A 143,552-nucleotide genomic window follows, 5' to 3' on the forward strand; every position below is an offset into this window, starting at 1 on the left:
ACGGCTTTTTGAGCGGGCATGCCCGCCACCACGCGCAACACGCCGCAGCGCTTCAGTCCGACTGATTTTCCTCGTCCGCTTCCTTAGTTTTTTTTGGCCGTGTACATAAGACTGACCTCACATTATATATAGCTATATATATATATATATAAATATAAATATAAATATATGTACAGAAATTATACTTTTGTTTTCATTTGTGTACTATGACATCAGTGATGTCTCTCATTTAGAACTAAAAATCTTGATTTCTCTCAAGAGTTTATAATAGCCTTTTTTTTTTTTTTTTTTTGTCGCCGCGGTAACGTCCATGTACAGTGTGGTCTTCGGTACCCTGCCATTCTTTTTTTCGCTGCCAAAATCATCTTGAGAAGGTGCTTATTTAAAGTGGTACTTTATTTTTTTTTTTATGATCATGTTGGTTTACAGGTACGTTGCAGTAGGCGTGTTGCTACGGAGCTTTTAAGTTCATTCTGATTTGTGTGTAGCCATTATGACTGGGGGCGGGCACTATGTCAGAGGTGGCAAGTCACGTCAAACGACCTCATTACACGTGCAATGGGCTCGCCGTTTGTAACGGTTTTCTTCAGCAGAATTGAAAGGACAACTAGTGAAAACCAATGATGACCAAATTCTTATGCTATGGATGAGAAGGGATTTGTGGGGGGGGGCTAAGGAAGCAATTTGCAAAATGATGTCCAACTGAATTGCGTTTGGGGGAGTCTTGTCTACTATGTAAAATGAGCAAAAAGGCTCAAATTCGGGTTGTAAAGAGGTGCAGAGTTGCTGTGACTTGGCCACGAGACGTGACGCGCTCCTATCCAATAGCCCGCAACGCTGTCTTCCGTTTTGTGGTCGGAACTTGCGAATGGGCTAACTGCAGCGCATGTGAAAATCCACTTGCGGTTCTTTGCTTCCATCCGTCATGTTCTTTGTCATTTTGTTTATCGCGGCGTTGTGCAATTTTAGCAGCGGTGCACTTGCAATGCCGAGTATCCCATTGTCCCCGTTTTCATGGTTTCGGTCACTAGGCATGTTCTATTTCAAGTCCCCGCGTTGCATCTCGGGGTTAGCGCCGTTAGCGTAAACCACACGTGTCAGTGCGCTGATTGGCTCTTTGTGCTGGAGAGCGATATTAACCTGAAAAACTATGACTTGATGTCTTTAAAATACTCTTAATTCCCCCGCCAACTCATTGGCCAGCACAGTTTTCCAGGGACCAAAACTTTTGTAACTACTTAGCTCAGGGTTTGATTTGAACCTGGTTTGTAGTAGTCTTAAATATTCCAATTTGCTCTGACTTATTACAATGACTAACTCGGACATTGTAACCACTATAATTTTTTTTGTTTCATTTTGGCTAGAATTCAATCTCCCGCTGTTTTCATTCGCGCTTACTCATGGTCAGCAATTACAGTGGACAGTTTGCTGTTACTTTTTTTTTTTTTTTTTTTGTCATTTTCCGAGAATTTCAGTATTATCTTTGATGCCCGCACTGCTGTCTGTTTTGTTTTGTGTTGTGCGTGCGTGTTGAATGTCGGCCATGTAGCAAAATGGTTTTCGGAGCGTACCATGTTCTAACACGGCGGTCTTCATGTATCTATGCATTGGGCGACGCGGTGGGGCTGTACGTGACACTGAGCGTGCGCCCGCGCGCGGTTGAATTTGCATCCCCAGGCACACCACAGGTGCACTTGGAGCAACTCATTCATGCTTTCCATGGCATCGTTGATGTAAATAAGAATTAGCAAGTAGCCTTTAAAAGTCGAATGACTTGACCTCTAATTGTCCATTTGTGTGCATACAAAGCTCATTATTGTTATTAGTCTGAGTTTGTTTTCAAATGGCCATACTTTGTAGATATGTACAGAATTTGCATTATTTTGCGTTATACTGGTTGACTTGGGATTGTTTGGCTTTATTTTCCCTTTCTGTACAGTGGAACCTCCGATGTAGAATGCAGTTCCTGAATGTTTCTTGGTCAAACTCTCCCGCTTGTGGAAGAAGAAAAAAAAAATGAACAAAAGCAACAAAAAAACAGAGAGGACCTCAAGTACAATTTTATGGGGCGTCAACTTTGCTTCACGCTGCAAAATATTAAATATTTTTTTTCAGGGTTTTGACCTTCATTGACTTCACTGTAATTTGTATTTTCTCCCCAAAAGTAAAACGAAGATCCTCTGACAAGATTTCCCGACGCATGCGCCCCCCTTTCCTGTTTTTGTCTAAATGGTAAAAGGATGGTGGCTTCCCTTTTGGGGTGATTACATATTGTATTTTTTTTTTTTATATGCAGTAGGTGATGGGCAGCGGTGCAGTGCTATTTATTTCACTCTGTGGTTTGTACAAACACTTGTCAGAATGTAAAAGACCATTTTAAAAATGGTAGGTTGTTTTTTTTTTTCTATCCCACCACCCTGTGAACTAAAATGTGATATTGGTGTGTATGTGTGTGTGTGTGTGTGTGTGTGTGTGTGTGTGCGCGCACTAGCAAGCCACAACAAAGCAAATTTACTTTGTCAATTTACAGGAAATAAACCCCAAATACCTTTGTGAATAAAAAAAAAACCCTGCAGAAGAAAAATATATACAGAATTCTAGACAATCAAAAGGCATCACTATGAGAAAAGTTCCAGAACAGAAGTTATCTATTGTTTTTAAGAATTGTATATACAATGACATTGTTTGCGCTCTCTTCCTGCTCATTTTGTTAAGACATTCATTTTTTTATTTTCTGTTGTACTTTAATACCTTGTGTACAGTTCCAGAAATAAAAGCTCTGGAAAAATATTTTGGTTTTATCTTGCTCCATTTGTGTGTGTACATGTATTAAAAAAAAAAAGCGTTTTCACAAAACTGGGCTTTTGTCCACAAAAGTAAAAATTGAGATTGTTCAATTCTACACTTTATTTCCATTAAAATGACATAAAATACATGGAGGTAGACCAAAAACTGACAAAATTAGATTAAAATCCCTCGTTTTGAGTTTTTTTTTTTTAAGTTTTCACTTTTCATTGGTGTGTACCATGTATTAATCTCTCATTTTCATACTCTTCCACTACAATTCGAATGTGTTAACTAAACATTAAACCTGAGACCTTGAGGTACTTTTTCATTAATTCCAATATAAAGTTGATAGACCATTTGGTCATGTTTTTATTCAGTTGAACAATGAAAATGAACTTCCAAATCAGAATGGAATGAAGTAAGAAGACAAGTCTTATCTGCCCCTGTCAGAAATCATTTTCCATGAATGTAAAAAAAAAGGCCACAAAAAAATTGCTGATCAAAAGTTTATATTTTAACATGCATGACCGCAGCTGATGTTTCTTTTAAAATATGGTGCATTGTCTACTAAAAAGTGTATCCAAGGGCATTTTTTTTCCCTTAAAAAACAAACTTGATTAAACATGACTACACTGTACTACAACTACATGAACATATATGGTCTCTGGAGAATTTTCTCTCCTGAAAATAGTGTTTGTTTCTTAATGATCATGTATTGAGAACACACATAGAAAGGCTTTTTTTTCCTTAAAAACTATAGGGCATTTTTTTAGCGTAAGGCTTGTTTGTTTGTTTTCGAACGGAGACCCTGTACAGTATTTTGATTTAAATAAATCATCAAGAGACACGCCCCCCCCCCCCCCCCCCCACACACACACATACACATACACACAAAAACACTGTAAAGAGTTTTTTGTTTGTTTGTTTTTTTTAAATGAAGACTTTTTTTGTTTGTTTGTTGGGGGAAGGGCATCAATCCTTAGTATACGGATGCTGGCTGAGTTTTCCAGCAGTGCCCAGAGCGCAACATAAAAGAAGGCCTCTTGAGTGCCACTCAGTATTTGAGTTTGAGCGACTTGGTGAGAACATCCATCAGAGACGGATCCACTCAAGTCTTAGAACATAACATGGAGGACTCAGCTCTGCGAACCGGTACGTCGATGGTGAGAAAGTCCTCGGCCAGAACCACCTCCACGCCGTCTCCACGGAGAGCCTCTTCGGCCTGACGTCGCAGCTCCGAGACGTCGCGGCGGTGGCGGTTGTCGTCGTCGTCGTCCCCGCGCAGGCTTTCGGGTTTGTACCTCTGGCTGAAATGATACAAGGCCAGCGTCCGGGCGCCGCAGGCCCTGGCCAAGGCCGCCGCCATCCCGGGCGTACTGTGGCCGCGCTCCAGCGCCTTGTCCCCTTGCTCCTCGCCCAGCGTGGCCTCGTGGACCAGGAGGTCGGCTCCCCGGCAGACGGCCGCGGCCTCGCCCAACGCCGAGCTGCAGTCCCCCAGGATGCACACCTTCCTCCCGGGGACGTTCTCTTCCAGGACCTCGGCAGGTAAAATCACTCGCCCGTTTTCCAGTTGAACCCGCTGACCTGCTTTGAGGCGCCCGTACAGAGGTCCCGGCTTCAAACCTGAGGAGGACACCCGACCGAAACTCAACTTAGTATTTTTCGCATCCACTTTCGTGACGGAGATTGAATCGGGAGCGCTTCGGACGAGAGGCGGCGGCGGCGTACCCAGTTCTCGCAGCCGTTCCGTCTTGAGCCTCCCGGGTCGTTCGCGTTCGTGCACGCAGAATCCGAAAGAGGGAACGCGGTGGAACAACCTGAAGGCCTTCACCGTAAACTTTTCGTCCTCAAACAGGAAGTAAGTGTCGGAGGGGGCGTCCAGTGAGATGTTTCTGCCGGGACGCTCCTGAGGGAGCGGAGGGCCGCGCTCCGCCGTCATCTACAGACAAAAAGCGCGCTTACTGTATGGTCCGTACAGTAAATCTATGTAACGAGGTGCGTTGTACACAACCAACCTCAAGACTGAGCTGACCCTCCTCTGGACTTTGGTCTTGCGTGGGCTCCAGTTCATGAACTAAAATATTCCAGAACACAACTATTATTAAAAAAAAACAAAAACGACTGAACTATAAACGAATTTTCCCGCGTGCTGACCGACCCGCGTAAGGGAAGAGCAACTGCGAGCCTGTCAGGCCCAACGTGACCCGCAGGAAACGGCGGAGCCCGCGGGGCCCGAACACATCCACGCATTTGACAGGGGGCTGGGGGTCGGAGGTCAGGTTGAGGCTGATGGTGCAGAGGAGCCCCGGAAGCCCGAACAGGTGGTCGCCATGAAGGTGAGAGATGAACACCTTGCTGATGCGACCTAAGACACACAATTGCGCTTGGGCATTTACAAAATCCAGATTTTTGGGTGGGAACCAAGCTTTCGTTATTCATGATAAAAAAAAAAAAAGAATAGTGGTACTTGTGATGCAAAATAAAATCAAAGTCTTTCTTATGTAAGTGATATTATTTGTACCAAGCCAAACAAAAAAGGTAAAAAAAAATGTGGAACCCTCACCTTTAGAACGAGGCGGCATCCGAAAGCATTCGCAGAGTAGAGCAAAGAGCAGAAAACAATATTGTACAAACATTCTTGCATTTACATGAAACACTTTATAGCATTAAAACGTACGCTTAATGAAATGCACTTTCAATACACTTTCAATGTTGTTGGTTTTCTTTTGTTTTAACAACCGTCATCTTCGGTTTTCAGTTTCTTCGAATAACTGTCGACGTCTTCGACTCCTTCCTTCACTACCGATGGCCTCTTTCCGAAATACTGGTCCAAAGAAGTCTGTTTCTGTCGACTTTTCACAAGTTTCCTGAAATGTCCCAGGCAAACGTCATTAAACTGAGCGATAACGCGACTGGTTTGCACCTTTTCCGGGTGTTTCTTTTCGATAAAATCTGCCACTCTGTGAAACAAGCTCAACACATCTTTTATCTCCGCCGTCGTGGTCGCCGTGTCTGCGTCGTCCTCCTCCTCGCGAAGAGAAAACTCCTCTTGAACGATGTTCATCTGCATGAGCTCCAGCTCCTTGAGGTCGTCGGTCGTAAGCTCCTCCTGGTGCCCCTCCAGGAGATCCTGAAGGTCGTTATCATCCACGACCAGCCCCATGGACGCCCCCAGCGAAATGATCTCCTCAAACACATTTTGCTCGAAGGGCTCGTCGACGACTTCGGACGGGGCCACCGCGTCGGGCCACAGCTTCTTCCACGACGTGTTTAAGGCGTGCCTCGGAACCTCCTGCCAAGCTTGATCGATCATTTTCAGGCATACCACGATATCGAAACGCCCCCTCCAAAATTCGCAAAGAGTGAGTTGAGTGTCGTTGGTGATTTCAAAACATCTCTTGAATAGATATTTGGTATACAGCTTCTTAAAGTTCAAAATGACTTGCTGGTCCATGGGCCGGGTGACGCTCGGTTGAAGGTGGAGAACCTTGATGAATGAAAATTGTTCGAGGAGGTCATCCTCGAGGCCGGGAGGGTGAGCGGGGGAATGATCCAGCACCAGGAGGCATTTGAGAGGGAATCGGTTCTCCAGCAGGTACTTTTTCACGGCCGGACCGAAAGTGAGGTTTACCCACTCGATAAAAAACTGCCACGTTACCTTCGCTTTGGCGTTAGCCCTCCACATCACGGGAAGCTTCTCCTTGAGCACTTTGTGCTCCCTGAAGGCACGAGGGGTCTCCGAATGATACACCAGCAGGGGCTTGACCTTGCAGTCCCCGCTGGCATTAGCACACAGCGCGAGGCTGAGCCTGTCCTTCATGGGCTTGTGCCCGGGTAGCTTGCTTTCTTCCTCCGCGATGAAGGTCCGGCGGGGCATTTTCTTCCAGAAGAGGCCCGTTTCGGTGCAGCTGAACACCTGCTGCGGTATGTAGCCTTCCCTCGTAGTCAACTCGTGAAACGCATTGACTAATTCCTCGGCCGGTTTCTTGTCCGAGCAGGCCGCCTCGCCGTGTCGCACCCCCGAATGGACGCCGGTCCTCCTTTTAAACTTGTCGAACCACCCGCGCGAAGCCTTGAAGTGAGGAGTTTCCCGTCGGGATGTTCCTTCTCCGTCGACGGCGGCGGCCTTCTCCGAGAGTTCTCGAAATATGGCGCTGGCCTTGTGGCAGATCGCCGACTCGGTCAGCGTGTCACCCGCGTTTTCCTTCGACTTGATCCATATGAGGAGGAGTGTTTCCATCTCGTCGTTCAGGTGACTCCTCTTGTTTGAAAAGACGGTCACGCCCTTTGAATGTGTTGACGCTTTGATGGCGTCCCTCTGCTTGAGGATCGTGCATATCGTCGAAGGATTGCGCCCGTACTCTCTAGCGATCGCAGTCATCCGTATCCCCTGCTCGTATTTCTTTATTATCTCCAGCTTCGTCTCCATCGAAATCATATTCTTTCTCTTCTTGGGACCCATGGCTATACCGTGCACTTTCGAAACACGCTCGGCTACACGACGAAACGAACGAGGATAAACGGAAGCTGGAGAGGACCAGGGATGCCGACCAATAGCAGGGCGGCATCTTGTGACGCAGGACATGAAATAACCAACTGGAGAGCAAGAACGACGCAAATGAGTCTTCACTAGGCGGCGCGCTGGTATTTCAAAAAAACTCCTCTCGATTTTTTCATGTTATGGGTAAACATTTATTCGGATATCGTTTCGTATATTTAGTTTTTCTCAAGCTGGCATTTTCGCACATCAAAAAATCACCGTAGGTGGCTGTAGCAGCAGCGCTGCCCAACTTACCGGCTCTTATGTGGCTCTTCATCAACTGAGTCTGCGTCCCTTCCCCGCAGTCGAACAACCAACAATCGCCCTCGCTCCGCAGAACCAGGGCCGAAGCGCCGCGATGAGGGGAAGGGTAGGCCGAGCCCGTCCCCAGGAAAGTCACGTCCATTGTCATGACACCAAGTCGCCTTTTTAAAAACCCGTCTTAAAAGCTGCGCCGCAGTCCTCCCTTGACGTGGGACAGCAATCGTCGCGTGAAGATGACGACAGAAGAGCGACGATGTGTTGCGTTCATAACTATAGGTTTACTCGGTACTAAAACCTAGTACAGCGTATCGATAGAATTAAGACAGAACTGTACAGTTGACAACTTTTAAGCACTTTTATTAACATACAATATTATGGAGGTAGGAAAATGCCAAAATTCAATAAATAAATGTACCATTCAAATGTTTCATAAATTAAATGTTTTATTGATTAAACACGTATTTGTATTGCATTAAGTGTTGCATTATTTCAATAATGTTTTAATTAATGTAACATTTAATTAGATAATGAAAAATGTATTTAATGAATGACGCATTTAATTAATTCATGAAACATTTAATTATTTAACGACACTTGTGGAAGGGTACATTCATTCATTGAATTTCGGCACTTTCGGCCCTCCTTACAAACAGCAGTAAACAATGAGTTCTCTGTAGAGGACAAGGCCATTTTATGGTTTAGTAAAAATAAACATTTTGTGATACTACAAATTCAGAGTCCACTACTAACGTACAGCGACAGCACACAACAACACTTCAAGGAGGGTTTCTCAAAATAAATAGTCGACATGCTGCATGAGAAAAAACAGCATTCTAATTTCAACAATCAGGAAGACAAATTTATGTTTGAAGTTGGATTTTTTTGCCCATACTCTTTTTGTCTGGAGGGGGGCGGAGACATTTTTAAAACAAGACACACTTGACAACGTGCTCAGTTAAACATTTAGCATAGATTACAATTCATTAAACCAGTTAAAAGATGTCCTGGGAGTGAACAATGTCCTAAACACAAAGTAACATTTTAGGATATAAGGTTTTATCCAGTGTGTGAGATCACAGTGCCTAAAATTTTGCAGCAACATGTAGCAGCAATAAATGACAAAGCCTTTTGAGTACAAAACATCTGAACAACTAAATACTGCAAATTAGAAAACTAGACCTACAAAACAGGCCACATTTCACTCTTTTTTTTTTGCGTTGATGTAGCAAAAATGGCTGGTGTACACTATAAAAATCCGCAAAGTACAGAAAATAGAGTAGGCTACCACAGTGGTATTATTTTGTATGATAACATGTTAGAAACTGCTTGTACTTGATTCTGCATGACACAATTAGGAATACTTTTTTGCAGTGTAAGTGAGCGGGAACAATGTTTTCAAACAAAAAGCATTTCAAGACTTCACAGCGGGATGACGAGCAAGTGAATGCTTATGCACTTTTGAAGATAGACATTAATGGAATCCTTCTAACATTTAATTTGCAAGATGCCCACTTATATAATCCACGCACAAACACCAATGCACATTGTGTAAATAGAGAGCGGAGTAGGCATTACTGATCTAAGAACTGAAGCAGAAGGTTTCCAAGTGTGAGAAGTTCAATAACATTTATCAAGTCTCCACAGTCCTTATATCAACACTGATTAGTTCTCTTCATAGGTTCACTTTGAAAAGCACTGCTTCATACTTTGCTATTTTCAAATGAAAATTCAGGGACGAAAAATAGGAAGTCAATAAAAGGAGTGCTCTAGACAATAACGGCAAATGACAATCAAAAAAAAATTATGCACAAACATGGATGTTACTCAAGCTGCGTGACGACTTATTCTAACGGAGTGTTACTTTTGTTTTAAATACTGTATATATTTAAATTGTTCAACATTGTTTCATGTTCAAAAGAAGACATTTTTACTAAGAGCAATGTCATGTATATCTGTTCAGAATGACTTGGGGGGGGGCTACACACACATACGAGTGATTGCCGGATATCTGTTAAGCCGTATCAGTGAAATGAGTTGTGCTTGAAAAATGGTAAAAGTTCATTTTGTTCATTACTTACGATCACAAATTCTTATATAGATGTTGATCTTCTCAAGTAAACTCTATGAGACCGTTACTTCTTTAAAAATCTTCTGTGGTGTCTAATACATTATAACACTTCAAGTCAAAATGTGTGCCCCACCTAATCTGAACGCCAATTTAATCGTTTGCTAAGCACTTCAATTTTAATTTTAAGCTGCCACCGGAGGGTGCAAGTGTTGAATCTACTGTATTGGTTACTGTGCAAGTGACGACAGTATACCAAATGAAAATGCCCATGCGGTCAACTCGCAGCTGTGTGATGTAACATTAGACATGTTCACTTGTCCTCAGCGGTGATTGTAATGCATGAATGCATGCAGTGCACAAGGTCAGTAAAGGCAGTGTGCGTGTACAGTACTTCTAGTTACTGGTCTTGGGACTAAAGCTGACCCCGGGCCAGTCGTAGGTGTCAGGCAGGAAGGAGTCGTAGTTAGTGTTCCACACGGTGGCGTGCACAAAGGCATCCTTGTCCACCGGTTCTGGGTAGCGAAACGCCATGCCTTTGGCGTACACATACTCCACCACCTGCGTATACACACATACACACGGTCAAGAGCCTTTCCGAACACTGATGCCGTTGGAGGAAAAGAGTGGGCTAAGTGAGGGTGCAAACATGTAAGCAAATTCAGTTGTAATGTTACAAGAAGAAAGATGATCAGATGAGATGATCAGATTGCCAAAAAAAGAAAAAAAATCAAAATGTGTATTTGTCCTGCCTTGACAGCCATCTGGAGAGAAACTTCTCGGATGTTGGACAGTGGGGGGTACAGTCGGCCTTCTTCCAGTTCTTGGTCGGTCAGCTGTTCTGCCAGTGTCTGAGAGGAGGACAACGCAACTTAATTACCTAAGCACTACTAGTGGAAAACTGCGTGCTAGCTAATTAGTATTTAATAACAAATGTGTTGTTACAGAGTCGGTCACTTCTTAAAAAGGCAAACTCCAGTTTATTTTTTGTGTGTATGTTTTAGGCGACTTTAAGAAACAGGAAAGTGTATGTGAAGGAAATCATATATTAGGTTGTTATTATTATGTGCTTATATTTCTTGTCTAGAATAGTGTGCATTGCTATCCATGTGTGCAGTCCTAGTTCATCTCGCCCCAGTCCTTAGATAAAGCTGTTGACGCAGGAAAGTGGGAGCTGGGACCTTGGCCCAGCTGTTGGTGGCGCCCGACTGGCTCTTTTTGTTATGTCTTGTAATGTGCAATGCTTTGCTGAATGAATAAAAACCAGGCGGGGGCAGTTGAATCAGTGCGGGGGAACGCACAAGTTCATTCGCCCAAGCTTTTTCCCTTATTCCATGGTGTAGAAAAGTCAATCTTGGCTGGTCTGAGTTGCTCTTTTTGCTGCTTAGCAGCTAGGCTTGTCCTAGTCTTCTTTTAGAGATTTCTCTGACAGTGTAAAAGAAAAATGTCTTACATGTCGCCTTGACAGAGACACAGAGAGTTACCGAGACAGAACTGGATTACAAGGGGAAAAAAAGAGGAATATCAAAATCGTAGAAGAAACTACATTTGGTCCATTAAGAGTGAAAATCAAATATTAAACATTAAATATTATTAAAAACGTATTATGGCAAAAGAATAATAAAATCATAATGTTATAAGTGGTATTTTATCAAAATGATTGCTTGATTGGAGAAAAATTACATGAAAGAGTAAAAATAATTATCACAAGAATAAATTATCATAATTACAAGAAAAAAAAATCTTTTGAGAATTAAGTTGTCATTATTAAATGGAAAAAACTAAGAATTTCTTAATAACTAATCCTTATTTTTATTGAAAAAATTGTAAAGCAACAACAATCAATTACTAGTAGTAGTAGAAAGAAAATGAAAAGCAAATAGTTGCGTTATTCATGGATGTTTCATTATTCATTTGCAATATCAAGCTCCTCAAAATATACAATCAAACTCTCTAATAAATTACCATCTTAATTCATAATTCTGTGTATCAGCGACACGGTGTGAGTCATTAACATTTTTCAATGTTATGCCAACAGATTGACCCAAGCGGTGAGCGCCATTAGCATCGACGCAGAGTTAGCCTTAGCACTCGACTTTGTCACGCTTAACAAACTTTTGTACGTTAACAGCGGACCTTGGCAGCCTCCAGGAACACAGTGTCACTAATGTGGCGCACTCCGCTCAAGATAACGGCCAGAGCCACACCTGTCACACACACACACACACACACACACACACACACACACACACACACACACACACACACACACACACACACACACACACACACACACACACACAAAAATTAGGCTACAAAGCCATCTCAACTGCAGTTAAGCGCATTTCCTTGGTGTCACTCACCCGGAAAGATGTAAGCGTTGTTGCCTTGTCCAGGAATGAGGACTCGTCCATCGCTCAGAGTCACAGGATCAAATGGACTACCGCTGGCAAAAAGACATCTGCCCTGTGTGGGTATGTTGCGTTGTTAGAATACCAATAAATCCATACATAATCTGCAAATAGCAAAACAAACGAATGGATAAAAAAATTTAATCATAAATAAATGCTTCCTAAGGATAGGTTTGCTGAACCAAAGTCCAATAAGAAGCAAGAATTCACTGTCCTTTTCATGTATCATTTAGTAAAAGCCTAAGTCGTGTACATCTGTGAGCGTGTAGGCGTCCTCAGCGGTGCACTCCGCTTTGGCCGTGGGGTTGCTCAGTGCAAAGATGATGGGCCGTTCGTTAATGGCGCCCATGGCTTTGATGACATCGTGGCTGAAGAGTCGACCAGCTCCCGCCACGCCTGACAGTGGGAAGAGATAAACCCAAGTTAGAAATAAGTAGAGTCTGAGCTTAGCAGCTCGTGCACGGGTCTCATCCTTTTTTCTTCTGTGAGCTACTTCTTTACACAGTGAACATGCAAGGGAGCCGCTTAGCTAAAGTAATTGTGCGTGTTTCACACTAAACACAAATGATCATTTCGGGATTGACTGAAGGGGGATTTAGATCGATTTCACCGAGAGACCCATGAAATGTGTGCTCTGCTCGACAAGCTTTCTGGATTTGGATTCAGTCTAAATCACGTTCCTCTTCACAATTGTTTTCCCCACCAGGTGTTGATTCATCACAAAAAAAATCGATTTTTTATGTCCTCATCTTTGAAACCAGGAATGTGGAAAAATGTTGAGGATGGGCTCGTACCTTTGCACTGCTTATGTCATTCTATACATTCTATACCTTTTCATTTGTTTTTTAGTTACCATTGGTATGATCCTACCAATGATAGCTGTAGGTCTGATGGTGTTGACGGCATCCAAAAAGCTGTGAACGTCACCGGGACTGTCATGAACAAACACTTCCTGATTGCTGTCCGTTGCCTGCAACCTTCCCTGAAGACGCAAGCAGCGCAGCCAATCGATAATGACAAGGCATTAGTCAAACTTCTAACTTTGTCCAGCCAGACAGGAGGCGACACAGACATCGCCCGGGCTTCCTTATTGAATCCGCTCACCTTTACGAGTAAGCCGTCTTTGTCGAACATCCAGACCTTCTCCCTGGCGTCCGCCTGCGACATGCCTGCCTCCATCATGGCCATGACAATCAGGTTTGCGATGCCGAGAGCAGCCTGTGGACACGAAGTAGAAAAGCAATCGATTTCATCTCGCAACAACATGACAGGAGAACTGGCCGTTTACCTCTCCAGCTCCGAGGAAAAGCACTCTGTGCTCTGTGATGGGCGTCCCCGTGGCCCTCTGAGCAGCAAGCAGACCGGCGAGCGCCACCGCTGCAGTGCCTACAATAAAAAACAGGTATACATGTATTGTAAATACAGTTAAATGTAACTTCATATGTAGCAGCACTTTCTCATTGCTTGCTGGTAGCTGTGCTTTATATAGTAAAATGTACTGTAAATTGAAGAAGAAAATAGATGTACTTTTTTAACTTTGAAGAATCTCTCTTAAAACTCTACTGTAAACATTAGCTTTACAGATGCCAAGTAAGTTCTGAAAGCCACGTGTCCTTGAAGGGAAGAAATAGGTTTATTGCTTTAACTGAGGTGAGGTGTTTAAATATTCAATGTATTACTATTATTTACTATACTATTTATTACACCTGGCGTGGCGTCAACCAGAGGAACACTACTTGAGAAGTTAAAGCAAGCGGTTTTGAGCATTTTTACTAAACCTTGGATATCGTCATTGAAGGTGCAGTACTTCTCCCTGTACTTCCTGAGGAAGCGGAAGGCATTGTGGTTCCCAAAATCCTCAAACTGAATCAGTGTGTCTTGCCCATATTTGTCCACCACGGCCTCCATAAACTCGTCGATGAGGTCGTCATAAGCTTGAGAGCGGTCTCTCCTCTGGTACAGGCCCATGTAGAGCGGATCTTTGAGGAGAGTCTGAAAGGGAGGTGGGGAACAGCAATGGAGGGACTGATTCCAATTTACGGCTTGGCATTCTAGAGCTTCTTCTCACCTCGTTGTTTGTGCCGACGTCAATCACGACGGGCAGGCACTTCTCGGGCCTGATGCCGGCGCACGCTGTGTACAGGCAGAGTTTGCCAACAGGGATTCCCATGCCATAAACGCCCAAGTCCCCCAGGCCTAAAATGCGCTCTCCATCAGTCACAACGACCGCCTACAAGAGCCGAGCGTCAATTAACATGTATTTGTACTACGACTTTAATTCGTCCCGAGATTTTCCATAGGTTTCAGGAGAAGATACTCACGGCCACGTTGGTCTCTGGCCAGTTGTCCAAGATGGAGCGGATGTGTCCTTTATCCAGAATGGAGATGAACAAGCCCCTGTCAAGGAAAAATGGACTTCTTATACTTTCTCGTTCGTTTTCATAGAGGGAATGTAGCAGCGGGGAGAATGTTTGTGCTTAAGGCCCACATTTGAGCTTAATATGCTCAAATGAGTCAGGCCGGTTGATGAGATGGATAAACAATGATAACTTTAATGAAATGATTCATTTTTGGATTCTATTAGTTTCATGTATATTCTATCCATGATATGAAAATTCAAAATTTCCCCCAATTGGAAATCTGGTTTAAAGAAAACATTAGTTGTTTGCAACCGATATATTCTTCATGTTTTCAACTGTTTTTCTCTGTGTCACACAATGAAACCTTCACTTTATTTTTTTATTCATTTTACAAAAGATCAATTAACCAGTGGTTTTTGCAAATACACTTTTTAAGGTAAAAACAGCCAAACGAATGCAAGTATTACAGTATTACAATGTAAACCCTCGACGAGCAGGCCCGTATGTTGGCCTTACTTTGCCTTCCCCTCGGAAAACAACGTGAAAATGCGTATATTGGTGTTGATGGCTTCCTTACTTGGGTCGCCTAAAGATGTGTCCGTACTGTGTGCAGGCCAGACCGACGGTGGGTGTGTAGACAATGGGCATCAACTCCTCAATGTCTTCCATTAGCACTCTGTAGAAGAGCCTCTCATTTCTCTCCTGGATGCCCATTAGGTAAATGTACCTGTACGGTTAAACAGAAGAAATTAGAGCCATTTCTTTTCCTCCAATGCACAAAGAGACATATTTACTTTTCAAGGGGATCCGTCATTTTCTTGAGATTATTCTGAAAGCGCATGGCCTGGAGGTCTTGTGTTTCTATTTTAGGAGGCAGCAGGCCGTGCAAGCCCAATATCTGTCGCTCCTGTAAAGAAAAGGCCATGCCCTGGGGAGACGCACAAAGCGACAACAGTGAGACGTAGCAAACAGATACATTAGCGACTTGTTGAGTGGCATTCAAGTTTACGAGCAGAAAATATTTCTGAAGATAACTGCATGGTTATCCTTTTGAAATGCTGTGCCTCTATTAGACACCTCTTTTTGTCTGTGAAGATTCCACTACAACAAATAATCTCTTCAATTAGACATCATTATTTTTTACGATTGCCATTGAACCCTCTTTTCCCTAATGAACATTTGTCTTGATCAAATATCTCACCTAAAAGAGAGGCCTCCCACTTTCCAATGAGGATCAGACTTAAACCCCCTTGTGTATTTTCCTTGTGAAGTACATTTCAACAAAAATGCTTTCCTTCAATTAAACACCTTATCCCCCTTCAGGAATAATAGTTTCCACTACTGATATCTAATAAGTAGGTGGGTTTAGTCTGTGTACAATAAAACACAATAAAGACCACAGACATGGTATCTGTAAAGCAGTTATGGCAGAGTTTAAAGAAAAGGAGCTAAACCCACAGCATGATTAAAGATCATCATATAAATTGCATTAGGAATAACCAACACTCCAACACTTGCTACTTTATCTGTATATCATTTTTATTTAATTTTCTTAGAGCTGCCATTTTTGTACTGTCTGTGTCTTGTGTGCAAATTTTCCCGAGAGGTAGCCTTCAGAGCAGGCTGACTTGGTCACTCCTGACCGGAGGTGCTGACAGCTGAGAGCACAGGAAAGCACTTTTGAAAGGGGCAAAGAGGGGTGTTGTCTACAGGAAGCCAATAAAGGAGAGAAAACGCAACACAGATGGGTCAATGTGGCGGATGTGGTGTATGTTCATGTTATGTGCATATTCACTAGCTTCACACGCAAATCTTTTAACATCTGAGGTCATGTTGGACTGGGGGAAGGGAAGTGATCCTCTATGAATTGCAAAGTCATGCTGATGGAACACTTTCTCCAGCTAGTTTTATCACTATAGTGATTGAAACAGACTGAAAACGTATTTGGGCTTGTGCAAACATTAAACTTAAACATAATATGAGAATGCTGCTGATTACTCAGACTCAGACACATGTTTACACGAAAGTTAGAATGTCTATTTTTAGCACTACAGCACTTGCGGTCAGGTCTAAATTGGGCATATAACCAGCACATGGTGAAACCAAGCCTCATTCAAGGTGCTCCAGCTAAATTACAAATGCTATTTTGTAGCCAGGTCACAAAGACTGGCAGTGAGCACTTAAAATTCACAGCATGAAAAAACGTCACCCAAACACATGATCCATACAAATTTCTGTTCTGCCGCGGAAATCATAACGTGCATTGTGCAGCTTCAGTCAGACCGTCTGGCGTCTCGACTCTCCAGATTTGATTTGCTGGATCCTAAGAATGTCTCCACTTTGACAAACGAGAGTATTAGCGAGGATCGAGGAATTAATTTTTTTGTCTGCCACCAGGTGTCGCTATTGGTAATTTGGAAATGTGTCATGTTGAAGATTTAGAGTCTAAATCTTAGACCATGAGTCTAAATGATACTGTCAATTTTTAGATATTTTAAAGCTTGTTCAGCTGAGTAATAAAGGTTTTTGTCACTCTGGGCGATGGAAACATTTACCATGTTTTGAAAGCCCACCTCCATCTAAAGATCCCATGAAATAAATGAGGAGTCAGAGGGGATTTATTGAACATAACAATATGACAAAATATGCCTTGAAAAAGTATTTGGTTGATCAGCTTCTTTGTGTGGTATCATGTACTAACCCTAACTCTGACAAACCATATTTCTCCTTGAAGATTGGAATCAAAATTATTAGAAGAGCGGAGATAAAATTACAAAAAAAAAATCAATTTACTGTATTAGGATATGAGCGATATTTGGTATAGTTGTATGTATTATTTATTTGTCCAGTATATTAATATATATTGAAAACCCACAATTAATATGATGAAAATGTCCATGTTCACTAATAAAAAATGACCAGTGCTGTCTACAGTTGGCTTAAAAATGTGATCCTTTTGTTACTGAAAGACATAATAAATAATTAGATAGTTATTCTAATTATTTTATATATTGTAATTGATAGTACCTATTCCTCAACCCTAGCGAGTATAAGTGGGTCAAAGAATGTCTGTATGAATGAATGAATGATGCCAATTGAAAATTTTGATGAAAAAAAAAGTACAATTTTTTATTTGTGGAAAAATGCATACCCCTCACTCTTAGTGAACATCTTACAGCTGTAGCTGAGAAAGGAAAACCCAGTCTGTGAGGGATGGAATATTAAGTGATGAAGCATAATATAAAACACAGAATATATGATACTGATAAATAAATACTGCTGTATTGTATGGTAATATTTCTGTAAGCTATTATCTGGCTTGCATACTTAAACAATATGAAAATGAATTTGTACACTACTGCAATTCAATGCTGTAGCTATTTTAGAGGTAGTTATGGTGAATAAAAACTCCTGGTTACTATTACGGAAATACAGCGCAATTCTTCCATAATCACAGTGGTCTGAAGGAGACATTTTAATCCCACTACACAACCCATGTCATATCATTATGGTATTGCAACATACACGCAGTACATGTACAGTAATTGTTTTCACTCAGAATTACCATACTGTACACTCATTATGTGATAACATCCAGTACACATTTAAAGCACACCTACTTTGTTGGTGCGGGGGTTGAGCATTAACGGCTTGCCCTTCTCTTTGGTATGTGCCCATCTGGAGGCAGACACGAAGGCAGGCCTCAAGGAAAAGCTGCTTCTCAACCGGGACAACATCGTGGACCGCCAACAGCCTAGAAGCTGAAAAGCTAAGAGGAAACAGAAGGAAGGGCGTGAGAGAGGAAGAGATACATCTGCTACCTTGGAGATGAAGAAATGGCAGTAATGAGCTGCAGAACAAAACAGGAAATAAAATGTCAACATACTCTGAAGACATTTTAATTAAATTGATAGCAGCAACCAGTTTAGAGCACGTGTCGTTCCGGACCAACTAAAAATAATGTTGTTTTGGATAGAAAATAGTTGTGCATTCTTTTCTGTGAATATAGTAAGCAGTAAAAAGATGGCTGTTTTTTTTTCCATTATTACAATCAAAATTATTGTAAACATTTTTTGAAAATCACCATTATGATTGATAACTCGTTCTGACATTACAGTATATACTATATACAGTACTGTATATATACTGTAAATAATGCACATACAGTATGCTATATACTATATAGCATACTGTATGTGCATTATTTGTATAGTCATACTGAATGTTTTTTCTATTTAAACACAGTAAAGACAGACAAGTCACACAGTCAAGGATTAGAAAGACTGAGGTCTTTAATCTGCATTTTGACCTCAGTGATTTAGTGTGCATGAAAATAAAGTGTGGGGGGGGGGGGGGGGCATAATCCTTATCTCACTGCTGCTCCAGATGAACAAAGAAGGAAAAGATCACATTACAATGCGGAAGGCAAGGGAGCGTTTGAACACTTTGGTGACCTGGTTTGGCCACGTGAGGGAGGGGGGCATAGAGTTGTGATTTTAAGTGGCTGCTGTGCATTTGGCTTGAAATATGTAGAAAGGTGGTAGCCAACCAAAAGGAAATACATAAGCAATTTTCAACTCTGGTTGGGGCAACATGACTATTTTTTTTCACTTCCTCTGTCTCATCACCCACAATGTCCAAAATGAATCCACTAAGGCTTGGTACACTTATATGGATTTTTATCACCTCAACCCATTTTCAAAATGTAAGAGCCTTTTTATGTAGTGTACTCAAGATGATCAACACACCACATCAATGAGCCACATTGCCAACCATAATGGCTCTTTCACACTAGGAGTCTTGTATAATACCAAGACTGACCTGTGGGAGGCAGTGTAGTGTCACAAGGCATCCAGACTTTCGTCCGTCAGTTTGTCCATCCATTTTCCATAGCCACTTATCCTCACTAGGGCAGGCTTGCTGGTGCCTATGCCAAATGACTTGGGGCAGTAGGCGAGGGGATGCCCTGAACAGGTTGCCAGCCAATTGCAGGGCACACAGGGACCAACAACCATTCACACATCCAATAACACCTAAGGACAATTGAGTTTATCCGATACACCTGTCATACATGTTTTTGGAGTATGGGAGGAAACCGGAGAGAACCCATGCAGGCTCGGGGAGAACATGCAAACTCCCTCACAGGAAGGACGGAGAAAACTGGATTTGAACTCGGGTCCCTTAGCCGTGAGGCGGACCTGCTAACCAATCAACCACTGAGCCGCCCTCCGGACTTTCAGGGAATACAAATTAGAACATAGTGCGTATAGCAGTTGTGCAAGAGGAAACAGAAGTTTGGCCGAAAGGTGAATCCCTCAAAACACAGCCCGCATCACATGATAATCAGTCTCGATAATCTAGACAGACATCCTATGTCAAACCTTTGTGAACTTTGATCGGATGAATATCAGCATGATTTTCTTTGTTTGTCCAATTTCACTGATGAAAGAAGACGATGTTATCAGAGAACTATGACGAGTACAATCTACGTATTTGAAGCCTAGATAAAGACATAAAACTTTGTTTGCAAAGCTATTACTGTATTTCCGCCAGCTTTTTAACTATTCAACTGTTGAGACCTTGACGCATTTTTCATTTATAGTTCTATCAAACAAAATGTTAATGAAAATGGAGTTTAAGACTATATGAAAGTGACTCAAATAAATGCATATACCTGTATCGCACACATCATTGTGGAACTGTGAACTTCACGTTAATCTTTAAGGGGAAGTGAATGACAAACGTTCTTTGCAGTAATACTGTCTAATCTTCGTAGCCCCATAAGTGTAAGTTTTGTATTTTGTTTCATATTGTGTTTGTGAATGAATTAAGCAGCAAAATCCCCCTGTTTTTAATGATCTCATTGGGCGTCCATTTTGACATGTTCTGTAGACTAAAAATGACATTACAGTAGCTCAGATTCAGTTAACAAATTACAGCTCACCTGCTAATGTGACATTTGCAAGCTAAAAACGGAGGCATCTATTTGAAGGAAGCACTTATTAACTGCAGCAGACGACACACCGAGGTACAAAAATGAGGCGGCTTGTTTTACATAGTTCATTTGAATTTTAAAGTCATAAACGAGCTTTCAAATTATTCGAAAACTTGTAAATTCCTGTGATCATATATGTTTGAGCCACAGCTCTGATGATGAACGAGCAAAGCCAGTGATTATTAACGTCTAATTTACAATGAATTGATTATATATGGTTTCTGACGATCACCCAGGAGAACATGTGGTCCCTTCAGTAGTTCAAAGTATTGATTGAAGCTTTTTCAATCAGGCAAACAGCAAGGTGGTATACAATAAGTTCCTTTCCTGTTCCTTTCTGTTATGGCAAAGGGCATTCTAGCGTCCTATGATCAACCTTTCAGGCTGATCCTGGGGTCATGCAACGAGACAGATTTTCACTGCGATAAAGCTTTTGTAGTATAGTGCAAACAAAAACACCTACCGACATGCTTTGATGTCTGAAAGTTTATCGTCAGGGGGGAGATCAGTGTTACACGAAAGGGATCATTGGTACCACAAAGCAGAATTAGTCATCGCAGTGCTGTTACAGGAGAGGGTAGTGATTTTATTCAGCATGTTTCCTCTATGTTTAATGTATAACACACCAAACAGAGGGAGGGCGTTAAGCCATTAGTACAGCACAGTAGAACTACTTGAAGCTCACGCCGCCATTCGGAATGAATGGAACTGCACTAGTGAGCTAAGTGGCTAGCTTAGCCGCCTGTCACGCGCAACTAATGACAGCCGTGTAACCCGTTGTGCTTAAAAGATAGTGGACTTTTATAAGAAGCTATTTTCAATATGAATGGCACATAACGTTGCGCGTTAAAAAATAAAAAAAGAAAATAAAAAAAGAAAGAACGGCTTGTTGAATTGTCGCCAACGCACGTCACATATATTCCATCCCCTCTCTCTCACAACTCTTTGCAAGTTCCTCGATGGCGCCCGTTTTGAAATGACGACTTACCTGCTTTTGAAGATCCGATCTATGCCACCGCAGTTCTGTCAATATGAATCTCTCAGGGACATGTTTCTAGTAACCAGGACTTCGCTTGGATCGTAGATTCTTCCTGTGGCAGCAGAAGCCACAGATGCACTGAGACAAGATTGGCACTCGCACTAGAGAGGAACTAGAGCTCATCCAATCAGAAGACCGGATTCCATCCGGGCGTGCTCATAGCCTTTTAAAACACATCCCCAGTGTGACTTCATTCTATAGTGAACATGACAACGTAGTAAGTGAGCATAGAGTACATCTTTTTTCAATAAATCAATCAATCAATCAATGAATGATGATAAAAGTACGGCCCGAAGTAAAGGATGAGTTTGTTTTAAAATAAATAATAAAACTGTAAAATGATAGAGAAGGTATGCATTGAACATGCTAAACAACATGCGATGAATGGCTTAAAACAACAACAACAAAAAACGTTTTCCCACAATGTAACGTTCCTCTTCTGGAAAAATAACATAGCTGTGAAAAAGTACGTCTCAGGAGCAACGTGAATCTTAAATAAAATGACAGTTTTGTTTACAAAGCTGTTTGAAATCATACAATTTTAAAAAGCAAACATTTTGCATCCGTTTTATTATGTTTTCCCGACAAAACGGTCAAAAAATACATAAAATAAACAATACTGATCATTCAAGTCCCTTACCATTACCAAAATTAAGAAGTAGAAAAAGCCTGCGGCAAAGACACGTGAAGTAGATCAATTTTGCATTACTATCAAAACATGCAGATTTGAGATTTGGGGGCCGTGATTACATTCACAAAGCTGGGAAGCATTGAGGTGTACAGAGGCACATATGTGTAGTGTATTTCTTCATTCAATATAAAATGAGCTCAGTAACCGTGTATTGATATTGTGTGAGAGAAGTTATTGCTGATTTCGTGGAACGTGTACAGAAAAAAAGTGGTCATTGGTCCAGAATTGTAATTGAAATTCGTTGATTTTGAAAACCTTATTGTATATTAAACATCACAGCAACAGATACAACATTCCAAAATGTTCTTGAGTGTTTAAATGTCCTGGATGTTTTCAGTGAATAGAACTTCAGCCTTTTTTCTATGGAAATCTTCCCTCTTTTTCCACTTTTACACCCACTGAACAGGATGTGTTTTGTTGACAAGTTATACTAAATCATTGAATCCTTGTAAAAAAGCTCAAGCAACATTAGAGGCAGCACATTTAAGGAGTTAGGCACAAGTCAGCATGGTTAACAACTGTATAAGAACACCGTTTTTTTTTCCAATTCCAATTACAAGCTTTGGTAATACATTTAAATTTGATCTATACTACAATGGGATGGATACATTAATATTTCAAATAGTATTGCACCCGTTTTTCGGATGTGTTGACTGTACTAAAATTTTATAGAAATTACGTTAAAGTTTGTTGTTTTGTGCTCTTGCAGAATATCATACTCCCATGAGATCAATTTTTGCCATCCAAAAAAAGTTTAGCCTTGCAACATTGAAACAACAACAACAACAAAACAGATCACAGCAAAGGATACAAGCTGGCATTATTGAACACATCTGTAAAGACCACACAACAGCCTAAGAAAATGTCCCATAAAAGGCAAATATGTAAGAGGAGTTGTACATTTTATACAAGCAAGAATCCTTATTTGTTCTGCAGTATTTCTCATTGAATACATTCAGAGGACCTTGCTATATGTGGAAGACATTTTGGTTCAAAATTGAGTATCTTGGATTTGAAAACATAAGCCAAACATGAGGGCCATTTTGTCTAGTTACTTGGTATTGAGTGCAGCATATAAGGTGACAACAGCAGAATTGAACCTCAAATCACTTAGGTGTGAGCTACACATGCTAACCACCACTCCGCAATGTTGCCCTAATCATTCTCGATTGTTACTATTTCATCACAGTGGTGAATGGAAGATGGACGTACAGAGATCAAGCTATCTCCACACAGAGGGGCCAGAAAAAAAAAAAGACTCAAACCCAGATGCTCAGAACTGTGAAGCAGACATGCCAACCAACCAATAAAGCAGCAATCAAAAACATGCTAAGGTCATTTTTAACCACACCACACTTTATGAAGAATAACTTGTATATACGAAAAATGTTGGAACAACTTGAATTTGTGGCAACAATAAATACAAGGAAAATGAATCCTATCAACTCCCATTTCCTTATTGTTAAATGTTGAAAAAGTCCATTTTGACAAGTATTTTGTTGAATTGCCCAGCATAAATGTTATTGTTTGTTGTCTTGATGTTTTTTGGATTGTTATAAAAGGTGTTTTAACAACAAACTCCCATTTGAAATCAGAGGTCAAAAGTCAGGGAAATAGTAGCAAGATTTATTTATTTATTTATTTTTTTGGTATAAAGTACAACTACTGTCAAGTTTATGTGCGGTGGGATTTGGTGAAAATAAATTACTTGTAAAACTGGTCAAAGTGATGCAAAAGTACAATTTCAGTACAGATTTTCTATAAAATGATGTGGGTTGCCTTAGCCATTTAACACAATTTGGGTTACTTTTGAAACAGCAATTTTAAGAGAGTTTGGTTTATGACTTTTCATTACCTGAAAAAAGCATAATTCAAAGAAGCAGTATTGTTTAAGAGGAACTTTAACAGTTGTAGCCTTTTAACAGTGAAACCCCAAGTATCACAGGGATATGTTCCAGAACCACACACAAGATGTGCAAATCGGCAGTAAAGACATTAAAAATATTTTTGGATCAGTTCTATCCCTTCCATGTGCTTTAAACATATTTGCACTTATTTAAACACACTTAAAATTATGTAAACACTTCATAAAAAGACTTTGTGATGAATTTGTGTTGATGTGTTCCTTTAAGGGGCGTGGCTCTCCTTTTTTTGCCAATTCACTTGAGCAGCAGCGTATCTAAAGCATTCCTTGTAACACAAAGAGAAAAAAATAACCCTAAAAAGCCAAGCAGCTGGCAAATGGGGTTCTTATAAGTTAAGGTACAACAGCATATATTACTGATTACGGTACAGTAGATGGGTGGCACGGTGGTAGAGTGGTTAGCACATCTGCCTCACAGTTCAGTCCTGCGTTCAATTCCAGCTCGCTATGGTCCTCCTGTGTGGAGTTTGCATGTTCTCCCTGTGCCTGTGTGAGTTCTCTCCGGGTACTCCGGCTTCCTCCCACATTCCAAAAACATGCATGGTAGGTGTATTGGACACTCTAAATTGTCCATAGGTGTGATTGGATGCCTGAACGGTCGTCCCTGTGTGCCCTGCAATTGGCCGGCAACCAGCTCAGGGTCTCCCCCGCCTACCACCCATAGACAGCAGGGATAGGCGCCAGCAAGCCAGCGGCCCTGGTGAGGATAAGCGGCAATAGAAAATGGATGGGTGGATAGATGGTAGGGTTGATGCCTGCTATTCATCCATGTCGTCCATATCTGGGTCTCATAAGGGCTGAGCATGGGCTAAGTGGGTATGGGTTAAAATCAGTTAACATGTATCTTGTCTGGGTTACGTGTGGGCTAAGTGGGCATGGGTTAGAACCCGCCAGCCATGTCTGGGTCTCATATGGGATGCACATGGGCAAAGTAGTTATGAGTTAAAAGTAGTGATTAATTATTGGTCCTCTCTGGGTTATGTGTGGGTTAAGTGGATATTGGTTAGAACTGGTTGACCATGTCTGGGTTCTGTATGGGATATATGTTTTTTTAAGTTAGCATGGGTTAGAAGTGGTCAGCATATATCGGTCATGTGTGGGTTATGTGTGGGCTAAACGGGCATGGGATGGAACTGTTCACCTAAATCTGGGTCTCAAATAATGCGTATATGGGTTAGGTGGGTTTAATCACCTAAGGAATGAGCTTGACCAACAAGGAGAGACTGATCTACACATGGGCAAGTAACATGAGGCGACATGGACAACACTGACGACACTGACAATGAACCAACATGGGCCGAAACAAAACAGGGACCTAAAATTTTACAAGCAGAGAGATGAGACAATGAGAAACTGCTGGACCAGACACAAGGGATTGGAGGCAGATGATTGGGTGAATTAAGGATCCACTTGGTTCCAGAGTGCCACTTGGCACCAGAGGCGCACAATTAACTAAAAGAGAAACACTGATCCTGGACACGAGGAAACAACAAAAATATAAACAAATCCAAAGATTTTGAAACTGCACATGTGAGCGGAGTGTCATTTGAGTGATGCACTATGGCAAGAGATACCTATGATGTCCATGTTAAAACCCACTTGGAGCCCAGATGGAAATGTTTGCTGGGATGAATGTGCAGGAGTCACAATATTTTTATTTCCCCTGAAAAAAAATGTAGCCGTTGTCTTTTTAGAGGGAAGACGGGGTAGGATAGAAAGATGTTATTTCAGTTAATTTCAATGGGGAAAATTCATTTGATACATAGGACGAGTGACTGGACTCGCAAGCTTGATCATGGAATGAATTAAACTGGTAAATTGAAGTGCCACCTAAAACCCATTACAATCTCATAAAAAAAGATCAGGGCTAATCCAGCACCGCAGTCCTAGGAAAGAGGTTGAAAAGAAGCTAAAAATCTTTTGCTGTGAAAAATCGTGCAATGGTCTTAAGTCTGCGGGGGTGGCGGTGTCCTATGTTCTGGAGGTCTGGGCAATCTGCAGTTGATGTTTAATTGTTTGCTCTCCTCCCTTCGCCCTTTCCCATCACCTTTCTCCTTATTCTGTCGACACAGCTTCAACGCTCGTGAGATGAACACGTCCAAGTCGAAGAGGCGTTCCTTCTGCTTGACGGGAAGCGGTTCGTCAGGTTGGATGTCTGAGGATTTTGGGGCGGTGGTGGTGGAGAGGGCTGGGGGAGGGAGAAGAGGAGAGGTGGGAGTGGACGGCAGGAGAGAGCTGAGGGATGGAGGGGTGACAGACGGAAAGGGGCTTAGTCTGTCATCATCGGTGAAGTGATGAGGTGCCATGTTCGGGGAGTGGAAGGCTGGATTCGGGATGTTTGTCGGGGATAGCGGAAGAGGCGGAGAGGAGGTGTAACAAGAGTGCTGCTCCAGAGATAGACTGGAACTGGGTGAGTGCAGATGTGACTGGGTGCTCTCCACCCAACGAGAGATCTCCTGGAATAAATCCCCTGTCCCAGTTTCTGTTCCTGCAACTTCACCATCCATGTTTATGTCCCTCGTGTCATCCACACTTGAACCGAACGTTTGGATGGGCACCGGAGGGGTGCCTGCATTGCGCTTCCAGTGAGACAGATCCAGAATGAGGCGCGGTTCCGAGTAGTGCTGAGGTTTGCCATCCCGCCATGCGATCCGGTCCAGATAGGACGGCGAGCCCACCTTATAGTCACATGAGCGGCCGCAATCTAGGTCACCAAAGCCGCTTACCCGGTCCAGTGAGGAGTGGGAGTTCTCCAGGTAGCGTTCGGCGGAGCTGCTGTGAGAATATTTACGCGGGTCCACCTTGAGAGAAACACAAAGAATGGGAAATTGACTGAATTTGTTTTGTTTGACTTGTATTTATAACGGCTATGTCAACATTAATACAATTTGAGTTATAAATTGCAACAGCATGCCATTTGGGCCAATTTGACCCATCATTCTGCAGAATTTCTTAGTTTTTTTGGGCAAAACAACCCAAAGTTGAGACAAAAACTGGATTCTGACCATTTAAATAGGTTGTGTTGCAGCAGAAAGACCTATAAAATATCCAGGGCACCAGTCCTAGAGGACCAGGACTGATGACTCCGGTCTTAGTGGGTCGGTCCAATTTTTTTTTTTTTCTTGTGCTTTGTCACGTTGTCTCAGCAGCATAGTAAAGTTAATTACATTCCACCTAAACAAATGAGACATCACGGGAAAGGCCATGATGTCCTCTATTGAGCACACTAATGGGATAGCTCAAATGTCTCAAAAGATATAGACCAAAAACATGTCCATACAGTAGACAAAAACGAATAGGTTGGGTCTCAGTAGAATAATGCATGGGTCATTTTTGAATGGGTCCTTGAAAATAGTGGAATCACTGTATTGCTACTCTGAAGATTGATCTGCTCAGCATAAATGTGAATTGATGAGGCATATCCCACCTGGACCTCTTCTAAAAGTGAGGTGCAGCTGGCTCGGGGGTCCCTCTGAACCTCCTCTTCTTCTGTTTTGTCTTCCATATCTGGGGTCATGTGACTGGAAGGCATACATCCACAGCTCCTGCCCAACTGCAGCCAGCACATATCTGTTGATAAGCTGTAGAGAATGGAACCACACATGAACATGTTTGTTGTTCTGTTCAGGTTGTGGGGTTAATATGGGGAGTATGGGGTCACCTGTCCCAGTGAATGCTGGAGGCCCGGCTTAAACTGTTGCTGAGACTCAGCCCCGTGACGAGGCTGTCCTCCAGCTCGTCCTCGATGCGGAAGGGGTGTGATGAGGTAGGCTCATCCTCGGGACAAGCATACTGGCGCAGGAAGGAGTGGGACAGCGCCGCTTCGGCCGTCAGACGGTCCATTGGGTTGAATGTTAGGATTTGCTCCAGGAAGTCTACAGCTGAGAGGAAAACAATGACTAATACAGAGTCAGTTCTCAAAACACTTGACGCACCCTCGTATTTTAAAGGCAAAGTCACGTCAAAAATGTTCTTTTTGCGTTCCAGGTGTCTCCTGCTAAAGTCTAAACACCACATTGCATTTATTCATCTAAGGCAGTGATTTTCAAACTTTTTTGGCCACCGCCCCCTTCACCGCCGGGCCAAAATGCCAACGCCCCCTCTTTACCCCTTTCCAACGAACGCTAGAACGACTATATTGCTAAATGTCTCAAGAATTGGTTGATTCATCAATCACAAACAGTTTGAAGACTAAAAAAAACAATTTTAATAAACAAAAAAGGTTATCATTTATTCTTCAATTACAACACCTTGAACTGAACTTGAAATAAATTGTAAAACTGAACGAGTAACCATTAACAACTGTCCTGCCTAATGAGATGGGTGGGTTTGGTGCATTGCAATCAGACTGTCAACATCAGGATGAAGGTTTGTCAGGAGCAGTCTCAGATCACCGCGCTCTGTGATGTTAAGTTTGTTTCTTTGTTTGGTGAGGAGCCTTGTCACAGCGCTGAACCCCCTTTCAACCAGGTAGGAAGTCGGAAAAGCAATGAAAAACAACTTGATGGCTTTCCATAGGGTTGGATAGCGTTTTGGGATCGCTGTTTGCATCCAAAAGGCTTGGTAAGAGGTTTTGAACTTTGGTTTCAGATCCTCATCATTTTGCAAACTTACAAGTTCCTCTTCTAGATGGGTTGGCACTTCTGTGCTGGGTTCAGTGAACGGATCGATCACCCAATCAGGGATTTCAAGAGAAAATATGTCGTTAAATCTGACTGACATATCTCTGTAGAGTTCTGCTAAATGAGCGCAGTACACGGCAATGTCATCGTCCTTCACTCCCGTTTCCTTCTCCAAGTTAGACAAACAAGGAAACTGACGGAATTCGCGTCGTCCAAGGTTTCTGCTGTAGAGCTGTAATTTTGAGAGGAATGCTGAGAGGACGGACTTGGCTTTGATTAACGAAGTCTCATCACCTTGCAGCTGCAAATTCACTTCATTGAATTTGTAAAACATTTCAGTGAGGTAAGCAATATCTGTCTTACTCGATTTCAGTTTGTCGTAAAGCTCAGGATTGGGTTCTTGAAAAAAATCCAGAACACTGTTAAACAGTGTGTAAAACCTTTTTAAACAGTTACCTTTTGACAACCACCTAACTTCTGTATGGAGAAGCAGGCATTGAAAATCTTCGTCATTTTCAATACACAGCTGATGGAACAGTCGAGAATTGAGAGCATTTGCTTTGATTTTGTTGACTGCAGTAATCACAATAGATAAGGATTTATTTAGCTTCTCACTCAAATTCTTTGCCACTAAGTGTTGTCGATGGATCACACAGTGAACTGTGAGGACTTCCGGAACAGCTTTCTTCAAATAACTTAGAAATCCACGGTGGCGACCAACCATGGACGGGGCGCCATCTGTAGCACATGAGATGATGTTTATAAGTGGAATGCTTTTTCCCTGGAAATAGTCCTCCACAGCTCGGTACAGTGATTCTCCTTTGGTATCTGTTTCCAGGAGACGTGCAAACAATAATTCGTGACACAAAGATCCATCCTTGATGAAGCGTACATATGCAAGAAGTAGTGATTGATTTCCCGGAAGAGTGGATTCGTCCAATTGCAAACTAAACTCAGTTGTCATCAACATCTTACAGAGAGTCTCTTCGACGTTTTCAGCCATTTTGTCCACTCTTCGTTGAACTGAGTTGTCACTGAGAGGAATCGATTTTATGATTTGTTCAGGAGATTTGTGCAAAACTGTTTTAATAACCTCTTTAACTGCAGGCAGAATCAAGTCTTCTCCGATAGTGTGGGACTTGCCGGCTTTCGCTATCAGCAAAGAAATGTTGTAAGAAGCCTTCAGACCGTCATCTGAATTTTTCGATGAGGAAATAAACATATTCATTGTTTTTCGCTTCAGAAATTGATCTCGAAGAGTTTGAAAGAACGCCAATGTTTTACCGGATTTATTGGGATGAATCTTCTGTAAATGTTCGAGGAGCCTAGACGGCTTCATTGCTTCATTTGAAAAGTTTTTCTCACAAACCAAGCACATGGGTTGTTGCGGATTGGTCGGTGATTGTATAAATCCATACTTCAAGTACTCTACAGAGTATTGCCTGCACTTCTTTTTCGATGTTCCTGAAGCTGCCATGGTTATCCCTGAAAAAAATGCAAACTGTTTTTAGAGCCAAAAAATTTCGTTTTTAGATAGCATTGAGCTTACCGTCTAAAATGATTTCTGTCGTGATGATGAGAAAATCGCGCACGTATAGTTGCTTTCTGGCAGCTATAAAAACTGACTTGCATCTGGAGAGAAGCTTAAATAAATAGAAGACAGGCGCCTCAGATATTATTCGCTAATTTCGTTTCTTTAAATAGACCAATGCGCAGTTCACCTCGAATCATAAAAATTGATAGCTGATGCATTAAGCCGGTCGCTGTGCGCATACGTCTGTGGTTAAGCGTTGCCGGCGCGCTATTGTGTGCTCCTCTGCGGCTGACTGGATGGTGGTGGTTTCCCCAGTCGCCTGCATCGACGATAAACTCGCGACAGTTAGTGATATACGGTATATGCGCGCTGCTCGTGAGCGCTCGAGCAGACAACGTTTCTTGTTTCAATAAAGCTTGTTTTTTGTCGACTTTTTATTACAGACAATCAATTTTTCCGGTCTTTCTACAAACACCAACGTCACATTTCAATGTAATTGCTCAATCGCCCCCCTTCACTATTTCAACGCCCCCCATTCGCCTGTTTATTCGTCAGCGCCCCCCTGAAAGTTCACACCACCCCCCGAGGGGCGGTACCGCCCACTTTGAAAACCACTGATCTAAGGGATGGCCACCTTGGCATTTGCTGTGAATAGAAAATTACATCACCAATTATATCACAGTTGCTCAGGGCACAGATCACAACTCACCAGTTGTCTGAATTTAGTCATGTGACATTCAAAAGTTGAGCCGTGATCGGTTGTCATCAGCAACGATAATATCATGTTCAGGTGACAGGAGGTGCCCAAATGGCAGTCCTTGAGATGGATTTTTTTTTAAAGGTGGAGTTTGCCGTTTTATTAATTTTTCAAATTTCAGGAGCGTGGTTGACAGCTTGAGAAAAATAATGGAAAAAATATTTGACGTCAGCTACATACGGAAAGTGATCACTTAAATGTGTCTGCTCACCTTCTGCATTCACTTCAGGCAGCAGCACAGAAAACGGCTTCTTGACTTTCCAGCCATGATTGATACATGAAGGCATCACCTGGACAGGTGAACGAGACAACATTTAAACTACTTGTTATCATATGGATATAATCATATTTTTGCATTTTCAAAAATGAGAGCATCCACCTGTAGTAGGTCCTGTCTGTCCTCATCTCTGATTACCGGCACGGTGTCGAGAATCAGCTGCATCTGTTCCAGCTCATGAGCACCTGTGAAAAGAAGAGCCACCAATCAAAGCACAGGAACAGCCAGATCAGTAAAACCGCTTCTCTAACATTTAGGACATTTGATGAGGGTAAAGTATTAAAATATAAGGACAAAGTTGTATGTTTGTAATGTTATGTAGAACCTTTTCTTGAAAGAAAAAACGTTATTATTGCAAAATGACTTTTTTGTCAATTCACTTATGATTGACCACCACTTTAATATTTTGAAATAAATAATGTTCCTGTTGTGACAAAACATTATTCTCATGAATGATTGCTTATGTTTTTTCTCGTGGCATTAACAGGGGTGTCAAACTCATTTTTATCATGGCCCATTTTGTAGCAACAACTTTCCTGATTGGGTTGATAAAATGGGGAAACTAAGTCCATTTTAAATGATTATGATATTATTACTGTAAAAAAACAAATTGATGGCTTAATAGTTTTGAAACCAGTTAAAACACACGTTTGTTGATTTATTGTTGGCGTTACTGTTACCACAACTAACATAGTTTGTAAAGTTTGTATTTTAAGCAATCAAACAAACAAAAAGGTTTTTGTATTTCGACCTAAATATTTACATTTTCTGCAGCATTTTTCTTAAAATATTTATAACTTCATTAATCGAATATTCTAATGTTTATTCACCACATTACAACATTTTTCTTGTGTCACTGCAAAATCCCATCTTTTAAAAGATCACAACTCTTTTCTGCTTGGCATAATCGTTTTGTTTGAAGTAAAGAACTATGCTTTTTATTTAATATTTATTGCAATTATTGTTCATGTGAACCAATCGGAGTGCTCCCCGTTTTGTTGTATAACAGCGATCCAATGAGAACATTCTATTCCATTTGATTCTATTCTACTGTAGCATTCGCGAGTTTTCCTGTGAAAATGTGTTTTTGTTCATTTGAAACATATTTCTCTGATTAAGTTGCCTTATAGCTCTTGTATTTTACAACGTGGTTGACTAGACTGATGGATTTCCTATTAGCAAGTTTGTTGTAGTGACGTCCCCACAACAGCAGAGGGTGCTACACTAAAACATAACTCACCAGGTACGATTTACGCTCATCAATATACTAACTACACAAAATTTACTGTACATGCAGTATGAATACCATTTGTGGGTTTAATATTTTTTGTATTTTTTGTCACAAGCTGTATGTTTGCCACCCTTTTTGTTGGTAAACACACTCACTGTATTGGGAAAGTGCACTGGTTCCCTATGGTAAATATTAATACCGTAATGGCAATGCAAAGCCATTGCTCAGTTGCTTTGTGGATTCCGGTGCTATGTGGAAGCGACAAGCAACAAACTGGATGTGTGACTGGAGCAGTTTAGCACCTTCTGCCGTATATGCGGCTTCCAGTGGTGTCTATAGGTCAGTGGCGGTCAAATAAACTGCTTGAGGAGGTACTCCATGCAGACTTACTCCTGTATCATTTATATTCTGCTCACACAATCCCAGAGACTGCACAGAGAATATTGACCCTCTTTTGTTGAGGACAGACAATCGCTCAAGAGACGTCGCTTTGTGTAATGTCGTCTTAAATTATGGAAGTGGGAGTCATCATAAATGGGAAGCAGCTTTTTAAAATTCCACTTGCATTCTTACAGATTGGAAAACAGCATTAGGGACAGAACGCAAAGAAAGACAACTATTCAAAAACTGAATTAGGTCGCAAATAATGATGGATGGAAGTTGCAAAATTCGGAAAGACAGTTGCAATGTTGTCATTCAAGCGGCAGCGTTTTGAAGCATCTTCTCAAAGGATCGCAGCTGTATTTGGCAACATTACTACTTTATTTGAATAAAATCAAGAAAAAAAATGTGTTTTTGTGATATTGAAAATTCTGTAATGTAACTTTATTCTTGAAGCAATATGATTTTTTCTCAAAACATTCTAGTGTACTCTTTTTTCTTCCATATTCATTCATAGAACAACTATATTTTATTACTAAAACTTTTCTGTTAAAAAAAAAAATCACAGGATAATAATCCTCTTAACTGATTCATTTTGTTCATTCTCCGACTTTTGTAAGAATAATATTGTGACTCAAAGCATGATTATTTTATTGTTGTCATATGGCGGTGATTTTCTTGCTTATTACACGATTCTCAGAGAATTATAATATTTCTCTTTAAATAGCTCTATACTTGCTTCTTTTTTTTTGATATAATGACTTTAGTCTTACATAGACTTTTTCTTGTAGCAACTTTAGCTTTTTTTTCAGTGTTACGAGAACTAGGTGCTGGTGTTTCTTCAGTGGTCGAAGCAAGTCTCTTTTTATCCACAAAATCCATCCTGGTTGCTAGTGAGGTCTATTTTAATATAGGAGAGTGAAACTTTGATTAACTCTCTCCAACTATTTGTGTTATAAAACCATTAGTGTTAGTTGTGCTATAGTCAGTCTCTGCTGAGATTTCAAATTTGAGCAGAACAGAAGCCAACAAGCTGATACCCCTTTGGGGTTTGTTCTTCCTGGGTGTGAACTTAGGGTTGTAATGTACCTCCACGCGCTTTATTGCGCTGGGGAAAAAAAACCTCCGGCGGACTCTGGAGCCAGGGGTTGTCTCGCTGGCAACAAAATGGGACAAGTCATTTGAATATACTGTACATGTGTGTATGGGGGCAAATCTCCGATAAGTAGGAGGTGACAAGAGAGTAGGGGTGCTCTAAATTTTGGGGAGAAAGAGCTTCCTCTGACATCAGGAATTTTATGTAAGAATAAAATCTTTTTCCATCCAACATGATTGAGTCAAAGAAGTCTTCGGCTGCAGCTGTGGGACGGCACCACTTCACAGTGAAAAACAGACTACTCTCGTGCAAACCCGTTACCTCTTTTCTGGTGTGGCTATACTATACGACAGTTTGTAAATTTGCAGAAAATGAATAATATTCAAAATACCAAAAAGGTAACATTTCTTGGCCTCTTAGATCTGTTCCACAGCTTCCTGTAATGTGTACGTTACCTGCAAAGAGCATGCGTCCCGTGAGCATCTCAGCCAGGATGCAGCCTGCGGCCCACATGTCAATAGCTTTTGTGTAGTTGTTTGGGGACAGCAGCAGCCGAGGAGAACAGTACCACTTGGTTGCCAAACCCTCAGACAGATAGCCCTGTGGGAAAGCAGTGAGTGAGTACACTGTAGCTCCTGTAAAAAAAAAAGCATAGCATGCAGCTCTTCATCGCTTTGTGTATGCAAATCTTATGCAGTGGTTATTTTTGTTTGAACAACAAAGTAGTCTCACTGGAACTCTTTCAACATTTTTAGCTTTCCAAAAACACAATGCAAGAACATTACATTAGGGACACCTGCACAGAGATTCAGCCAAAGAGAAATGCGTTTTGATGATTGCTCAACCAGTACTGGTCCGTGGATCAACTTGTACCGGGCCGCGTGGGCCGCATCCGAGGTGATGTTTTGGAACGGATTTGGTTTCATTCATTTGTGCTTTGTTTTGCTTGATCTTTGTTTTTTGGCGCCGCCTCTGGCCGCTCTTGATATTACATTTTGTAGTGAGAAGGATGGTGTGGTGTTTAGAGCAGTCAGTTGGTGATGCACTCGTTGTTTTGTCTCCGTGAAATCTAGCCCACGACTGTAAGTTGTACTTTCTTTGTAAGAATCTTGTCATTTATGATAATACGGCCAAAATGTACTTGTTTGTTGATTCAACAACTTGTGAGTGTGGTTAACATGCAAGCTAATCTTAGTTCTTATCTTCATCACATTACCTTGTTCACATTTTCGTTTGTGCCATGTATTTCCTTTGAAATTAATAGTTTTGTAATTCAGTTTTATGAATGACTTAGTCTAATTTGCATACTTTTTTGTACATGTTGTACATCCATGCAAGGTATTGACCGATGCAAAGTACATTTCTAGGAACTGCAAAACAAGTGCATCAAGACTTGCACAAAAATCAGGATAGGCCAGTTGTTACACTGAAGCGCACCTGTCTACGACTATAAAGCCCAGAGATTTTGGAAGCTTTCATTTTCCACTGTTCTCTCTCAGCTAAACAGTTATTTTTCATTGCTAAGGAGCCGTGTGGTTTTGCTATTTGGTTACATTCTAGTATGCAATGTTCAAAAATCAAACCTGCTGCTGAAATGGACCTTACAAAGTTAGTAATAATATAGTATTATTCATGTATATAATATATTAATATAACTAATATTGTATAGTAAAAGTTATTTACACTTTTTACAATATGTATTTAAACATATACAGCACTGTATTATATTTTATTCTGTAATTAACATGCAGCTATCGAAAATGAAACTTCATTACAGTAGTAGAATAGAGAAAAAAAATCAAACTCATTACGTTATACTGGCTTCACAGTGGCAGACTGGCAAGCACGTCCGACTTCAGAGGACCTGGGTTTGATTCCAACTAGGGGCCTTCCTTTGTGGAGTTTGCATGTTCTCCCTGTGCCTGTGCATTTTTTTTCCAGGATTTCTTCCCACAATCCCAAAAACATGCATGCTAGGTGATTGGGACACTCCAAATTTTCCGTTGGTGCGTCAGATGTGTGTAAATGGTTGTTTGTCTTTGTGATCCCTGCGAATTGCTGGCAACCAGTTCTGGGAGTACCAGCTTGAGCCTACTGCTCGAAGACAGCTGGTATAGGCACCAGTATACCAGCGACTCTAACGAGTATAAGTGGCAGAATAAAATGGATGGATGAACATTATACTTTGCATGTTATCTTTATAAGAATAGTAATTACAAATTATATGGCGCTTTCTATATCAAATGGCGCTTAAAGTGCTTTACAAAGGTTCACTCCCTTTCTTATCTTGCCAATCAAGCTGACTTTTATGAAGAAAAGAGTGACAAACACTCAGTGTTCAACCTTTCTTCCTTTCTCTTGGCTCATATGTGAGCAGAGCTAACGCTGTAGATTGCTGATACATACACATGCCTTTAAAAGTGTAAACACTGGCCATTTTGATACTTGACATTCTCTCATCCTACACTTAACTTCCTGCCAAAACATTTCCCCCTGATTTGTCCTCTGCACCCCATTATGCAAACAAACCACCCTTGTGTGGCACCCAGCTGATCTACTGCCCCGTGATCTGCGCTAACAGAGATCACCTTTCATCACATACACACACACGCGTGCACACACAGCCTCACTAACGTTACAGTATTCATGTAGACATGGAGACCTCCTAAACCTGACACTGGAAACAGTTGATGCTGACACACTGCAACGTACATATGTAGTGCAGTACTATGAACCCAAGTATACTTCATTAAGTACCCATGTACAGTAGATTCTAATGAGGCATGTTGCATATATGCCTTTAAGGGGTGTGGCATATTGAGGGCGGGAGTTGTTTAGTGTTGTTCAGTGTGAGCATTAAGGTCTTATGATTGATTTAATTTTGTAGTTGTGTGTGCATCCCAGTAATGTTATCCTCCCCCACCCTCCCATTGGTTGTTTGTGAATTTCATTTTGTTATTAACAACCGAGCAAAACAAAAAAGTAAATTAAAATCATCCAAGCAACTGATCACAACTTTAAAAAAAACTTGTGAGTTGAGGCACCTGTAAAGTCACTGTACATTATTTCCACATTCTGTGCTGCACATCCAGTGGAAACAGCTTGCCTTGTTAGCCCTGTCTGCACTGACGGTTGTCATGGTAACAAAACCCACTCTCCCTTCAAATTGGTTCCAAATTTGAATCCCCCCAAGAGTAGTGTCTAGGAGTAAAGCATTTGGGAGCCACTGTATTGTAAAATAAAGAAAAAAAAATACATACCCTTAATATGCCTCCGTTTTATCGTTAGCAATTTCTTTTGTTTAAATATGATTAGACTATGTTTAAAAAGGTGTTTTAATCAATTTAAGTGTGTGAAAAGGGCTTTTTAATAGGATGCCCAAATGGGTGATCTTCACATTTTGCAGGCAGGTCTGGAACATATGCCTGTGAATAATGTATGTTTACGGTCCCCTACGAAAACCCACACAGGCAAATACCAAAGCCGGGTTTTGTACCCCACACCCAAAATTTATGAGGAAGTTTTGCTAAACACTAGCCTAAGGTGCTGACCAAGAGCAAATCTATTAGGCAGTAAAGGATGTTAACGTCCACAAATGATCCTTTTGTGCCAAGGGCTTCATTTGAAATACTATCCCTTATCACATAGCTATTCCTGCACCGGAACAATGCTTCATGTCCCGAGGAGCCCTTATCTCTTCCCACATTGCGCACCGACTACCTCAGCATAAAGGAACAGAATAATATCACAATTGCATTATAGCGTACACTTTCTCACATCTTTTGCATAATCACCTCACACAATGCACAAACAAAGAGAAACATCCTAGTCCAAGTAGTAGAACTTTTTTTATTTGAACTATGTTTGTCCAATTTAATGTATTGAGCTGTTCAATTTCCTCAGATGTTAAATTGTTCAAATCTCAGATGATGGTGGTCATACAGTGGTCATTTAACCATGCCTAGCTTATGCGCTAACACAGACTTCAGTGTTAGTAATAGTGAAGTCTGTGGAGCTACCACAGTTAGCATGTGGTCTTGAGCAATAGCTCTAATTAATATTGATTTGCAATCCTGTTACTGTCACAATAGTATTACTAAAATAAATATTCAACTTTAATATTCTTGGTTGAATGAAACAGTATTCAACATTTGTTTGGGATAGTTTTTAGACACTTAGCAGCACAAAAAAAAACACACACTGTATGCACCTGATCGTTTGGTTATCCCCACCTTATGAGAGTAGTGGGGGTCGACTATCCGGGCCAGGCCGAAGTCTCCGATCTTGAGCAATAGTTGGTCAGTGTTGATGAAGATGTTGGCAGGCTTCAGGTCTCTGTGCAGCACGTTGGACGAGTGGATAAACTTAAGACCTCGCAGCAGTTGATAGAACAGCAGTGTGGCATGACCTGTGGAGATTTTGACTTGAATCATTCTTACACCAAAAGGTACAGTGTGGTGTAATAATTCAATGTTATGTTGTTACCACTTTCAAAACTTAAAAAGCATGTACCACTTTTGGACCCTTCTATTTGCGTTGCGTAGTATTGAGGCAACAGATATTTCCTCCAATCAGTTTGGTCTTGATAAACTTGCTTGGTGTGCACTATGATTCAGATGATGAAGTTCAAGCTTCATCAAATGAGTTGGGAGGTGGGGTTCATTCATTTTGGCTGAACAGAAAAAGTTTATCTTGTAACAAGATGATGTCAATGGGATTGGTCCATTTGTGATGGATTGCTTAAAAAATGTAAACCAAACAAATCATAAGTCTGTCAAGAGTAAACACACCCAGCTATGCGTTTAACTAGGGTTGTCAGATTAACTGATGAATGTCAGATTAGCTAACGAATAGGAATCAATTAATTACAATCATAGTCAAAGCCCTGATATAGCCCTCAATCACCACAGTCTCAAAAGGGTTCACATGTGAAGGGAAATCAGATCCCTGGGGAAAAATCAGAAAACTTCAGAAGGGCTTGCAACTGGGAGGCTCTACAGGTTGCGCTAGATGCTGAAAACATATATAAATTGTATTAAAATGCATTTATTGTATTAAATACATATATATATATATATATATATATATATATATATATATATATATATATATATATATATATATATATATATATATATATATATATATATATATATATATATATATATATATATACATATATTGCATTCATCCCATTTTTAATCTCTAGCTATGCGTATGCTTTCTGTATGATGGATGATTATATTTGTCTTTATGCAATCAAGCTTTTGTGCTTGAGTTGCTGGAGGTTGGAAAAAAGTCAATCACATGTTGAAATGGACACTGATTGGTTGTCATTGTGCTTTGCATAAAGTGATAGGCTTCTGTTATAGGTGGGAGGGCATGTTCAAAGCAGAAGGGAAGACGTGAAAATGGAAGATCATGTTAGAGCTGTGGGTCTGATGAATGCTAAATTTAGCTTAAAAAAAAACATCCCAATGACACTTTTGATCAAGGTAGTGATATGCATTACTGATAAGAAGAAGCTTGCTTACCACAGAAGCAGCTCAAGTTTAGCCCACCACATAAATGGAAAGTAACATAACAACAAAGATACTTGATATAGCAAGGCAAAACAAAGCTCTCTGCCAAACTAAATTTAAGAACATCCCACATTTAAGCAAGACTGCAACTGACAAGGTGAAAGGTGTTTCCCTTGAACGTTTTTTTCCACTTATTGGGTCAACGACAACAGCACCATTCCTCCTGAAGGTTGAAACTAAAAGTTGAAGCCGGCATTTCAAATACATCTTAAGTTAACTGGTTACAACTGCATCTGTCAAAGTCGATTCCAGAAAAAAACAAAAAATGACCGAAGACACTGTTGTTGGACATCAACCTTTGATCTGCCACAATAAAACAAATCGACAAATCGAAAGTCGCAAGAGCACAATCTGTTGTAACTAAATCCAAGCCGCCACCATCATTTAATGTATCGGTACCTGTCGACAACGCTCCTTGCTCCAGCAGCTGAGCCAAATCCGTCTCCATGCACTCCTGGATGACATACAGGGCACCGAGTTGGACCGGGTCCCTGGCAGGCGGTCGTCCGTGGGGCGCCAGGACCTCATATACCCGGACCACATTCTCGTGATGCAGCCGGCGGGTGATCTTCACCTCCCTTAGGGCGTGCTTCACCGTGACCGCGTCACGCATGGCCAACTTCTTGATGGCTACGCGACGTCCGGTGCGCTGGTCCACGGCCGACAGGACTAGCCCGGTACCTCCCGCGCCGAGCGGCCTGACGTCGACAAAGTGGGTGCCGAGCTCAAAGTGGTGGAGGAGGTGCGAGGGTTCTTGTCGGGCCATGATTGATGAGCTGTCCTGATTGGAAAGCTGCTGTTTGTATGCAATAATATACAGATTTTGATGCTGCTGCTTCAAGGTTTTAGGAGGCTATGTCCTCTCACTCCATGCCGTAGTTTAAATCAGTGGTTCTCAAAGTGGGATCCGTGAAATAATTAGGTTTTTTTGAGAAAGAAAATAGATTTTTTTTTCAATTTCACTTTATTTTATATTAAATTGTGAATGTATTCATGTCTCTTCAAATAAGCATTCAATTCAACCAGTTTAACTCATTCAATGCCAGGGACTTAAGGACGATGCTTAAGTACACTAAGGACATTAATTTACAGATGCATCGGTATTGAATCGAAACTTACGTATCCGAGAATGAATGTCTGGACTCTTAAAAAAAAGTGAAAATACAGCCCTGGCACTGAATGAGTGAATATAATTTTAAAAATGTAATCATTTTGAAATTTCTCGAACTAACCCTAACCCCCAGACCCACATAATCCACGTCATCATCAAAGAGACGGATTATTTTAGTTGAGTGGTTCTCAAAGTGGGGTCCGTGGCCTAACTGCATGGGGTCGGTGAAATCATTTAAGTTGTTAATGAAAAAATATATATTAGTGCTAATTTCATTTTTTTTGTCTTGTGAAAGTACGTATTCATGACTCTCAATAAAGCAATCAATTCAACCAGTTTAATATATTTGTAAAAATGTAATAATTTTAAATTTGTCAAAAAGTGTTTTGTGTTTACAAGTGCTTGCTAATAAGACGATGAAGCCAGCAAAGCTGCCTTTTACATTTAGCGGTGACTCAACTTGCTTGCTTTTTACCTCCGGAGTTGAGTGAAACATGAAGGTTAAGACTCGACACTTACTTATGACGTGCACTTATGTGACTTAATGCAGCCTCTGCGGGACACTCATCAACTCTGCTCAGGTATCCATAGAAACAGCTGCATCAAGCCAGCTGCAAGAATTAGATTGTCTTCCTCTTCTTCCATGATGCCTTCAGTGATTTATTCACACATGTTTGTTCCACATGAAAGCCATATGGTGGACTCAATCAATGGTGCACTCTCAGTGTTTTCATTCCTTGTCAAGTCTCTTCCTGTTGACACTATGCTGGGGTGGTGGTTGGGATTTCAGCACCCCACTATGAGGGTCAGTTGGATCGATTTCCAAGGCTGTAGGATGGAAGAGGGAAAAGAAGATATGTGAAAGTCACGCAGCAACGGTCTACCGACTCTTTTTTTGTACACCTGCAATGTTACCCAACGCAAGATTAGTGTGGTTGTATGCAGTGGTGTAAAACTGTATTGCGTCATCCGGACAGTTGGTACTTTTATTTTGCAATATACTGACAAGCTAAATAAGGGAAATATATATTACAAACCGTTTTCTCAGTGTGATGCAGCACCACAGCATTACATGACTGCAAGCTACAACAACCAAATTGGAGTATTTTTACAACTGGTATTGGATCACATGAGACAGTGCATTTGCATGTTGCTATTAAACATTTACCTGATCCCTGCAAGGAGCCAAACAATCCATCAATACAAATGACTAATGCTGCTTTACACACGGGCACGTTTTCTCTCAAGTCTCTGTTTAAAGTGATAGCTGGAAAAACAAACAGGCCCACTTGACGTTTGTGCTCCCACAATCAGTCCGTGAGGGTAAAAAAGAGAGCCACAAACACACACACACACACACACGTTGAGAGCGAGAGAGAGAGAGAGAGAGAGAGAGAGAGAGAGATCAAGAGAGAGGGGGAGAGAGAGAGAGAGAGAGAGAGAGAGAGAGAGTCTGCATATAGTGGTGCTGGGTGGGAGGTGCACCTTCAGACTTACGTTATAAATAATGCAACGCCACTGGAGATGACGCTTTGTGGGTGCGGGTGCGTGAGTGAGACTTCTGCAGCTTATGCAACATCAATCTTTTTCATATAAAAATGAGATATCTGCACCAAATTACCTAAACGTGTTTTTCTTTTTGTCGTTTAGCAAGAGTGGCAGCAAGCAAAGAGGGGTGAAACTCTTCCAGAATATAAAACTGAAAACAATGTGTTGAATTTTATTGCCTCAGATTGTTTTACAAATAAAAAATAAGTTTATTCAGTACAGTATATTCTCATTACAGTGCGATGACCATCAGGTGCGTCCGGAGAAGGAGAGGGTATGCTGAAATTTTTTAATGATGGTGCTTTGGAGCCAGCTGATACAGGGGAACATAATGGAGTAAAAACCAGTCACGCTCATATTCACTTCCAAAGACAATTACGAGCTTTCATTTAACCCTGGATGCAAGTTTTTAAGAAATGCAAGGAAAGCAGAAAAAAACTCGCAAACACGTGGAAAAGTGCGTGGATTTTAACACCCAACTTCAGAAGTGTAAGGTGGATGTGCTGTCCACCAAAAGGTCAACATTACTACTTTTAAAAAAAAGTCATTTTAAAGATGCCTGTTTTTCCGCAGGAAGAAACCTGCACTTCTGCACAAATTCTGAGAGAGAGAGAAACATGTTGCTTGTCAAGGAAAAATAAACAGAACCACTGTGTTTCCGTTCTTAGCAGATATGTTCAGTTTTTTCTTTTGTTATCGATGACGTGACATGATCAATAATGTGTTGGGGCATTTTAGTTTGCCAGCTTTTGCTTCAATACTAATTACTACACACTTGAGGGACATCTAAACATGTTAAAATGGTCTATTTCTTCGAAATGTCAGCAATTTGTATGTTTTTATTACTTATTGGCGCCCGTATGAGAAATGTGTGTTCCATTCCCACTGCATTTGCAGATGTCAGCATGAAAGCTTCACTGCATCTTTTTCTTGTGTATTTGGGTTCCTGCAGCAGCTGCGTGCGTGTGTACCACCCCATTAGCATGACATCCACTAAGACACCATTTGAATAAAAGGTGAGTAAAGTGCGCTAATAGGACGAAAGACAACTATTCTTCTCCTTCTTCAAATAGTCAACGTTTGAGTTGGCTGCACAAAATAATAACAAAGAACATGGGAGAGAAAAGGAGGAAAAACAACAGCATGACACTCACCGGAACATCATGCAGACCGCCCGCCCGCCGTCTGCAGACAAAAGATCCGGAGAACAAGATAATCAAGACAGATGCGAGACCTCGTCGGGAACAAAGTGAATTAAGTCAACGCATCTGTTTATCTCAATGCCTCTTTGTCACAAGGGGGTGAAACCACGGGAGAAGGAGCGGCAGACAGCTGGCAGCATATCGGCGGCACCGGAGTGGGGATCCGGCTTTATGAGATAAGGCAGTGGTCTGCACTGGAGCCGAGAGCCCCACGGTGTGGCCGCTCAGAAGACCGCGGCGTGTTGGGACGGAGGGGAGAGCCAGAGAAGGGAGAGCGGAGACCTCTATATCAAGACACACACGTATACACGCACAGACACGCGCGCGCGCACACACACACACGCACACACACGCACACACTCCTTGCAGTTGATGTAGTGCCAGTCTCCCATTTCATCTTTTCCCACAATTCCATGTGCTCTGTCTGGGAGTCCCAGCAGCAGCAGCATCATAGTAGGCAGGATGACCTCACTCCGCTCTACCGCCTAAGGTTCACCGAGGACACACACGTCCCACTTAAGATTCTTTGAGCACACCCAACACAAACATCAAATTCTCCAACATAAAAAATTAATAAGTTTTGCTATGACGTACCTTATCCAGCAGGTAGAGCTGATGTTGGGAAAAGGTTATTAACTGTGGAATTAATTAGTGCAAAAAAAAGAACCTGTCGAAGGTGATCTTTTGTTGCGATGTGTGTGTTTATGGCTGGTGCAGAACAGAGCTCCACATATAAACTTATTCTGATGAAAAGAATATTTTAACGCCCTTTTTAAGAGTGTAGAACCGAACAAACGGATTCAGCTCATACACTGCAGTTGATACGTGTTGGCTTACTTGTAGAAGATAACAATGCCCTCCATCTTGGAACCGAGATCAACAAAGTTTGAGAATCCACTGGGGAAAACCTACCTTTTTACTACTGCTGTTTATAAAAGAGAAGAAAAAGGCACAAAGGAGAGAGGCTATGCTTTCAATTGGTGGATTAGGTAATTGCATGTAATCAGTCAACACAATATCATGAGAAGAGTGGAAACGTCAATATTCTCCAAACTGGCTGGCAGTTAATGAGCTAATGGAGAGGATACGTGTTTGTTTTTGTTTTAATTTGGGTTTTAATAGAGAGTAATTATGCAAGTGCACATTAAGTAAATTTGTGGGCAAAATCACCTTATTGGTAGTGTCTTTTGTTCCTGCATACATTGTACAAACACGACATGCTTAAATCAACTAAAAATAAATAAATTAATTAAATATGTTCGTTAAAGGTGTGGGATCGTCATTTGTTTTAATTGACCATGAGTTTAGAGTTAATATAGAGTAGTGTTTAGGTCGCATCTCATCTTCCACATTTTATTCTGTCTGTGCCGTATTTGTGCCTAATGAACACTAACGTCCAATGACAAATTGAGCATCACAGTGTCTATTTACAGAAACACACCGATGCACACTTGCATGTTGTCATCAACACCTGCTCTGTATGGTCATTATATCTGACTCTGCCCTAAAAATGAGAGAGAGAAAAAAAACAGTGACACAAATACAAAAGTAACTCCTTTACAAAATTAAAATAGTTAAACTACTTACTCTTTGATGACAACCAACATGTAATGGATGTACCATGTTACCAAAACATGTATTGTTGATAAATGACATTAAAATGTGACATTTTAATTTGTCCATTTTGACATGGATCTGAAAGACGTTCAGGTGCCTTTGGTAGGCTGCCAAGTGTCTTTTACTGAGGAGTTGCTTCTGCGCAAAGGAATTTTTGGTTGATTTTTGCAGGCAAGGTCTTCCTTCTCAAAGGTTTTCTATTTCCACAATAGGCAATGCCGAAACTCATTGAGGAACCACTGAATCCTTGGTCACCTCCTTGACTAGCCCCTCACCCCTCAATCCCCAAGTGGTCTTGTCCGCCCAGTGTTATATTGTCATCTAATCAATAACACAACAAGTGAATTGTGACATCCATACTTACTCTCTTTCCTAAGTGCTCATCTTTGCTCATGACGCAAGTATCTATGTTGTTTTGTTTATACTGGCGTGCCTCAAGCCAAGACAATCCATTCAGGGAGATCCCTTGACTTCACCTTTACTCTGAGCTTTGACAGGTTCCGCCAACAGTGGGGCCTAAATTGATAACAGGCAGGCATTTTTTTAATTTAGGTTTACAGTAGAAAGGTGTAAAACTTAGAAAAAAGAATTTGTCCCATTTCAGAATAAGCCCTGTATTTTCCTGATGCATTGTAGAAGTGCAGTGATTTATACATACATACGTTTTAAAAAGTCTAGTGCCTTATAACACAATAAGACTACGTCCTAAGTCTTGAAGACCTATCAAATTACGAGGCTTGTTTTGCAAGACCTTTCTACATTGAGCACTATTTTTGTGGGAGCCTACTTAAATCAAAAAATGAAAACAAAGCGGGCCACTTGGCGTTGACCTAGCTTCAAGGGTGCTGTGTCCAATTAGGAAGTGACATCTTCTGCCAGGCTCTTGTGACCGAGGGTGGCATATTATTTTATTGAATCCATGTTGAATGTCATTTTCAAAAGGCAAGAAAATGGCTTTCACACACACCGACCCATAGCCATCCCCGCTGCACAGGCCCGTAATGTTGTACATATTGAGAGGGAAATGAAAGAAAAGCTCATGAGAGCAGATGGGTAGATGACATGAGACACACAAAACACACCTCAGGTGGAAAAAGATAGAGGCACAGGTGAAAAAAAAAAAGCTGCCAGACAATGTCCAAAAATAGTCACGAGACGTGCAGGAAGGGGGTTGGGTGGAGGTTGGTGAAATCAGATGTGAACACAGCCTGGAAGTAACAAAGTCAAGCAGAAATGTAAATTGCATTTAAACCTACTAACAAATGTGTTTTACGTGGCAATTTTAAAGACTTTATGGGTAAATCTTTGTGTCCTTCTGTGGACGTATAAATACGCGGGGCCTCCATTTCACCTATAGGGCTTTCTTTTCAGAGACTCAAGAATCATACATGCGGTTATTACAAGTAACACAAAACAAACACAGCCAGGCACATCTTCTGGGTCACAATTTAGGTCTTTTCCCGTTCTATGAATATCAACATTTTTCCATAAAGGATGTTATGTTGTTGTAGCAAAAGCAAAAATTGACTTCCCATCATAATATTCCCATCAATCAGTTTTTCCAACTTCCATCCTTGATGCAATTGATTACAAAAAATGCAACTTCAGCTGTACTTTACTATACTTAAAAACAAAGCTAGACACAAATCTGTTTAGTAAAAATGCATCAATGTGTAATCTTGATTGTATTCCAGAATGATTCAGCCAAGCAATTTTTAAAAATAAAATCCTGCGAGGCAACGTTAGAATATAAGGACCATGCTCTTACAACACATTAAGGAGTGTGATACAACCAAGTTGGTGAATTATTCACTTTATTATTTTAGAAAGACAAAATAACCATGTGGAGCGGCAACTATTTAACAGATAACTCATCTAAAAATGACATCCTCATTAAAACAAAGCTAACTGTAGATTAGTTGAATCAAGTAGGCTATAAATATTTCAACCGTTACATAAGGCATTAAACAGTGTAATAGTGAAATTAGTCAACTACAAATCTGAGTAACAGAAGGCAAAATAACTTCAATCCATGTATAGCTATTAAAAAGGCCTACAACTAAGTTGGAAAGGTGGTTCAATTGATTAAGGAAACACTCAGGGGAATGTTGGGAAGTTCCACTGTTCATGCTGCTTCTTGCGTTGGATCCGTGAGACAGTAGTTTATAATAGACATGCCAAAAAAAAGTGATAATTAACAGATGCAAGGTGGTGAAGTGAAAGTTGTTTTGGTCAGGCATAAAGTGGCTGGTAGCCGCTCCTCCGGCTGTTGCTTTTACAGGCAATCACACACACGCTCAGCATCCCGAAGAACTGCAGACATTGGAAAAATGAAAGAAAACAAAGTGCTATGAGCATTTGATGCTGAAAACAAAGCATTCAATCAGTAAATAATATATGTACATTGATCAGGAACATTTTAACCTTGAGAAAAAGATGTCAAACCTGGCGCTGTACATTAATCCTCAATCTGATTTCATTCAAAAGGAATAACTTAAATGATTATAAATTTCAAAAACTTGCAAAAGTGTTCTTAACGACCAACAGTATGTTTTGAATATAATCGTCGGTCTGCCATGTCTGTTATAGCTACAAACAATGTCCTTAATGAAAAAAACAAAAAAACGCTCTATTTTTTTTTGCTTGTTATTTAAAAAGTTTGCAACTCCTGCACAGACTTTTGACAATCAGAGTGCCACTAAACCACCGGGTGTCACGGATGTGCAATTACACTTCATATGGAAAAGGGAACGCCCGTTCCCCCAGCATATTCTAAAAAGGCAACATCATTATAAATTACAGATGGCCGAAAGAGCAATGTGGATGTTAGCCTCGTTGTCTCAATAGACATGTAAAAATGGATTAAGCATTAAATCAGAATCGGGCTCTTGGAGCTGCCTACGTCAATAACGGTGGTGCGTTGTGTTACCTTGATGACAGCGAAGCCTAGGATAACCAGCATGGCGTACTTCAGGACATCTTGTAGCAGGTGCTCCAGCTTGGCTTCACAACCCTGGAGCCACACAAGCCCCATACACTCATTATCATGCTTATCCTAAACATTTGACTGCAGTCAGTACTGTCCGGCCATCTTAGTTCACCTCCAAGTTGAGCAGGTCCAACCGGTCCAACCTGCCCGTGCACTGCGTGCTGACATTTTTACAGCAGGACATGGGCAATGTGCTGTTGTGGCTCTGGTACCAGGTGGTGTTGAACCAGCTAGTGTAGTTCCCCACGCCGCAGCACTGCAACTGAACAGAGGAGAATAGCATTTTAAAACGATTTACCTCAGACTGATACATTAAAGGTAAATGAAATAAATGAAATATAAACATAGTGAGGAAGTGGAGTTGCAAACTGTGCGCGACCAACCTGAGTCTGCAGATAGTCCACGGTTTTGGTTTCAGGGTCCTGGCCATCATACTTTGCAAAAACATCATTCATTGAGTGCTCCAAATCTCCATTTATCTGCACACACAAGTTTGAAAACCAGTTACCATTCGAAAGGGTCATTCGGGCAGCAACCAGCAGATGTCACTGTGGTAAAAGAAGTGCACAGCTGGAATTCATTTTGATATCAATCAAACCTTTTATTCATCGTCTTTTATTTGAGGCTGTACAATGAATACCGGTATTTCAAGGGATACGTTTCATTTTCCTTAAGAATTTTTTCCCTGGAAAAAAATGTGACTGTATTCACATGACCATGAGTTTTATTTTTTGTAAGCCATTCTGCGGATTTCTACAGTATTTCTATGCTTTGAGTCTTGGCAGTTTAAATTGTATTTCACTCACTCATTGTATTTCACTGGCTGTTTTTATAGTTTTGAGACAAACCTGTAACCCGTATAAATGCTGTAAATAAGTAGTTACCAGTTGTTTGATTTATACATTTTTTCTTCTGTTAATGTTAAAAAAAAGGATAGTTTTCGGCATATTCTCTGACGCCAAAGAACTTCAAAACAAAATCCTGTTAAGGCTATTGAATGGACGTCAATGTAGTCATTCCGTGTATTTATTTTGACGTTACTCTATGTAGCTTGTTGAAGGCGTGTTATGCTAAATTGTTTAAAATTCCTTGGCATGCGGGTGCACATCAAATAAATGACTACAAAATAAACAAATATCCTTGCATATTTCTTCAAAGCATCCACATGAGTCAAGAACTCGTTTCACCCCTTGTTGTCGAAATTCTCCTGTACATGTGACTTACATGTCCCACGTTAGTGTCTCACACTCATGCTCTGTAGGATTCCTACAGCGAATATGCAATGTGAATGCAATGTGAATTAAGTACGCAGCTTTTTTTTTCTCACCAAGCTATCAACAAACCATGTGCGGCCTTGGTGATTGTTCCTCACGGATCAAGTCTACAGAAACGTGTCACTCTTATATGAACTGTCGTTAAAAATCCATTTGGGACTGGCGGGCGCTTCATCTGCAGTTTATTGATTCCATGTGTTCACATGAGAAGGAAAATTCAAAATATATATCGCCAGATGAGAGCACCGATAATGATAGAAGTGAGCGACGGACCGAAAATGACAATTTTTGGAATGGAAAAAAAAAAAGGCGGACATATGGAAGGGAGACACTGACGAATGACAACCGCTTAATGTTAGCATACAAACTGCATTTCACTCGGTCTCATTTGATACCCAGTTACAAGACGAGATGCAAATTTCTTTCTCCTCCCAAGTTCACATTTTGCATTATGTTAGCGTATTAACATCGCATGGAAGCCCATTTTGTACATGCCGGATGGGTGTCTTGATGCACGGATGAATGAATGAATGTCCAACAAGTCGAGAATACTCACTTTGCCTTGGTAGATGAAGCTCAGCACCAAAACGGCAACCTCGGCCGCAAACATCACCATGATGATAAGAAAGAACTGGAGGAAACACGAACATGGCAAATACAAAATCTCATCAGAATCATAGTGACGTGAAGCGGCGTTGATGTACATTCAAGGGGAGCCACTCACAAAGCTCAGGCCCACTTTGGACTCTCGCATGGTGGCGCAGCATCCCAGCAGGCCAAAGATGAACATGACCACACTGATGCCGATGATGACCACGGCCGGGATGAGCGTGTACTTGTTCTGGATGAAGTTCTCAAAGGTGCCATAGCTGCTCAACACCTGGGAGCCGACGTAGGCTAAGCCGGCACCGGCAGCCTGGAAAACGCAGCAACACGTTTGTGTGATTCTGTGTATGTGGCACACGCACTGGAGAGCACAATCTGAAAATTCAAAAAGGCTCACGGAGGCACATTTTTTGGAGGCTTCTCACACCAGATGTACTTAGTTGTTTAATTTTATCTTTTTTTTTTCTCTTGGTGAGAGGCAGGCACGCCCATCATTTTGTGAATCATGTCTCGCTAAAAGGTGCAATCTTGAAAGCGCAGTCACACGTAGTCACACAGCTCAACACTGTGAGATGTGCAAACTACTTGTCGACCATGCTGTCCCCGTTTGCTTCTTCTACAGTATTATGTCAAATGGGGGGAGTAACTGGAACTGGGTCCTGATAGTCGCTGTTAAATTAACAGCTCATCATCTGCTAACGGCCAGCTACTTCTTAACGTAAGGTAGCAGCCCCCAACCACAACACAGAATCCCGAAATGTATTCATTAAGCAATGATAGATGTTTCCAGGTTTTTGATTTGGGGATCCCTTGAGGTAGCCTTGGAGACCCCCCCTCCCCACAAAGATCAAAGTCTCGCTCCACCAAAAAATGTCAGCTTAGAAAGTCCTATTATAAACATGATAACAAGCTAAGCAACGCTATGTATGTATGATACGTGTGATGCACTCAGAATTAAAAGTCAATATAGAGTTTCAATAGAGTTGAGGAGGAAATTTAAAATCTTTACTTCCTTTTACAACATGCACTAAATGGGCACTTTGGTTGTTAAACTTCTGCTCCACACTTATAATGCACAATAAACTGGTTTGCCAATCAACATTAGACCCTAGACAAGAAAAAAATTGACAAATGTGAAGGAAGGCTGCAAATGAATGGCCATTGTAATTGGATAGGTTTTGCACAAAGAAGGGTCTTGGGGTTTTTACGCCAACAACATGGAGGAGTTTGTGCTTTTGACACTCCCAAAAATGTAATAATGAGCCTAATTCAATTTAAGAGAACAACCATAAAATATTTTTAAAAAAAAGTGAAATTTGATCTAGGAATGAGTACCTACAACTGCAAATTCTGTAACCACCGCATTTGCTAATAATCCGGCACTAGATTCACAGATCAAGCACAGTGCTTGCGAATGAATGTTAAACAAAATCACTAAAACTAATATTGAAAATTTTGGCTGACCCCCCAAAAATTAATTTCTGAGAAATTTCATTTTAGTTTATAAATCCTAACCTACGTTTAGATGTCAAGTGTAGCCATCATCAACTTGTTTCACAATGATGACATGCTGGGCAGAGCAGCACAAAGAAGCTTATTATCTCTTGTGGCCTCGTGAGTTTGTCCCGAAATGTGCCCTTTAAGCGCAGCTCATAAGTGCATCTCATCATGACCCGCTCACTATTTTTTTTTTTGCAAACATGTGACATCTCTAAATATGAAACTCATTCCATGAGAAAGACATCACACATGACCTACTAAGTCATTATCTGGACACGTTCATTCCGTTTTCACCTTTGAACAACCGTTATCAAAGAAAAAAATGTCTTTTTTCCATGTTTGAGGGTGTTTCGTGGAAGAAGGCAATGACCTGTCTTCCCACTGGGCCGCATGACTCATGTCTGATAATCACTCCAGTCACGGGACAGCCCTGGGCTCCCTCGCTCCCCATCAGGCTCGGTTCGTAATCTCCCCAAGAAAGTCTGATCTTATGCCCGCGAAACAAGGCAGTAAAGAGGCTTTGTGTGCATGTGCGTGTGTGTTTGTTAAATAGGCACACACTCTGTGGAATGTGGCCAAATCCACCAGAAACTTTTGTAGGAGGGGTGCAAGGGATGTGAGTGATTGGTTACAACTTACAGTGAACCAGTCAGGGACATGTTGTGCAACTTTCAACTAGATGGTTACATTACATCCTTTTTCTCGTCACTTAAAATCATCGCGCGCGCACACACATCTGAAAATGAAATCGGGTGGCTCATGTAACAGTTTTTCAGCAACAAGCGGTCAATCTAGGAGTGATGGGAAACAATGACACCCCCCAAGTGTGTTGTTTTTATCCAGATGTTTTGTTTTTGTTGCTGGCATTGCAGAAACCGCCCCTTATTACAGAAAAGATGTCGGAAATCTCAAGCATACTTTTATAGTCGTCATCATTCGCAACCAACAGTTGATCATCTTGAGAAGCCATGCTTTAATCGCCTGGTCTGGCTCGAAAGTAGCACTTGAACTCCTTATCATGATAAATCATTATTGCAAGTAGTACTCTTGGTACTGCCTGTTAAAAGCTTTGTTTTTCTTCAAAGTTGTAGATATTATTCATTCTCTTTGATGGCCCTTTTCCCCTTCCCAAATACATTTTCCAAAGACGTCTTATTCATTTTGCTATATTCTGTGGGTGAAATTTTGGCTCTCGAGTGGTTGAGTCAAATCCAGTCAGTTGTCAAAATTAAAGTTTCTTTCAAAATAAAATATCTTTCAGACTCAGATAATACATAAAACTGAAACGATTTCGGTACCAGGCCACGGACTGGTGGTTGGGGGCCAAAACATTACTGCGTAAAGAGATTTTTGTTTGCTTCTTAAAACGATGTGAGAGCATATGATCAAACTGAAATAATTCGACATTAAAATAGAGACAGCTATAAACTCCTATCATATTCTATTGGAGGCATTTTTGGAGGGTATCGAGGCCCACATTTTGGGCTAAATGTAAAATATTGTTTGGAGTAGAAGTAACACTGCAAGCACTGTTACCACATCAAACCAAATCTTAAAAGAATGCTAACCTTTAAAGGAATGGTTCATAACTGAATCATATCACACCCTTTTTTATCGAAAGATGCTTTGAATAAGGTTTGAGTGGCAATGCAAACCCATGTGCATGTACGTGTTGTCCGATGATACAAGTTGAAATGGGAAACTCAGAATTACACGAACGCTTCCTGCCTGTTTTCTTTTATTTTCCCGTTAACCTTCAACAACTTTAGATTTAATGAAAACTGAAAGGACTATTATGTAACACAATACACCCATTCTGGTTGTTGATCTCCAACGTAAATGTGGGAGTAACGAAAAAGAACCAGCGTGATTGCATTAACGAGATAAAAGAAACACTTTTTCAGCGTAAGCACAAAGACAAGGGTCAGTTGAAATCTGGCTGCACTTATCAGATGAAACATGAGCAAGTGTTTACAGTTGCAACCAGTGGCGAAAAAGAATGACGAAACAGTATGTTGAAGTCAACAGATGAGCGACGACACTTGAACTAATAAACATCAAGTGACAAATGTGAGATGACGTAAAATATAAATAAATAAATAAATAAACTTGTGGACATCCGCAAAGTTTGATGAGCGTCAAGAATCACGCTCAACGTTCAAGTGGCTTTAAACAGGCCTGTTGTGATTCCGAGGAACCGCTGCGGTTCCGAATACAGCAGACAACAGTCGGCAATACAAAATATTGACTTAAATGTCAAACGAGTTACTCTTACCCAGAAAACCAGACTGAGGAAGAGGAGGACCGTCTTGGAGGTGATGATGCCACAGTCCATGTTGTCGGGGCGGTGGTCAGGACAGAAATGAAATCAACCCCAGCAGCGGCAGGTCTCCACGTCCGTCCGATTTTGGGCTTTGGTCACGAGGGTTCCAGGCAGTGTGACGTTACCTTGACGTCACGTCGTCACATGGTCCGGAAGTGAAAGTCAGAGAGGTTTGAGGAAGGCAAGTACTCAACATTCGCAACTTGTGTTTGCAGTTATTTTCAAATAAAGACGTTTAAAAATATATGCTGCAACGCCTCTTGATCACAGAAACATCTGTCGAACGACATTTACCGTTCGGTGACGGTATGAACATGAAATTGCACAAAAATGTTTGATTCCAATTCACTATGTAGATTTAATCTGCATCATTGTCACATGAAACATTTTCATGTGAGATTCTTGTTTTATTTATAAAACAAGATTCTTGTTGAATCTTGAATCTCACATGAAAAAGTTTCAATTTTACAGTTTCACTAATCTAAACCACAGGTGTCAAACTCAACGCCTGGGGACCAGACCTGGCCCACCACACAATTTTGTGGCCCGGAAAGTGCTAATTAAGACTTCAAGTTTCTTGCTAACACCAAATTTGCAAGGTGTCTTCAACTTTTACACATTTTTTTGTTAGCAATACCCCTTTTGAACCTTTTTTAGCAGCCTGATTTCAAGATGTGTAAATGCGTGATGATCATACTACATAAACAAAGTGGCCCATGTTAAAATTAGCTTGACACCCCTGTTCTAAACCAAAGGTCACGATGTGAGCCGCGAGTCACATTAAAATCCCTTTTATACATTAGGATAGATGCTTTGGACAGGCATCGAGAAAATGTCATGGTTTTGCTCAAGCTACAAATAAGTTCATTGTTGTTATGCAATATAATTGCAGCCTTCCAATGGTCGAAAGCTCAAACTGATGTTAACTTACATCCGGGCTTTGGGAATAGCGGAATTTGTACAAATATTTAATATTCAAAATCCAAAACGTTAAAAATTATTCTTTTATGGTTGCAAAAAAAATAAATAATCAGATTACAGGTGCATTTGTTAAAAAGATATGGATTCTTTTGCAGGATTACATTTTTAATGCGGGAAGAGAGACGACAGTCAAATTCTCGCTGCTCGAAACTTGTTGGTCAAATAGATTTAGATTAAGATGATAACTGGTTACAGTATAGCTCAATGGATTGCTATTGGTGCTCTCAAGTTTGAACGACACCACAGCAGGGATCAAACCTACATTCAAATCTGCAAAAATAAATAAATCACTCAAAATGTAGCTTTAGCATCTTTTCCTAGATTGAGCCTAGATTTAAGCAAATTGTCCTAATGTACTGTACTATAAAACCTAAGAAATATTTTCTAGTTACTTTAAAATGACACCCATGTGAAATTTAAAATAACCCCCCCCAAATATTTCTAATTATTTTATGAATTAAAGTAATGACTGCAACACAGTAGATTCAAATACATAATTTAACTTAAATTACAATAAAACCTTCGTGTTTTTTGCCATCATTTCCTAACTGAAGAAAATGGCCTTGGTCTGAAGCTGAAGATCATTCAAAACCATCTTTTTATCTTGTGAGAAAAATAGGATTTTTTGAGCCAAAATATCTTAATAAGAAAATTAGATTTAATATCTTGAAATAATCATATTTCTCTTAGGATTTTTTGCTACAGAACACAATTTTCCTTCATAGACAAAAAGAAAATAGAATACATTTCCTTTTATAATCCTTTTTTTTTTTTTTTTTACCGTTAAAATTGAATTTTTAGTTTGCCCCTCCAGACTGCACGCCATTTTCTAAGTGACTTGAAGGGAATGGATGTTGGATGTTGTTTTGGGTTGTATTCTGTCTAGGATTTATTATCCATCCCTCCATCCAGTCATTATCTTAACCGCCTATCTTTGCAAGAGTGCTAGGTATGCTGTAGCCTATCCCAGCTGCCTTTGGGCAGTAGGCAGGGGACACCGCGAACTAGTTGCCAGAAAAAATGCTGGACACACAAAGACAAACAACCATTAATGCTCACAAACACACCTAAGGATAATTTAGAGTGAGCAACATGCCTACCCTGCATTTTTTGGGAATGTGGGAGGTAAACAGTACCCAAATGAACCCTCTGCAGGCGAAGGGAGAACATACAAATTCTGACAGAGAAAGGCCCACGACCTCCGCAAGTGAGACATCAGGTATTAGGTTCAAGGTTCCCTGGTCAAATGAGACAAAAATGAAACTTTTTGGGCTGAATGTATAATCATGTTTAGAGTAAAGGTAATACTGCAAACGACTTTGAAAACACTATAGTCACTGCCTAACATGATGGGGGCAGCATCATGGTCTGGGGCTGCTTTTCCTCAGCAGTGATTGGAAAGCTGGAGTCAAATATAAGGTAATTTGGGAGAAAACCAGGAGTCTGCAAAAGACCCAAGAAGTCTACATTCTAACCAGGAAATGATACTCAACATTAAGCTGACTCTTAAAAGGAATGGTTCAAAACTAAACATGTCCAAGTGTTTAAAAGTCCAAGGCAAAGCCTACCCCTGAATCCCATTAAAAATCTGTGGAAAAAACTGAAAACGTGCAAAACCAACATTTTCTTTTTTCAGGTTTCTGATTTTCCCCAAATTGGGGTTTTTGAGTTTTTCCTTCCCCTTCTGGGAGCTTTGACAGGGGATGCTGTTGTGTACCTTATCCTGAAAAGATGTCTCTGTACGACCTCTTTTCATCTGTGAAGCCCTTTGAGACTTCGATGATTTAGGGCTATATCAATAAAATTTGATTGATTGATTGATTTTCTCCAATTCAAACGACCACATACTGTAAGTCATGTGACCGAAAAAGACCACTCAGAGCGTATTACATGACAGCGACCCCCAACGATGACAGGTGGAACAGCACATATTTGTGGCGTCACCATCTTGGCATATGTCACGGTATATTGGTGTTTATGAAAAACAGGAATTAAATCGCTGCTGATATGGGTTAAAACAATAAATGTTTGCTCATGGTTGAGATTAGGGTTAAAATTTAACACTGCAAAAAGTCGCTTTTATGAAAGTAAAAAAGTGTGTGACCCTGTGTGAGTTGTCTTGAATTAAGTTTTCTTGCCAAAAAAAACATCTTACCTCTTGGCAGATTTTTCACTTAAAACAAGAAAATGTGCTTATTACATAATATTACTATATTCTTGTATTTGGTCTGGCACATTTGGCAGTGTGGAATCAATATTTGCAACAAAGTCTCTTTGTGAAGTTGGAAAAAAATGAGCATTTGATGGAAAGATAAATGTATGTATTTTCTTTCCAAATGTACTTGTAAATATGATTATGGTGCTGTTGAAACATTAAAATAAAATGTTTTCTGATTTTGGTTGTCAATACCCACCAAAAGTTTAAAAACAATTCAGATCCTATGCTCTTTTTGTTGTAATATTTCTGTAAATTAATATTGAAGTCATCCAGACTATGGCTATGACTATGACCTGGAAGGACTTTCAATTCACAGCTGTGTTTTGAAGAATTGATGGATTGAATTTCTTGAATTAGTGTTTTTTAGCGCATTTGAATTTAAAATATTTCCAAACTTTTGACTGTAATATCATTAGTCATGATTATATATTAATATTTTAATTGGTTGCTATTTTGCAAATACTGTGTGGATTTTATTGGACTGAGTTCACAATCCCCTTGCAACATAATGACAAAATAGATGGTTCACATTTTTGGGTGGCGACAGGTGGATAATTTAGATTTTTATTTAATTTCATGGATGAAAGGATTATTTGCGTATGTGGTGTTATCCACACTTTAGATGTCAAAATGTTTTGAGGCTCCCATCATTTTTTTATGTGCATGGGAGACAGTCAAAATGGCTCATGGAGCATGAACGGTTGACACAAATATGAACCCTCGCATATGTTGTTTTGTCTAACCATTCATAATTTACTGGATTGATCAATCTGACCCATTACTCATACAGACTGGTTGAAAACTACCATTGTATATTGATTGTTTTCAGCAAAGAATGGGTCGGACACGTAATTACCTTTACTTTGCCCCAGATTAACAATTTGTTTTGGGCCAATTTGACCAGTTTCAAGTTAGGATTTGTGATCCCAATCACAACACGCAAAAACAGACGAAGCAGACTCACCACGAGGTCAGCGCGCAACTTCAAATTGTGGAGCGAAAATGGATGAGAAAAGCCCCCAGCGCTTCACTGCGCATGTGCAGCACACTCGTCAAACCCTCCCACGATAAAGTCTTTAAAACAATCAATGGTTGGCTTTGCCGGAAAGCCCCTGAAGTGTGACGTCTCTAGTTTAGAGATAAATCCGGCCTTGCCTCAAATATTGGAGTCTTATTACTGCGGCTACGGTCTGTATCAAGGAGCGCTTGAGTCGCGATGACGACATGCGTGCACGTCTTCACGGCGCCCTGGCGCGCATCACCACTTTGTCTGAAAGTCTCTCATCTCTCTAAAGCGCGCGAGGTACTAAGAGCCGAAAACCGATAAATATCAGGGGCGGCCGCTCTCCGGCATCATTGGCACTTGAGCCACCCCACCTACAAGCTGCAACTGGAGGAACGCACACCATAACGCCATATACGGCTCAGGTCCACCGGCAATGACCCCGCAAAAGGAATCCAGGAAAGGGGGGGACGCGGTGACCAGCCTCATTCTGAACGCCATCTCCTATGGCGGCCCGTCGGGCGTCACCTTGGCTGGCCTCAAGAGAGTCCTGAAAGCCAACGGTTACGATGTAGTGCGCAACCGTGCCCTCCTCCGAATGGCCGTCCGCAGGCTGGTGGCCAGGAAGTCCCTCCTACGCACCAGGGGCAGACGCCTCAAAATCAATCCCTACGGCCCCCGAAGGCGCAGAGGGTTTCGGATGGGGCGCCGGCGGCGGCGAAGCGGAAGAAGGTCGAGAAGGCGCAGGACGAGAGGCAGGAGAACGCGCAGGAGGCGCTCCAGGAGAAGGCGCAGGAGGACCAGCCGCAGAAGGAGGCGGAGGTCGCGAAGAAGAAGGTCAAGGAGGAGAGGAAGGAGGTCCAGGAGGAGAAGGTCCAGGAGAAGGCGGAGGAGGTCACGAAGAAGAAGGTCCTTGAGGAGAAGGAGGAGAAGGTCCCGCAGGAGGCGCTCCGGTAGGGGGAGGAGGAGAAGGTACCCAAGGAGGAGGAGAAGGTACCCGAGGAGAAGAAGAGGCAGGAGAGCCCGCAGGAGGAGGGTCGGCTATCGCCGAAGGTATCGCAGAAGAGGCAGGGGGCGCAGGAGGAGCAGGCGGCGCTAAGCATGGACTACAAGCATGGACTGTATAGAACTCCAATCTCCATATCCGTTCTTAAACATCTATCATCACATAATGGACCTTTCCACTTTTCATGGACACTGTTAAAAATGATTTCTGTGTGAAAATAAAACATTCATAGACATTTGTTTGGACTTCATTGAAGCAGTAAACATTTTACGCACGACGGATCAAAACTACGGCCGAAATTATAGTGGTCAATCTAAAGCAGAAAAATACTGCATGGGAGATTTTAGTTCGAAATTGTCAAAACTGTAGAAGGGATCTGCGATTAAAAGGCAAATCAAGTACAGAATAAAATCTTTACAATAATTTATAATTCAATAATTTGCGGCCCCAATACAAACACGGCAAGCGGATTATATATATATATATATATATATATATATATATATATATATATATATATATATATATATATATATATATATATATACTGTATACGTGTGTGTGTGTTTTGCAGTCTCATGGCCAACCCATGCAATTAAAAAAAAAAGGTAATAACCAAACGGGCCTCTGCATTAAAAATGAATGTGATCAATTTATGCATACGTTTACTTAACAGATGCTGCTTGTATGAAAAAAAATCCTGTCCATCCTTTCTATCTATTTCTGCCAGCCAGAGTATTTTGCATTTTTTTAACAATAGTATCGTAGAACATGAGCTAAATGTTAATGTATTATTTCAAACTGTGGGTTGGTATCGGGTTTTTCTGTTCTTTTCTTTTTTAGGCTTCTGTTTTGTTTTTTTTTAATCGTCATTTCGAGTTGTGGGGTTTTGTTCATGTTTTAAAGGGTTCATTATTTTGTTTGTCAGTGTCATACCCAGGTGTTGCTTGTTTGTCTCGTCAGTTTTTCGTGTATTTAATGTCCTGTTTCCTTTCAGTTCTTGTCAGGTCTCTGTCGATGTGACTGTCATCGTAAAATGTATGTTGTTGTTGCTGTCTGTTCCTAATTGTCGTCACTTCTTGAGTATCCTCTCGTCCGGTAGTTCTCACAAGGAGGTACTAGTACCCCTGGCGGTACTTGAAGGAACTTCTGGGGGTACTCGAGATTTTAAATAAAACAAACTTGCAAAATTCATTTTGAAATAATGACTGAATTAATAGTCTCAGGAAAATTTCATAAAACAAATTTTATGTTCAGTAGTTTATTCAATTTCAATATTGTAAGGAGCCAGATTCGCCCCCATTCTAGAAAGGTTCGGCCCAACTTGTCACGTGCCACCTCTCCTTACCTGACAATTTAATGACTTATTTTTGTGAACACATCTCTACAGTAATCCCAAAAGTGGACACTTTGAGTTGAATATTTTTCAGTGCACAAATAAGTATTTATAAATATTTATTTTTGCGAACAGGTCCGACACTTTGTTTTTTGGGGGGCAAATATTTATTAGTAAATAAATTAATGATTTATTTAGTAGAGATCTCTACTGTAGTCTCAAAACAGAACGCTTTGTGATGAATATTTTTCTTAGGACAAATATTTATTTTATTTATTTATAATTATTCGTTTTTGAGAACAGGTCTGACACATTGTGTTGATAATTTTTGTGGACAAATATTTATTAATAATGAAGTTATTTCTTTCAAATAACAGATTTGTTCTATGATCAAAAAGAGAACACTTTAGTTTAATTATTTTTTTGTGGACCGATCCAAATGAAGCTTGAAAGGATCTCAAGTTTAATTATTGATAGCATGCTTTATGTTTATGTTTTATGCTTTTTTTTTTCGACCCAGCACATTGATTCTTCAGTTTATAAAAGGTCATATTCTGATTAAATTTTAAATCAACCAACTTCCACACTGAGGAAAATTCAGCATGGTTAAATTTTTCTTGAATGACCAAGAAAAAAAACAAACTTGGTGGTGGCCATAAAACATGTTGTATTTTGAAATTCAGTACATTGTTGTAATTTTACACCTCTCTCATGTATTTAAACATTATTGTACTGCATTATTGCATTATTGTGTTGTCATTTTAAGACGCATTAACTGTAACTATTTCTACAACGTGTTCCCGAATATTTCAGTATATGATACGATTTCTGTTTTTTTTTTGTTTTTTTTGTTTTTTTTAAGCAGATATTTGTTTTAGCCGTATACTCCTCTATTTTGGACTACAGTTCTGGTACCCCATTTGCTGTCTCATTGCAGTATATAATGTTTGAAAGAACTTTTCGGCGGATGAACATTTTGTCTCCTGTAGAATCTCCTTCATCGTAATCTGTTTTGTTGTTGTTGTTGTTTTCTTTTTCGTTCAATTTATCGTCATGAAGTCTCATTATTTGTATTATTTGTCTTGTACCATTCAAACTACCGATAGTCCATACATTCAGATCATTTCTTTGATAAAAAAAAAAGTACTACATTTGATCGCGTATATAGCTCACTTTATTTACAATTAGTTTTTATGTTCGTCTACATTATTCTATTCATGGGGTATTATTTCTATTTATTTTTATTGTGGGTTGTTTATTGTATTTAATTGTCCATTATTTCGGCATTGTTTGTAGCTAGATTTATTATCAATTATATTGTAATGCGTTGTAATTTATTATATATTCTTGTATTCGATTATTTCTTATTGTCTGTGTTGTAATATATTGTCTTTGAAATCCTCCAACAGTTTCTTTTTTAATCACAAACAAAACGGTCGACTTGTGCTGCACAAGTTGTGCAATAAAAAATATAACATTGTGAACGCAAATAATTATTGCTGCTTTCAAAGCGGATCCCGCGGAACAAAATAAAATAGGATTTATTCCAATAGAAACCCTGATATTCATCATAAAAAAAATAAACAAAAAACATTTCCCTATAACAAAAGTAACTGGTGGAAATTAATTTGGTCAAAACGTTTACAGTTATCAGTGCTTATATAAATAACATGGTATCCAAGTTAAAAGTTAGCTCTTGAACAATACAGTAGCTCGTTATTATCACTCCTATTTGACATATAGTATTGAGTTGTGCTGCAATACGTAACAGATACTTGTCAAGCAACAGAAGAGAGCTATAAATATGAGTTAGCTAAATATATAGAATTACTTATTAATTTGATCATTTATTATTTTAAATACTTCAAAACTGTACGAGCTTGTTGAATTATAAACGGCGCAAATAATGTACAAAGTATAAAATAATTGACTGTGTCGGAAATTGAAAATACAGACACTTATGACTTGGGGGCAGTTGGTGTCTTCAAAAAGCTTGAAAAAGTGGTTCAATCTATTAGTTTTCTTGTTATTTATTTCTTTTCTTGTGACGAGCAATCTGGGTAGGAGCGTGTGGCTGATTTTTCTTGCTGAAATATTGTATTAAAAAACGGTGTAGGCCTGAAGCTTCGCTTCACCCATACGTCTTTTCTATTGGCAAAGGGAAAACTAATCAAATCTGTATTGAACTGATTTCTGATCGAATAAATGTGCGTATGGGAATTTTTTGTAATCCTAATGTATGATTTAAGTTCTCAAAATCATTTCTGATGCAATTATTCCAATTAAATTTTCATTCATTAGTTGTCTAAGACAAATATATTTCTTTTTTGTCATCACCTTTTCTTCGTGCACATTTCATTTCGTTTAGTAGCATTCATCAATTGTATTAATTTATTTATAGTGTAATGAGGTTGTAATTTGTTACTGACCGTTTTTATTGTTTTATATTCTATATTGGTTAATGTTAAAATAAATGAGAGTTTCATTTCATAACATGTGATTTTTATTATTACATACAAGAGTAAACAGGAGCTAAAGCATGCTCAGCACAATATAGCCGACGGGCACTGCACTCAGTTTGCATTAAAAATAAATAAATATATTTAAAAAAAATTGCAACCACTGCAGGGCAGAGCTCATATTTCGTCTTTCTTTGGACTACAGGTACCCGTCTCCGTCGGACAATGCGGGGATGCGGCAGACTTGCCGTAACTACGTTGACGTAAGCGCAAATGATTCGTCACCGCGACCTGTGTAGTTACGTATCACACTTTGACCCCAAGCTTGAACGTCTCTAGAAACCGAACGTAAAGAGGGGTCAACCCCCCAGCTAAAAACTATGATTGGTCTCTGCTTCAAATCCATTCAATGCGTTATGAGTTCAATTTAAAGGCTGGCTTCCCTGTCAAAAATTGAGAGTTGAGACATGGTCTCGGGTCTCACTCTCCACGGCTTATCCATGCCTAGACACGGCACGTGCGAAAGCGCAGAGACATCAGCCAGACTCTCCTCCTCAAGTCAAAACCTGAGCCCGAACACAATGTCGGTCCCACCCAAAACCCCGGAGAGTGCAGAGAGGCCCCCGTCCAAAAAGAGGGGCATGGTGGCCAACCTGATTATGAACGCCATCTCCTCCTACGGGGGCTCGGGCGGCGTGACCCTAGTGGGTCTCAAGAGAGCCCTCAAAGCCAACGGCTACGATGTGATGCGCAACCGGGGCCGGATCCGCCTAACGCTTCGCAGACTCGTGGCCGGAAAGCATATCGTGCGCGGCAGGGGCGCAGCTGGACGGGGAGTCTTCCGGATCAACAGCTACGGAAGGGGGAGTCGTAGGAGGAGCCGGCGGAGGAGAAGGAGACGGAGGAGAGGCCGGAGGAGAGGGAGGAGGAGAAGGAGAGGCAGGAGGCGCTCCTCCAGGAGGCGGGGGAGAAGGAGGAGGTCAGGCAGAAGGAGAAGGAGGAGGACGTCTGTGAGGAGGCGGAGGCGGCGCCTGTCTGTGAGGAGGAGAAGGAGACGAAGGCGATCTGTTAGGAGGAGAAGGAGGGGGAGAAGGAGGCGCTCCCGGAGAAGGACAATGTCTGCGAGGAGGAGGAGGAGACGGAGAAGGAGAAGGGGCCCGAGGAGAGCCAGGCGAAGGAGGCGCGCCAGGAGGAGAAGGAGAAGGAGCAGGCGATACTAAAAAGTTCTCAGATGGGCTCACGCAGATGCACACATATTTATAGACGTTGTGTTGACTTGTTTCTCACGCTCAACTTGCCGAAGCTGACATTTATAACATCCCATATCTAATGTGTGAACAATAAAACTATGGAGAAAACCAGCACTTGCGCTTTTTTTTAATGAAATCTCAAGGGTATTTTGGTTCCACCAGGTCCTCCTGGTCCTCAACAAAGCTCAAGTGGGTCTGTACAAGGCGTGGCACTGCAAGAGCCTTATACTCTCACTGAGCTGAGCTGCAGCAAACGGCAGGAACCTTTGTGGAAAGATCCCTGGCTAGAGCTACCCCGAGGGACAAAAAAAGAGCATGTGCTGGTATACAAGATCTGCTGATGGACCTCATTGTAGTCATGGGAAAATTAAGTCTCATGAAGCACCTTTGACATTTATTTTGTTCCTCTTGATGGCACCATCTTTATACCAAGACCACCATCTAGAGGGGTAAAATAATTTTACAAGTGACTCACAAGGCTTCATTTTCCTATCACTACGTCAATGGTAACTGTCAATGATAATTTGACCAGGAAGGGTGTTACCCGAGCGTTGCTATGTTGGACCTTTGTGCTCCTCATAGGCTGTCAGTAATTAACACCAATAAGCAAAATCGAGTAGCCCTGCCTTCAGAGTGTAGTTTGAGTCGTTGGCTCAAAGCGCGGATGAGGCCAAGCGTTCGACCCCCCTAAACATTTGACTTCGCCTGGAGAAAGGTGTCAAAATTATTTTTTGACACCCATTTGAGGCAAGCAGAGGTCCATAGAACCACAGAAGCACACTTAGTGTGTTGAGGGGCTCCAAACACACTGGACATGTTGTTCCATGTGTCGGCCAGGCCTGCTCAAGTCCTGTCCTTGAGAGACCCTGTTTTCCAAGTCACCCTCCAAGACACAAATGATCAGTATCCTTTTGGGGTTTTTGCAGAGCTTGTTGGTTTGAATCAGGTGTGCGGTTGGACAATAACATCGAAAACCAGATACGGGTTTTTGCGGACTTGACTTGAGCGCGCGTGTTGTAGGACATTGGTTTCAAAAGTGGAGGTCAAAAGATGCCCATCCTATTGAAAAGACTGGAATGGTGCAGTACCACGTTTCCCCAGCAGGGAATTCACTGCCTGGATGTCAGTTGCGGATAGCATTTGGGTTGACGCCATAGTTTGTCATTTAATTTCTTTATGTTAACTAATCTGTTAAGAAATTAAACGTGGCGTCACAGCAAAGACACCAAGGAAAAACAAAAAGTAGGTGCTTAGACTGTGGGGAGAGTGAAACATTTAGCACAACCAATCACACACAGCTCACCTGTCATTTTTAGCCACAACAAGTGGCAATGGGGCCACCCTTTGAGATGGCTTTATTTATTTATTTAAAAAACACAATCCAGTTTTCAAAGACTATTTCTGGACTAAGGGAAGTTCAAAACGGATGGACTAAATTGAGCCCAAAATCCAAGAAGTCAAGCTGAAGATGCAGTCCTATCGGACCTTTTTGGCCAGTGGGACCCTAGGACGCTGCTGACAGGTACCGGCTGGCCAAGCGGAGGGTGGCTTCGGCGCTCGCAGACACAAAAATGCAGGTGTGGAAGAAGTTCGGCGAGGCCATGGAAAGCAAATTCTGGACGGCTTCGAGGAAATTCTGGTCCATTATCCCACGTCTCAGGAGGGGAGAGGGGGCGGGGCAGTGCACCTTTAACACTGTTTGCAGTGGAGATGGGGAGCTGCTGACCTCAACTCGGGACGTTGTGGGCCGGTGGAAAAAAATACAGTAATCTCTCGCTACTACGGGCCTCACATATCATGCCCTCAGTTTATCGGATTTTTATTTTTTGATGGGGGAGGAAAAAAAACTATAGTGAAGAGATGCCTGATGAAGGTTTCCTGCATGTCAGCTTTGAGAGTTATCTAAAAATGCACTTGCCACTGGAACTCCTCAGAAGTCCAACTACAGTACTACTGTAGTACACATTTTTACTTCACTCTTAAACGATTAAGCCTTATACAGTAAATGTACTGGTATGCCCTCTCTTTCCATGATTAAAAAGCAGACTTTACACTTTAAATACCAATTCATCACAAAAGGCAAGAGGGTTGTGAGGATCCCTTTGTCTTTCACGATCTCTCAGCCGCCTGTGTGCTCAAAGCAATGACCCCCCCGCCCCAAAATAGTGCTGTTTCTTACCTGACTGGCCAATCAATAAGCTCAAGGGGCATTCCTAAGCTGCAATCGACCAATGAGGGCAGGAGTTGTAACACACTCTTGCTCAGAACTTACAATCGACTCCTCATTGGTGTATGCATCTGGTCCTGGTCTTTGAGTTTAATGACAGATTGCTTGGCCAGTCAGGTGAGACCAGTACTACTCTTTTTTTGTCATAGCGGAGGACGTAGGGTGTATGTAGTTTAGCGTCGGATTGGGCCTAGGACAGTATAATGATAAAAGCAGGGCAGCTATGTAGTGAGAGGCAAGGTTTCAGCAACATAGCCATAGCCATTTCTGGTTTAAAGGTATAGCCACTAAAACAACCCATATTTAAAAAGAAATTGCATCATCAATGTGCCAAAGGTAATATCCATCCATCCATCCATCCAAGGATGCTGCAGCCTATCCCAGCTGTTTTCGGACATTGAATGGGACACATCCTGAACTGGTTGCCAGCCATTTCCAGGGCACAGAAAGATATACAACCATTTACACTCACAAATACATCTATGGACATTTTAGAGTGTCCAACATCCCTACTATGCATGTTTCTGGAGTGTGGGAGGAAACCGGAGCATCTGGAGAAAACCCATGTGAGAAGAACATGCAAACATTATATATAAGCAGGTACATATGATAATCATTTATTTAACACAGCATATGCATCCTTTAAGAACAGCATTGATGTTCACATTTAAATTCAAACTCCTTAAAAGGCAACTGTAACTATTTGCAACTGCATTTTAATGTTGGTGACTGGGATTTGGATAATAAAAGTTTCTTTTCAGTGGTTCTTCAGATATCACTTGAGCCTGAACAATAAAACATACAATTTGTGTAAAGGCTCCTTTAAATTGGCTTTGAGTCAAGCATACATCATTTGCACATTAGTGTGAATATTATTTTTGAAGGCAAGAAGGGAAAATTACACTAGCCACATTTTGACCATGTACAACCAATGTAGGAGATAAAATTAAGACCTCCACTCCTTCACAATCAGCATCCTAATATGCTTGAGGAGAATGGATTTTATTTTCAGTGAAGGAGAAGTGCTCACGCCGAAACTACCAGCTCTGAAATTAATTTGCTCATATTACCTTCCATTATATATTGTTAACACAAGCTATTCATATTCATCAATGTGATGACACCTATGTGGTCATCCACCCCTTATTAAGAATGATTTAGCAAGCAAAAAAAAAAAAAAAGTCAATTTGGAACATTTTGTTTATATGTAGGAAAGTGTTTACAACACATTTTCATGTAATATATTCTTTCTAATGATTTGGATTTCTTCAGGGGAGGGCCTAATGGCGCTGTGATTTTTGGGGACTACCAGATATCAAATAAAAGAATCTGACGGACGTTTTAACACGTCAGATTTTTTATTTATTTTTTTTTAATCACTGCACTGCTTTTTGCTCACAGGTAAGTGAATTTTCACGTGTTTATCCGTCAACCGATAGAACAATCGTTGACTTGTATAAGATTTTTTTTTTAAGTGTTGGCGTTTGTCGAAAAAACACGCGAAGTGACACTTGTTTTGTTTTAAATATAATGCGCAAATAACAGGTTGCCAATAAATTACATTCATTCAAGCATTCACATTGACTTGAAACAGACCGAATGAATGAATTGATTCGATCTGATGACGCAAAGGCGATGACGCTTATTGAACATTACGACTTCCCGATTCTTACGTCACGGGTGCCAACTGCGTAAATGCGCATGAGACTTTGTACAAAAGGTTGATCTTACTCTCACACACTCTCGTTCAGAGTAGAAAAGAATACCACCAAACCTTATGAAATGCTTTCAGAAATGCATTCAACACCTCACGAGGACATTCTAAAGGTGAGTTTTGCTGGAGAGGACACACAGATTGGAGCTCACACGACACGGTTCTCATCAGGACCTTAAAAAAACACACCAAAAAAAAGTTTCAATCGAGACATCACTCGCAAGAGCGGTGTTTGTGTCCAAACATAGTTCACTTGGACGCAGGCGCATCCCACAATGTCGGTGTCGCTTGCGCTCATATCTCCACGGAGACCTAAGAAGACGGCTGGCCCTACGGTGTCCATCCTCATCCTGAATGCCATCTCCTCCTTCGGAGGTTCGCGCGGTGTGTCCCTTGTGGCTCTCAAGAAGGTGCTGAAGGCCAACGGCTACGACGTGACCCGGAACAGAGCCCGCATCCGCCTCGCCCTGCGCAGGCTAGTGGCCAAGGAGGTCATCGTGCGCACCCGGGGCAAAGGGGCTTCCGGTTCCTTCAAGCTCAACCCCAAACCGCCAGGGGGTCCCAGAAAGAGGGCCGCGAGGGGGGGGAGGAGGAGCAAGAGGAGAAGGGGAAGGGGCAGGGGAAAGAGGAAGCGGAGAAGGGCCCAGGAGAGGGGGACCAGGAGGGGGCGCTCCAGAAGAAGACGCAGGAGGGCCACCCCTGCGAGAAAAAGGTCGACTAGGAGGAGGAGAAGGAGGAGGGCCCCGAGAAGGAAGACCCCGAAAAGAACCAAGAGAGTCCGACGTCAGAGGTCCAAGCCCGCCAAGGTGCGCAGGAGGAGGAGCAGGGTGAGCGGAAGGTTCTAAAATGATCCACGGCGATCCCGACGTCCTAAGAACCACATGGACCATGTATTTATGCCATCTTCCCTTCTGTAATAGGAATTTATAACCCTGCTGTCTCAGCACTTCTTTTCCTTACTGTCCATGTTGTGAACAATTATAATATAACTCATTTAACTAAGAAACATTCCCTTTGTGTTTATTTAAGTATGAGGATCGCCCCGCCCACTGCCCTGCAAGAAGGAGCCCTCGCCAAAAACCGTGATAGTTAGTGCCCCATTTATATATTTAAAATATTTCGTTTTAGGTGAGGTGAAAAGGGTTTTGGGGTCCACCTTTCAATTTCCAGTTGCTTTCTTCAGATGTTCGTTCCCAGACATGAATGTTGTTCGCGAGTTTCGTCTGGTCGTAGGGTGGTAACGATAACGGCAATATATAAAATTTGCCAGGATACAATATTTAAAGCAGCAGGTCCACGTCAATATAATTAGTTTTCTCCCAATTCAGCCGGACAGAACTGTGAACTACTTTGACCATGCTGCTTTGCGCTCGGGAGCCAATAGGAACGCATGACAAAGAAGACTGACAGATCTCCTGACGTTTAAGTGGGTCTACGAGCTTACGGTTTCCATTTATTCCACGCGACAGGGATGTCATCTGGAGGAAACCTGACCCATTTTTTAAAGGTTCTTTTTACGTGGGTTTTTACACTAGTTCGGAAACTGTAAATGTCCAAACCATCCCAGTCTTTGTTTGGGCTCCATATTCAGCTTTTCATGTGAACTATCAGTAAGCCGGTAAAGTTTTAACATTCGACGATTCAATTTAATTACTGCAACATCTTAGTATTGCCCGTGTTTTTCTGTGTTTCTCCTTGCTCAGCTCCCTGCCTGGCTAGTCACGAAGCTCCGCTCTTTTTCACTCTCTCCCCCGGCGTCAATGCAAGGTACCCGGCTATATCCTCATCCTGCATTTAGTAGTATGCTTGTCTTTGTTTTATTATTGCTTCTCTTTTTGTTTTCAAAAACTCGAATTTGTTACACCTAAACCATAGAATGTGACAATAAACACTTACAATTATACCTTTGTGATTATTTGTGTGCTCTACATTGGCCTTTTTGCATAATTTTCGCATTTGATAAATACATCTCGTATCGTGGCGTTTGGACCTCGTTAAAGCTGGTAGTGCACTTGAGAACAACTAACAATGAACGCTACAGCATGCCATCGTCATGCAGTTGAGTAGCGGGGAAACGGGCTCAATTCCAATTCAAGATGTCGGAAAAAAGCCTTAAAAATCGAGCATTATGTGCAGTCAAAAGAGTAGGACACATTTTTTAGGACACCCTGGACTCGCCACCTTAAAGGGACAATGTGTAAGATTTAGACCGTTTTTCATTACGGGCAGCAGAAAGTGCCTCGTCTTGAACAAGGTTGGGGATCATGGGCACTGGGAGCCGCAAACCTTTTCGACTTCTACTGTGAGCATATCACTGCATATAAAAATAATACAATGTTTAAATAATCATCTTATTCACAAAGTAACAGCAAAATGAAGATGCCACGTATTTTATCCTCATTTTATAGCATTTAGATAACGCAATCAGTTCATTTGAATTTCAAAACTGTTTCACTTCATTTAATATATATATTTGCAAATGACATTGCAAATGTAAATGTTTACAGTACTAGTCAGAAATTTGGAAAGTATTTATTTTGGATGTTTCAGAAACCCAAATTCTGGCATAACCGACCTAATTGCAAATAAAAAAAGCCAGTAATGGTGACGTTATATGGCCAGGCAGTATAAATATTTTGGGTTTGCACATGCAGGCCTGGCGTAGATTGTGCAGTGACTCATGGGGAATTCAACAGCAGTAAAGCTCATGTGACACACTGCAAACATGTTATCCTTCCCCTTGCTGCAGACATAACTTTCACTTCTGCTTTTAGCGGTCTTCGATAAGAGGAAGTCTGAAGGTTAGGACTATAAATGTTATCAGACACTAACTATTGTGTTTGAATACTGACCTGAAATTACATTCTTAGCAGCACTGTTCAGTAGGTACTTCTGCATTCAGTTTAAGTATTGCTGCGTCGCACCTGTAAATCATTTCATTTTGCATCAAACGCAGATTTACAGAAAATAATTACATTTTAGTCTAGCTTTTTTATATTCTTTTCTTAAAGCTAGACTTGTAATAAAATATGTTTGATTTGTCACATACAGCCTTCGTACTACTGTATGTGGGAACAGACTAGCTTATCAAAGCGAAACTTAATCACAGGCACCATTTCCTCACCAACAAGTTCCTCAACGAGGTCATATGATAAGAATGGGAGGAACACCTGAACCTTTCATTCAGCAGTCTTTGCTCACATTTTAGACACTTTCAAGATGAGGGCACTTGCGTCTCTCCTGGCTCTCTCTCTCCTCCACTTTTGTTTGTCGGTTCCTGTCATACGTCCGACCAACTGGCTCAGACAATGCCGGGCCTCGGCTAACATCTCCATCACAGCTCTGGAAGCTCTACCTGGCGGAGGCTGGGACAACCTCCGGAACATAGACATGGGTCGGGTGATGAACCTCAGCTATTTTCATTGCCAGACCACCGAGGACGGGCTCTACTTGATTCCAGATGAAGTTTTTGTCATACCCCACAAGGAGACCGGAGTGGAGACCAACTCTGAAATAATCAGCTCCTGGCAGGAGCAGCGAAGTTTAACGTCACACGGAATAAATGCTGATGTCTCATTCTTTTCTCTGCTGAATGGCAAATACTCCTCTGAGAACCAGAGGATGAAAACCCATCAGGTCAAAGACTCTTCAACCATGACCAGGGTGCAGGTGAGGTTTCATAAATATGTTAGAAATTTAAAACCTTGTTCTACACCTGCCAACTTGAAAACGAACTTGATGCCTAGATGTGACCACTGGAGGTAAAAAAATCACTTGACAAACTTTCCTACTGGCCTTCATATTATAAAGGGGCAGATGAATGTGTTTTTGATCAGGGCTTTTGAAATGTTTTGGGTCCGGGGGAGGTTTCGCAACAACCCCCCATAATACCAATGCCAATTTAACACTCATATATACCTTTAAACTTAAGATTTTTTTTTTTTTTTTTTTTAGCTTTAGCTCAGTTGGGTTTTGCACCGCTTGACATTTTTTTATTTTTATATAGCTCTATCCTTGAAATGCTGAAAGACGTGTGATACGTCACAGTTTAATCAAAGCTTTTATTTGGAGTCATCATGTTTTATTGGCGTGTCATTAGCATTACGTCGATAAGTAGTTTTATTTCACTCTTTTGGTTTCTTTTGCCTTCTTAACCTTGCAATTTTTGTCATCGTTTTTACTTGCATGTGGTAAAACTGAAGGTGAAAAACAACACTGTTGATAAGCCCTTGATTTAGTCTACTCCAAGGATCGAATATACTTGACATTATCCCTTCCAAAATTTGTTGTACTCCGACAAGGAGCTGAACAGCCCAATTCCCAACAGGCTTTTGGTCCATTTCCGGTTTTGATCAGGACCGGTGTTTAAAGTCCTCGTAATCGTTCAGTTCACGTTTTGATATTAAATCAAGATGACGGCCCACAATTGATCAACATGACTTTCCATGGCAAGGCCACAACAGCTATCCTGTAAATATGTTTCATTTCATTTTCAGGTTCGTAACCTGCTCTATACAGTTCAGGCTTTTCCGGACTTCAGTCTGGATTCACGTTTTGCTCAACAAGCCAAGGAGATAGCTGATGCCATCGAAAACAACCAAACAAGGAATGCAAACTACCTTTCAGAGAAGATGGTGTTGGACTATGGTACCCACGTGATCACCAGTGTGGATGCGGGGGCCACACTGGTAGAGGAGGACTATTTGCGTTCTTCCTACGTGCAAGACAGCGCGTCAGATAGCTCCGCCGTCAAAGCCTCGGCCGGCCTCAACTTTTTTGACAAACTCAAGTTTGACATAAGCAGCCAAAACGCCCAACAGAGCTCCTCCCTCCAAGCATATCAGTCAAACGTTCAGTATTCCCTCATTCAAAGCCACGGCAGTATACCTTTCTACCCGGGTATCTCTCTGCAAAAATGGCAGGAAAGTACCAGAAACAACCTCGTCGCTGTGGATCGGTCGGGATTAGCCCTGCCCTACTTTATAAATGCCAACACCATCCCCGATCTACCGCCGCCTACTGTTAACAAAGTGGCCAACTCGGTAAGCAAGGCCATAGAGCGCTATTACAAGGTCAACGCTCGCCCCGGGTGCGTCGACGTCAACTCCCAGAACTTCAACTTCCAAGCCAACATCGACGACGCGTCGTGTGACGGCCCTGCCACAAACCTCAGTTTTGGTGGGCTCTACCAAGAGTGTGCTGGCCTCTCTCAAAATGCAGGACCGCTGTGCGACGCCCTGGCCCAGAAAAATCCGGATACAGGAGCCTTTTCCTGTCAGTCGCCTTACTCGCCTACGTTACTGAGATCAGAGGTGAGGCAGCAAGCTTACAGTGCGTACGAATGTCATGACGAAACATATCGATGCGGGCTCTTTCACTGGTCCCACTGCCATCGCCAAGTGTGTCAAGACAACTCCTACGTTCGGTCCGCTCGCATAAACACATACTGGTGTTCGGTCAATGGCAAGGCTCCGGAAAACTCCGGATATCTCTTTGGCGGGACGTATAGCCCCTCGCTCCCAAACCCCATCACCAACACTAAAACCTGTCCGCAAAACTTTTTTCCTCTGAAGTTTCTCTCAGACGGCCAAGTGATCTGTTTGAGTAAGGACTATGAAACCGGGACCAAATATGCCGTACCGTTTGGAGGCTTCTTCAGCTGCGAGTCCAACAACCCCTTAGCGGGGCAACAGCGTCGCTGCCCTCCCAAGTTCAGTCAACATCTCGCTGCCGTCAGCGACGGCTGCGAAATCCTGTACTGTGTCCAATCGGGATTATTCACAGGTGGGCAACTGCTTCCAATTCGCCTCCCTCCTTTCACTAGGGCACCACTCCTGAGCGTAAAAGCCACCAAAACGGTAATGGTGATGACAGAGGGTGAAAACAGCTGGGTAAGAGTTGGAAACACCAAGACTTGGAAATTGGCAGACTCCAAGGATGTCCAGGGGATTTTACGAAGCTTCAACCCAAACCGAGGTCAGATGTCCAGTGGAGAAAAGGCAGGGGTAGCATTTGGCGTGATGGGCATGATGGCTATGGTGCTCGTGGGAGTTGTACTCCTGTTTAAAAGAAGACAAACTCTATCAGGGATGACGAGAAGGAGAGGTTACACGGAAATACGCCAAGAAGAGCCCATGGATGATGAAGGGGAGCGAGTGATTCCGCAAGAGAACGCTTAAAATATACATGCAGTTGTTGAGTTTTGGAATAGCGTTATTACCACGTTTAATCATAAACTTGAAATTTTACAGATGGAGACTAGAGTGAGTAAAATATCCCTTGGCATTTTCAGCAGTGCTGCAAAGTACAGATTTCATTTTTCTTCCGTGAGCATGCTTGTCACTGATATCCCTTATACCACAAATCAAATGTCTTAATTAAAAGAAATGGAAATGCTATTTAACTATTTACCGAAAAAAAACACACACAAATAATTTTCTGTTACCTAATGAATTTTATAGAAAAAAGATCATCATCCAGCATTGCACTGTATACTGTAATAATAAAAAACTGCAAACAATATTAACATTTTCCTTCACTGAAACTTTTTTGGATGAAATGGATGGATTCATGGAGAACTAGTTTTGTTTTTTTTTTACTTACATTAGCTTTTTTATTTTATCATGGAAAAACATTGTTAGTTTGGGGCTCTGGCACAAATAAGACTTGAGCTAGGCCATTATCTTGCTGTATTGTGTAGTATTATGTAGTTGAATTAAAAAAAAAAAAAAAAAAAAAAAGCGTGGGGACACTCATTGTCATATGGGCCGGGCTGTGGCTCTCCCCTGTGGGTGGATAAGTGTTGGGAACAAGTTGAAAGCTTTCGTCCTTCAGCAAGCTCATGCAATATGGGTCTGCCGTAATGTACTAGAGCTTTCTGGTATTCAATAAATAGTTTAACGGTGAACATGCAGTATTGTGGTGGTTCCTATTAGCATAGCAAGCATTAAAGATCAAAGGCTCCCCAACAGAGCATTTGAGTTGTTGACGTGAGCAGAATCACGTTTCAAAGTGCACATGAAATGCAACAATGAAGGCAAACTGACAAATTCACAGCATACAGTATGTTTGAAGCTTGATCACACATGCAGAACTTCACCCCTGGAGAGTAATTCACGCTGCGCAAGTATGCAAGAGTCAAAACGGGCCACTCTTATTTTGATGCCTGCATACTAGAAATAAGCACCACAAGCCACATTTTTGCAGGAGACGCCTTGCTGTTTGGAGAGCCATTTTTATCTTAACTACCATCCAGCCACATGCATAAATAGACATTGACAGATGTGACATCGTGATTATGTTAAGGTTATCAGCACACAGACAGGGAGGCTTAGCTGCTGTATAGACAAAAGTGCACATACAAAAACCACCGGACAATCCCCCTTCCACGCACACATCCATTTCCAGTAAATGTGCATCTTGCTCCAGCGAGAATAAAAGAATCGCCCTCCCCCACCCAGCTGCAAGGAAATAGAAGGCGATCTTGAACGTGAAAACAAACCAGCTCATGCTGAGGAAATTGGAACAGCCTAAAGGGGTGAGAGAGCAAGAGAGCACAGACAGACACGAAAAGCCCTGAGCCATGAGATCCCTCCTCGCTGCTTTTTCAAACAGTGAATCACAGACAAAAGTGAGTCGCCAAACAGCTTCTCTGCCACTCTGCATGTCCGGCCGGCCAAAGTGTTTACACTGCGCCTTTGGAGGCTGATTCCATTGAGGCTCGGAAGACGAAGCACCGACTCTCAAGGGGATTTCTGCGCCGTTTTGGTCATAGGAAGAAACAGCATTAAAGCTGGGACTCAATTCCAGGTAAGTGTTGACTTTCCTTTTGAGATGAAGTAAGTCTTAAAGCGTGATTTTTGCAAGAACTGTGGTTGGATTAAGGGGGCTACCTCTTCACTGTCTAAAAGCTGATGATATGTATACAGAGACTTCACTGAATACCAATTCACTTTACAACTAGGTCGTCATGCCAGGACTCCAGAGAAGGTGCTTTGTCTCATTGCTGTTGGCGTTGCCAGCCATCCTGGAGGTCGGCGGAGCGTGTCGGCTCGGCTCGCCGACACAGTGTGAGAAAGCACCCTTTGTGCCCGGCTATAACCTGGCGGGAGAGGGTTTCGACGTGGTCCGGATGCGTCGGACGGGGGCGTACGTCATCAATGTTAAGGGTCATCTGGACAACCACACGTGCACACTGTGCCCAAACCGCTTCCACAAAGGAGAGGTGACTATTGGGCAATTCTTCACTCAATGTGAAATGGTTTGTTTCATACTGTCCTTGTATCCCCAACCCCCCGCATCTTCAGATTCAAAAGCTCCCGGCTGCTGTGCTTGACTGGCGCCCCTTCAGCCGGTGCAGCAAGCAGCTTTCTAGTGCCCTCCACCACTCTGTGGACTCTCTGCTGCGCAGCTCCAACTCGCTGGTCAACAACAACTGGAGTGTGGGTTTGAGCCTCGATAAATACGGCAAGGTGGTGCTGGGAGGGAGCCGCTCCGACTTGGCCAAGTTTGCTCGTTCGCAGCACAGCGTGGACAAAGCCACGTTTGCCATACATGAAATCAGTTGCACCTACTACAGGTAAAAGAATGGACATCAACGGTGTGCTCGTAAGGTGAAAGTTGCGACGGCAAATCGTAGGCTAAAACAATTCAGCGACTCAAACAAAGTCTGTGCGGATGTCTCCACAAACGACAAAAACCAAAGTTAACATTTAATACCAAACCAAGCAACAGGTCAACTTGCACCACAGTGTGCTAGTGAAACCGAGCGCTACTTCTTTGGGACTAATACGAAGCGCAACAATACTTAAAAAACAGCTGTAGTAATATGTATATCGAGTGTATTATGTAATGTATATGTCATATGTAATGTATATGTATATGCATCATCTTTAGTAAAATCCCTGGAAAATCACAATGTTCGATCACTTGTAAACTAAATATTACCTTCTCATTATTCTTGTTTCAGCTACAGACTGGCTGACCACCCCCAGCTGAGCACAGAGTTCACAAAGCATTTGAAAAGACTCCCGCAGAACCTAATGACTAGCCCGAGCAGAGCCCTGTACAGGCGGCTGATCGACACATACGGAACACATTACATTCACCAGGTCAGAAGTGCATACGGTCAGTGTGTATGACATAGCCAGTAACTATTGTTTGATTATGTTCCCGAGGTTCAACTTGGGGGTAAAGTGAGACGAATCACAGCCTTCCGGACCTGCCTGGCCACACTGAAGGGCTTTACGGAGACGGAAATCAAAAACTGCCTGAATGCCGAACTCCGCATGGCCTTGGGATTCCTCCCGGCCAACGCGTCCTACTCCAACAAGTGTGACGCCCTCATGAAGGGCAACATGAGCATGGGCTTCTACCAAGGTTTCATGACTCATAAAATCGAGGTCATCGGCGGAGAGAAATACTTCCCGGATATTCTCTACCAGCAAGACCCGTCCGACGCCTACCACAGCTGGATGAGCAGCCTCCAAGACAACCCAGACGTGGTCTCCTACGGGATTTTCCCCCTGCACCATCTGGTGGAGGACACTCAGATCAGCGCTAATCTGCGGACAATCATATCAGAGTACATCCAAGAGAACAAGCTTCAGGAGGACCAGCTGGGTTTCAAGAACTGTTCCCCGACCCCAAACCTGGACCACAACTGCTGTCCTCTGCGGGCAGGCCGTGGATCCCTCAAACTGGAGATCCACAGGGCCGCCGGTCTGAGGGCCGACACGTTCACTAAGACGGATGCCTACGTGAAGATTTTCTACAACGGTATGTACGAGGAGACGCCAACAGTGATGGATGACAACAACCCCGTATGGAATGCTACCTATTACTTCGGCTCAGTGGAGGTAGGGCAGGAGTTGAGGTTTGAGGTTTGGGACAGAGATGTTCTTTACAACGACCAGGCAGGCGTTTGTCTCATCTATCCCGAGCGAGGAGTTCGTTCCCTGAGCTGTCAGCTGAGAAAAGGAGTCCTCTACTTTTCCTACAGCATCACGTGCGATGCTCACTTGTCAGGCTTCAGGTGTGGACGCTACTCCCCAACAGCGGAGTAGCTCAAACCTGGAAAAATTCTAAATGTTAATTTGATGGTAGTGTCTTCATTGAGAAACAGACTGGGAACTTCCTTGGAAGACAGATTGACTACACTTGCCAAACTCTGCTTAGCGAGATCCTATTGTAACCGAGGAAGACAAAGATTTGTTAGTTTGTATTGGAAAATACGATTACCAAGGTAATTTTAATATATTATCATTTCATACTATGTTGTGTAGTTAAGACTTCCTTCGGATTTACATTCGCAAAGCTGAGCTCAAGATCTTGACAACTATTAGTGGATGAGCTCATTTGGCTTGCCAAATAAATGTGTTGTATGGAATATTTTTTGTAATAGCAAGTTTATCTTTCAAAATGCGACAATAGTATGAAATGCAGTGAGTTATATTACCATCAACGCTCTCAATAAAGTTACTTTGAACTGAATTGAAAACAATACCTTTTTGTGTGTAATGCATTACATTGCCATATTACTGCAAAAAGTAAAGCATTACAGTACATTACTTGTGCAATGTATTACTCCCAACACTGCTGCCCTATTACTGTTTTTTTTGCCTACTTTATTATTATATCTATTGTGTGGAATGTAAGTCTGCTCGGGGAAGTAAACAGATTAAAAATTTCATTGTGTAGTCTTACTATGCATATGACAATAAATCTCTTGAATCCTTATTGTCATTTGTCCATTGTCACCCTCTGGTCACCTATTTCACAAAAGACAAAAATTCCAGGTTTGCAGTTCCTTTGTTTGCACAGTTAGTGATGCTGAGCTATTCACTAGAACATGGTTTTATTTATGAAAGGTACTCAACCATAAAAAGAACATACAAATATGCATTTTCATAACATACACATTTTCAAATGCGGTAAAAGGTAACACTTTAAACACTTCAAACATTTAAGTCATACTGTACAAGGACAGAGCAGCTGCTTCCAACACTACAACACTTATAATAATTATGTCCAGAAAAGGAGGTGTAATCACTTAAGGCATCATCCATTGGAGCTAATTTTGAACATTTCAATCAAGCAATGGCACTATTGTGAAATATATTAACATTGTTACATTCCAATGTTTTTGTTTACCACAGTTCCAAATAGCCGCTTTTATCAATTGGTTGGAGGCCCTCTGAAGTGTGGAACTGCTGCGTGCGCCAATGGAAATGTTATGGAATAGGAAAAGCCAAAGTTTGCAGAAAATTGTGTTCATCGCTGAACGAATACCAAAGTCCCGGCAACAGCCTGCTTGGATGATGACAGTATAGTGAAGCTTTCATGAACATGCAAATTGATCAAAAGTTCAACGATGAGGCAAAAGTGTTTGGTCACAAGAACGTATACATTAACAGCAAAGGCTACTTTACAATCAGCTTGGGTCGATTGCATAAGATTGACATCAAAAAGGAACAATCCTAATTCAGCCTTAAATTGCTTATGTTCATCTCTCTGTAGTACTCGTAAATGTGTTTTAGGCACAGTTAATAGTCCACAGAATAAATTTAAATCTGCCCCCTTTTTTTCCCTCTTTTCCACTTATTAAAGGTGGTCAGCAGATGGTTTTGTGTGTAAAATTCAAGACTGCCCAGGATCAGGGAACAAAGTGAAATTGTTGATTTCACCTCAAGTTTGTATTATTGATTGATTATCACAGTCCCAGTGATGCTTTGAGCAAAGATGCCATATCTTCGGGTATGGTCCCCTCATCACCTAAAATAAAACAACATAAACAACAAAAACAGCTTTGTTTTAACAACTTATATCTATGTTGGAATGTAAAATCTAACAGTCCTGTAAAAAACGAAAGTTTGTTTGTCAATGTAAATGTTAAGATATTTCTGAATGAGTTAGAAAAATAAGCCTTTCAGTTGCAAAAGCAAAATGGGAAGGAATCTAATTACAGTATTTACTGTAATTTCCCAAATATATGATGCACTTTTTCCCCCCCGAAATGAAGGCCAAAGGTATGGGTGCGTGATATAAACAGTAACTTAAAGATTAGATTTTTTTTTTTAAATTGAACACCATTCAAGGAAGATTGATCTGTCAACCACATAAGCAGAGTTTTAATAAACAGATGTTCATTTTTATATTGGCTGTATTCTTACAATAATTACCCTAACAGTACGAGCTAGAGAGTGGACGTCAGGTGCGAGCTGCGTCGCAAGGAAAAGGAAAAACAACTGCTTGGAGAACAGAAACTAAGGGTGCGTCCGATACACAGATGCGTCTTATATTTGCGGAATTAGAGTAATTCATCATTTGTTATAAGTAGTCCGTATTGTTGGGAGAATGTGGAAATCATTACAGTATATTGTTTGCTTTTTCCCTACGCATACACACTCACCTTTAGGTTACATTTTTATGATACCACTGCAATCAAAAAGATGTTTGAAAACCTTTCCTCCTCAAATATGTATGCCTCATTACACTTTTTGAATACCCCCCCAAAGCTTTTTCTTTTTCTTTTTAATAATCTTTTTGAAGAGACTCAACCCACATGTTTTATATGAGCAAAGAAAAAAAACGGAGTGACTTTGTGCCTCTCACATTATTACACTTTTTGAATAAACCCCCCCAAAGCTTTTTCTTTTTTTTTTTTATAATCTTTTTGAAGAGACTCAACCCACGTTTCATATATGCAAAGTAAAAAAAAAAGGTGTGACTTTGTGCCTCTCACAGTAAGTCAGACAGGATACGTATCATGAAAATGCACTATGTATATGTATATACGTAGGCCCCCATATTACGAGATTAATCCATTCCGCGGTTGGGCTCGTAAGGCAAATTCGCCATATGGCATATAGCTAATGCGTTTAGAACCCCGGGTAAAAACATCAAAATTGGTCATACATATTAAAAATTGGTACCAAAATAGTAAAGTAAGCGCTACATCTAAATAATATACATGTATACAATCAGAAAACATCATAAATAAAAACTATAGAAAGAATTTATTTACCTTCGAGTGGCGTTTGTTATGCCCATAGTCCCTAGTAAGGGTAGCCTAGGCTAGGCTAGGTTCGTATTTCTTGATTATCTCTCGCTTCGTTTCCTTATAAATCATCTTCTTACTTCTCTCTTTAATTAACATCACTAGGAATCTTGGGACCCATGTCTAACCCTTTCAACTTTGAATTGAGCAGTAAAATGCACTATACAGTTTTGTAACCACTCACAACTAAACAAAGCTTTACTGTTCCACGATTTTGAAACAAGTGAGGCCGACCAATAGCAGACCAGCACTGTAGTCACACGTTGCATGGAAGCGTGTGTGTGTGGCCATGTGTTCTTACTCTGCTCAGCAGTTGTCATGTCCTTCTCCAGTTTGAGTTTCTTCTGGCTCAGCTGCAGAATGCCATCCTCAATGCTATCTTTACTTATCAGCTTTATAACCTGCACGGTCCTAAAACGGGAAGGGGGCAGTGAATATTTCTTCCACCCCCATTATTAAATAGCGTACAGAGCTGTTGATATGATCAATTTCAAAACTCAGACCGCTATGTTTGGCACCTCTGTATTTGAGGCACGGTATAGTATCACAAAAACCTGTTTGCACAATTTATGGATTCTTTGCGGCAAAACGCTGCTGCTCGCAGGACCCGAGAACCTTTGCGCCGCCATTCATCGCACCTGGTCTGACCCAGTCGGTGACAGCGGTCCTCAGCCTGCTTGTCGTTGTAGGGGTTCCAGTCGATATCATGCATGATGACGACGTTGGCCGACGTGAGGTTGATGCCCAGCCCACCGGCGCGGGTCGACAGCAGAAACACAAATATATCGTTGTCAGTGTTGAACTGGTCGATCAGCACAATTCTGCGCGGGACGAGAAGGCGTAACGCGTGGTTCAACACTTTGGATTTCACACTATTTCAAAGTTATTCTCTCCGGAAATGCTGTAAGCTGACCTGTCTGCTATTGGCGTGGCACCGTCCAGTCGAATGTAACGATGATTGAGATTTTTCATCAATAACTCCACGATGTCAAGCATCATGACAAACTGGCTGAACAGAACAACTCTGTCCCCCTGTAAAGTAAGAGTGCACCAAGAGTTAAAAACCAGACCAATGTTCAATCAAAAGGTTCAGGAAAAACTCAAAACCCGTCACGATATATAATACGTATGTAATACATGTTGCTGCCATTTGTATTGAACCTTTTCTTTGAGCGACGCCAGCTTCTCCGTGAGCCACTGGAACTTCCCAGAGTCGAGGAGCAGACTTTTGTCCAGTTGATAGGAGCTTATGGAAGCGTATTGCTGACATAAAAGATGCAGGTCATAGTCAGACAAAACCTCCATGTCTTGCTGGATAAACGCAGGATCTGCATCATGGTGAGTTGGCTCCTGGGGGTAAAAAGACAATCGAACAACATTATTTTTGGTTCACAAGAATCTAAACAAATTGGGACTAGATGATATAGCCTTTAAATTAAAATTTGAGTTTTTTTTTTTTTAAGACAAAAATCCAATCTCCTGATTTACTTCAAATGACAAGCCCTGCCCCAGCATTAATATGTATCAACTTGTATAACATCATTTTTACTTTTTTCCCCTTTACACATGGCAGGAAAATCCTGTGGATGCTTCCTCTGCGAAAATGTCTGTCAAAACGTGCGGGATGTAAAGCAAAGCAGATATGTGATAAATTTCATGTTAAACATAATAACAAAAAAGACCAATTGCATGGCTTCACCAAGAAATGTCTTTTGTCAAAGAGTAACAGAAACCCTTCAGCTCTCTTCCTCAGAGTAGCACAGGTAAGGGCAACATTCCAAGGTATATTGCCTGTGTATCCTATAGGCTGCCCTCTTCCCCTATGCACATGAGCTGTTTATTGCAAATTTGGCCACAAGCGTTTTACACAGTCAGCAGCAGTATCTCAACCGACAAAAGCTATAACTGTACAAGCACACCCGCTTTTTCCAAAAACCTGCTCACTATCTCATGTGCATCGTTCCACATATCGCATTAAGTCCATTTTCCATTTGCGCTTTGTAATTTTTAAGAGGTTCTGGTTCTCTGCAAGTTGATGTTGTGGCAGTAGTATTGGGGACCTACTTTTTGCCACACTCACAAACTTTAGGGCATGCTGGGAGGAAAGGTTTATGCATACATAGCATTTTGGATGGACCAAGCCACTCAGCTCAAAGGTGACAATGATTTCTGCAGCATTATCTGCAACTAAAAAAAGTTTGATAGTAACGTTGTGTCTTCGACACCTGTGTAGGGTAGAGGTTGAGCCACATAAATTCTCATGTTTGTTATTGTGTTGCTGAAGTGTTTTACTTTAGCACGCCATCCATCCAAAAGAGGTCATGTCGAGACTTCTTTTGAAAAAAGAAGTCAGACAGAGACATCTTTTCGGTTTGTTGGGTGTATATATAGAGTGAACTTACCTTTAACATGAGTTTGCTCATGGCTGTCAGTTTCTCTGTTGTGTAATACTGCCGATGAAGCAGAGGGTGGTTGGCCATCTTTCTTAACTGCATCATAACATTAGACAACTCGCGCTCTATATCGAAAATTAAAAAAAAAGTTTTAACATTAGTAGACCTTTATTTGGCCCTGTAAATTTATATGTGACATTTGATATAAACTCTCATATTAGCAACTTTTATCTGTCGACTGATATTTGGGCGACTGCATCAAACTGTTGCAGGGTATCATTCAAAACATAAATGAGCGGTGTGTTCAGTTAATCAGTTTTTGTGCCAGGAACTGTCTGTGTTTTAGTCATCAATTTTTTTTATTTTCAGAATTAATTTCCTCATTATCGTCCCCAATGTACAGTAGGCCCCCGTGTTACGAACTTAATCCGTTCAGCAGCTACGCTCGTAACTTGAACTGCTCGTATGACGGGCAATCCAAACCTATGTTAATTAATGAATTTGTGCAACGCGTGCAAAAACCTTAGGTAAAAACATCACAACTTTATACACATATTAAAAATGAGTAACATAATCTACTGTACAGTTAAATTAAATAACATATACAAAGGAAAAACGACATTTACCTTTGGAGCGACGTGACTTGAGCTGGGTGGAGGCGGAGGGGAGCAGAGACCAACTCGCAGAATTTATTTATTTATTTTCTTAAACGGAAACTTTTCTCAAACTAGAACATATCACCGGCGATTTCCTTCTCTTAAATCCATAATAGAAGAAGCCTCTCAATTTTGTTGTCGATCGAGGTCCGTCCCTCGGCAAGGAAAGTCTTGCCCTTAGAAGATTGCCGAGCGGTTACGGCCATACTCACGAGCAAGGTTAACCATGCGTGCGCCTCCGTATTTTTTTATTATTATCTCCTGCTTCGTTTCTATTGTCATCATACTCTTACTTCTTCCTTTACCGCCACTAGCAATTTTAGAAGCCATGTCTAACAGATAAAGTTTGCAAAGTCTTAACAACATTCCTTCCTTCCGTTTTTGACTGATTTTCTCTCCTTCCTTTCATCCCGACCAGCTGTGCCATCAAGCTAGATGAAGGCGTTCGACCATTAGCATATTGGCATCTCTGTGACAGACACCGTGACTGAAACAGTGACTGTGACATTGTAAGAGCAATAGCATATCAACGTTACCGTGTCATGCGTGAGCAGATGATTTCGTTGATGTAGCAAAGCGAGGTCAATTGTACATACACAATGAATGACAAAGCGTGGTGAAATCATAGTTAGAACCATCACGAATATACACACATTTAAAATTAATACCATAATCTACTGTACAGTTAATTAAATTAACATGGATACACAAAGGATAAATGACATTTTCCTCTGGGGCGACGTGACTTGAGCTGAGTGGAGACGGAGGTGAGCAGAGACCAACCCGCAGAATTTATTTATTTATTTTCTTAAACAAGAACTTTTCTCAAACTAAAACATATCACCGGCGATTTCCTTCTCTTTAATCCATAATAGAAGAAGCCTCTCAATTTTGTTGTCGAGCGAGGTCTGTCCCCCGGCAAGGAAAGTCTTGCCCTTAGAAGATTGCCGAGCGGTTCCGTCCATTCTCACGAGTAAGATTAACTATGCACGCGCCTCCTTCGTATTTTTTTTATTATCTCCTGCTTGGTTTCTATTGTCATCATCCTCTTACTTCTTCCTTTACCGCCACTTACAATTGTAGAAGCCATGTCTAACAGATAAAGTTTGCAAAGTCTTCACAACATTCCTTCCTTCCGTTTTTCACTCATTTTTTTCTCCTTCCTTCCTTCCTTCCTTCCTTCCTTCCTTCCTTCCTTCCTTCCTTCCTTCCATCCCGACCAGCTGTGCCATCAAGCTAGATAAAGGCGTTCGGTTAATAGCATATCGGCATTTCTGTGATTGACATGACGCTGGCCAATAGCATCTCCGTGACTGACTCCGACTGACACCGTGACTGTGACATTGTAAGAGCAATAGCGTTCGACGTTGCCGTGATGAGCGTCAACTTCTGAATTAGTTGACGTAGCAAAGCGAAAATAAATGTACGAATACAATGGCCGGCATGTCGTATTGTTCGTAAGACGGAAGGTTTGTGCGTAAGTGGGGGACAAAAAACTCCGCGGTCCACGCTCGTAAGTCGAAATGTTCATAAAAGAGGGTGTTCGTAAACCGGGGTCCGACTGTATTTAACAATTTTAGACAATTCTTCAATTTTTCCTTGAACTTTTGAACTCCATCTCTGTCATAAAGATATTGTAATTAACAACGCAAGTAAATGTTGAAATGACTCAATGTTTTGAATTTGACAAATGATTAATGTGCTCAGAGTACTGCACTTACTCCGAAAATCTGACAGTCAGGTAGCTGTATTTACTTGTGTAATTTACAGTGACTTAGTGTGCTCATTATTTTGGTATAATAAAATGATGTTTTGGGTGCAAGAATTACTTGCAAACTTTGACAGTTATATGTTATGACCTGCTTATATCTATCAATTTTCTGAGCTAATTAGCCAAAATTTGTAGCTGCACTACCAAGCGCCTACTTTTTGTTTTTATTTTCCCAAATACCCCCCCCCCCCCAATTATTTGATACAATTCTAAACTTGTACATGTATGTACAAGTTTTCTATTGTGAAGACATGAGGACATTTAGGCCAGTCCAGGCTTGTAAAGACCTCTTTTTTGGGGGTGAGGACTTGCTTTTTAGGAATAGGTTTGAATTGGGTTAGATTTGAGGTTAGGGTAAGTTAAGTAATCATTTCTGATGATTAAGGTTAGGAACTAGAAAATGCATGATGTCAAAGGATGTCCTCACAAGCAAAACCGTACAAACGTGTGTGTGTGTGTGTGTGTGTGTGTTTGTACGTGCCACAGTGAACATAGCTTACTCTCGGCACCGGTGGAAGCCTTGAACTTTGTCAAGAGCGACTGGTAGAGAACCTGCTGCTTTTCACTCATTGAGCAGAACACCACCACCTCTACTTTTTCAGGTAGTTGCTTGAGGACCTACAAATTAGATGAGTGGAAAATAATATTGAAGTGATTTTTGACCATGATAATCATATTAATACTTTTAAGATAATAAGAGGTACAGAAAGGTACTGTAATTTGACAATTGAGTACAATATTTATGTTTTTTACCCCCAGAAAATGTCATTATGAAATGGCATCCGTATCGATGACGGAAAAAACTATACTAATACCTAAAGGTATTGCATTTGAGTGCATATTTTACTCGGTACATTTCTAGTATCCATCCATCCATATTTTTTTTATCACAGAACAATTTTTTAAAAGTATACTGTATTATAGCAGAAAATTTGACATCCTTGACTACAAGGGGACAAAACCAGGATGAAAACAGCCCGGTAGTTTTTATGAGTTCACCTGGCAAGAGATACTGTACTGTGGGGTTCTATCTTGGTTTTTGAACAGGTTTAAATTCCAAAGGTGGCAAAGTAATCTAAACGTAACCTGAAGATCCCACTGCACTATTCTTCAATGGCTATGCTGAGAAAATGAAAAAAATGACCACTTCGGCAGATTGTAACAATGGTAATTTGATGTTACACAAACGGAAAATAATACGATGCTTTTTATGAATCTCACAGGAAGAATATGGGTGGTACATGCAAAACAGTGACTCACCTCATTTTTAACTCTTCGGAGAATGAAAGGTTTCATAATGCGTCTGGCCTGAGAGATGCGCTTTTTCTCAAATGGACTCTTATCTTCCTGGGTTTTCTATGGAAAATAAAATAATTAAAAGACGCAAAGCATACTGTATTATCGTAGTAATTGCTTTTCAACAATTATATTAGAATTATATACAAAATTCACTGCTGCATTTTCCAATAATATCTTTTTTTTGGTCCCAGGACAAGCAAATTTGCCCCAAAACTACATGTTTTTGTATTTTGTATGTGGATTATTTAAAATTTGATGTGTGGGATGTAAAATGTTCTCCAATTCTAGAATGACACACATCATTCAGCCTTTATACAGTAGCTAGTGTCAAGAAAGCATGATGAAATGATGGGATCCTCATACAAACAGAGTTACCATGTGATTCAGTTATGTTTGGTATGTTCATCACAAAGCTGGGCAAAAAAAAAAAAAAATAGAAATACCACAGAAAACATCTTGGAGAGCTGCGTGGTGGAGCTAGAGAACATTGATGGCATGATGAAGTTGAGGAGTGACATCAGCTCTAAGAGGTTGTTTTGTAATGGTGTGCCAGTGAGGAGCAAGCGATGTTGAGCCTGAAAAGAGAAGCGATTGTTATACTCAATGCGTCTGCATTGGTAAAAATGACAGCATGGCCAGCATCTCGTCAAGATGTGGTCTAACCAGTGGCAAAATCCCAGTTTTTACTTCCAGGCTGTTTTGTCAACATTTCCAAAGAGAGGCAGGCTGAAAATGAGTAATTTTGCATTGCAAAGGGAAAACCTTTGGCTTGGAGTTTGGATTCAAAACTTCGCCCTGATATCTAGCCTATTTGTTGTGTCCACTGCTGTGTCCCTTTTGTTTCAGCGACAGCAAGGTTAATTGCATCCCACCCCAACACGAGACATGCTTGGAAGGGAGGGATGCCCTATACACCAAGTCAAAACATACAGACCACAATCTAATGAACAATACAGTGTATACAAATGAATAGACTGGGTTTCAGGAGGGTATAATTTTTCCATGTACTGTATGTGACATGTCATAATCATAGAGGTTTTCAGTTGCAGAAAGCTTTAAAATGAGGAGGAGTACCGTATTTTCCGCACTATAAGGCGCACCTAAAAGCCCTATTTTTTTTTTAAAAAGCTGATGGTGCGCCTTATAATCAGGTGTGCCTTATATATGGATCGATATTGAGATTGGGATTCGTAGATGGGGAATGAAATGACAAAGTAAGGTTTACCTGTTTTTTTTGTGTGTTTACAGTTGAACAAGGCAGGTCATATTGACCGAGTTATTGTGCTATTGAGAGTGTAGAGTTATTATCTGAGTTATTATTACTTTGAGTATTACCATATTGTGATTGAAAAAGTTTTAAAATATGTCATTAATTGAGGGTGCGCCTTATAATCCAGTGCGCCGTATAGTGCGGAAAATACGGTAATTGGTTTGTTTGGAAAGTCCCCATATGAAGGTAGACACTGAAAATTCCAAGACAATCTAATGCAAATATTTCACTGGCCCCATTTTGAGAACCGCTGTCACAGAACATGGTGAACTCACATTGATAGACATTAGGTGACGGTAACGCAACGAGTTCATGTTCTTTAGCATGTGACCCTCATCGAAGATGGCGTACTTAAGACGAAGCTTGCGGAACAGACTGCGGTCACTGTTGTTCCCAATGGCAAAGTTGTACCTGTAGAAGGGGGAAAAGAGTGTTGAGGACTAATGCGCAAAAAAAAAAAAAGAGAAAAAACATCTTTTGCACACTCACGTGGTGACAAGGACGTTAAATTCAACGGCATCATTGAGGATGTCATGCTTGAGGTAGTGGCGGTCCTCTGCAGATCCTGTACACATGACAAAAACGTTTGTTGCAAATATGATAAAAACGCTCCACAATGGAAAATTTTTCATGAATCCATAAATGTCCTTTGAGCACATATTCAAATCAAGGGTGAAATTGCAAAAATTCTATGGATATGAAAAAGTTCACATATGAATGTAAAACATCTTACCACAATAAACTAAAACTTTCAGACTTGGACACCACATTTGTAGTTCTCTGACCCAGTTATCTGTAAGACAAAAAAACAAACACAAAAACAAAAACAAGACACAAAAACAAACAAATCTGTGTTATGGACAGTATTGGAACTAACAATTGTGTAGATTCTAAGACACAATCAACAGCATGAGTTGTACAGCTCAATACATTTACTTAAACAATCAGGAGCACGATGAAGATGCCATAGTACACGTCTTAAGATGGCCCAACCTTAACCCTTGAAGTCAAAACAACATGTAAATGTTTAGGGTGTTTTTGTTACCGAGTGTAGATGCAGGCACTGTGATAAGATGAGGACCATCTATTCCATTCTGCAATAAATGGGCCAAGAAGGCTATAGTTTGGATGGTTTTCCCCAATCCCTGATCAGAAAAAGAGAAAGACAAGGATAATCACATTACCCACAAAAACATACAGTAACTTTTAGCGCAACAAAACATGCACTTTTACAGTTTAAAAAGTTGTAATTAGTTTCATTTACTATGCATTTATTCAATTCAGTATAACAAAAGCGATGATTGGCCTTGACACTGTGTGGACACAAGCTACTCATATAAAACTGTAAAACATCCTATATAACTACAGTATATAGTCATTCCAGTGACTGTAGTTGTTGACAACTACATGAGCACTGGTCCTTACAATTACAGTACATATCCAGGTCAGCTGGCCCTGGAAGAACTGCATGTTAAGACTTCAGACTAGACCAACGTAGCAATATTTCACCATTCACAATGTCATGTTTTAATCTGCAATAAATCAGTAGGATCTCCTTTGAAAAGATAGTGAGGCAAATTTTCCTAAGTTACATGGGTCAACACTGCGCTAGTATTGGCTAGACCAGTGGTTCTTAACCTTGTTGGAGGCACCGAACCCCACCAGTTTCATATGCTCATTCACCGAACCCTTCTTTAGTAAAAAATAAAATGATTTTTTAGACTGAGGGGTGGACCTCTGCGGCAGAGGCTCCACCGAACCCCTGAGACCGACTCACCGAACCCCTAGGGTTCGATCGAACCCAGGTTAAGAACCACTGGGCTAGACTACTTGCCTCGTTTATGGTTTGTGCCTCACCATCTCATCCGCAAGGATACCACTCAGGTTGTGTTCGTGCAGGAGAAGCAACCATTTTAAACCAATGACTTGATAGGGCTTCAGCTGGAGCCTGGAAGAGAAATGTGATCCGAATGAGGTCTGACAACCCAATGAGATGACATTCAGAACATCTAAACTGCATGTCACTCACTTGCTATTGAGGAGGCTAGGCTGTAGTATTTCCCCCGTGCCAGCAGTCATCATGTCCGTGACCTGCTGAACCATCTTAGAGGAAATGGTCTCACATTTGGACATGAGTCCCCGAATAATAGTGCGCTCCTTTAGAACAGTTTTGCAGCCCAGCAGCAGGTCCTCAGACAGCCCATTGTTCCGATGCATTTGACTGGTCTTGAGAGTCAAAAAAAAAAAAAAAGGAAGGATGGTGGCGAGAAAACATGAGACTTTGCCTCCAATGTTCAACTAGTATCATGTTTCACACACATACTGTGTAAAAGAGTAGATTTAAAAATCTTTTAAAATGTTTTTTTACGGCTGATAAACAACTTAATGTCAACGGGATATTTGATAGAAATTAACTTCTGCAGTGCCTTTTGCATTAAATGCCCTTACATTGTTACATTGAACTACGATAGTGAACAGGCACTTCTCTACAATACAGTTACTTTTTTAGGACCCCATCTTTACTCTTTTTGAGTTTCAAAACAGATCGTTTGACCAAAGGTTACATTATGCATTTCCATTTCCTGTCATGCTGTAGATAAACTTCAAAATATGCACAATGCTTGTATACACCTATAAATAGGCAGATATCAATCCATTAAAAATAATCCCCCAAAAGTTTTTTATTTCAGTTGTCCCTTTAAAAAAATTAAACCTCATTGATTCATGATACAAATAGGAAAACACTTTTCAGATTACGTATCATTGCTTCTAGCGTAAGATTGAAATTCCTTGAGAGGAATTTGGCATATTTACGATTTGTAAGATCATCAAAATGACAAGGACAAATTGCAAATTTTGCTGTGTGTAAGTTTTACTTTTTAAATTGAACAAGTAAGATTATTACTTTTTCTTAAGTTCTTCTAATTTATTGTGGTCTCTGCATTTGGCAAAACAAGTGCAAAATTCCTCACCAAGCTCAGCCAGTTTTTAAAGGGTCGCAGCTCAATGATCTTATTGGCTTTTTTAACAGAGCACCCAGAAATGAGTGTCAGCTCATCAACGGTGGCCTCTTGAAAGAACTTGAGGACCTCTCCCTTCACTCCTCCATTTGTCAACGCATCATCATAATTGTCAGAGTCGCTGCTCTCCGCATCCTCTTCGTCGTAATCGTCGGAGCTCAAGTACTCTTGAGCGGTGCGGGCTTTATGTTTTCTCTCTTTCGCCCGCTTTTTGGCTAGACTGGTCCCACTGGCAAACTTAGACAGCATTTGTGTGGCTGAGGAGGACGAAGAGGAGGAGCAGGATGGCTTGTGGCAAGAGATGGTTTTCTTTAAAGAGGAGGAGACGCAGTCTTTTGTAATCCACGTGGAGAGGGTGGCGTTGGGAATTTTCTCCTCTTCTTCAGCTGAATAGTCCTCGCTGTCCACTGTCGCGTTTGAACTGTCATCACTGTCACTCACATGAATTGAAGGAATTGTTTTGTGACCTGGGCCAGAGAACAATTGGAGAGCATGCCGAGCCTCTGCGTCATCCCAGTTGTGTTCCTGAAGCACTGAACGCAGCTCCTACAAAAGGTCGGACTTCAGTGAGCTTAGCATCAAAACACAATCGACCATGCATCAATTTTCTAAAAAAAAAAAAATAAATAAACAAATGGTGGGGGGTGAGCACATACCCCAGGTCTTGCATAGAATGGAATTATTTTATTGTCATTATATGGATGGTATCTGACAAATCTAAGTTGCAAAAGTTACAATGTTTATCTGAAAGTTGAAAAAAAAATTGAATTTGCACTTTATTAGAGCAATATCTTAAACACTTTAACTGGAAGGAAAACCTATAAAACATTGATCTGTTTTTATTTACTTGATCACATCAATCATTAATGTGATTTAGAAAAAACAAAAACAAAAAACCTGTTGTTGACCACTTGATGGTTGCTTAATTCAAATCGTTTTTTAAAAAAATGTTATTGTTCTGTATTTTTATACTCGCATTTTTGGTTTGAATTGGTTGCGTTCAATCAGAAAAAATGAATTCATACGTTTATTGGTGAGCAAATCACGTTATTTTTCTATGCATATTAATAAAATCCCGTTTTGCTCACTGAATAGTTTGATTTTATTTACATATTTATTTTAATTCAGCATAGTAAATGTTTATTATTGCAACAAATAGTCAGATATGTCTTTATTTTAGTTTTCATTATGTAGAAAAATGGCTATTTTGAAATAAAGATTCTAAAATTATACTTTTTAGAGCTGTAATTTCAGTACCGTGATATGTTTGCTCAAGGTGAACATACCATCAGAATCTGATACCGTCCCAGGCCTAGTTGTGTGTAGCTTTGCATCTTATGTCAACTTAAAAAGGGGATCGGGTTAAGTAGAGCTGGGTAGATTTTTTGGTGGAGACTGTGATTTTGTCAAGTTGAGTAGAACTGAGTAGAGTAGATAACGCTGGTGGAAACGGTCCTTTAAAGGATTAATGTGTAAGATTTTGAAGGAAATTCATATTTTTCTAATTCAATATATCAATAAAATAGTGTGTACATGGAACTGTGTTATTCTAATAAAGATTGAAACGATGTAATGTCAGTATAAAGCAGATATGGTCCTGGCCCAGGGGAAGTGGGGACAAGTCGGCACCTCCAAAAGGAACAGATGGCATCCCCCGACCAACATTACACCAGGAACAAAAGGCTAGGTGTGGCCTTCAAGAGAAGATATCAGTCAGGGTTTTATGGTGCTCAGACTTCCTCCCACTTCAAAGAATGGCCAACAGAACAAAGACTTTTGAAGACACCATCCCCACGCAAACAGACCCCCGCGCACGCACACAGCACGCACGTGCACGCACGTGCACGCACATGCACGCACGTGCACGCACATGCACGCACGTGCACGCACATGCACGCACACACACGCACACACCGACAGGCACGCACGCACGTGCACGCACACACACACACACTTGCAATCCACAGTGGGACTAGATGCCCCGGAAGGGTATAAGAACTGAATGTTGAAGGTGAAAGGTTGCCATTTTCTGCTCCGACCCGTGGCAGGACTGGCCCGAGGCCTCGTGTACTTTCCCACTCTGTCTGGATTAAATCAATTGTTTCACTATGTTGTGGTATGGGCGATCTTTCAACAAAAACGAACACGCTAGGAACTAGTTTAAGGCAAGAAGCTTTTTCTAGATTCCTTCAATTTAGACCGTTTTTCATTAAAAAGGAATGAATTAAATGATAATAAATATAAAAAACTTGCAAATAAATGTGTTCTTAACGACAAACACCTTTTAAATATAAGTTATCATTCAAATATATTACATGGGGGGTGACACTTCTCCGGAGGCTGCCATGTCTGTTATAGCTACGGACAAAGGTAATTGCAGCACTTCCTGCTGTCCGTAATGAAAAACTGTCTAAATCTTACCAGTTGTCCCTTTAAGGCGTCACCAATTTTGCTCCTTGAGCGCATCTATCCAACATGTTTTTGATGATTCAAAACTAACCGACTAATTTGATTCAAACAATCAGCTCATCATGAAGCTTGCAGAAGCCTGATAATAATTTCTCTTTCTTTAATTCATTCAGTCGATTTATTTGTGGGTACCACTAAGACGTTGGGATTTTGGGCCATGCTTCTGCAATCATTAGTACAGTACAATTTTTCCTGTGTATATTTGTGGTTTTTGTGTCGTGTGCCACATTTCAGTACACAACACTTCAACTTCTATGTTTGGCTCTTTAGTTGCAGCAATGCAGAAGGGTTTACATCAAAGGTGTTATGATGTCAATAGTTCACCCACAAAGTTGAATAGTTATATTCCCATTGACTAGTATTGTGTATGGATAATCAATGTTAGTGATTTCACTGTGTATCAAGACAATTAAAAAATATATGTTATTTTTACCTCCTTGTCCTGATTCGGGAACTTCTTCTGTAGACTTTTGACCATCACTTCCTGCTTCTTCCAACTTGGTTTGTCTCTTTCATACTCAGTGACATCAATAACTTCAACTACATCTTCAGACACCTTTTGATTTTAAAAACAGTGAGGGAAAGAGTGCAATTGTCAGTGTAAAAGACAAAACAGTTGGGGTGTAATTGTGTATGCGTCTCTCTGGAAAAATGAAAAAAAAACCCATTAAATCCCATGCAATTCGTGAATGGATGCAAGAAATTACCATCATTTCAAATATTGGACACCCTTTTTTTCCCCAAAATGAAGGCCAAAAGTATGGGGGATTCTATAAACGGTTTTTACCTCAAAATTAAGGGTGCGTCCTATGCACTGGTGCATCTTATATTGGGGAATTACGGTAATGCAATGTTTAGAATTTTTTGGTTTAGTGGGATCATGATTTGATCTGTTATGGTACAACTCTAGCTTTTTCTTATTACTTCTACTTCTACTTGCATGCAACAGCATAAAATAGTTCTCTAAAGTCCAAATTATTTGGTTAATTAAATTTAAAGAGAGAACTTATCATCAGGAACATGCAATTGATTTATTTTTGGTGTACATGTCTCATAAAAAAAAAACAAAAACACAAAAAAATTCAATACACAATTCAAGGATGCAACGATTTTAAAATGTTATGATTCTGATTTGGTCCTAAAAATAAATAAAACCATGTTGTATTGGATCGATATCAGACAGTGCTCAAGGTATCACAACAATCATCATCACTCACATTTGATTTTTTCCTCCTTTTGGTGGGTTGAGTCTCACCGCTCTGCAGTGAGCTGTACTGCTTTCTCTTATGAACATAATCTGTCTCTGAAAAAATATAAATATATATATAAAAAAAAAATCAAACAGCGTTGACCAATCAAATTGCTTTAATAGCTGTCTTTAGACGAATATACTTTATTATGAAAAATTAACTTGTGAGCTACTTGAAAAAAGAAATAGCTTGGCTCTCAGGGCGCCTACTCAAACAATTTGGAAATTAGAGTACAGTAGGCATGGTTCGATAACTGGATTGGCAATATACATTACTGCAATGTTAAAAGTCACAGTTGTCACCGTCTAAATCTGGCAAACCCGGTTACTTTTTTCTATCTGTCTTACGGGCAAGTGCAGTGTGCAGCTTTCATTGTGTATCACATGAAATATGATACACAAATATGATTGATGTGTTGTGTAAGTTGGGCTCAACTTGTACTCAGTTCATACCGTCATCATCAGAAATCAGCAGATATCCATCAACAGCTCCATGCTGTGTGTTTGTATTTCCATCAACCTGTGAATATAGAACAATATACTACCGTTATACAATAAACTCTATTTATCTAGGTTGCAAACAATTAAGAAAATAATCATAAAGGAGCAATACAATAAAAACACGTCATTAAACTTTTAATGGAGGCTTTTAAAAATGTAGTTCTGTAAAAATTGGAATGCAATTTAGATCATTGTCATAACTCACTCAATACGTGGCAACTGGATATACAGGCCAAGTATAATGTGCCCATCCTACGTTTGTAAAACAGTAACTCAGTAAAAAATGGCAATAACAGAGGCGAGCAGCTATTGTTGCTGCACTGACATGACCCAGATGGGCTGAAATGAGTTGACCGGACTTTCAGAATTACAAATTATAAGACACACTTGTATAAAAGCCACAGCAGAAAAAATTGTGGGGAAAAAAAATGTCACTGCTAAGCCACACCGGACTAAAATTCTCAGGTTGTAACATGAGATATTAATGCAGAAATATGTTATACGAAAGTTTTATTATTATTGTTATTATTTATTTATTTTTATGAACTGCCTGCTTATAGCAACATCCTACCTTCATTAAAATTCCTTCATTAAAATTCCACATTCCTGCATGTTTAGCACCAACATATATTCAACATAACACTGACGGAAAACTACAGAGTAAAATAGTACTTCAGACTCAATCAAATCATTGATAGCATTTTCTTTTGTCTTCCTTTGTTTGATTGAGTATTGTATTGAACATATACAGTAAACACATTGCGCATAATTCATATATAGAATCATACATGGATAAATATATACATTACAAATTTACATGTGACAAACTTTTAAACAAGATCTTATTTGACTTATACATATTTACATTATTAATACTATGTGTACGTATGTGCTATGGAATGGAACACTCCTGAGCACTGTGGCAAGGACTCACAGCCACAGCAGCAATTAGAACATTTCCATTAAATAGCACATGGACGCAAAATAGAACTGCTGTAAGCAGTTCATTTAGTGTTTATTTAAATTATGTCAAAATTATGTTTTGTTTTGCAACCAATGTGGAGAGATGGATGCACTGAAGATGCACCAATAGAAGACCAGTATCTTAGGGAGTCGAGATGCCGACCAATAGAATACGAGCATTGTAGTGACGCGTTGCAGCGGATGCAGTTTGATGCCAACAGAAAATAAGAGCAACTACCTAAAAACGCCTCAAGAGGGAGGCAAACAACAAACACAACCAAATCCACAGGTCGAGAAAGTTGTTGATGTTAATCGAAAATCGGGCTAAATGCCTTAAAGAGTGGATGAAAAAACTCAGTATACTAGATGGTAATGTGAAAAAAAACTTAAGCCAGTAACCTGGGGGTCCACTGTAATAATAACAGGAGGCTTTATTATCTCACCTCTGATTGTATCCTCCGTTGTTGAAGTTGAGCATCCTTACACTCCAGTGAACTGTTAGACACGTCCTGCTTTCTCTTCTTGACACCATCAGTGTCTAAAAGAAAAAAACAGAAAGAAAAAAAACAATACTGTTGACTAATAAAAACATAGTGTTGGATAATTGTAAATATAGTGATTATACATTTGCTAAGAAATATAACGGCTTGCAATGAAGAAATGCTTTGCTGTCAGAATGAGTGCACTGCTTGCAAAGAGAAAATGTTTTGTTGTTTTGTTTCAAGCAGGAGCTCAAGCCTGACTGCTAGCGCGCTACTGCAGACAGATGACACTTACAGCTTTGATTTTCAAAATATCTTAGACAAAAATTTTTGCAGAATGTCTTGCTACGCATGATGTTTTATCATACATGTACTCATTTTTCACCCACATGCTCGCACTTAGAAGGACAAATACACTAGGTTCCAGCCATAGTCTTTTCCATTGATGCACTTACACCTTTTTAGGGCTGGAACCTTCATGTATTTAGGGACCTCTGAATCAAATAAAGAGAGAGTGTTCGGAGAGGCTGGCAGAGCACGTTGGAATTTACCTTGGCCGGTTCCTCTTCGCTCCCTTTATGCATGAGCTGAAGTGTTGAACAAATGAACCTGAACCTGACACAGTTTTGATAAAGGGGAGATGTAATGATGCAATCTGATGTTTCTAAGGCTGTTAATTAAGGGTGTGCATTTTTCTACAAATGACGCCTTGATTCAGTTTTCGATATGTGAGCTGTATAATGATTCAGGGACTGTTTGATATGAAAGTGAAATAACATGATTAGTCAGTGATTACTCATTATGGTGACTCATCGATTATGATTCGATGAGGTACGGCTCAGTTGCAGGGGGTATGATGCAATGACTTTTTGTTGTCAACAGACATACAGCATTTCTCAGAGTACAGGTCAAGATTGTTTTCCTCATTTTCAACCTCCATATTAGGGGGGTCGACTTGTCACCAATTTTCCCCACATATCTGTGTTTGAATAACATTAATTTGAATGCAATATAAGTAATATCATGTCATTTAAAAGGCTGAAAATGCTTATGTACCTGTGTGTGTATGTGTATATATATATATATATATATATATATATATATATATATATATATATATATATATATATGAGTGTGTGTGTGTGCGCACACACACACACACACGCACACACGCACACACACAGTAGAAACTTTAGATACGATTGCTTCTGGACACAAAATATTCAGTTAAGTAAAAATTTGGCCAATTTTTTGCCTCTTACTGTGAGAACAGTTTCAATATATGAGCGATAACTTGCATGCTTCAAGAAAAAAAAAAACAAATTCCCGCAACCATACCATACCACTGCACCAGTATCCTGCTCTCCCATTGGTCAGAATCCCTCACATGCATAGTCCCGCTCCCCAATTGGCTGTGCTGTAAAGTATAGCTTGCCAGTGTAAAACTTTCTCGCCGCTGTTTGGTAAGGCCAGCATCATTATTTGCAATTTTGTGAGTGCGCCATCCAAAGACAACGCAGGTGAAAGGACACAGCACGTAGGTCTACCTCTAGATTTCAACGCTTCAGCTGGGTGCTTCGATAAATTTAAGAGGTTGGCTTGACGACATGAGCTAGTATATGATGAAGAAATCTGTCTAAATGTACAGTAATTTTTTCATTTTAATAACACACATAATTGGACACCCATTATCTATGTAACCACTAGTCATGTGACCACTAAAGAGGGGGTTGACTTAAAAGCGAGGTCAACTTGTTCTTGGAAAAATACGGTACATTTAAATAATTATTTACTGCAATCAAGCTTGAGTTGTAAAAACAAAGCCCAAACTGAAAATCGCAGTGTCAGAAAAATTACATTTTGACTTTTTGCCTTAAATCTTTCAGCTTTACACTGTCCACCCGCCCAAGTCTTTTGTTTCCTCATTTTTGAGAACTAAAATGCACTTATGTGTCATGTGTCAAAACAATGGTGGGAAAACACAGTATATTGTAGACACATACAGTAGATGTAAATAAAAGTGGGGTTTATGTGCAGCTCTATCCATACCTTCATCATCAGAAATCAGCAGACATGTCGCAACAGCTCCATCCAGTGTACTCGTACTCCCAGCAACCTGCGATTACAATGAAATGCACCTTTCAGTTATACATTCAGTTACAAATGCACCTTTCAGTTATTCATTGTTAGACAGGAGGTAAAAGTGTATTAAGTACATGTTACGTTTGCAAACATAATTATGCTTGGGATCAGGCCACTCGGGCATGGGCCGGTGTCATACTTGGACAATAACCTTGACAACCTTGAGCAAAAATATTGCAGTTTAATGGAATGACATTAATGCAATAAAATGCTGTAAAATGTATTCCAGTATTTGACATATTTATTTTTACATTGAATTAAGCTTGTCTTTAATGTTAAACTACCCGAGACTACGTAAGTTCCCCAAACATTTAGCACACACAAACTTCATAAAATGTGACCGGTTGGGAACAAGCTTGCCAGTCCTCAAATCATTTACATTCAAAAACTTCTATTGGAAGTTAGGTTGAAGGACATACTCTTAACTGGAAGAAAGCGGGTGGACACCTAACATAGCCATCATGTGTTATGGAGGACCAAAAAAAAAAAAAAAAAAAAAAAAAAAAACACTAAACCTACCTTTCATGTTTTTGTTGCGGCAGTGACTTTAGAAAGTAATTATTCATTTACAATAATTTGTTGGTTTTCTAAATGTATTGTAAATATGGACATTCTGGATGATTGTACCAGTGAAAATTGGGAAACCCATTCAAATGCAATGTTTTTATCTTTTAATTGTGCTATGTAAATGCATACTGGTCATTCAAACTACTCAGCAACACTTAAGGAATAATATCCTATAACGAAATAACCTTATTCAAACCAAAATACGCTTAGATTTTAGATCCAAGTAAAACTTAGAAAAAAAAAACAGCTCTATATCTTGGTATTTGACAACTTTATGATGTGAACATTGCTTTATGACCTGCAAAGACTTTCCATCAACAGATGTGCATTATGGAGAGAATAGCTTGAATTCCTTGACGTCTTTATGGATCCGTTCACACAGCAGCGAGAAGATACCCGGTTCAGATTTTTTTATTTTTTTTTGCTTGATCTTTGAATGGCAGTGTGAACGACATACAACAGGGTCAGGCAAAATGATCTGACACATTTGTAGGTTTAATAAAAGAGAAATCAAGAAAAGAAACAAAAAAGTGTTTTTATTTCCGAAAAGTACACATAACGCCATTCTGTTGAACTGAAGCTCTTATCGCTGCCACATTTTCTAGAGTTCTGGCAGTGCGAGGCCTGCCTGTTGAGTTTCGTTTCAATGCAGATCCAGTAGCTCTGAAGCTGGTAACCCATAACAAGATCGTGTTATGAGCTGGTACGGGATCATGTCTACTAAGTATCAAGTGCAAACGGAATGCTCGTTGTGTTGCAGTTACAGATTTTTTTGTTTTGATGAACGTTTCCACAATGAAAGCGCGATGTTCACAAATCCAATACATGGCATCAACTGAAAAAGAAACAAAAATAGTGGCACTAAACAAAAAGACATGAAAAAATTGTATTATATGTACTTTTTGAAAACAAAAATATTTTCTATACTTCATTTGTCTTTTATTAACCCTGAAATGTGTCAGATCATTTCGCTTGACCCTGTAGAATCATTTTTTTTTCTCAAATGTGACATGAGCCACTCAGATATGTGGTCCTGAATCCAATCCATATCCGAGCATTTGTCATGCAATTGTCGAAAAGACCGCATGAATCCGACTCGCACGAACACACAAGCGACGAAAGTCACAATTCTGCATTCAAATAGACGGTTGCAGGTTGGAAAAAACAAAACAATAATAGCGGACGGGGCGGAGACAACTCAATGGAGGGAGAGCGAGGTGTCGTCTGTCTGCCACACTCTCTTGCTCTCGCACTGCACACAATGCCATGGCCAAAAACCTCACCCTTCCCCTCCTCAATTTCCTCTCTAAATGTAACAAGAAATATTCTGGCTTGGGTATGACAGCCATTTGAAAATCATCAGGTACATTGGGCCATTCATTGCAGTACTTCTGTATACACTAACTTAATGCAAGCCCAGTAGCCCACTGTGACACCAGGTGGCGTTCACACACAGGTCAAATTAAGGTCATATTTAGGCTGTGCACAATCAGCATAAACTTAAAGCAAGCCACTAAATGACCTGTAGAGAAAATAAAATCGCCAAATAGACAGGATTGCAGATAATGGGACAAGGCAGGGGCGCGGAGAGCAGGGGTGGCAATCAGGGACCTCCGCCTCCCTTTTTACCGCAACTGCGACTTATTTTGGAATTTAACCTCCACTTTCTGAAAACAGGAATGTGACCTTTCTCTGGTGGACCACACCTGTATAGAAAATTGCATAGATATGTGATAGGGAGTTGTATTTCATGATCCAAGTAGCAACCCCTGCATGTTAAGACAAAAGGAGGAAGAAAGGGCAGAATTATTTTTGTATACTGGCCCTGCTCAAAAACAAGTACATAAAAGCGGAGGAAAGCCTGGCACCTTACAAAACATGAATCAAGAAGGTAGGAGATTGATGCCTTATAGTGTAATAATTGTTTGGAGAGATTAGCATGATAGTATCAGATTTTACAGTAAAATAGATTCAGCTGTGCAAAAGGAGGATGAACCAGTTGATATGATAATTGTTTGATATAGTATAGTTTGCAAGTTTTCTAAAAACAAATCGCATTATGGTAGACAATTGATAAACAGGCTGAACATATTGACAGCAGCTGAAAAAATGCAAGGCTAAATGGAATTATACTACAAATAAAAATGTAGACGTGAGTGAACAACACTCAGAGATTAGATAAATTGACAATTCAGCTGAGAGTGGAGTAGTAGAAGAAAGGTCGAAGAATGTAGGGAAGAAAACAGACATTCTGGTGTGATGGAGAAGGGGAAGTGCATTGTGTTGAAAACAGGAATTGTGGTAGAGGAAAAGAAGGTTGTAAGAGAGAGTTGAAAGACAAAATTGAACGCATAAGAATTTTGGAGTTGTGGCAAGAAAGATTTTGGGCAAGTGAAAACAAATGGAAGAAGGTTGGCAGAACGAGATAAGGATGGCAGAATTGTTATTGATAGACAAAAGAAGGCCGTTGCAAAGGCCCAAAAACACAGACCAAAAGACAAATGATGTCATTTTTGAGGCTGAGTAATTGTTGTAGCATATGGATTCCAAAAATTATTATGAATTGACTAGGCCACTGTTTGATCCCAGTTATGGAAAAAGCTGACAATTTATTTGAGAGTGTGAAATTGGAATTAATTAATTCATCTGTATTGGCACTACCGGATTACAGCAAACCATTTGAGCAAAGAGTGACCGCTAAACAGGGATTCATGACATCAGTTTTGTTGCAGAAGCATGGCGGGAAACTGAGGCCAGATGAATTTTATTCGAAGGAATTGGTCTGGAGCAGCAAAATTTGCTAAATAAAGGAGCATTACAAGATGTTGAAGAAGTTTTGAGTTGAATGAGCAGCAAAGTTGACACATGAGCTTTGCCATGTGTCAACAGGGGGGAATATGTATGACCAGTTGCATATGGGTTCACCTTTTATACTCCAAATTTTATTTTTGTTTTTTGTAAATGTTGTGATATCTGTTTTTGCTATAATGCACAAGTTTATTTGTGACCACATGGAGGCAAATTTCCAGAACCACCCGAACCATTTCATATGATATATATGGATGACATTGAATCAAATAAGGCATTAGGAAAGCAATATTGTTTTGTCATATTAGATGCATTCTTAAAGTGCGTTTAATTATTCCCAACAGCCCATTGTGATGCAAAGACAGTTGTCAAAGCATTGTGTGATCAAATCATACTGACATTTGGCATTCCGAGAGTAATTAGAAGTGACAATGGATTACATTGTGTGAAAAAAGCTGTTACAAAAGTTGGAGAACTGTTGAATATTAGAAGGGCTTGTTGAAAGAACAAATGGGACAGTCAAGGCCATACTCATAAAAACAATGCAAGCGATAAAGAGACAGCGACCAGATTGCATACCTATTGTGGCCACAGGAATGAGAATTGTTCCGCTGAAGGAAAACTGTTATCACCATTTGAAATAGTATATGGAGGACCATACGGACTACCAGACTTAACCCATGACCAGCCACCTAGTGGATGTTCTTTTCCAGTTCACATGAAAAGACTGTTTGGCACAAGGGAGATGCATAAGCACAAAGACTGGCCAGTGTGTTCTATCCCACAGACGGTGGACCAACAAAATACCAGTGGGAGAAAAGGGTTTTTGTGGTAAACACACCCCTCTCAGGAGAATGACCTGTTCGCCAGCACTCCTCCGAGCAGCATGCTGCTTGGTGCTGGGCGGCACCCTTGTGTCCGGACGACCAACAACGCCTACCTCTCACAGACAGCGTTTGCCCACCAGCGTCATTGGCAACCTCCAGCTTTTGACGGACATCACGGGAACAGTGATAAACGTTACGTTTGTTTCAGTGTTGAGAACTCCACCCATAGGTCCAAACGCAACACTGACAAACCACCAGTCCCAATCACCAGACAAACTTCAGTCTATTTTTGATGTGATTGGCATGCCCTGGAGACTTCCTGACAAAGACAAATTGATTGACAAAGCAAATGGAGCGGGTTCGCATTTCCAGTGACTGTACAAACACACCGAGTTGCTCAATTATTTCAATCATAAAGTATACACGTAGACTGATATCATGGAGGCACCTTTTACGCACACAGCCTCACAACTATATGCTACTTCACTCATGACTATTCAAAACAGACAGGCACTCCACATGATTTTGGCAGAAAAGGGTAGTGTGTTCAAGCTTTTGCCATCAGGTGAATGTTGTGTATTCCTTTACACACTTTGTCTAATGGCTTGTTGTCAGAGACACTGACACTGCTCAGGGAGTACAGACTGAGGACTCTAAGTATGGAGGGAGTTGAGCACAAACCCCTTCCTGCAGTGGTTGCAGGACTCCTTTGGCAATTGGAAGGGCGTGGCTGTAGCCATTGCTTCTGTCATCATCTGCATTCTCTTGCTGTCATGTCTCTGCATAACCTGCGGTGTGCCCATTGTGTAAGATCGGTGTTACCAAAATCATGGTCCTAATCTTCTTTTAGAGATTTCTCTGACAGTTTTGTACTGCCAGAAGATGTGTCATTACACCCCTATGCTACCTTAAATTTAGCGAAGAAAATATGACATTGTCTATTTGAAGGATTGATTCCGATGGAGGCCATTCCTAAAAGTGCATTTTGCATATTTTTCTTCTGGCATGCAGTGGTACACACACAATCCTAAAACAGATGACTTTGTAGACAGTTGTGAGGCTCTCTGACTGCTTGCACCAACCACAGGAGGGGGTCATGACTCATTGCTTGTGTTGACAATGCAAATAAATAAATAAAAAAACCTGCAAAAATTTAAACTGGCCCATCCCTAATTACAGGATGATATAACTCACCTCTGCGAGTTTTTTCTGTGACAGATGAGGGAACATCTCTGAGAGTTTGGACTCTTTTTGACTTTTTTCTTCAGCTTTTTCATCAGCGGTTGCAGGTAGCTTGACCACATGATTGCTGGAAGGGTGAAGACAATGCAAGGTAAGTAAGTTAACAGCAGAAACACGAGAAAAAAAAAGATGTATGTCATCAACCTAGATTTCCTCGAAAAGGAGGGTTTCCTCAGGCGCTCGTTGTCATCATCATCATCTTCAAAAACCACTCCTCTGGCATAAGACTTGGTGGATTTCATTTGAGCTGCTAAACAACATGAGATAAAACAACAAAATGTCAAACAACGGCACTGAACGATGATGCCGGGTTTTCTCGACAAAACTATGTTTAATGCAAGGCCACAAATCTAAACACTGTTATGTGATTAATATTGCATTTGTGAAAAATTAAGTTGCAAAAGCCATCTATTATTATCCATCTCATAGGGAGACTATTTTGCTGGCGATTGAAAATGACATAACTGCTTGGGGCTCAGGTAATGACCAATCACCTTGGTTTAGTCATATGCCATTTACAAGATATATATCGCAATATTTTGTCTGTTAACTTGAGAATCTGTGTGTGCTACTGCTTTTTTTTTTTTTGAGCAGTGTCCACAGTTGCAATGGGACCTGGACAAAAAAGAAGGATTTCTAGTTTATTTTTGAAGCAATGACTGGCCCTTTCACAACATTTGGCTATTTTGCTATAATGGAGAAAATAGGCAGGCCTCACACTCTCCCAGTTAATTTTATTGCACTTCTGGCCGCATTCCTTTTAGTTACTGCCCAGTAAATGTGATAAGCTGCTTGGGTCATTTTAGCTTTTGTTTAGCCATATCACTTAAATCTCTATGAATTCATTACATTGGTGCTGAGCTGTATTGGCAACCCACCATTGGTAATAAGGTTGTCATTGGTCATGACCCCCCCCCCCCCCCCCCCCCAGATTGCAGGAGGTTGGCTGCTGGAATAGTAGATCGAGTTAAAAAAAAAAACACACACACATTTGGACTGCCCTCACTTGCTGAATTTTGTTCATTTAGAAACTCAAGAACATTCATGACATTTTCTTCGACAAATAGCCATAGAATTCGCCACACTGTAGACTTCTTGGGCTTCTTTCACTTGGCAGCGCCATAGAGCAAGTGAAGCACAATGAAGCTTTGAAGAATGAGCAAATCACTTAGCTGCAGAGCTTCATGAAGCTGAAGCTGAAGCAGTGTAGACTGGGTCTACACGAATCACTGAACAACCACAGTACCGACGTTGATGCGCAAGTGTATGACCAGCGACTATGAAGTACATACCACGCTAATGCTCATGGTAGCATTCTTGACACGTCTGGAAGAGCTCAGGTAAAGCTCGCCCCAAACGTCAGCTTTACTCACCTGGTTTGTTCTCCTTCTCAGACTCCAAGCCGCCTTTGGACGTTGAAGACTTATGAAAACGGAAACGTTCCAAATTGAATTGGCTCATGTTGACTCAGCTATCTCGTGCCTGAAAACGAGAAGCCTTTTGTTTGACTCCGTTTTGTAGCGTGTCAGTTTTTTCCCGGTAGCCGGTAACGCGAGGCTCACTTTTATGTATATATATTTTTGGCTACGCACCGACAGCAAAAGGTCTCAAAATAGTCTGGGATATTCGAGAAAGACAATGTTGTCAGATATTTTAAAACACGGCAGCACGTGCCGGCTGGAACACGGTCATAGTTTTGTAGCATGGTAGCTACGTTACAAAAGGAAACCGCTTGAGAAAGAGGAGGCCGAATGAATACTACCGGTTTCCCGCTAAAGCGGCTGCGCTGCAATACGGCTGAGCCCTGTCATTGGCCAAAGGAGCGGATGGGCGGAATTTACGTATTTGTTCGTATGATTGGTTAATTCATATAAATAATACGCAAGTAAAATAAAGTATTACACACATTTCGAATCTATTGCGTTATGATCTGTTTGTTTGGTAGCTCAAATTGTGTTTCCATGGGTGGAATATTGTGTGCTATGCAAACGAAGGGGCGAATGAGCCCTCTCATTGGCCAAACACACCGGATGTGTGTGAACTCTCATTGACGCTGCATTCAGTGACAATTGGCCAAAGCAAAGTGCTCTGGAAGTCTGGAAGGCACATCTGTGCTCCGAGATGACACCAGAATTGCGGTGAGGAGGCAAAAAAACAAACAAAAAAAACTGACGCCGACTTCACCGATTTGTCGCTAGACAAGGATGACTTCCATGAAAACACAGACCAAACAAAATTTACATAAATAGAATTTAACATCTACCTTTGTTTATGATTACACTAATTTAGTTATTCGACAGACTGTAACTAAATCATACACCTATCTTGCTGTGTGACGTTATTACCATACACAGTTGAAATTTCCCAATGAGTTTCAAAAACAAAATATTGAAATCAACCATCTACTTTTAATCGCATGGAACATCCTGAGATTTCTGTGTTTTTCTCGGGTATGAGCACGTTACGTGTTAATAGGTCATACTAAATATCACATACGAAAATATAACGCGCCTCCCACCCTCCAAAAAAGCCACATATGAAATAAGGTAAGTAATTACATTCCTTTGCATTTCAGATCCGCTTTTTTCAGTGTCCTTAACCGAGAATTAAGAACCGTAAGGTGATTAAAAAATTGTTATCCCTAATTACTTTGTACGGTTGTATTTTTAGTTTAGCCGTGTACGTTAAATCACTGTGACGATTTTTCGAGCTCAGATAATTTCATTGGAACACCCACCACATTTTTTCTTCGTTGCGTCACGTTTGTTGTCCACTAGATGTCATACTCTGATGACAAAGTCCCCGTGAAAATAAAAAGTAGGGTCTTGCAAAAAAGACAAAGCAAAACAATAAATAAAAAAACAAACAAAAAAACAAGGGTTTAGTTTGAGCCCTGTAACAATATATAACGTTGAATGACGCAGGCGTGCGTGATGAGGAAACGTTTGTTGTCTGTATGACAATATTTTTGTTGCATTTATTTCCATATTTGTATATTTTTTGTATTTAATTTTTAATTATCTTTTAAATTGTTTTTTCCCCGCTCACATTTATTTATTTATTTTTTATTTTGTCAGTTTTCATTGTCGCCCTCATCCAAATCAAGGGTTATTCCAGAACTGAAAGACATTTTAAATTCCATGCATCAAATTTAAATAATCACATACAAAATACGGAAACATGCAGTTTCTGAGTAAATGTACTTGTTCAGAGACAAAAAAAAGCAAAAAAAAAAAAAAAACCCAACAACAAAAAAACAACAAAAACAAAATAAAAGAATCATTGTTAGTTAGTTTTAAAATACAGTACTAAATAAGTTTGGAGCAGGTGTCTAGGGCCTGGGTCCTCAATGGTTTCCAGGTTCCTCTTAGAAGAACACCTCATTCAATAATGAAAACAAATTATGAAAATTATCCTAATTATTTGAATTAGGTGTGTTTGGAAGGGAAGCATCAAAAAAGTTTTATCATGGATATAATTTTCCAAATGCATTTGTCCACATAAAGTACACTACATTTTGATGACATTTTGATGGTTCAACACCATTTTTTGTTTTATTTATTTTTTTCTCTATGTAATAAGTAACACATCAACCTAGTTAGACTAGCCTAGACTAGAAAAGTCTCTCTAAATTGCTTGCATTAATGATCATGGAGGCTAGCTTTGCAATGACAATTGTGATCAACTCAAAATCTTCAGGTTTCATGTTTTTTTTCATACCTCATATTTGATTTTGAGTTCAACCCAAACATGTATAAAAGTAGAAATTTGCTTTGGAAGCTCCACCTTGTCCCACAGTAATTTGTCACGTCCATGATGAGTCATTGGCAGGTAAATAATAAATGATAAAATTGACAACATTGAGGGGCGATCAAAACATTATTTATTTATTTTACTATTACAATACACAAGAGCATATCATACACTACTTGACCCAAAAGGCATTTCAAAACCTTTACCATTTCTTGTTTAAAAGAATTTATTGTTCTCTCTGCAGTGGGAGGGGCTAATCTAATTGGAAACAAAAGATCAGTGTCATGGCACAATTTGCTTTTAATGCGTCAACAAAAGCATTAAATTTATTGTACATTAAAGAAAGAGACCCTGGAACCGAAAATGAATTACATTTGGAGTATTTACCGATGTTTGGACGACATTGTGATCTGCTTCAATATAAGGAAATGCAGGTGCACTTCTGTTCCAAATTGCACATACATATGTCACACAGCTGTAAGTCCATCAGGCTGTTTGATATGTTGCTGGAGGGTCACAGCATCGTGTTTTCGACTTCATTTGGTCTCTTTGTCAACATCTACACCAGTAACTCCCTGGTAAAATGAAGTTTGAGATGAAAATCTCCTGGGTCATCCGAGGTAGCGTCACAGAAACGCGCTAGCTAGCGTATCGGTTAAAGAATTCCTTAGCAACATTGCGCATTGTCTACTAATCTCTTATTTTCAGACACTTTAATTACAATTGGAATATTTTAGTTGCTGGCAAATTTCGACTTTAAGGAGGTTGTGTTGATATATATATATATATATATATATATATATATATATATATATATATATATATATATATATATATATATATATATATATATATATATATATATATATATATATATCCATCCATTTCGAATCGCCGCTTATCTTCACAAAGGTCGCAGGCTTGCTGGTGCTTGTTCCAGCTGACTTTGGGCAGTGGGCAGGAGACACCCTGAGTTGGTTGCCAGCCAATTGCAGGGAACACAGAGGCGAACAACCATTCACGCACCCAATCACACTTAAGGACAATCTAGTATGTCCAATACACCACCCATGAATGTTTTTGGAGTGTGGGAATTGAATTAGGTTCAAGAAACGTTTGAGAGAGACATGTTCAGTCTCTGTTGCAACCAATCAAAGGTGATAAATAATCCTTATTCATCTGTGTCTTGGTGGCCAAAGTCAAGGTCATAAATTCACTCAAGTTCATTTGTTTGTACTGTATTCATACCTTGGTGCCTGCACACACACATAGTCATATCATGCACACACTGTGTGTGCTTCTACCTGCCATACAGTGCATATATTAGGATGATTATGCTCCCATCAGTTAGAACGCCACCATGTCGCCTTACTGTCGCCTCTATTGTTGTCATGGAGACCCTATAAGTTATAACGGTGTATGTGTGTGTGTGTACTCAAGGGAGCACAATAGGCCGACTGACAATGAATCTGATGGAGGTTGTGACCCCTCACAGCAGGATGCTCAAACTGTGGCTCCTCGCCTCGGTCAAGGTTTGCTTATGATTCCCAGGCACATCGACAATAGGTCTTCTTAGTTCGTCGGTAATGTTAGTCAAAGTGCAAAATAATGACACCATATTCCAAAAATCATTTAACTCATGCATTATGTCCACGTCTCAGTTTGCATGTGTGTTGTGTGCCCTGGTAAATATCTGACAAAATCTGCCACCACCCAGCCATGGTGGCGCCCAACTTGGCCGAGACCCGACGGCGGCTGGGAAGCACCTTGTTACCAAGACAACCTGTCTGGGATGTAAACTCCGCTCCCGTATGGAGAAATATATTTCCATACAGGCACTCGCACATCCACACATACATCTATAGGCAAAGATGAGCGCCCGAATTTATGCTGGGTTGGACGTGTGCACACTTGTATGTGCAATTCTACATTGCCCAATGGAAGAAAATACGCTAACAATTTCAATGTGTGAAATATCCATTTATCTTCAATAGTTTAAATACCACTTATTGAAAATCTGAATTTTCACGATACATTTCAAGCCTTGATACTGCACTTCGCAATATTTAACATTTTAAATCAACCATCCATTTTGTGTACTGCTTTTCCTAACCAGGGTCATGGGCACACGAGAACCTATGTTAAAAATTATGGTATACAGTGGTGCCTTGAGATGCAGTGCAATTGATGACTTTTTTGTTTTTTTGCTTTGTATTGAAAGTTTAAAAAAAACAAACTCACCTACTGCTGTTAGTATGACAAACATACACAACTCGGGCTGTGCCAAAAAAACGGATTCTCACGTGGTTTTCATTTACCACAATTCAGAGTGGATTTAAAATGTCACAAAATCGGGTCCAGGTCAGCTTCCTTACTTCGTCGGAGACATGTCGTGTCAGAACGTCACCATGCGGCCAGTTCTGGAAAATCAAGGCAGCAGGCCGCCTGAAAACAAACAATGGAATGGAATTCAAACTGGCCAGTCCTCATTGAAAGCAAATATTTACAATCCTTTACAGTCTGAAGGAAAACGAGCAGCAGACTGTTGCAGACAGCAAAACCCAAGTATGCTATACCATCCCGCTTCACAAAGAGATTGAAATAAAAGTTGCAAATGTCTTGACCGAAACGAGCGGAGTGGCACCAATATGTGGTGCATGGACACTGAAAGCAACGCAGTCTTTTAGCATTTTACAAACTTGTGTATGTCATGGATATGACGCAGACGCGAATGTGAATGCAACGTTTTACTCCGTTGCAAGTGAATGGAGTCTGACTGTCACGGATCTGCTAATTTTGTAAGCGTTAATTGTTGCTTTCGGAGTCCTGGTCACATTGAAGCCATGATACACATTCCTGCTGCTTTCCCGCTAAATAGATGAAGAACGACAGGAACGGGTGCAATTCCTGCTTGCCTGTCCTTCGTTTGTGAAGTTTGCATGTTCTCCCTGTGCTCGCGTGGGTCTTCTCAGGGGACTCCGATCTCATCCCACATTCCAGAAACATGGTAGGTGTATTGACCACTCCAAATCGCCCTTGTGTGATTGCGAGCGTGAATGGTTGTTCGTCTCCATGTGCCCTGGGGCTGACTGGCAAGCAGTCAAGGGTGTCTCCTGCCTGCTGCCCGAAGATGGAAGGGATGGACACCAGCAAGCCAATGACACTAGTGCGGATAAGCGGCTCTAGAAAAGGGATGGCTAACTATGCAACGTGTTTTCACACAATATACCGGTATTAGTACTACAATTTCCTTTGAAATGACAATGTATCTTAAGCTACCTATTTAAGATGGAGATGTACTTTATGTTTGCTCTGTCTTATTTTATGTGAATATTTTTATTCCCGTTAAAGGTTGGAAAATAACACAACACGTTTGACTTGCATAAACTTCAGAATATACTCTTAACATTTTACATGGTTACATGTTTCCACTTGATATCTTCTTGTACAGTTGGTATGCATTGATATCTTTCATAACTGATCAAACATTAGAGGGCCCTTTTGGGGCGCTTTTGTTTCACTCATCTCGAGTGTAACCTCCATTGGTTGCAGCAGGCCAAGGGTTGGAAGACTCCCATGTTGCGGGAGGTGAAGCTACCAATCATGAGACACAATGACGGATCCCCCACATGGCAGACATACAGAACAGCCGTCAAACTTTGCATTGTGTGCTATGCATTCCTTGTCGCCTTTGTCTTTCCCGTAACTGGCCTGCCGGTTTATTATATGCAATCTTATTTGCATTGGTGCTGGCAAAACTACTGTAGTATGAATACTAAATAAAAAAGATTGGTAAAAGTAGAAGTGTTGACTCGACTCCTGTGTTGATGTGAAAAAAAAAAAAATCAAATTACAGAACAGTAACTTTACATCACAATACATACTAAGCCCCCATCGAAGAACTGGCTATTGTTCACGAGACCTTTATGCTACCAAATAAAATAGTGCTCACATTTATAAACAATTTACTTAGATATATTTAATATATACTCTATCTATCTATCTATCTATCTATCTATCTATCTATCTATCTATCTATCTATCTATCTATCTATCTATCTATCTATCTATCTATCTATCTATCTATCTATCTATCTATCTATCTATCTATCTATCTATCTATTATAACACTATGTTGAGCATAAACAATATGTCAACACATAGGGTTCCCTGATTTTGGTTGTAATTGCAACTTTACTTAATAATAATAATAATAATAATAATAATAATAATAATAACAAACAACCTCCAGTTAAAAAAATGCAACTTCTAATAAATAAGCCCCTAGAGGGGAATATTTTGCATATAGCAAGAGTAGACAGTATATGTATCTGTTTCAAATGTAGGAGTTAAAAAGTCATCATAAAAATACATATTCAAAGTTTAGACACATCAAATTTCAAATAGGTTTTGCATTTCAATACAGTACCTCACACCTTTGGTCGATGCGCTGCCAAGTCAAAGTCATTTATTCTTTGTATGAGTCAACCACTTACTTTTGTTCTTTACTCTTTGCAAGGGTTGTATTGTGCATTGGTAAATCACATCATCTGTGTTTTAATTAGTTTGAAGGAAATGTAAAGACATACAGCAAGGACAATGGCTCATCCGCAGGCCGCCAAATGGAACGCTTCATCTTTTTTTTTTTATCTACCCTCTCTTCTACACTTGTTTTTATTGTACAGTATTTCCATGAAAGTTTAGCCAAAATTTTCTGAATTTCAGTATAGCTGAAAAATAACAAATATACTTGTTGTCAAATTGAATCTGTTGTTGAATGAAAAGGGCGCTTAATGACTAATTTTATTTTATTTTTTTTTCTGTTTCCGCAAAGATTTGCAATGAAGGTCCTTGGAAAATATGGTTTCTACAAGGGGTCCCTGGCACCAAAAAGCATGAGAATCCCTTGATGTGCTGTATATTTTTTGTCAACAATGATATAAGCTTTTCTCAACAAATGTACCATCTCCAACATGAAATAGTTTATTAACAGTTAAGGTCTCATTTTCACTCACATCTGTGCTTTATACGTACTGTATCTATTAAATATGAATTGAAAGAGGTATTTTTCCAGAAAACATTGAACAATTCCCAAATTTTACATTAAAAGCATCAACTGAATTGCATCATTTTGTATGTGAGGCATTAGAGCTGTGAGATTAAGATGAGCAGGACGAATAATTCTGCTGATTTCCATCACTGACATTAATATAAAAATGAGCTCAGAAGAAGCAGGGTTTTTTTTTCTGAACCTGGTTTTGCTACTTGTTTTGGCTTGTATTGACATTTGGGATTTAGTGCAGAGTAGTGGTTGATTGTTAAACCAAACATGCGTAAGGTGGCTCAATTGTGAATCCCTAGGAAGAAAAGAGGTGACAAGAGCACAATGAAAAACTCGTTAAGCTATCCTCTTCGCTGGCACACTGTGGGTTTTGTGTGTGGAGCCCATTACAATGGTAGCAGAGGAGGGAACACCTCGCTGGGGAGTCTGTCTCCTGTGTTTATCGTCCACAATGTGGTACTGACTGAGCACCCCACCAAATGTGAGTTTTTTTGGGGGGGAGGGGGGGGGCAGTGTCTGGGCCCTTGTGGAGGTTAGCTGGCCTGTGTTAAATTGCGGGAGTAAAAAAGCTGACGCGACAGGAGCTGATGTCTGACATGACCCCGCTCAGTGGGGAGCACCTTGGTGATCTGCTGCGTGCATGAGTGCGTGTGTGCGTGAGTATGAGTGCAACATGTTTAAGTGGCTTTTCGACCAAAAAGCCCAGAGACTGAGTTCTTGTTAGTTCCTGGTCCTAGGTTCTTGAGTGTGGCCCACAAGTTTGCGTTCACACACAGTGACAGTGAGCGAGATAGTTTAGTCAAATCAGACTGATGACCTACGTCAGCAGGCAAAAAACTGCACTTCCACATCCATCCATCCATCCATCCATCCATCCATCCATCCATCCATCCATCCAGCGGAAATGCTAACCAGTCTTCCACCATGCCATGTTCGCTATTCATAAATTTACCTATTCATTTTCTTTGCTATGGAGTCAATCTTCAACTATTCCTTTTCTGCATGCCCCTCCTAGTGTCCGCCGCCTAAAGACATCAAAGCTAACTGGATATTTGTGATATGGAATGACATTGTGACATTGACAAGTGATAAATTTTGACCAAGAGAGTTGTTAGGTTGTGGGGGAGCCTGAGAGTTTTATGGGGTTTATGTTTTGAGATGAATTTGAATTGATTTTTTTAGATTTTTATTATTTCTGGTATGCCAGTACCTATATAGAATGTATGCAGTTAATTTAGTCAGTTATAAAAGTTTTTTAGTGTGGGGTTAGTCTCTTACATTTTATCACAAATTTCGCAGCAGGCCTCATTCTAGTCCATACATATGTCTTCAATAGCCAAGGGCAACTTCTATATATACTATATATGCAGTATATACTGTACTGTATATATACAATATGAGTGTTTCTGTCTTATAAGTGCATGTGTGTGTGTGTGTGTGCGCGTGTGTGTGTATGTGTGTCTGTGAAACAGCACCTTGATGGACATGACACTGGACTTCTCCCGCAGTGTAACCAAATCTAAGTCCTGCCCCCCCCCCCCCCCCCCCCCCCCCTTGTGTGCCCCCTCCCTCCATATCGAATGGCTCTCCCTGACCTTCTCGCTCTTTGTCATCGTCGCTCACCCTCTCGCTCCCGCCCTTCTTTCCTCTACTCGCTCCTCAAGGTGCATTCACGGCTCAGTAAAGTGAGCTACGACACCCCCCGCCCAATTTGGGTTGCTTCCACCATCTTCTTTCCCCCTCACCATGTCCCGCCGCTTGTATGATCCCTCCATTCTTTCATGTCTTCACCTCTGTGCCATGTCTATTCTCCCCTCTCTTCTGCTGGTTTGCCACCAGCATCTGAGAAATACCCACAAAGGCTCCCTCTGTCTGCTGTGACCCCTCAGCCCTGTCGCAAAGCAGCCAAGCGTGGGGCCAAAGAAGGGAGGACCATTTATTTTAAGCGCACACTCCGAAACCCATCCCGTTTTTTTTTTTTTTTACCATTACCTCCATTTTAACCCCTGACTACCCCCCCCCCCCCCCCACACACACACACATACATACACACACACACACACACACACACACACACACACACACACACACACACACACACACACACACACACACACTACCTCATACTTGGATTTTGTTAAATTCCCAGTTGGTGCCTCTCGTCCCATTTGTTCCAAACTGTTTGATGTGTGATGTGGCGTTTTTTTTTTTTTGTAAGCTGGTCATAAAAGTGTCAAGGAAAGTTAAGCAACTTGGGTTGACCTCAAAACAAAACTAAAATAATGTCAAATTATTCACTGTGTGAAAGTTATTGACACATTGCATTTTGTTGTCAAGCCTTGATGCCATTTTGTTTTCGGCTACATTACATGCCAATTACTCTACGAGGGCTGTCTGAAGCATTGTGTATAAGAAACATTGATGCATGCTCAAACCTATGATTTTGTATAAATACAATCTTTTATTGGTATTTACCAAAGGTTGAGATTCTGTCATGTTTCTTTATTATTGCTGTGTTGGATTTGTTATTCAAGCATCTTTTATTACTTTTAGTTTTAGTTTTAGCATCTACCAGATTTATTTTGTGTTATGTACAGTAACTATTGTTCATGTTGTGGCTGTAAAATGTACAAATGAAGGGATAAGCATCTGGTGGCCTGCCTTCTTTCCCCCCCCCCCAAACCCTATAACTCTCTCTTGTGTCATTTTGGATTAATTTGACAGTAAATGTGAGATGGGATGTAAAACTAATTGCATTTTTTTTCCGGGATTACATTTTTTTTCTCGTGACAAAATCAAAAATATTGTTTTGAGCATTTATAGGTTGTAGTGAACAATAAATAAATTTGCATTTTCAGAAATTTTGGGATGCTAAAGATTTTACTACAAACAAACAGCAGCTTTTTGGTCAGTATCCTACTTCTGACGGCTAACTAGCTAGCAGAATTAAGGAGCTAGCCGGCAACTGCTGCCCGGAGCAACCTTCAAGGCTGATACAGCCAAGCTTTCTTCTTTTTGTGAAGATAAGTGGCACAGATGTCCACCACTCATCTGAGGCATGGTGGAGAAAATGCTAGATTTTGTCTGCAAAGGGGTGCAGCTCAGCGTTGCTAGCTAAACTGGCTGTTTTAGTACATCCATGCCTGAATAGCAAGCTTTGTGACAAGGTTGTAGTCGGGAAATTTTAGAATTGGGCTTTGAAAACGTCAGCAAAACCTTAGGAGAAAATGCATAGACGGATTTAAAATATGGATTACCGAAACCCCAGCAATGGGGCCAACTTGACAGAAAAGTGTGGCCATGCTTGAAATGAGTCGATTTTGGATATTGGTGTGAACGTACTCCCTGGAGGTGGATAGAAGAAAAAGAAATCAAGCTATCCGCTTATAAATTGAAATCTAATCTATAATGACATGCGAACAATTAGGTTTCATCAAGCCTCTTGGGAACTCATAGTGTTGGCGTATCTTGTTATGTCAGCAACGAAAATGATCAAATGTATTAGCTTAACACTGGTAGGACAGAATTGTTTGCGCTGCTCATGTCCTCATTGATTGTTGTGAACTTTTGAATGAATTATATAGAATTGTAAGAGAGTAAAAATGGTGCAATGTACAAGTGCAATTTTGTGGCTGATTGTGCTCTGTCTTTTGACATTATTAGTGATGTATGTTCACTAATTTTGAATTCACAATTTTTTTCCAGTTCGTTTCAATGTTATGCCTTGTATTACTGCTAAATTTAGGAGACATTTTGTCAATGTTCAGCCATTTACTGATTTCTCAAAAAATGATGATTCTGATAATGCACGCTAATAGCATATTCTTGATTAAAATAAATAAATTTAACTTGTTCTTTTAAGGTGAAAGTTCTATTGTTGGCCCTAAGTTTATAAATCATAATTCAATGCTGGTCCATGTGTCATTTTAAACACTTGTATCAGTCATTCAGGGCATCCTTTTTCCTTTTTGTTTTTCAAAGATCCAATGATCAAGTGTCCAAACACTACACAGTAAACTTGTTTGCACAGAGGCATACATATGCATAGTTATGTGGAACAGGAAGGCATGCTCAGTTACTGCCAAAATTTATGACCAACAAGTAACTTAGCATAAGTTAGTGGTAGACCGTAATGCATTGTGACTTACAGTATCAACAAACTGGGGTTTTGATGTCTGTGCCATAGGAGGGGATCTTCATTTAAAACCCATTTGCTCCTATGCAAATGCAATACTAAGTTTTATCGCTATCAGCTGAAAAATGCATACCATAACTATGGCAACCAATTGATGACAAGTAGGTTGCAATCCTCAGTTAATCCTTTGCAATGTTGTAATGTTGTTGTAATGACTTCTATTGCCGACTGTAGTTGTCATGACTCTCCTCTCTACTGGTCAAAATAATCCTTTCCTATGTTACAGTAAATTATTATCACTGGCTGGATAGTTATAGTGACACTTTAGGCTGACGAAAAAAAATGTCCCGTTTTTAGGTGTTCGATTTAATCATGGTGTGTGGGATTACTGCTTGTTTTTTTTAATTTATTTTATTTTTGTCACGTTTCTATGGTCCTTGATAATACACAGCATCACAGTGCTTTCCCCCCAGCTGCCAATCAACAAGCCAGTCAGTGTGCAAATTTGAAAGGCCTAATGGGTCTCGTCGTCCACTTAAGTGCCTGCGCCACTGCTCCCCTTCTGTTCGTCTGTCTGTCATGAATAGAATAAGTCTATTGGCGCTTGTTTGCCACTCCACCGCTCTCCCTTATCCTTCTGCCATGTTATCATGGCTGATCAGTGTAGCTGCAGATAAGTGTGTTTGTGTGTGTGTGTGTGTGTGTGTGTGTGTGTGTGGTGAAAGTGCACATGATCACCCCCTTTCTTTTTAAATCAGTCCTGATCAGCGCAATCCGCCTGAAGAGGCCTTGTTTTACTGTAATTCGCTCTAATCGACCTGAGGCCCGATAAGGAAATTTGTCAGCTAGAAACAAGGGAGGACCCTCTCATTGGAGAAAGAGTGTGTGAGGAGAGAGAAAGAAAATAATTACAAGGAGAAACTGGAAAATGGAAAAACATATGATACGTGGGTGTAGTTTTAACAAGGTTTTAAACAATCGGGGTTTGACCAACTAAACAAATCAGAAGATGGACCAGTCTATCCAAATTATTTATACAACTTCTGTATTTGACTGTAAGTTAACCACTGCTATTTGCTGGGGTTTAGAACTGGCCCCACTCACAAAAGAGTCAAAATTCCTGTGTATTTGTAGCCCACTGACATGCAATGAGGAAAAAATAATAATGAACATTAAACCTTGAAAGTTCTTCAAAAACACTGATTAAACATTCAATCAACACAATTAATGAAAAATAATGGCTGGGAAATAAAAATCAGATTTGGTAGTATATGTGGAGAAACATTACAGTAAATTATTAACAATGGCATCACAGAATGTGCGTGTGTTGTAATTCCTTATTTCGCAGTCATTGATATATCAGGAAAATATGCCTTTACAACAGATCATTGATGCTGCGTACAATGTAAAAATATCGGTCCAGTAAATCTGGTTGAACAGATCAGTATACGCTAAAATCAAGTTTGAACTATGTTCACTCTTCTTGGAAGACTAAAACATGTTGGTCAGTGGGGGGTTTGACAATTCTAGTTCTTCACCAAGTTGAAGGTACCTTGGTTGGTCTTCAACTCTCAACTCATGCAAGCATGCCTTTGTTCACTTGGGCACCGCAATGCCTCCCACAAAACAAAGTTGGAAACACAAATGTTGGAGAAACACGCACACATACACACAAAGCTCCAGTGACCAAAGGCCAAATGAATAAATAACAGCACCTCAAATCAAAATGGTCTTCAGTCTCCCATAGGAATCCACATAAAGGAATGTACAATAAGATGTCTGCCTCTATTGGCTCCAAGGATCCATTTAAAGTTATATTAAGTCAGAGTGGACCTGCCATGAAAATGAAAACACTGTCACCCTGTTTTTGAAGATGGGGGGAAAAAAGAGAGCGCTATTGCGTTAGCCGCTTGCACAATCGCGTCTGCGCCTGTTCGCCTCAGCGCAATAAAGCACTCAGGGAGCAATAAGGTGTCAATTAGGGGGGGCGTGATGAGATTAGTCGGGTTTGGATTGGGGAGCATTGGGAGGCGGCGGAATATTGATAAGCGATAAGCACTGTAAAACACATTTTGCCACATGTAATATTTAGTTTACGTAGTTCCATTGTTGACGTCAGTGGATGCAGCTGGTACCTCTGCGTTAAAACAATAGAATCGCCAAATGTGTCATTTCATTATTTATTTTATGCATTATTTATGTCATATATTTTTGTCTTTTTCGGTTTTTCATCGGTTGATTTTCCTTGATATTCCATGTGAAAACAATATTGTGGAGAATAAGACAACAGCATCGGCTGAGAAGAGTGCCACAGCAGCAAACGGGAGACTGTGGAGTGGATGACTCGGTGTCAAGAGCTAAGGCGAAAAGGTAAGCAAAAATGCGCATTTTGGTGTTTGTTGTTTTTTATATTGTCATTTTGAGACACGCGAATGCTAGCTTACCAACAACAGCCTTTTTTTTTTAGTTTGATTTTGGGGAGAGATTGATGGCATCACTTAATTTAAGTGATTCGTCAGGTGGCCAGTGGACAATCTTTGTGTGTGCTTGAGTGTGAGAGCCAACCTCAGGCCTCTGGGTCAGAGTTCCTGACACACACTCACTCTCAGCGGGGCGACGAAATAATTAACTCTGACTATGATTGACAGACAGTTTTAACACACACATGCAAACACAAATGCAGAGGACATTATCTTCTTCACTTGATTGTGATGAAAGTCTCACATTTAGTATGATTTCTTTTCACAAATAAAAGCATTGTCAAGTGAGTATATGTATTGTAATGCTTTGTTTATGGGCACATAACTATGAACAGTCTCATATTACACTGTTTCCAGCAAAAGAGAATGACTCATAACCTTGTTAGCTCTGCAATACATGTACCTTGCACTGTGACTCACATTTTTGGGCGTTTGTGTCATTTGACCATTGCGCTATTTAAAAAAAAGTACACCTGCAAATTCAGATTTAAAATACGCATACATGCATTAAAAATGATAAAGGTAACAACAATATCACCCACAAGGGCACAGACATCCTCCAGAGTTTACCTGTAATCAAAAGAGGAGGAAATTGTGGTGGTACTCTGCAATCAGCAGCGAGCACTCGGGTGAGAAAAGGAGCAAAGAGCCAAGAATGGCTAAAATAGTAAAGAAAACATCGCAAAATGGTAATATTTTGCACAAGGAGGTGATCAAATGCAAGGGACAGACCAAATTATTAGATGGAGGAATATTCTTGTAGAGTGCTCACAACATTGAGTAGAGATGAGAAAAAACGATGTTTCAAATTGACGTAAGAACTTGAAATATATTTTAATGCTAAAGTATAGTAATAAAAAGCACCCAGTTTCACTTATCAACATCATATTGAGTGGATATTACACAGATTAAAAAGTATCAAAGACTCATACCTAAAATATAACTGTAATTCAGACATTTTTGGATTGAAGCGTTATGTCATGCAAGCTCCAAAGTTTCTACTTTGGGACACCACAACTAGAAAATTACCCCAAAAGAGGCCATCGGAAGATGGTATCCTAGGCTAATATGGGTAGAGGACACTGTCAAAGTTTGATGATTTGCCATTAAGCACCAAATTCTAATAAGTCAGTGTGACCATATTAGCGACTTTCACCGGTATAATTACATAGCTGTGCTCATGAGTTGACATACCTTTGGGGTAAGGGTATATTTAACACAACATTTCTAGGATAAAAGAAGGCATTCTCAGTGACTGCCATATACTGCCTGTTTTTCAATTGACTGTTTTCTGACCTTGATGTGTTTGTTATATAAATGTTGACAATCATTGTAACATTTTTGTGGCTCTAGCGCAGGTTTGCGTTCAAATTTAAGAATACATTTGGGAGCTGAGGCTCTGTCATATACCAAGGACCCCCTGTCATTGCATTGTCAAACAGAAAAAAATGGATTTAGTCTTTGAGCATTCATGATTGATTACTATCAGGCAGTTTGGTTTTGGTGTGAAATCGAGAGATCGTTTTTTTTAAATGACGGTTCCTGTTTGAAATGGCAACACCTCAAGTGCTCAAAGAAGCTAGAAAGAGTCCGCACGTAAGCACTTTAGGATCATGGTCTAATGATTCACTTTTTTATTCATGGAGAATAATGCAAAATCTTAGGATTAGAACATAAGTGTCCAAAGTTTTACCCCGAGTGCCACGTAAAGAAAAATCGAAGAACACATGGGCGACTTTGAAATCCTTGGCTAGGCTCCAGATCACCCTTGGTAGTCCAGGATTAAATTGATAATTCCACCGTGATCCAAAATGAAAGTAAAAGCCATAACTATGAGGCCAGAGCTCAGAATGAGTAACATCTCACTTCATACAGTAACCAAAGCACTTATTGACTATGGCTGCAAGTGCTGCTGTGTTAATTTACTTAAACACTCAGAGAGAGAAATGACTGGAGGCCTGCGGGAGCGCTCCTGGAGAGCAAAACGAAAGAGATGCTACCGGAAGAGGAGTCCAGAGGGATGAGCATGGAGGTGGTTGAAGATTCCAAAAGTGGTGCCCCCCCACTTTGCTCACGGTCGCCAACCGCCCCGTAGACTCCCCCGCAGACGATTCCTGGGAGGTTTTGGGTGTCCTCAGTGTCACAACTAAACAAAACCATTTGAAAACAAAGTGGGTGGGTGAATGCGCAGCCGCAATCCGAGCCCGCCGCCTTTGTGGCTCGAAGAAAAACGGCCTCTCAGAATCAAGGGGATGGAGTGGCAAGCACGGGGTGGTGAGGCGCTGATCTTGGGAGGGCAGGGAGGAGGGTTGAGGTGAGGGGGCACCATTTCAATCCATGAGTTATCCCCTGTGCACTCGCCCGCTGCTCCACACACACGCACATGCACACACACACTTTTAAGTGCATCCTTCAAAGGTGAGCTTGCTTCATGAAAGCGCCTCTTTCACATTATGATAAGACCAGAAATCAGAACTTCATAACAGAACCCCTTTGAAGGTGAAATATTGCTTGACATTGTTCCCCATTGACCGTCAACACTTTTCTACTTACGAGCCATTGCTTGGTTGCTGTTTTTTTTTTTTTGCAACGCAGCATCTGAGAACCCGATAATTAGATGTGTGATGACATCAGCAGCCGGTGTGATGTACATGGTTGATGAATGAATAATATTTGAAAAGAAAAATTAGTGCTTTTTCTTGCACCAGTTGAACACAATTGGCTCCTTGCTTTAGGCATCTTTGTATTTCACATGAGGTGCTGGCCATTTAGGGCTAAAAGTGACCACAGTAAAGGTATGAAACTGTACTCAAAGATTGGCTCACAATGTCATTGTGATTTTGTCATCATAAAATGTTTTTTTTTTTTTCTTTTTCTGTATTCTGTATTATTTTCGCACTACATAACAATCACAATGAGAAAAATATAACGTCCTGCAGTGGGAATGGATTAAGTGCATTTTCATGTTTCACTGGAAAACCTTACCTCACTTCCTAAATGCTTTAGTTTGATAAAAAAGTCAAGAAATATATTAAAAATGGTTACGCAATCTTCCACTGTACTATATTCTATCCCCTGATGGACAACAGTGATTACTTTCAACAGAACAGTACAGGAGAAGTAAGTTTTTTGACTTCACATTTCTGACCAGCTTTCTTAATTTTACTTTGTGGCAGTTCTTTTTTATCATTTTGTGATGGTTCCTTTTTCACACTTCCCTTGACAAAAAAAACACTCTAAATCATTGCTGCCCTTGAAAAGACTTGCCAGTGAACCACTTGAGGATACATCGGTAGAAAGCCCCCCCACATGCAAATATTACCTATTGCTGTAGCCTAGCTATTTACCATTTCTGCTAATTACAACATAAATGCATAGGTAAGTCCATATAAGCATCATACCAATCCATTTAATGCCGATTTTTATTTCTGCATCTTGAATTTATATGAATAGCAAAATGGAACGATTATATCTATATGTAGGAATGTGTAAGGGCAGCCTTTGTCAAAAAGCTCCTCGACATGCTTGACAACACCTCCATATGTGAGACCACAGAGGGCACAGAGTCAATTGCTGCACACAGAATATGCCCTTCAGGCTTTAGCATACCCAATGTACTGATGCACACACACACACATGCACACACACGCACACCTATACACACACACACATTAAAATTTCCTTCCATAAAAAAATGCAATGTTTCAGATGTGATTCTGAAAGAACAGAGTGCAAAAAGCGCAAACAAAAAAACCGAAAGACAATCTGCTGCATTAACCCTGGCCTGCACAGTACCGACATAGAGTCTTTTCTGCAATCCTCTTTCAGCACAGTGTACCCAGGGGATGGTAACGCTAAGCCCACGTCCATTATTCCAGCACAAACTTTGATTTCCTATTAGGTTCCTCCTGATGGGGAGAGGAAGAAGAAAAGGATAAAGAGAAGGAGGAGGTAGTGGACTTTCAGATGGTGGCGGGCAAGACTGGACAAAGAAAAGTGGGAAAGAAGCAAAAGGTGAGCAAATGGGAGGTGACGGGCTTGGAATAATTTGTCCGACTTAATACTTTATTTTTAATTGTAAGTGGAAACATATGCTGTCCTGCTAAAAAAATAAATCTTTAATAAGTGAGGTTTGTGGCAGAGATGCACTTAATGCATATTCGTTTTAACATTTCTAAACTGTCATACATGTGAAAACGATGTGATATTTAGTTAAGATTTTGCATGTATATTTTTCATTCTTCAACATTCTCCTACAGAATTCTACATTGAACTCATTCAATTCACTTTGGAGACAATTTTCAACATTCTAAAAACTCAAAGTAGGATTTTAAATAAGTACATTTAGTGTTTTCAGGTAAGGGGTCCTAGTAGGATTTCAAAGAAAAGTTAGGGTTTCAAAGTAGTGTCAGGGTTTCAAAGTAGGTTTTCATGGTTTCAAAAAGACAGAAGGGTTTCAGTCACCTTAGCAATAATTTACAAATTCTAAAAACCTAAGCGACCCAGAAGAGCCCCAAAAATCAACAGGATGTACGCCAACAGCAACAGGAAGTGACCCTAGCATCCTTCAGCTCCTCCTACCACACAAATTTTTTTCAAAATACAACGTAAAAACTTTCATTTTTACCTGTAATTTGAACATTTTTGACCGATTCAAACTGTCCAGGTAAACTTCCAAAATCTATAGATTCATTTCCTAAAGTGTTTGTCATCATTAGGAAAAGCGACCCTAGATAACTGGGCGAAAGGAGACTGGTTGCCAGTCCACTGTTGGGCACATATTGACAAACATTCATTGACATTCAGTCGCGCCTTGATACCTAAACCACAAACCATTTCCAGTATTTTTGTACTACCAAAAAGTTTCACCCCTTTGCTTTCCCAATAGTAAGACGTGAGGTGCTTAACTGTTCAAAAATGTTAACAACTTGTACCTGAAGAGCAATAAAACAGGTGTAAATTATATGACCACTAAATCTGGCTGAGAAATAACATCCACTTTTGTAGAGTGTCTGTTAAAAGGGGTCTAGGATTGATTGTTATTGTTGACACAATTCACTCCGAATGTGGGATGCACGTGGCCTGAATTGCGTGTCATCAGGTCCCATGAGGGCAATTCATCAAAAAAAAAAATACTTCTTGACTATTCAGTGAGTGGGAGGGAGTTTTGAGTTCACAGCGTTTAAGAAAGAGAATAAAAAGCAAACAGTTTTTGTCGACGATTAGGACATGGGGATGCTTTCACTGCGGGTGTGAAAAAAAGTAAAACTTTCTGATGAATTTTTATCATGGAAAGTAAGTGCAAGGACAAAGAAAACTTTTGGGTGTGTTTCCCATGTCCAGTGTGGGAAACTTGGGGAGGCGAGACGAAGATATGGAGACAGAAACATACCGAGAGATACAAAAGAGAGCGGTGCAGAGGTAGTCAGAGGGAGAATGATTGATTGATGTGGTCAGTGAGGCGTCAATGATCTCCACGGGCGCCCCCACAACCCCACCCTCAGTGAAGAGAATGTGGATTGGCCTTTATGGTGAGGGAGGCAAATTTGACAGGAGGAAGATAAGGTTGGTACAATCAACTAGATTCAAAAAAATAAAAAAAGATGAGTTGTGGTATATATATATATATATATATATATATATATATATATATATATATATATATATATATATATATATATATATATATATATATATATATATAATTATTTTCCATATTCTGTTCATTTCATGTCATCATGTCATATTATATCAACTTGGTTACGATCCTTCAAGTGCTGTAGTTTTATAGTTTTTTGGACAAGACTGGCGTGGCTACCAGTCAATTAGGAGTCACAGGGACTCCTGCAAGACATGTGATTGGCTCCCGGCCTGGCAACAACCAATGAGGTTGACCTTGTGGCTTTTTTCCTTGTCCCATTCTTATAGACATGTCCACGCAATGTCCACCCAATTTCACGTTGAGAAATGATACGAGCTTCAAGTGCTGGTTTTTTTTGTTTGTGTTTTTTTTTGCTGGGGATTGTCATTTTTGCCAAATTTAATTGAAATTCATCAATGTATGCTGCTAGAAACCAAAATGGCTGTGTGTCCTTGAGGCTTTTTTTCTTTGTCCCGTTATGGCTACCAAATTTTATGTTGAGAGATGATAATAGCCTTAAGTACTAATATTTTAAAAGTACGTTTTGAACACTCTTAGTTTTTGCTACATGGTGGGGACCAAATCCCAGGTATTACTGTGTGTGCACGTGTGTGTGAGTGAAAGTGATACCCTTGTGTGTTCCCTACTTGCCCCACTCTGAGGTGCTCCACCCAGGCCCGGGTTGAGCGCGAGAGTGTGGCTCCCCAGGGAAGTGGAAAAAGAGGTAGGTGTGCAGAGCGAATTGAGCTCTTCTGAAAGGGAACCAAATCCAAGCAAAAAGGCTTCAATTTACTGTATCCCCTCACCTGAAAGCGGATACACAGTGAAGCAGCGGTACAATACCAGCAGAAAGAGTGGACGCTGACATTTTTATGCCAACTAAGGCTTTTTACTCATCTCATTCTCCTGCAGTGAGGCTAATGGGTTCTCCGAGGTTGAACGTCTTTTGCCTGGTTAACTTCTACCACTAACCGCAATGACTGCTTAAAGAGTCATTATGGCCAGTATGGTCCATTTTTCACTCTAGCATTCTATGTACGTGTTTTTTATTGAGGAAAATGATGATGAAACACACATTTATTTAATTGTTTTAGAGAAGTTCATAAAAAACTGTACAAAGTGGTACACACGTTACTCTTGTTATGTTTTGGGGTGTTAATGGTTTTTGTTTCTTTCATGTCTTAGGTTTGTGCTGTTTTTTGTGTTCCTTTCATATTCTATGTTTGTGTTAGTTCTTAGTTCTTTATGTTTTTGGTGTCTGTGTCAGTGTCTTGTTAGATTGGTTGTGTCCACCTGTGCTTGTCAACCTGCTCCCTTGTGTCAGCCTATCATCTCTCTGATCCAATTGTATGTTGTCTAGGTATTAATCATTATCTCAACTTGTAGATGTGTATTTAGTTTCCTGTTTCCTTTCACTTTTTGTCGAGTCATTTTTGTTGCTGTGCTCTTCTGTTTTTGCTGTCACTCCATCGTAGTCTCCGTGTGTTTAATTCTTGTTTTCCCAGACTCGCTATTTTTGTCGTAAGTTTATTTCTTGGTTTTAATTTGTTACTTTGTGTGCAGTTTTTGTCCTTGTTTTATTTTTTCCACCTACTTCAGATTTAATTATTATTTTTGAACAAACCCTGCCTCCCTGCATTTGCGTCCACACCTTCCACACAATCTCCAACCATGCCTCATCATGACACTTGTTATTTCCCTTTTCCCACTGCAATATGAATAAAGAATACATTAAAAGGCCACATCTGAAATAGATTGTTTGTTGAAATGAGGTTGCCTATTCTATCATGAATTTATATAAATTAGATTGACTTATCCTTGACACAAACATGAGGTTGCCTCTTCTATCATGAATTTAAATAAATTAGACTAATCCCTGACACAAACACAAATTCCCCCATTAGTTATTAATCGAGTTAGTAATTAATTGGCTGCTCAATTAATTAATTAATTGGCTGCTCAATTTTCCTCCTGGATACAGGGCAACTAGAAAGTAAAAAAGAGTACTATAAAGACAAAATTCCTTTCCAACTTCCTTGTTTTCTTTAACTACTTACAAACCCCCCTAAATAAATGACCCCTTTCATATGATTTATATATGTCTATATGAGTGTGGGCATGCGTGAGGTAGAGGTATGCTAGGGTGGAACAAGCACCAGACTACCTGCACCCTTTTACATGGCTCTTATGTAGCAAGGTGTAAAAAAAAAAAAAAAAGGTAAAGCACCTGCAGCTAAATCACTTCCGAATTATCCTGGATTTTCTTTTCAAGCAGGAAGAATAGTGAAGAATCTTATTCTGGGTGAGGAAGAAGGAAGGGGGGGGGGGGGGGGTGCACGCCCTGGAAATCTGAGCCCAAAGGAAGACACACTGTGTCACAGGGAGTAAATAGCTTCACAATTTAAGTATTTCCTACTGGAAGGTACAGTTACCCCCACGTCTCTACACACACAAACACACACGCATCCTGCAACTGCTGTGGTGGTGATGGGAGGGTGAGATTAAGTGATGATTTTATAGATTAGGTTTACCATTTGAAACCACAAATATGAAAAGACATGGATAGGATAGAGATGGCAAATTTATGCTAAGAAGAAACTCCATTTAATTAGACACTCATTTACAGCAATTTCCTGTCCCATCTAGCCTGGGAACCAGATTCATCGCCATACCAGTAAATGTGTCTGGGGTCAGTCACCATGAAGTGCAATTCCTGAGGCGTGGCATACATGACCAAACAGACAGTTAAAACAACCAATCAGCAGAGAATAGGCGTGATGTCAAAGAAGTGACGTGTGGAAGCCTAGTATTGTGATAAACAGTAGCGAAGGAGGCAGCTAAAGCACTCATGACGGAAACACATAATAATAGTCTCCTTGACTAAACTAATCTGTAAACCCAAAAAGACTCCATGTCTCATACTGTATATTCATCCCTCATCTTGAAATGAATTAATGAATGGCACAGGCCAGTAGATGCCATGAATAAAGTAATAGTCTTTCCCGTCTTATGCGTGAATAAAAACAGGATAGCTCAAAATATCTCTGGTGCCGTCCACTTAAACAAGTCCTGCACCAGAAATATACAGCATGCTCCTTTGAAGCTCCTGTCCTAGCTTCTAAAATAAATAATTGCTGCCTCTTTAATATACTTTGCTGTATCTAAATTAGTTACCTCTCACCTGCCCTATCATCCACCCGAATAAATGAACACCACACTTGTAGCGTTGCGGACTTGTGAAGCTAAATGCAGTAGATGCACCACCTGAAAGAAAAACAAAAAACATCAAATTGTTATTTTCGGAGATACGGTTCATGCATTTCATTGAAAGCAACAATATCATGAATACAATGGTTTTTTTTACACCCAGTATGGACGCATCCTTAAACAAGCCAACACACTCGCGTACACACGCACACAGAGGCGCGCATATACAAGCAAAGCCATGTAACGTATTCCAGAGGAGCAGCTAGCATTGTGGATAATTGCTGGGCCCATTGTGCCGTGCTTGAATGGGCAGGTTACCCAAGAAGCCTCATGTTGGAGTCCACGTACGTGTACGTGTGCTTTGAAGGTGGCCCGCACAAAGAGCTAAAACCCCGCCGCAACAAAGAGAGTGGGCGACTCTGCTTCACCCACAGACGTCTTTCATGGCTAGAACGTACAGATAAAATGATCCCCTTCATTCCATGGGTGCCTTGTTTTGCTGGAAACCACAGGATGTACAATGTCAAAATAGTTTTAACACCTACTCTTTAGAAGATGTAAAGCCTTTAGCCCGAGGACAGTCTCACTACAATACAAGACTTCCTTTTTGTGTTGCTAAAGGTTTGGCATTACTTTGTCTCTTGAAGATCTTTTTGAAAGCAACTTTTTGTTGGTGTCCATAATTGATCAGATGCTTAGTCATCTATTATACCAATTAATTTTATCAACACAAAAGATAACAGTGTCGTTATTGGAAATGCGGTGCTACTGTTGAGCCACTGTTCAGGTGTCTGTTTACATAGCATGAAATCTACTGCAGTAGAAACATGGCGCTCTTTAAAGGTAAACGGAAAGGACAAGTGCATTTGGCACAAATGCACAATAACTTGCTCTAATTTCAAATTTCATTACAATTTGGTTTCTAGAGTCTTACCCTGACATGGTAGGAAAAGCATTGGATTAGTGACTTTAGACCTTACTGGTCTCACAGTCAATAGGTTCTAGCCCTCCTTTGTGGGGTTCTTTACATGCTTTAGTGGGTCTTCTGTGAATACTTGTATCCCCACCCACATTTACATATCTTGCATGCTCAGCTCATTGAAAACTTTTCCATTTTGTGCTGTATGTGTCGATAGTGTATGGTGCCCATCTACAGGATATGTGCCCTCAGATCTATTGATGATTGGATGGATGGATGGATTTATTTAGTTGGATTATGTTGGTTTGGGTTGGTGAGGGTATCTTAAATTAGGTTAATTTCGATCGTGTTCATTTGATTTGGGTTGAGTTATCATGGTAGACTTGATAATATACGGGTTGTGTTGAGCTGGTTGGTTGAGTTTGTTAGTTTGATGGGTTTAGTTATGTTGGTCTCGGTTGATTGGATTGGGTTGTGTTCGTTGGCACTATGTTAGCACTCTGCATCTATTTTAGCTTGTTGAGCTTGTTGAGCCAGAAAGGGGGTTTCTTCCCATTTGTGGCCTCTTGTCAAGGTTTCTTTTTTTTTTTCTTCTTGCCCTTCTTGGGAGCTTGGAGCAAGGGATGCCAAGTGTCGATTTACGAAGGTCTCTGTGACTTTAACTTGTGAAGCCCATGGAGGCTCTTTTGTGATTAAATGCTACAATAATAAATTTGAATTGATTTGACTTGTCTAAGTATGCATGACTGGTTCAATGGATTTGGAGACCCATTACGTTTGTCGAGGTATAAATCACAATATAATATGCATGAATTGCTGGAGACAGCAGAATAATCTCCTACAGAATTGAAAATACACCATCTATTTTCATGTTGTGACTGAAGGGCTATTTACACCAGACCACAGCAGTTTCACTATGCACTACCAGAGCACATCATTAACAATTAATAGCCTCACTGACTTGCCACTTGTTGTGAGCCGACAGGTGCTCAGTGCCTCACAGGCGCACTGTGTGTGATCACCATGGGTGACGCCACACAATATACAGTAATACTGGGTTACTGTTGCTAATGACAGGTGAAGCCTCTTGTGAAGCCACGGGTGCCACTGGGGGTTTATACAGTCTGTTAAAATGACATGACCTAAAAGCAAACTGATAATATGAGATTGGTTGTCCTTTAAAAAAATTAAAAAACTATTTTTTCTGGCATTTTTCAAAGGATTACGAATAATCGTTTAGCATAATAACATCATTGCTCTATCAAACTGCTGACATCACAAAAACACATAAAAAATATGCTCACCACTGCACGATAACAGTATAAATGAAAATGAATTAAAATAACGTATCCCTTGATGATAGATAATACAAATATATATATATATATATATATATATATATATATATATATATATATATATATATATATATATATATATATATATATATATATATATATATATATATATATATATATTGTGGCGAGGCGAAGAAACCACACGTCGCTGTGCTAGTGGAGATCTTTACTCTTCGCATGCCATCACAAAACTGATACAACAAAGTCCAAAACAGCAAAGACAAAGCCAACAGGTTCAAAGCATCAAAGGATCATAGAGACATGCCTACTGGGTGAGAGACATGGTCCTAGTGTCCGCCACAATATATATATATATATATATATATATATATATATATATATATATATATATATATATATATATATATAATTTTTTTTTAAATAACATATGATTGCAGCACTGGAGCCAGAGACAGATATGTGTGTACCACTTGACATAGTACATTGCAACAACATTCAGTTTTGCTCTATGGTTATCATAAGACTTTATACTTTATACAATGCTGGTTGGGATCTGCAGAAACAGTATTTTGCACTTTGTGTGACATTGGTTATTTGCTATAATGTCAATTTGCCAATCAGTCAATGATATTATTGTTCGGATTCGAAAATATGGCTTTACTACAAATACAACCGCGTTCACTCCATAGGATGTTCTTCTCTACCATTGTTATTAATCGAAGGTGTCTCAGAATGTATTCAGAATTTTTTTCCCCCTGATGTTTTTAAATAACTTTGAGTTCATTTTCCCAAGTTTGTTTTTGGGGGATCGCCCCTCCCATTTCCATGAATTGACAATATCAGCATTTTTGGATGTGTTTCATTAGGTGTCAACTTTATGCAAAATGTGGCGAATTAGAGGTAAATATAGTGGTGAAGTAGTAATAATATAATAATAATAGTAGTAATAATTGAACGGAGATTGTTCGTGAAAAGTGGACCATCCTGGCTGGAGTGACCCTTTAAACTCATTGATCATTGATCAACTTCAAAGTCCTGACCATGTAAAGCCGAGTTATCGCAACACTTTCCTTCCTCGTCATTGATGGTACCCTCCTATGATGAAATAAGAAAAAAACGCATAACTGGGTGGTCTGATTTTGTCGTCCAAGAAATGGCATGATTGACTTTTCAGTCATGTCACGATACAATTTCATGAGGATTTTGAGTCGCGAGTAAGTGCCATTGTGTTTCCTCCCTCGCTGTCATGATTCCACCTGCCTTTTGGCCTCCCTCTTTCACCCGCTCCTCTGTTGGACAGCAGATGGAGACTGTGGCCCAGTTCTGCCTATTGTCTGGAGTCCCCAGAGAAAGACCTGGACAAGCACATGGCTTACTCCGCTCTTGTGAGGCCACCTCTTCTTTCTTTCTTTCTTTCTTTCTTTCTTTCTTTCTTTCTTTCTTTCTTTCTTTCTTTCTTTCTTTCTTTCTTTCTTTCTTTCTTTCTTTCTTTCTTTCTTTCTTTCTTTCTTTCTTTCTTTCTTTCTTTCTTTCTTTCTTTCTTTCTTTCTTTCTTTCTTTCTTTCTTTCTTTCTTTCTTTCTTTCTTTCTTTCTTTCCTCATTAAAAGGCAAGCAGTGGAATCCAAATAGTGTGAATAGAATTATTGAAATGAGCACATACTGAGTCCAGGCATCTCAACTCGAAACACCAAATAGGCACTTGGTTTTGTTTGTTGTTAGCCAACTGGAAATATATTTCTTTGCATGTGTGACAGATGTTTTAAAGCAACAGGTAAAGAGTTGAGTGGGATTTAAAAAAAAACGCATGTGTCAAGCAGAAATACAGTTAATCGAAAACAAACTGGGTAAAATATGCTTGAAACAAATGATTTTGTCTTTTAAACAAGAACATCTAAGGTTTCCAGCTTTGGGTGACTGATACTTTTCATAACGTGAATAATGCATGTGTGTGTAACCTCCACCTGACCAGCGTTCCACCTGTTGTTCCCTCCCCTTTATTAATATATAAAATCTCAATTCAACTGTTTTCATGCTGATCCTTATTTGTTAATGAGAGGCACAAGTTTAATACAGGATTCGTTATTTACTTGAGTTTTAAGTAAATAAATGGTTCAATAATGCATCACTCTATTTCGTCTTCTCTTTAGTTTTGTGTAAAAAATGCACAAAGTGGACGTTTTTAGCTTATTATTTTAGAGCCATTTGCATGCCAAATGCCTTGTGCATTAAATGTGCAACATAAGTAAAGCTGCCTTGCCTATTCAGCTGCAAAATCATCTGCATATACTGTAAAGTACATCGTTTTAATAGTATCCAATGAAACATGTACAATTAAAGGTTTTTTGTTCTTTTTTTCCATTCCATTCAAAAACATTAATTTGTTCTGTAGCTGCATGCAGAAAGAACTACAAAATGTAGTAGTAGAAAACATCCATTGAGGACAACAATTAGTCAAGCAACAATCACAAATGTAAACATAAAAGAACCAGAACGCTACTGTAATTACTGCCTTCAAATATTACTGTCAAATATTACTGTCTTCAAAGGAAAAATCTGTTTTGCAGTGGCCAAACACTTTTATGTGGCAGTACTTCAAAAATCTGTTTCACATACAGAATAGTGATTTAATTGTAAAACGAGTGACTGACATAACGTTTGTAAAAAAATTTCCAGTGGTCAGTGCAAATTATAATGCAAAGTATTTATGATACTTTAGGATTAAAATATGATTTTTTTCTAACATTGCAACACTGTGCGTGCTCTCCTCTTCAATGCTGTGTTTTGAGAAATGCGATAGGAGTCCGATGCGATAGCAGATGTGATCATATCCTAATACACTCCTGCATATCATCAGTTAATAATTGAACAAGAGGAGGCCATGAAAAGGGCGCTCAGATATGATTGGCTGCAGTTTCAAGTAGCATGAATAATTTCTCACAGGTTTCGTTCTATGGTTGTCACACCCTGCAAAAACTTTGTGAGCGCTGTAAAGATGGAGTGGAAAAAAAAGAAAGCGGGATGGCTGGAGGAGGGAAGAGAGGGAGGAGGTCCACGTGTTTGTTTGTGCTGAAAGCGGGAGACAAGCGACGTGTGCTTGCATGCGTGTGCGCGCGCGTGTCTTCTGGGACGCAAGCGCTCACCAGCTGACAAGAGTGCAAGCTCTCACTCTCGGGGCCATCCAACACTTCTGCGCATGCAACGCTGACAAAAGCCGCCTGGCGGGATAGCGCTCCTCCGCGAGTTTCATATAACACGACCGGACGAGCTGCACTGCACCTCTTCAAACTGAAAGAAAACAAAAGATGCAGAACAAACGCAAGTTAAGCACACTACATCTTCTTCATTTCCGACAAAGTGTTGCAATCAAACGCATGCACACACGCACACACACACGCAGAGACACACACACACTCGGCATATGGCAAGCGAGCTCGTGTAACGTTTGTTTACTATCTGACCCGAGAGAGGAGATCAGATGTTGAATGTGCCGTTAAAACTAATGGAAATGAGTATGGAGGTGCCCTTTGGGAGGGTGTATTATCCATAGCCTCTCAGAGCAACTATTGTCACCGAAATACACCTGACAGCACAGTGCAAGTGAATTGGAGTGGTGAATGAAGAAATAAAAATAATTTAAAAAAAAAAACATAAAACCACAGCTTTGTTGAGTAGATAACATTCTAAACCATAAGCAGACTACAATATGTCAAATGTCAAATGTTTGTTTTTGCCCTATAGACTACAAATTACGTAATGTTACGACAAAACACCTGACAGAGTAGTGCAGGAAAATAAAAGTGTAATGCGTAAATAAACTTTCATGAAAATTAAGCATGTATGATGTTACTCTTTGTTGTGACTGTAAAGTGCACCAAAATGATGTTTGCAACTCTGTTAGATATTAATGATTCAAAAGAGTTAAGCAAAAACAATTTAGCAAGGACTGCATTTATCAGTTTATCAAACTCTATCATAATTGATCAAACTTATGCTTACTAAACAGAAAATTGACATTGAAATACATATTCCAACTCTCGGTAAAGAGCAACAACAAAGTACAGCAACATTTCTAGAGAATATCTAATCTTCAGTTCAGGACTCGAATGCTCATCTGTCCCCGTGTGGCTTTTGCAGCTTCATTGTCCAACATGGGGGCGACTTGAGCAACTACTTTGTGGAATGAAGGATCACCAAATAGGATGATGTCACATTTTGTGTTTATTCCATTTTGGTTCATATGGACAGTAACCCCCCCCCACCAGTCAAAAACCGCAGAGTAGCATTGCCCTCACAGACAGAGATTTTATGAATGTATTATGTGGGTATCTCAATTCTTTAAATGCGAGAAATATTCATATATACATTTTTCAGACAAGTATTACTGGGGTACACATACAGTATTTACTTACATTATTAAAGTTTATAAGATAACTGTACTGTTATCCCTTCCAATTTGGCTGTAGTCTCACGGAGAGCTGCAGTTATATAAGCCGCGCCTGGAAGTCTAATTAAAGTGAAGCCTGTAGCTGACCAAACACGATAACAATCAGTTCACACTTGAAATTCCAATTTATTACGAAAAAAAAAATCTAGGTGAGAGATTTACATGCTCCGGTGAGGCCTCTTTCCTCCTCTGCCTTGCATTTATCTAACAACATGTGTGAGTTTCAAAAGGGAGCTGGTCACTCCTACAAGACATGTAATTGGCTCCCGGTGCAACCAACGACCAATGTGGGCAGGAGATGTAGTCTACCCCCACCCCAACTCCCACTCGTTAGGTTGAACAAGAGAGAAGTGCCTGTGTCCCTGGAACACACACACTGCTAGGAGTGAAGGGAGAGAGAACGGAAATGGAAAAGATCATAGATTTCTTTTGTAATAAATTGGAATTTCAAGTGTAAACTATGATTATTATCATATTTGGTCAGCTACATACATCACCTGAATTAGACTTCTGAGCACCACTAATAAACTACAGCTCTTTGTGAGACTACAGCCAAATGGATGGGAATGTAAAGGGACAACAGTACAGTTACTGTACTCAGTTATGTGTGCTGTGTGCTGGATGGATTGATGGATGGATGGGAAAGAGTCTATCAGATTTACTGGGATAGGAAAGAGTCTATCAGATTTACTGTCCATTCCTGATCGTATGCACGGAACATTTCGGAATGTACAAAACAGATATTTCTTACGTACATGTTAGATCACATTACACATACATAATTGCTGCACTTACCTTACCATATAGTCCAGGTAGCTGCTTGGTTTCACCATGATGGATGACGTGGTCGTCTCCTCATTAAATTCTCGAGCTGACAGTGGTTACAAACAAAAAAGGGCTAAACTTACTGTAAAATGATCAAACTGTAGTTCATTAATCAACTTTTCTCCCAAAGTTCAAAGGTGTAATTGCTGGAGTGGAGCCATAGTGGGGATTGTAGTGACACAGTGATGACCAATAGCAGACCTGCATCTAAGTAATGCTGACAAATAGCAGCCCAGCATCTTAGGGATGCTGTGACGCTGACCAATAGCAGTCCAGCATCTTAGTGACATATACGGTGACGCATGTAGTGACGAATGAGCGTGGTGCGACTTGCAGAGTCATATTCATGTACACTGACCCTTAAATTTGAATTTTGTAATTGTTGTTGATGCCGTAAAGCAGGAGAGACGCCGAAAGAGGGGGCAAAACAACATAGTATTCCACTTCGTAACGTGAAAAAAACCTAAGCCAGGAACGCCGTAACCCGCGGCTCCACTGTATTGACAAAGCAACAATGAGAGTTGAAAACCCCAAAAATGTTACTCTTTAGCACATCATTGAACATAAAACAGTTGGGCAAACAGCGTTGCCAACACTGTTCCAACAAGGCTGGATCTTATGCATACTGTACACAAATGTGGTTCTTTAGCTTTTTGTAGATCATTATGTCATCTGAACATTGGCAAACAATCCAAATGTAATTCCTCATCATTTCCAAGGTGTCTTTCTTTAACAAGTTGTATTTTTACTTTTTTCTACTTATTTTTTTTGACATTCAAGCAGGTTGTGTCACAAAGCCGTTGGATGTTTCATTTGCACTACGTGCACCCCTCTCACCATGGAGAATACAATTTTAAATAAAACATACCAGTTTTGAAATGCCTTTTGAGTAATCATGTTCTTTAATCATGCATTGTATTAATAAAATAAATAATAATAATGTTGCTTCGATCACTCCTCAGTGTTGTCACTTGTGACCTTAACTGTTTTGATGACAAGTCACTAGATGCAACAAATCCATTTGGAACATGTTGCCTACAAATTTACACTTAAATATTCCTTCATTTGGGTTGAAATGTCAATCAAATATGAGGTATGAGAAGAATATGAAATCAATAGTGTGATTGCCATTGCAAAATCAATCTCCCTGTTCATTCATGGAAGAAAATTGGATAGACTTGCAAAGTTTGAGGTGAATGTTTTGTGTACCATTGCAAAGAGCAACAAAAAAAAGGTCATCAAAATTCAAATTGATGTATGTGGCCAAAGGCATTTTGAATATTGAATCCATGATAAAGCTTCCTTGTCAAAGGTAGGCCAAATGCCAAATCATCTATTTATTGACATGAAAATCTTAAATCAAATAAATATAATTTGTCATTCAAAACCACGCAGATACCAACATGAATTGTGAGCCTCACCATAAAAGTTGTTTTAGAAAGGTTTCACATCAATATCTTATTTTTGAGCTACCAACATATATATATATATATATATATATATATATATATATATATATATATATATATATATATATATATATATATATATATATATATATATATATATATATATATATATATATATATATGTAAAATGTATTTGCATTTTGCAAGCTTGAGATCCAGGTTTTTAGGTTTTGGGGGCAAGTATTTGATTTAGTAATGCACAATTTTGCAACAGCAAATTTTCTGTAAATTTAAATAAGCGCTGTTTATTCAAACTAGTGTCACACAACAGATTGTTATTGACATTGCTTGCAAACTGACATTCACAATGTTTGTAAATTGTCAACTTTAAACATACATTAAAAACAGAGAAACACCACCTTTTTGGTCACTTTTTATTTTCAAACTCTAATAAAAAAACAACAAATGGCAAAATTATAACTTTTCCAGAAAAGTTACCTATGTAAGACAAAAAAACTATAACAAATCAAAACGAAATAAATACATGTCAATTAATCTCATCCAGTGAAAGCAAAAGACACACATACAAAAAGGAGCTAAGTACAAAAAGAAGGCAGCAATGATGGCTACATTAGATGGGCTCTATGGGTAGAATTGGCAGTACTACTACAAGCAAGCAAAAATATTATTTTTTTGTGATATGGAATAAAACTCATTTATCAAGCCCCTGGCTTGAATAGGCTACACTTTATAACTATTTTAAAGTGCACATGGTAAACTTTTAAAGTTGCAAACAAAATACAAGATACAAAAACATAATAATAATAAAAAAGCAATGTATAGTGAAAGACTGTTCTGGTGGATTTTGGTTAGAGTGAATTGTGTGGGAGTGCGTGTGTGTGTGTGTGTGTGTGTGTGTGTGTGTGTGGAGGGGGGGCTCAATGGCGACGAGACCTGGCAACCTCAAATTGGCATAAACCAAATTAATGTCACAAAAATATTTGTTTAAAAAATGTTTGCGAACAATTTGGTTGACACTGCTGGGCGCGTTGGTGGTGCTGAAATTTGTATTTTGTGAGAATAATTTAGAAAGAGACCGTGTGTAGCTCGTCCTCCTCAATTGCCATCTCATCCGAGTCACTGAAATGGGAACGAGGGGAAAACTCTCCGTCGCTGCGGGGAGAGCCCACTCGCCCATCCGGGTCCGCAGACGTCACGGCGGGAGAGACGGCGACATCCTCCACCTGCAAGGCGGCGAACGAGACGTCGTCGAAGGCGGCGCGCAGTGACATGGCGTCGATGTGCGCCGCCAGCTGGCCTTCAGAGGAGTTGGCTCCCCGCTGCGAGGGCGATTCGTCAAATCCCGAGGGAGGCGACGGCATCGGGTCGCTCGCCTGCTGGCCGGAGGAGGGCGAAGACGACGCCGGGTCTTGCAGCAACTCGGCCAGGGCGTTGATGTAAATCTGGGCCATTTGCAGAGTCTCGTATTTTGACAGCTTCTTGTCGTTGTCCAGCGCCGGGATGACATTGCGCAAGGCGTCGAAGGCGTGATTCAGGCCGTGCATGCGCCGCCGCTCCCGGGCGTTGGCAGCGACGCGCCTCTGCCTCTGCACGCCGCTGGCGGCTTTGCTGGACGGGGCCCTCTGGCGGGCTGACTCGTCCTGCTCGGGCCCGGCGACCACCAAGCCCTTCAGGCGGCACAGGTCCCGGACTTTTAGCGAACCCTTGGCCGCTTTCCGGTAGCTGGGAGGGCTGGGCTGACCCGCGGAGCCCGGTGAGCCACTTTCTGGAAGAGCGGGGTAATAGTTTTTATTCGCCGGGTTGTCGTGACGTCACATTAACCACAAATGCGGCATTTAGCGACCGCGGGGAAGTATAGGAATAATCGAGGACGAGGAGAAGTAGGAATTTGTTTTTACAGTACAATTTCCCATGCAAGCAACTTCAGATAACGTGTACATGCCCTATAGTTGGCCATCAAATCTTGTTTGAACTTTGTCCTGACTTCTCAATTTCCCTGTTTTATGGAATGCACTCCTGGAACCTAATTTTGATTGTCTTTTTCGTTAACTACTGAACGATCGTTCTCCAGAATACAAGGGCTGGTTTCCAGCATGTTTTCCAAGTCTTTCGTTGCAACGCACCTGATTTCTGTGTTAGCCTATCAGCGAGCTCCGTAGGAGCTTCATAAAGAGCATGGTCACTTGAATCAGGCGTGTTGCAAAAAAAAAAAAACGTGCGAGGGAACACACTTGAACTACCTTAGATTTACCATAAAACCCTAACGTAGTCAGCCTAAAGCAAGTTTTCTCATTTCACAGTTTTCTTGAACGTGCCAATGCACTTCTTTTAAACTCGTCAAGCATTCCAAGTTAAGTTTTAAGTAACTCGTATCAAACTTAACTCGTATATGTCTTTGATTCCCCATTTTTGTGTAAACACTTTGCATATAGCGCTTTATTTAACTTTTACTGCATTTCCAATTTCCTATTTTTTATAATGTAGAATAATGTAGAAACAAACTTCCTTTATCCGACGCTATGTTTTATTGAACTTCATTGAACTTGTCCTAGGTAGAAGCCCATATTTACTTGCCAAATTAACTGAAAAACATATCATAACGTATACTGTACTGGTCCTAAGGAGACAGTGAAATTAATTTTCCGTCAAGCTATTCTTAATTGCAATAATTAAAGAAGCAGCATTTCTTCTTCATTTAACTTGTAGAAATTCCCAGTTCTCAGAAATGCGCAATGGAAACTTGAACCCATATATTTCCTAACTTCTGAACAGCACAATTTCGCGAACATGAAAAGGACAGTAATTAAACGTTGTTATTTTTCTCCTTTATTTGTATGACTTTCAGTCAACTCGCATGATGCAAAAATTCAATTTTAACTTTTCACGCTTTTTTTTTTTTTAAATACTGTATGACAACACCGTTAACCACACACTTCGTTTACCACGATGTGATGATTGTGAGGGAAAACAAAGTCTTGAGGGTTATTATTGGCCTATAAAGCAGTAAAATGTCTCACCTTGATAAGAACCGGTGCTGGAGCAGGGCGAATGTCCCAGGTAGTCCGCCGAAGAGTCGCGCGTGTCACAGGTGCCTGAGGGCTGTTCGGGAGCGAGCCAGTCGCGTGGGTCACTTTCATAGTTCATCTCCTTGACGCCTTGACACCAGTCTGCCACGCTTAGGACGTCCATGTGTCCCCCCCACAATAACAGGTGGCGGTGCTCTAAACACGATACCGACGACGTTTTGGCTTGCGCGCTGCGTCAGGAGGAGTCCGGGTCGCGTGTCTCTGGTGTCTGGAGACGCGGCATCCGTTTAAAAGGTGGCACGCGTCTCGCAACCCCCCTCCTCCCGCAGGTCGCGTGTAGTTAACCAATGAGAGGACGCCAAAAGTCAAGTGAAAAAAGAGGCAAATAAAGCATCTCAAAGAAACGTCCCCCCCCCCCGGAGTTGGTCTGTTTATATTATAGAAGTGTTATAGTTACTTTTGAGCATGGGGGGTGGGGGGCTAATGGAGAACCTCCCACGGCGTACACACGTGCACTTTTTTTTAGGTGAGGACTGCGGAGCGTGCCTGTATATAGAAAAGAAGCAAGTTGGTTAACGACAGTCATAATTGAAGGCCGACTATAGGACACAATAATGTACAGTGCGGTCAAAAGTTTAGAGATACACGAGAAGGTGTCCCCAAAACCTTATCAATTCTAAGCAGGTGGGACTGTATAAAATGCATAGAAGCGGTTCTTGTTTTAATTCAATGGTGATGAGTCTACTGATGTACAATGGATTTTTTTTTGCCTATATACTAGCGATGTTTTGTAATAATTGCGACATCACTGCATTTGTGTGCTGTACTGCAAATTCTACTTTTCATTGGAGGAATGTGACTTCATCGTAAACCCCCGTGCAAGATATGCGCTGCAATAAAATAGACCTTAAAGTTATAGGAATTGTACAAATTGGTCTAACAAAGTTCAGGAAGTTGACAGATCTGAGTTACATGATTACATAAAAAAAAGTTGAAAATGTCTCTTAATGTCCGTCTCTCCATTCTTCTCACTTGAAACTTGCATCATCTCCAGTTTCACTCAGCTTTTGTTGCGCTCCGCAACTCTTTTGATCCGTGCCTCGTAACGCCCTGTCGAGCGTTCGGCTTCACGGGAGGCTTAGGAAACATGAGCTTCCCTCAGTGACTGACACACGTGAACGTGCGCGTAAACCTGCGGTAATGTGAATCAATGTGATCACTCCATTTAAGAAAGATAGAGCGTAAAAGAGCGATCAAAGCAACAACCTTTAAGCTGCAGCCCGGCGAAATGATGCGTACACTAATAGTGGGCTATTTAGCCTAATTACAGCACGCTCAATTAAGGATGTTGAGTACAGTCGCTCACTGATTCCTGACCACTATGCCTCGACGCAGTGTGCTGTGACATCATCACGTCCTAACCTAACCGCAAACAATACAGGCCTTTTAGCTGCGCGTCCAGCAAATAGCAGAAATAAATTAAACTCAATGCAAATGCAAGAAAAGCAATTAATCGGTGCATTCTCCTGCTGCAATTCATAAAACAAAAATAATTACTTTGTTCATGTAACTGGACCAGGGTTTCTTTCGACGCAACTTGCAGAAACGTCTGCCGCAGCTACGCCTCCTTAAGTTAAACCAAAATATTGCACAATGTACTGTATGTTCCCAAAACCTTTCATGTCATTTCAATCTAATTGGACAATATTTTATTTTTAAACTAAAAGGCAAACACTCCCACAACTTCCACTAACAACTCAAGCTAAACTTAGCCCCTACACAAAATATAAGGTAAAACTTAAAAATACTTGCTGCTCAGCTCTATCGTATCACTCCAAAATTCTTTTTTACCCAACCCTAATTAATACTTTCCATACCAGTCAGGGGCTTTGGTGCCATCTTAAGCATTGTATCACAAAAAAACATAAATGCTTTAACGTGGGTATTAAAGGGTGGGAAGTATTTCAGTACCTAATATGGTTCACAGGACAAAAAAAAAAAAAAAAACACAATGAAGTGATGTACTTCAGATAGACTACCATGTTTTTTTTTTTTTTTTAATTCATGCATCCATCACAAGGGACGTCAGTCTGGCGCCCCTCGCCCCTCTCTCCACCTACAAGACTCGGCCATCCAAGGGGACCGGGCCAGGCTCCTGAGGCTACCGACAGGTTGGATATTGTAGCCGGCCATTATTAAAGTGTCGCGGCCACAATAGAGACTCTATGTTCCATTGGTTATGCCTGTGGGGGGCGCCTCCTCTATAGGCGGGGATGAGACAAGGGTGGGGGTGGCTGTTTTCCATCATTCCGATGCCGGGGAGAGGAGTCTGCGTGCTGCCGCTCCTCGTGCTCGTCTCCCGGGAGACCGAGACGCGACAGGCACGCGGCTGGAGTGAGGGGGACACGAGAGGGACCTCAAGCCCCGACTGTGGCCCGGTCTACAAGTGAATGCGACTCAACTAAATCCATCCGTGACATCAATAGAATCAATGGAAACTTTTAAAGTTACAGTGCCGTGCCCAAATGGTTGTCCATGTACAAGTAATCGAGGACAGAAAAACTAAACTAAAATAAGAACTCGCAATTTGAAGGGTTGAAATACTAAAAACTGCTCATAATTAAATCATTTTGAAATGAGTATTTAGCAGTCTTTACTCGACATACGTGTGTAA

At 40.4% G+C, this 143,552-nt stretch overlaps 11 protein-coding genes and 1 long non-coding RNA gene across 16 annotated transcripts in view; 6 read left to right on the forward strand and 6 right to left on the reverse strand.

Moving 5' to 3' along the window:
• The window catches only part of mier3b (mesoderm induction early response 1, family member 3 b), a 16,887-nt gene extending 14,097 nt beyond the window's left edge, over positions 1–2,790 (forward strand). For all 3 annotated transcript variants that reach the window (XM_088409496.1, XM_088409510.1, XM_088409503.1), the window contains exon 13: positions 1–2,790. This exon is cut by the window's left edge and continues 393 nt beyond it. In XM_088409496.1, the coding sequence (XP_088265622.1) occupies positions 1–65 (65 nt within the window). In that variant the 3' untranslated portion in view covers positions 66–2,790.
• A 5,141-nt stretch (positions 2,791–7,931) lies between these two features.
• On the reverse strand, positions 7,932–21,549 carry me2 (malic enzyme 2, NAD(+)-dependent, mitochondrial). Its single transcript, XM_088409485.1, has 15 exons — positions 21,411–21,549; positions 18,048–18,196; positions 15,222–15,355; positions 15,005–15,154; positions 14,389–14,464; positions 14,136–14,297; positions 13,846–14,059; positions 13,356–13,453; positions 13,172–13,285; positions 12,938–13,049; positions 12,321–12,463; positions 12,020–12,122; positions 11,793–11,863; positions 10,409–10,507; positions 7,932–10,217 (listed from the first exon to the last, which is right to left on the reverse strand). Exons 2-15 carry the CDS (start codon positions 18,162–18,164, stop codon positions 10,053–10,055), a joined length of 1,758 nt encoding a protein of 585 aa, XP_088265611.1. The 5' UTR covers positions 18,165–18,196; positions 21,411–21,549; the 3' UTR covers positions 7,932–10,052.
• Positions 21,550–22,014: 465 nt separating this feature from the next.
• mapk4 (mitogen-activated protein kinase 4) lies at positions 22,015–43,668 on the reverse strand. Its single transcript, XM_088410953.1, has 10 exons — positions 43,370–43,668; positions 41,187–41,495; positions 39,956–40,337; positions 38,207–38,382; positions 34,430–34,574; positions 31,369–31,451; positions 31,201–31,279; positions 27,738–27,957; positions 27,504–27,657; positions 22,015–26,877 (listed from the first exon to the last, which is right to left on the reverse strand). The coding sequence occupies exons 3-10, from the start codon at positions 40,320–40,322 to the stop codon at positions 26,023–26,025; spliced, it is 2,079 nt and encodes a 692-aa protein (XP_088267079.1). The 5' UTR covers positions 40,323–40,337; positions 41,187–41,495; positions 43,370–43,668; the 3' UTR covers positions 22,015–26,022.
• LOC148429692 (uncharacterized) lies at positions 28,260–30,829 on the reverse strand. The gene is made up of 2 exons (XR_015865113.1): positions 30,248–30,829; positions 28,260–30,183 (listed from the first exon to the last, which is right to left on the reverse strand). It is a non-coding gene; the product is annotated as an uncharacterized LOC148429692 (long non-coding RNA).
• Positions 43,669–46,831: 3,163 nt separating the features above from the next.
• On the reverse strand, positions 46,832–53,847 carry tspan36 (tetraspanin 36). The gene is made up of 7 exons (XM_088410965.1): positions 53,679–53,847; positions 50,022–50,213; positions 49,854–49,928; positions 48,407–48,502; positions 48,136–48,285; positions 47,964–48,047; positions 46,832–47,347 (listed from the first exon to the last, which is right to left on the reverse strand). Exons 1-7 carry the CDS (start codon positions 53,736–53,738, stop codon positions 47,267–47,269), a joined length of 738 nt encoding a protein of 245 aa, XP_088267091.1. The 5' UTR covers positions 53,739–53,847; the 3' UTR covers positions 46,832–47,266.
• Positions 53,848–58,267: 4,420 nt separating this feature from the next.
• On the forward strand, positions 58,268–59,169 carry LOC148429694 (uncharacterized). The gene has a single exon (XM_088424708.1). It carries the CDS (start codon positions 58,365–58,367, stop codon positions 59,025–59,027), a length of 663 nt encoding a protein of 220 aa, XP_088280834.1. The 5' UTR covers positions 58,268–58,364; the 3' UTR covers positions 59,028–59,169.
• A 4,030-nt stretch (positions 59,170–63,199) lies between these two features.
• On the forward strand, positions 63,200–64,090 carry LOC148429695 (uncharacterized). Its single transcript, XM_088423630.1, has one exon. The coding sequence runs from the start codon at positions 63,230–63,232 to the stop codon at positions 63,947–63,949; it is 720 nt and encodes a 239-aa protein (XP_088279756.1). The 5' UTR covers positions 63,200–63,229; the 3' UTR covers positions 63,950–64,090.
• A 3,887-nt stretch (positions 64,091–67,977) lies between these two features.
• Positions 67,978–69,823, forward strand: LOC148429696 (uncharacterized). The gene is made up of 2 exons (XM_088422546.1): positions 67,978–69,538; positions 69,624–69,823. Exon 1 carries the CDS (start codon positions 68,196–68,198, stop codon positions 68,763–68,765), a length of 570 nt encoding a protein of 189 aa, XP_088278672.1. The 5' UTR covers positions 67,978–68,195; the 3' UTR covers positions 68,766–69,538; positions 69,624–69,823.
• Positions 69,824–71,103: 1,280 nt separating this feature from the next.
• mpeg1.1 (macrophage expressed 1, tandem duplicate 1) lies at positions 71,104–74,827 on the forward strand. Its single transcript, XM_088409528.1, has 2 exons — positions 71,104–71,589; positions 72,417–74,827. The coding sequence occupies exons 1-2, from the start codon at positions 71,140–71,142 to the stop codon at positions 74,097–74,099; spliced, it is 2,133 nt and encodes a 710-aa protein (XP_088265654.1). The 5' UTR covers positions 71,104–71,139; the 3' UTR covers positions 74,100–74,827.
• A 567-nt stretch (positions 74,828–75,394) lies between these two features.
• Positions 75,395–78,657, forward strand: prf1.5 (perforin 1.5). Its single transcript, XM_088420949.1, has 5 exons — positions 75,395–75,729; positions 75,884–76,144; positions 76,227–76,498; positions 76,889–77,030; positions 77,097–78,657. The coding sequence occupies exons 2-5, from the start codon at positions 75,890–75,892 to the stop codon at positions 77,982–77,984; spliced, it is 1,557 nt and encodes a 518-aa protein (XP_088277075.1). The 5' UTR covers positions 75,395–75,729; positions 75,884–75,889; the 3' UTR covers positions 77,985–78,657.
• Positions 78,658–78,724: 67 nt separating this feature from the next.
• Positions 78,725–107,392, reverse strand: smarcad1a (SNF2 related chromatin remodeling ATPase with DExD box 1a). Of its 3 annotated transcripts, none has more exons than XM_088433233.1 (25): positions 107,374–107,392; positions 106,010–106,118; positions 104,781–104,886; positions 104,589–104,703; positions 99,100–99,166; positions 97,012–97,106; positions 95,558–95,624; positions 95,073–95,158; positions 94,289–94,411; positions 91,339–91,932; positions 90,396–90,592; positions 90,224–90,314; positions 89,412–89,511; positions 89,100–89,159; positions 88,856–88,931; positions 88,642–88,777; positions 87,540–87,671; positions 87,058–87,153; positions 86,298–86,415; positions 83,380–83,495; positions 82,139–82,327; positions 81,891–82,009; positions 81,616–81,798; positions 81,279–81,388; positions 78,725–79,692 (listed from the first exon to the last, which is right to left on the reverse strand). In XM_088433233.1, the coding sequence occupies exons 2-25, from the start codon at positions 106,095–106,097 to the stop codon at positions 79,631–79,633; spliced, it is 3,126 nt and encodes a 1,041-aa protein (XP_088289359.1). In that variant the 5' UTR covers positions 106,098–106,118; positions 107,374–107,392; the 3' UTR covers positions 78,725–79,630. The 3 variants fall into 3 exon arrangements, with proteins under 3 accessions (XP_088289359.1, XP_088289368.1, XP_088289352.1); XM_088433242.1 differs by lacking the exon at positions 107,374–107,392 and adding an exon at positions 106,543–106,559; XM_088433226.1 differs by lacking the exon at positions 107,374–107,392 and adding an exon at positions 106,229–106,373.
• A 30,858-nt stretch (positions 107,393–138,250) lies between these two features.
• The window catches only part of atoh1a (atonal bHLH transcription factor 1a), a 5,687-nt gene continuing 385 nt past the window's right edge, over positions 138,251–143,552 (reverse strand). The window contains exons 1-3 of the mRNA XM_088416006.1: positions 141,336–143,552; positions 140,870–141,073; positions 138,251–139,617 (exon numbers count right to left, since the gene is read on the reverse strand). The exon at positions 141,336–143,552 is cut by the window's right edge and continues 385 nt beyond it. Of these exons, the coding sequence (XP_088272132.1) occupies positions 138,917–139,617; positions 140,870–141,073; positions 141,336–141,345 (915 nt within the window). The 5' untranslated portion in view covers positions 141,346–143,552 and the 3' untranslated portion in view covers positions 138,251–138,916. The remainder of the gene's footprint in view (positions 139,618–140,869; positions 141,074–141,335) is intronic.

Source organism: Hippichthys cyanospilos, chromosome 1, assembly GCF_059441005.1.
Source record: "Hippichthys cyanospilos isolate Australia breed blue-spotted pipefish chromosome 1, RoL_Hcya_1.0, whole genome shotgun sequence".
In the NCBI taxonomy this organism is placed as follows: domain Eukaryota; kingdom Metazoa; phylum Chordata; class Actinopteri; order Syngnathiformes; family Syngnathidae; genus Hippichthys; species Hippichthys cyanospilos.

Bases quoted from the DNA above. Each gene is read 5' to 3' on its own strand.
- me2 (XM_088409485.1), bottom strand. From the start codon at position 18,164: ATGTTGTCCCGGTTGAGAAGCAGCTTTTCCTTGAGGCCTGCCTTCGTG. The intron at 15,356-18,047 runs GTAGGTGTGCTT...GCGTCTCCCCAG, and splicing joins TCAACCCCCGCACCAACAAA to GGCATGGCCTTTTCTTTACA. The intron at 10,508-11,792 runs GTCCGCTGTTAA...TCCTCCTCTCAG, and splicing joins TGTTCCTGGAGGCTGCCAAG to ACACTGGCAGAACAGCTGAC.
- mapk4 (XM_088410953.1), bottom strand. From the start codon at position 40,322: ATGGCCCGACAAGAACCCTCGCACCTCCTCCACCACTTTGAGCTCGGC. The intron at 38,383-39,955 runs GTACCGATACAT...AAATCTCCACAG, and splicing joins GCAAGGAGCGTTGTCGACAG to GTCATGCCACACTGCTGTTC. The intron at 27,958-31,200 runs GTGAGCAGACAC...TTTTCCTCTCAG, and splicing joins GCCTGAAGTGAATGCAGAAG to CTGTAGACTTCCTGGAGCAA.
- tspan36 (XM_088410965.1), bottom strand. From the start codon at position 53,738: ATGGACTGTGGCATCATCACCTCCAAGACGGTCCTCCTCTTCCTCAGT. The intron at 50,214-53,678 runs GTAAGAGTAACT...TGCGTTTTCCAG, and splicing joins TCCTCAGTCTGGTTTTCTGG to GCTGCCGGTGCCGGCTTAGC. The intron at 49,929-50,021 runs GTGAGTGGCTCC...TGTTTCCTCCAG, and splicing joins CCAAAGTGGGCCTGAGCTTT to TTCTTTCTTATCATCATGGT.
- LOC148429694 (XM_088424708.1), top strand. From the start codon at position 58,365: ATGACCCCGCAAAAGGAATCCAGGAAAGGGGGGGACGCGGTGACCAGC.
- LOC148429695 (XM_088423630.1), top strand. From the start codon at position 63,230: ATGCCTAGACACGGCACGTGCGAAAGCGCAGAGACATCAGCCAGACTC.
- LOC148429696 (XM_088422546.1), top strand. From the start codon at position 68,196: ATGTCGGTGTCGCTTGCGCTCATATCTCCACGGAGACCTAAGAAGACG.
- mpeg1.1 (XM_088409528.1), top strand. From the start codon at position 71,140: ATGAGGGCACTTGCGTCTCTCCTGGCTCTCTCTCTCCTCCACTTTTGT. The intron at 71,590-72,416 runs GTGAGGTTTCAT...TTTCATTTTCAG, and splicing joins CAACCATGACCAGGGTGCAG to GTTCGTAACCTGCTCTATAC.
- prf1.5 (XM_088420949.1), top strand. From the start codon at position 75,890: ATGCCAGGACTCCAGAGAAGGTGCTTTGTCTCATTGCTGTTGGCGTTG. The intron at 76,499-76,888 runs GTAAAAGAATGG...TTCTTGTTTCAG, and splicing joins ATCAGTTGCACCTACTACAG to CTACAGACTGGCTGACCACC. The intron at 77,031-77,096 runs GTCAGAAGTGCA...TATGTTCCCGAG, and splicing joins GAACACATTACATTCACCAG to GTTCAACTTGGGGGTAAAGT.
- smarcad1a (XM_088433233.1), bottom strand. From the start codon at position 106,097: ATGAGCCAATTCAATTTGGAACGTTTCCGTTTTCATAAGTCTTCAACG. The intron at 89,160-89,411 runs GTAACAAAAACA...TTTGTCTTACAG, and splicing joins AGTGCCTGCATCTACACTCG to ATAACTGGGTCAGAGAACTA. The intron at 86,416-87,057 runs GTGAGTCACTGT...TCTAATTTGTAG, and splicing joins TCCGAAGAGTTAAAAATGAG to GTCCTCAAGCAACTACCTGA.